Source organism: Trachemys scripta, chromosome 14, assembly GCF_013100865.1.
Source record: "Trachemys scripta elegans isolate TJP31775 chromosome 14, CAS_Tse_1.0, whole genome shotgun sequence".
Classification (NCBI taxonomy): Eukaryota; Metazoa; Chordata; order Testudines; family Emydidae; genus Trachemys; species Trachemys scripta.
Window position 1 is genome coordinate 37,849,159 of NC_048311.1, and position 119,998 is coordinate 37,969,156.

At 50.5% G+C, this 119,998-nt stretch overlaps 2 protein-coding genes across 9 annotated transcripts; both read right to left on the reverse strand.

Moving 5' to 3' along the window:
* Positions 1-765: 765 nt before the first annotated feature.
* On the reverse strand, positions 766-75,852 carry LOC117886918 (butyrophilin subfamily 1 member A1-like). Of its 8 annotated transcripts, none has more exons than XM_034789060.1 (12): positions 75,557-75,846; positions 69,247-69,363; positions 67,580-67,927; positions 62,563-62,844; positions 57,235-57,351; positions 52,725-52,757; positions 51,950-51,982; positions 50,578-50,610; positions 48,150-48,170; positions 46,235-46,261; positions 46,088-46,114; positions 766-1,868 (listed from the first exon to the last, which is right to left on the reverse strand). In XM_034789060.1, exons 1-12 carry the CDS (start codon positions 75,612-75,614, stop codon positions 1,309-1,311), a joined length of 1,656 nt encoding a protein of 551 aa, XP_034644951.1. In that variant the 5' UTR covers positions 75,615-75,846; the 3' UTR covers positions 766-1,308. The 8 variants fall into 8 exon arrangements, with proteins under 8 accessions (XP_034644951.1, XP_034644952.1, XP_034644950.1 ...); XM_034789061.1 differs by lacking the exon at positions 766-1,868 and adding an exon at positions 40,658-41,760 and having other exon boundaries at positions 75,566-75,852; XM_034789059.1 differs by lacking the exon at positions 766-1,868 and adding an exon at positions 40,658-41,760 and having other exon boundaries at positions 75,557-75,852.
* A 20,780-nt stretch (positions 75,853-96,632) lies between these two features.
* On the reverse strand, positions 96,633-109,344 carry LOC117886959 (zinc finger protein RFP-like). The gene is made up of 7 exons (XM_034789148.1): positions 108,720-109,344; positions 108,285-108,380; positions 105,271-105,501; positions 104,936-104,958; positions 103,192-103,307; positions 99,898-99,957; positions 96,633-99,014 (listed from the first exon to the last, which is right to left on the reverse strand). Exons 1-7 carry the CDS (start codon positions 109,125-109,127, stop codon positions 98,500-98,502), a joined length of 1,449 nt encoding a protein of 482 aa, XP_034645039.1. The 5' UTR covers positions 109,128-109,344; the 3' UTR covers positions 96,633-98,499.
* Between the last annotated feature and the right edge of the window lie 10,654 nt (positions 109,345-119,998).

Sequence of the window (119,998 nt, forward strand, 5' to 3'; positions counted from 1 at the left end):
AGGGAGGTGTTAGGAGAGGGGATTGGGGAGAGGCAGGTGCCAGGGGGTCAGAGTGGGGCTAGAGGANTTGTGTGCACTCAAACAATAGACGGATGGAACTTTATTCGCAGCATGGGAATCCACTTTGCAAGAGGACTCCAGAGTTCACCGTGAATGCAGAATTAGTGTGCTGGGAAGGATTGTGGTATGTGTGCACATATGTTTTTAAATCAAATTAACTCAACTTAATCCAGTTTAAACCCCCTGTGTAGACAAGTAGGGTGGCCACTGACACATCCCCAGACTACTGGACATTACAGAACTTCTGGAACAGGATGGGCCCGCCCTCGTTGGCTTGACCCTGCCCCTGCCATCATGACTTCACAGGCACCAGGCGTGCAAAGTCACACTGTACAGAGGACACCGTAGGTACGCTGTTTTGTTAATTGATGTGAGAAAAAGAAAGGAAGGGTCATATCTTGATTACCAATTATATGTAGATAGAAAGTTAAAAATCAAATGACTTAATGCTGACAGAACTTCAAAGACAAATATATAATCTTGTGTGAGTTCACTTAAATATATTGCTTAATTAATTCTATCATTTTTTCACCTATTAATTTGCACAGATGTAGTGCATGAGGTGGGTTTATGTGCCCTGCCTTCCAGAGAGAACCAGTCAAGACAATAAACTGAGGGGGGGAGAGAGAGAGAGAGAGCAGCTGCACATGTGTGTAGTTGTGATGTTTACGACACATGTACATTATAACCGAATAACCTCCTCTGACAATGTCATGGTTTATTTTGTTAAGATAAATATTTTGGATTTCTTGAAATTCCACAGTTGAAATACAAATGACATTATTTAGAGAAGTTAAACTTCAATATAGACTTGAGGGAAAAATCAAAAAATAAATGTAAATAATTCCAGTTCTAAAAATACGTTTAGATGCTTGTTTTTGAAATACTGTTGAAATGTAAATTAAAATGTTTTTTGTATTTACACCTTGTTATAATAATATTTTCTAAACTAGAATAATCTTTTTTCTTTCATATTTTACGTTGAACTTTCACAGGGGTAGAAAATTCTGACAGGGGTAAATGACCCCCATCCACCCCCATCTGCTACCCCTGGGGCAGGGGACAGGGAAGGTGAGGGCTGGGGGTTCCCAGGTGTCTGGTTTTCGACTGGAAGCTCCAGTTGAACAGGGAAACTGGCAGCGTCCGGTCAGCACAAAAAGTCCAGTTGCTGCAGTAACTGGCCCCCACCACTGGGGGCGGGAAGATCAGCAGGGCTGGGAGGGGACAGTCTGTGCCGCGGGGTCACTGTCAGGGACAGAGATTCCCTCCGGCCTGAGCTGGGACTGGGCAGATTATCAGGGGAGCCGCTTTTGTACCCGCAGCGTTGACACCAGGATAGAAATAAGGGCGGAGCGTCCCGGAGAAGGTGTCAGTGAAAGTGAAGAGATGGGACCTGTCAGTCACATTGTAAAACGAGACCTCGCCCGCCTCATAGTCCAGGAAAATCCCCACCTGGCTGGGCCTGACGCTCACGGGGAGGGGGGTCGAGGGGGAGGTGAGGGCCTCGTATTCCCCATCGCACAGCCACACGGCCCAGTATCCATCCTCAGGTGTGAGTGTGACCTGCCCCTTCCTGCTCACAGATTCCCTACAAACCCCCAGAGCCCACTCAGGCTTGTCTCCCACCTCCACCTCCCAGTAACGCCTCCCGCCCGTGAACCCCTCAGCGCCCAGGACACAGGGACAAGGATCAAATCTCTCAGGGTTGTTGGGCAGATCCTGGCGTTTGTCTCCGAGTCTCACACGTTTCCGATCCTCAGACAGGACGAGTTTGGGATGAGCCGTGTCTGGATCCAGAGTCACGTCCACTGGGGAGAGAGTCACAGAGTCAGGGCCGTAGGCAGGGGCTGGTCACTGAGATCAAAGGGAAATTAACCTGCACCCGCGTTAATCGCTGCGGGGGGGTGGGGCAGGATGTTGTTGCCTGAGGGGAGTCAGGGCTCATCTGCCTGTGAGGAGACAATGAGGGGAAAGGGCAGGAGGAGAGGGGGAGGGTGAGAAGCTGTCACTGGAGGCAGGGGAGGGGACAAGTAGATGCAGGGAGAGGAAAGGGGTGGGGAGGTGACAGGAGCAGAGGGGGTGGAGGGAGGGACATAGGGGAGGGGCGGGCACAACGGCAATGGGGGGACAAGGGAAGGGACGGGCACCAGCAGAACAGAGGGGGGTGAAGGGAGGGGCAGGTTCCAGGGGGCTGCAGGGGGAGAGGGGAGGGGTGGGCTCCATGGGAGAAGGGAACAGACCCCAGGAGTCTGCGGGGGGCAAGGGATGGGGCAGGCACCAGGGGGCAGAGGGGTGTGAGGGAATGGGGAGCTCCAATGGGGCAGGGGAATCAAGGGGAGGGTGAGCTGCCAGGGGGTGAGATGATGAGGAGTGGGGCACGTGGAACCATGAGGGGGAGCAAATGGGCAGCACTGGTGCCAAAGGGGCAGAATGGGGGTTGAAGGAGCAGGTGAGCAGAAGGGGGGCAGAGAGAGGGGTGTGGAGAAGGGCGGGACCTAGGGGGGCAGAGGGGTGTGAAGGGAAATGTGGGCACCAGGGTGGCAGAGGGAAGATGAAGGGAGGGGTGGGACCCACAGGTTAGGAGAAGAGGTGAGGGGTGGGGCTGTGCTGAGGTGAGGGGAAGGGCTGAGACCAGGGGTCCCAAAGGGGGGTGAGGGAAGGAACTTGCACCAGGCAGGCAGAGGGGGCAAAGGAAACAGCAGGCACCAGGGAGGCAGATGGGGCAAGGGTAGAGCTGGGACTTGGGGCAGAAGAGGAGCTGGCACCAGGGGAGTGGAGGGGTGGTGAGGGGCGCAGTTGTCAGGGAGCCAGAGCGGGAGGGGAGGGGCAGGGGTGAGAAATAAAGAGAAGGTGGCATGATTGATGGTGGCAGAGGGGCGAGAGCAGAGCGGGGTCAGTGGGGCAGAGGGTGGTGAGGGGGTGGGCAACAGGAAGGAAGGGGACAAGAGGAGTGTCAGGTGTTGGAGGCAGGGGGAGGGAAGAAAGGGGTAGGCAGCAGAAGGGTGCGTGGGTAAGGGGCAGGGCAGGTGCCAGGGGGTCAGAGTGGGGCTAGAGGAAGGGTGGGCACAGGGGGGTGAGGGAAGGGGTGGGTGTCAGGGGTCAGAGAGGGTGGGGCGAGGGGCAGGTGCCAGGAGGGCTGAGGGGTGTAAGAAGGGCAAAAGCCAGGACAGCAGAGGAGGGGGAGGGGTGGGTGGCCATCCCGGAGGAGAGGGGGGATGGCAGTGGAAGGCACCAGGGAAGCAGATGGGGGTGAGGGGAGGGGTGGGAGACATGGCACAGAGGAGGGAAAGGGGAGAGGTGGATGCCAGGACATAGCAGGGGTGTGAAGTGATGGGTGGGCTCCAGGATGCAGAGGATGTTTGGGGGAGAGGGGAATGTGCCAGTAGGGCAGAGGGAGAAGGGACGGGTGAGTTCCAGCGGGGCAGAGATGGGTGGAGGGCAGGGGCACGTGCCAAGGAGGCAAAGTGGGAGTAGAGGGGCAGGGGCCCAGGGGAGCAGAAAGGGAGTGAGAAGAGAGGGAGGGATGTTGGTGAGGGGTCAGAATAGATGCAGGGTCCCTCACAGGGGTGAGGGAAGGATAAGGGAGGGGCAAGAGCCAGAGGGGGGTGCGGGAGAGGCAGGCCCCAGGGAATCTCTGTTGCTTTCGGGCCATGTGTGGTTGGTTTCTGGCTCAGAGCAGGTCGGTGCTGTTCCCACACACACTGGGGATGCAGCCCTGCCCCAGGGGGAACAGCTGGGACTCTCCATGCTGGCGGGCCCAATGTGCACCACCTTCCAGCCAGGAAAACCCCACAGCCAGCCCCTCCCCTCGCTGGGCCCAGCTCCACCCCCACGGGAGCAGTGGTCTGGGTTGGGCTCACTTGGGGGGCAGTACAGTGGAAGATTCGGGGGGGGTATAAATGCGCACTAATAGGCTGTTGCTAATGAGGCCAGGGCAGTGGGGAGGGAAGGGGGCATTTCCCCACTTACTGACCCCTCCATCTGGGATAAGCTGCACCAGGGGCCAGTCCCACTTCACACCTGCACAGCGCGTCTGCACTAGGGGTTTGCACCGGTGCAGCTACATCGGGGCAAGGAAACCCCGGCAGACATGGCCTGAGACACTGCTGTGCCAGGGGCTGTAACCCCTCCCATCACTGGAGTCATAGATCAATAATTACAGGGGCACTGGAGCAGGGGAGCTGGACTCTGGGCTCCCAGGTGGGGGCCCGACCAACTGGGCTACAGAGTCATTCTCACTCCCACGCTCTGGCCCAGTGCCCATGGCAGTGTTTAGACACAGGGGGATGTCACTTGGATCCCAGCGCTTTGAGCCCTCATAGCATCACATGGGGGGATTGAACCTGGGGCTCCCAGCTGAGGGCCCAGCCGCTGGGCTAAAGGCTAGAGGGGAAGCAGCAGCACCTTTTTCTCTTAATTGAAACTCGACAGCAAACTCAACATAGATTCGCGAATAGTTTCTGTTGACCCAAAATATAATTTTGCAGCAAATAAACTATTTGTCCAAAACATTTCACCCAGCTCCACTGCAAACCTGTCTGAGCAACTTAGGAGCCCCAATCCCAATGACTTGCAGTGAGTGACTGTCAACATCCCCAGAAACGCACAGTTACAGGCAGGCCAGGTTCAGGACACTCCAGAGCTGCTGTTTAATTTGCCCTTTGCAGACAAATGCCCCTTGGGCCCGTGGTCTCACCCCCACAAATCAGGCTGAAAATTGAGACTCGGCTCCAGCCCGAACTCTCTGCCTAGAGCCATTTGTGCCATGGATGCTGTGAGTGGCCTCCTGCAGCGGTACATGGGTGTCTCCCAGAGCGGATTTTGGTCACAGAGACCATCTCAGAGCCCGGGGCTCAGGTGTCTCCATCTAACGACTGCGCCAGCCACCCCCCCACTCTAATTAACCAGCCCTGGGTCAGACACGCTGGCAACTTTCACACCCAGACTCTGGAGACACTTTGGGTCCTTCTACAACACAGCCTGCAGAAGCGAGTCTTCGAACGGGCTGGACAGATTCAGGCTTGTGGGGCTCCCTCTTTGGAATTAAAAATAGCCGTGTAGACATTCAGGCTCAGGCTGGAGCTCAGGCTCTGAAGCCCAGGGTGGAGCCAGGTCTGCCCCTCCCAGCGCAAGCTGGGACATTGTCTGTGTCCACGTCCCCTTCACCCCCTTCCTGGGACGGGGAACAGCAGCCCCAGGGCCCCTCCCTTCACCCCCAGGGCAGGGGAGTGAGAGCCCTCGGCCTCCTGGGCATTGGGTCCTCCCAGCATAGGTTCCTGGGTGAGCGTGAAAGTGTCTCCACCCAGAAAGCTCTGTGCACCCGGCAAATACACAGATGTGCCCGTGGATCAGGATCCGGGATGGTCCTCTCCCCAGGAGTGAGGGAACCTCTCTAAAAGTAGAGGGGTCACCGGTGCCCAAACCATGGCCCCACCCTCTCATGCCAGCCCTTTTTCCCAAGCTCCTGCCCCCGTACCACCCCTTCTCCCTGACCCAAGCCCCCGCCCTCATACCGCCCCTTCTCCCCGAGCCCCCACCCTCACACCACCTCTTCCCCCCAACACCCTGACTCCCTGGTTGCTCCTCTCGGCCACCTCCACCTTCGTCACTCACCCTTACAGCTGGTAAAAAGTGGGAGGGAATAGCCCTCCCATTGGTAAAAGTGATTAGCCATGGCCTCTGGCCCCACTCTTCCAGTGCCCCTTACTCACCCCCAACCCCAGGAGGAGAGGGGGCTTGGGGCAGCGTCAGTGAGTTCAGTGCTGGGGGTACGAGTGGGGTTTACACCCCGGCTGTTGGAACTCTGTGTATCGAGGGTACGAGGACGTCACAGCGGCCGTGTGAGCCCCCCACTGTCCTGCCAACATGGCTCAGCCCTGACACCTGCTGGAACCTCTCCCTGGGGAGGAAGCGTCCCTGGGGCCCATTCAGGCCTTGGCCTCCCTGCGAAGGTGGCCGGTGAAGCTGCCGTTAATGTGAGTTACGATGTGAGCTCCTGTCCGCTGGGAACCGGACTCTCAGACTGGGCTGAGATCGGTGACTGGGGAGTGAAAGGCCCCAGCTGCAGGGCCAGCTCCAGGGTTTTTGCCGCCCCAAGCAGCCAAAAAAAAAGCCGCGATCGTGATCTGCGGCACTTCCGCCGCGACTCTACCGTAACCGCTTCTTTGGCGGCAATTCAGTGGCAGGTCCTTCCCCCCCGAGAGGGAGTGAGGGACCCGCCACCGAATTACCGCGGAAGAGCCGGACGTGCCGCCCCCTTCCATGTGCCGCCCCAAGCACCAGCTTGCTACGCTGATGCCTGGAGCCGGCACTGCCCAGCTGCACTCACTGCCCCCCTGAGCCAGCCCAGCAACACCAGCCATTCAGTGCAATAACAGCGATGCTCACACTTGGCAGGTGCCAGTGGGATGAAGGGGTTGAGCAGAAGGGCTCACAGGGAGGGCAGAGGAGGGGAGGAACAAGTATCAGGGGGCAGAGAGGGGTGAGAGGCAGGGCAGGTGGGTAGAGGGAGGTGTTAGGAGAAGGGATTGGGGAGAGGCAGGTGCTAGGGGGTCAGAGTGGGGCTAGAGGAGGGATGGGCACGGGGGGGTGAGGGAAGGGGTGGGTGCCAGGGGTCAGAGAGGGTGGGGAGAGGGACAGGTGCTAGGAGGGCTGAGGAGAGTAAGAAGGGCGGAAGCCAGGACAGCAAAGGATGGTGAGGGGGGTGGGGTGGCCATCAGGGGACAGAGGGGGGCGAGGGGAGGGGTGGGAGACATGGCAGCAAATAAGGGAAAGGGGAAAAGTGGATACCAGGACATAGCAGGAGTGTGAAGTGATGGGTGGGCTTCAGGGTGAAGAGGATGTTTGGGGGAAGGGGCAGGTGCCAGGAGGGCAGGGGGAGAAGGAAGGGGTGAGTTCCAGCGGGGCAAAGGTGGATGGAGGGCAGGGGCATGTGCCAGGGAGGCAAAGTGGGGGCAGGGGCCCAGGAGAGCAGAAATCGGGGGAGAAGAAAGGGAGGGATGTGGGTGAGGGGTCAGAATAGACCCAGGGTCCAGGTAAGGGAGGGGCAGGAGCCAGAGAGGGGTGAGGGAGGGGTAGGCCCCAGGGAATCTCCCTTGCTTTGGTGTCACGTGTGGTTGGTTTCTCGCTCAGATCAGGTCGGTGCTGTCCCCACACACACTGGGGGTGCAGCCCTGCCCCAGGGGGAGCTGCTGGGACTCTCCATGCTGGCGGGCCCCACCTTCCAGCCAGGCAAACACCACAGCCAGCCCCTCCCCTCGCCCGGCCCAGCCCCACCCCCACAGGGGCAGTTGTCTGGATTGCGCTCACTTGGGGGGCAGTACAGTGGAAGATTCTGAGGGGGTATAAATGCGCACTAATGGGCTGTTTCTAATGAGGCCAGGGCAGTGGGGAGAGAAGGGGGCATTTCCCCACTTCCTGCCCCCTCCATCTGGGAGAAGCTGCACCGGGGACCAGTCCCAGTTCACACCCGCACAGCACGTCTGTACTAGGGGTTTGCACCAGTGCAGCTACATCGGTGCAAGGAAACCCTGGCAGACATGGCGTGAGACACTGGTGTGCCAGGGGCCGTAACCCCTCCCCTCACTGGGGTTATGGATCAATAATTACAGGGTCACTGGAGCAGGGGAGCTGGACTCTGGGCTCCCAGGTGGGGGCTGACCCACTGGGCTGCAGAGTCATTCTCACTCTCACGCTCTGGCCCAGTGCCCATGCAGGGATCCCTCTGCAAATGGAAAATATTAACCCTGTGAAGCCAGCAGAAAGGAGCATGCAGTACATCGGGTGAAGTGCATGATGGGAATTAGGAGGCTAAATGGAATTAGAAGAGTGAACAGCCAGAGATATAAAACAAATACCAGGGAATTATTTCAGTCCATCAGAATCAGGAAGCCTGTGAGAGAATCAATGGGTCCCCTGGATCAGCAGCAGGGAAAGGGAGCAATTGGGGAGGGTAAGGACAATGCTGAGAGACTGACTCGTTTCTTTGCATCAGTTTCCACCAGAAAGGTTGCTGGGGAGAGACCTGCCCTGGAGCTGCTCTGTTCAGGAAATAAAGACTAGGGATCGAGGAGTGAAGAGGAGATATTGGAACAAACTGACAAACTAAAGAGCCAGCAGCCACCAAGAGAGCTTAGATCCCTGCAAGATGGCAAATCCCAGGAGCTCTCAAATGACATCACATGATATGGCTGAACTGCTAACAATAATATGCATCTCTCATTAAAATCAGCTACACTTCTGGAGAATCGGAGGGTTGGGAATGTTGTAGCCAACTTTAAAATTTTGGTAGGAGTAATCCTGAGAATTACAGCCCAGTGAGCCTTACGTCAGTACCTGCTACACTGGTTGAAATAAGAACTAAAAGAGAATTCTAAAACAGCTCTATGAGAATGATAGGATAAGGTCTGACTAGCAGAGCTGGAAAGGAAACCTGTGTCCCACTAATCTATTAAATTGCTTTAAGTAGGTCAGTAAAATCGTGCACAAAGGAGAACCCATTGGCATAACTGATGTGGACTTTCAAAGAGCCTTTAACAAAGTTCCTCACAAAAGGTTATTAAGGACACTAAGTCATCATGGGGTGAGGTGTAAATTATTGTCCTGGAAAACTGAAAAGCAGCAAATTTCAAACTGTAAGAGGAAATGACCTCTCAAGCTCCCTTCCAGTCCTATGATTGGATGATTCTATGAAATACTGTTTTATAGCATGCATAATTAGTCTGTGGAACAACTTGCCACAAGATAGCATTGAGAGCATGAGTTTAGCAGGAGTAAAACAAAAGATATTTAGATTGACAATGAGAACATACAAATTTATACTGGGTAGGGTTAAAACAAAAACAGACAAGCAAAGAAAAAACCCAAATGGACAAAGGATTCAAAAAGCCCCAGGCAGTGATATGGAAATGTGAATCTCCAGACTTATCACAGTTCTCAAAAAATGCAAGCATTCTAGAGGGCAGAGAAACCCCCTCCTGCTTCAGGGCACAAGCCAATTGCTAACTGATGGGGGTCAGGAGGAAACTTTCCCTGGGGGCAGGTTAGTCTGTCATCAGCCACTAGGGGGTTTCTTGCTCCTTGTGAAGCAGCTACTGCTTCTGTTTTAGAGCCCGATTCAGTGAAACACTTAAGCACACGCTGAATAGGGATGTACTGACTCGTGGGCTTAAAGTGCAACATGTGCTTAACTACCCTGCTGAATTGGGGCCCTAGTGAACACACACTAAAGGCCTGTTTAGATAATTATCCCCAAATAAAACAACTACTTTGAGGTTAAAACTTTTATGAAAATCAACTATTATTTTTGGCTGAGGGAAGTGAGGCCCCACACCTAACTCAATGGCGTTTCTATCTGTCTGTCTGTCCGTCTGTCTGTCTGTCCGCAATGTGATAAGTTTTGACAACCACATTCCATCAACTCCATTTCAGAGTATGTTTTAGGCATCAGTGGGCAGAAACTTCTGGATTTTGGTGAAAAATGGAAAACTATAAAAGCCTGATATGCACTAAAATCTCAGGATACAGGGTGAGGCAGTGACCTAAGGGTTAGGATTAGGGTTTAGGGTCAGGGTGCCCCTCATCCCCATCCAGCCATCACCCTAGCCAGGTCACTTGTCCCCAGTCCTTCCAAACTCCTCCCCGCACCGCTGATCTAGGGTGACCAGATAATAAGTGTGAAAAATCAGGACAGGTGGTGGGGGGGTAATAGGTGCCTATATAAGAAAAAAACCCCAAAATCGGGACTGTCCCTATAAAATTGGGACATCTGGTCACCCTATGCTGATCCTGCTCCAGTGCAGAACCCTGTTGATTTTGGTGAAAACCAGAAACATGGAAAAATGGATTATAGTAGATTTTGGTTTTCCAATTGTTACCTAGCAGCTCTGTGTTCTTGGGGAACCAGGGTGCAGTACCCAGCCTGTCTGACTCACAAAAGACCTCCCCGCACCCTCCCAGTCTCTGCTTGAAACAAAACTGATCAGAAGAAAGACTTACAAAAAGCAATGAAAAGTCATTGGGGATATACCTAAATCCCTGGGATAAGGGTGACAGGATTAAGGAAACTCCCCTTGCCTCATTTGCATCAAAGATGGGACAAGGAGGCATCTCCATTAGCATAAGACTGGAAAACAGAGATTCCAAGGCAAGAACCACAGGGAACTCTGGGACCAGAAAAGCAGTGAAGCAATGCATCATGGGGGATCTCTGCTCCAGATGTTAGTGAACCTATGCGTGCACACACCCAGCTCAGTGGTTATCAGACCAATTCTAGTAATAATTCCTTTATTGGTATCCAAAATAGTGAAGCTCCCTAATTGCATTGTGAGCTCCCTTGAAGGAACACTGCACATAGCCAACTCCCATTGTCTAGCCTGAACAAAACACCTTAGTATACTCCCCTGAGCGATCAGTTTACCCATAAACAAATCTAGTGTTCTCTTCCCCAAACCATTATTGTTTCCCTACAAAAACCCCCTATCCATACTCAAGTGAGTGTTCTGATGCCTGATCCAAAATCTGCATCAGTTCCACTGGGACTTCATCTTCTCCTGACTGATCGTGCTGGGGGCTCTGCCTGTCTCCAGCACTCCCGACCCTCAGCTACCACCATCACCTGGGACCCCCCGATCGATTCAACTGTCACGAAGTGGTGAGAACACACTCTCTCTCTCTCTCTCTCTAGGTATAGCCTTCTGCAGGGGCAGCTCTATGTTTTCTGCCGCTCCAAGCCACCTTCGGCACGCCTGAGGGTGGTCCGCTGGTCCCGCGGATTCGGTGGCGTTTCTGCGGGTGATCTGCCGGCCCCGCGCCTTCGGAGTGCCCGCTGCCAAATTGCCACCGAAGCCGCGGGACTGCCGGACCTCCCGCAGGCATGCCACCAAAGGCTGCCTGACTGCCACCCTCACGGTGACCGGCAGGCCTCGCCCCGCAGCTTGCCGCCCCAGGCATGAGCTTGCTGCACTGGTGCCTGGAGCCGCGCCTGGCCTTCTGACCCTGACTTGTGTGATCAGTTATAGTTTTGTAAACCTGACTTTTATCATCAAGTTTAAGTTAGATTTAATATTATAACTGTTTGTTTGGCTCCCCTATGGTTATTACCTGGAAATAAATAACTTTCATGATTAAGCTGGTTGCTTCTCTCTCTCTCCCCCTTCCCCTTCCCCCTCCCACTCCCCCCATGGATGTTTTTTGGTTTCCTGATTTTCTCTGTAGTACGTTCCTCGTACCTAAGCTAAAAGATCCCTGCAGAGCCCGAAAACCCTGTGGGGTTTGCTCATCAAGTGGGTTACTACCAGAACGACTGTAACGTGAAAGTGGGGGTAGGGACGTGCTGAACCTGGGACATATGAGTGTGGCAGATTGAAAGTGCTGTTCAACCCAGCCTGCTCAGGGTTACTCTATTCCATGCAGTGCCCACGGCATATGAGGGTGACAGCTTGGAAATGCTGCTCGACCCAGCCTGCTGAGTCCAGGGACATATAAGGGGTCAGATTGGGAGTGCTGATTAACCCGGTCCTCTCAGACATGCTCTGGTAATGCGTATGTCTGTGTGTTCATCTGATTCTGGGGCTGGAAGAACTGAGCCCTGGGGAACCTAGGTCCTGCACGATAGCTCCATTGGGAGGGGACTTGTAGAAGGGAGAAGTAGAGCTCTGTATGAGAACACAAGTGACACAAGCAGCACATTGATAGAAGTACAGAACCCCCTGCCCCCAGAAGAGTAACCCTAATAAATGAGTGTACCCCAAAGTAACGGGCAAAGCTGGTAACAATGCTCAAACACTGAGACAGAGTCTAAGTCTCACTCACTGAGCAGCAAACCATTGACCCAACCTCACACTGGGCTGCACTCAGAGCAGACGAGGGGCCCGTAGGATTCAGCTTGTTACCCAGTAACTCACAGCCCAGGTCACACTGAAGCAGCCAGACCAGCCCCTCCTCCAGCTCAGAAAGTTCGGCAGCCTTGGCTAATGGGGGCTGGGGCAGTGCTGAGCGGTGGCCACACCATGCACCCTCACATGTCCCAGGAGAGAGGCACAGACATGTCATCTGTTACCAGTCTGTGCTGCTCCCAGCACAATGGGCCCAGTCCAGGCCTCACAGCACCTGGCTCAGGGACACCCATTAACTCAGCCATGGAGGGGTCAGGATGTCAGAGTGATGGGGCCTGGTCAGACACCTGGGCAAGTACCAGCAGGTGGCTGTAAGTAGCAGGCAAACTGCCCAGCACTCCGCGCATCAGCCTCCAGCTATCACACAGCTCCAAGCCTGTCAGCTGGGTCCATGCGTGTCCTCGGGTCCCAGGCTCTGTCCAGATCCCCTGGCACAATACAGCTGAATGTCCCAGTAGACTCCACTCACCTCCGAATCTTTTCAACACTTCATTCATGTCAAGGGAAATTTTATACACGTTCTTCAGGTCAGTAGAAACAGCTTCTGGTTCCTGGAGTTTCACATTCTCACTCCTATGAAGAAAACGTCCCATCATCACTCAGCTGTTCTGTACACACATCATCCCAGAACCACCACCAGGAATACAAGAGCAATGAAAATGGGAAACACACCTGCTCAATGTGCTTTTCACATCCTGAAAGGAAAAAGAGAATCAATGTTCTGTACTAACACAATGTGCATGAAACTGAGTGAATCTCGCTCTGGGCATCAGACTTTCATCTAGAAAATAGATCAACCCTCCCAGGCTCCACTGTTTTGTGGTAAAATCTCATCCACTGTTTTGCAGTAACATTTGTTTCATTTATGTAGGTGAGACAGGAATTTAGCTGAAGGTTTCTCCCTTCTAGGGACCCAACCCATCAGTATCTGTGTTTATCGACTGTGTTGGGTCCAATGTTCTGGGGTCAGAGCGGGGATGGATTTAGCTCAGTATCATTTTTGTATCATCCATTTACTCTCCCATGGCCTCACTGGGTCTCCAGGAGGAGAATTCCCCTCTAACATGAACTGCCATATTTTGGAATTGATGGAGCCCTTAGCCAGATGTTCTGTTTGTCTGTAACCACAGAACACATTTACTCTCATTGTTGGGATCCAGACCCAGGGATCTGAGTTATAATTCTGGATGGTCGAGAATTTTGATGCCGTCTCACCTTTAGCAGCTCGACAACTGGTTGCTGACACTTCTCCTCGATCTCTGTGATCAGCTGCTACAGAGAGGAGCTTTGCTGGGAGAGTTTGGTGACATTTTCCTGTAGTCTCTGCAGAGTCTCCCTCTCCTCCTCCTCCAGTCTCTGCAGAAGCAGCTGCTCCTCCTCTCTCAGTAGGGTGTGCAGTTTGTTAAATTCACCTGCAATCGTCTCTCTCCTGTTCTTCACATTCCTCTGGAGATAGAAGGATAGGAAAGGCACATAGAAAACGTGAGTCAGATGTTGAGTTACACGGACTGGGCCTCTGTCCATGAAGCAGAGGATATTAGATCAGTATCAGGTTTGTAAGGATATTTACTTCTTTGGCAAACGTACCATAAAGGGTTTGTTTTAGTTCAGAGTTAATAAGGCCAGTTCCATAGTGGGGTTGTCCAGGGTGCTTTGTAAAGCCGCAGTATGTTATTGCAGGTGGCATGGGATGGACACAGTGGAGTGGGGAGAAATCGAGGGAACAGGAGAGATTTACAGGGGGCTGCACAGGGCGTACGTGGGGGGATTTGGGTGCCCAGTGCTTTGCCCTCAGACACCACGGGGAGCCATCACAGTGAGATGTGGGCGATGCTCCTTCTTTGACAACCTGCTCCCAGGGCTGCAAAGTTCAGGACCTTGGGCTGGTGCTAATAGTCCTTTGGGTGACATCCTGGGGCTCACATGGGCGTTGGGCGCCCAGGGCATTGTCAGGGCTGGCTTTGGCCTCACCCAGCCTGGTCGAGTGCCCCATGCCCATGTGTCTAGTGCCCCTGGGATCACAGCCTTTAGGGAGCCCTCTAGGCTCACAGAGCAGCGGGTTGGCTGATGCCAGCTGTGTCCCCACCTGCTCCCTGAAAGGAGCCGTGGGAGCGATGCTGAGCCGGTGCTGATCCTGGCTGGGGGAGGGGCTGGCTGCTCTGCACTGGCCTCTCTAGCTCCCCTACAGCTCAGCTCAGTCTGTGCCCTGCGCTGACCACCCCCCTTCCCTGTGCAGGGCTCTAACCCGTCTGTCTGTCCAGCCCCCTGTGTGGTGGGGGAGGGGCTGTGCTCCGTTTCTGAAGAGGCAGCTGCTTGAGTGCTGGAACTTCCACCTCCTACCTCTGCCCCGGTTAACCCGAGTGGCGCAGCGTTATCATATCTCCGAACATCTCCCCCCGTCAGACGGGCAGCGCATCCTTCATGGGGCCTGTCACCTCCCGGCCCTGCTCCCACCCATGGGGATACCCCCACCTGGCTCAGGCCCATGACAGCCCCTCTCAGTGGGTGACTGGCAGCCCCTGCTGGGCCTCGTCTCACAGTCGCTGGAGCTGCAGTTACTCTGCCGAGTGACTCTGATCATTGGGCCGTGACCTCTGGTGATGTAGGACGTAACTCGCTCTCACGGGGCAATAATCAATGGTTTCAGAACCACACCAGTGACTGTCCCAAGGTGCAGCCGTCTCCATGGCGCCGGCTGGTCACTTTGCGGGACACATTCAAATCTGGCTGTTAATTGTTATCCACTTAAATCCCTATTGTCTGGGGAACTGAGCACCAACTGCTTCCAGTGCGGGCAGTGGGAGCTGCTGCGATTCTGTCCTCTGGAAATCAGCCACTTCCGCCGGGCTCTAAATACGGCTTCAGATGCAGAACCAGAGGCACCCAGCTCTGAGCATTTCAGCTCTTGTAAATGGCCATTTTTATCTGAATAGTGGGACACCTACTTCTCCTCTCATCCCTGCTGCTGGCACCTTCCTCACACCCCCTATGCTCTCGGCAGGGATTTCACTGTAAAAGGCAGGTGAACCGGAACAGACATTTTGTCCCCTGGGTTCATCACCTGGCTACAGACAAGCACAGGTAAAGTCACAGTAACAGTAGCAGGTGACTGGGATGAAGCGGCCACGTGATGGCAACAGAGGCTGTGAAGTGGCCGAGCGCTGCCTGGCTTTACTCTGACCTGCCCCTGGCTCTGCTCACTCAGGGGGTGTCCACACTGCAATGAAGGTGTGACAGCACCGTGTGTAGACACACCCAGACTAGCTTTGATCTGGCTAGCTCGGGTACTGGTAGGTATGAAGCCGCAGCAGCACGGGCTGTACAAGCCCACCCAGACCCCTGGGTGTTACTCAGTGACTAGCCTGCAGCTGGCTGTTGGAGCCATGTAGATGCAGCCTACGGGCAGATTTTCCACAGAGCTTCACACCCACAACTGGGTTTGATGCTCAGAAGAGCCCAGCCAGCTGAGTGACTCTGAACCTCACCCATGGGGGCAAATCATCCTCCGAGCTCCAGTGTCTGGCCCAGGCACTGGGCAGATTCACTGCAGGGATTGTGGGTGCAGAGCGAGAAGGAACAATCTGTTTCCTCCAGGCTGCAGAGAAGCTGCAGAGCTTTGTCATGGAGGCCACTGAAATCCAATGGTTGGAGCAGCCGACACACCATCCCCATCTGCAGGAGGGTAACAGGAGCCATGGAATAGTGAAAACACTGCACCCAATATGGAGAATTTGCCCATCAGAGATCTCAGAGGTGGGTCTGCACCACTGTACAAGGGCCAGGAACTGCCCCTCCTCCTCTGCCTACGGGAGCTGCTGCTCTGAGATCCGCCCCAGAGAAACAGCCTGATGCTGCCAGCACCGTGGATGGCAGGTACCATAGGCCAGGGGAGGCTGAGCCTCCCCAGACAGGCTGCAGCGCCCCTCCCTTTGGGGGCAGGCTGCAGACCTGCCGCCTTTGGAGTGCTGCCTGTGCTCCCCCCGGAGACCTCGCTCCTGCTCTTTCCCCGAAACCCACAGCACCCGCTGCTTGCTGCCTGTCAGCTGAGTGGGGGCCCCGCCACTTGCTCCTCTCCGCCCCTCCCCCGTCACTCACCCTTAAGGCAGGAGGGGGCACAAAGGAGCAAGCGGCAGGCGAGGCGGTCTGGTGGGGGAGAGGAGCGAGCTGCAACAGTGAACGGTGAGTGGGGAGACTCTGGGGAGGGGGCTGAGCTGGAGTAGGGCATGGGGCAGAGAAGGAGGGGAGCGTGGGTGGGGCCTCGGGGAGAGGAGGACAAATGGGGGTGGAGCAGTGGGCAAGGCGATGATCCGGGCTCAGGGGAGGTTCCGGCACTCATATCCGGCCTCCCCAATGCCGGAGGCATGCAATGTCCATGGCCGGCACCAAGCCTGTGCAATGGAGCAAACAACCAGAGCAGGTTCATAACCTCATCCTGGAGCTTTACGGCCCCGTCACTCCTGGGAATGCTGCAGGGGGAAGGGCTCAGGGAAGAATAAACCTAGACACCCACCTGCCACTCTGTGGTTTTCTCCTCCTCTTTAGACGTCAGAGCCAGGACCTCTTCCAGCTCCTTCCTCAGAGGGCCCAGGGCTCCCTGGAGTTTTACCTGCAGGGGCATCATGTGCGATAAACAGCCATTAGTCTGCCTGTCCGATGGGTGGACAGTACTGTCCATATTGGCATTTCATACACCAGCAGTAAATACCCTGGAAGCGAGCAGCAGACTCGGCTCTGCCGGCCCCAAAGGCCTCATGGGAGCAGAGACGCCAGTCTCAGAGCAGGGGCTCTGCTTCCTGCAGACACTCAGGGCTTCTCAGAGCCTGTGTCTGAGCTAAAGTTTCCCATCACCGAGCACAGGCCAGAGGAGAAACAGCTGGGAAGGTTCTGAACGATCCCTCCTGCCAGTGAGAGTGGAGAGGTTGGGACAGCACCTCGCTGCCCTGTGCCCAGACCCAGGCCAGGAACAAGACCCCACTGTGCTCTCGTCTGTCCAGGCTCCCATGTGGCCTCCCTCAGGCAGCAGCTGAGCACCTGAGCCAGCGCAGTCCCATGAACTGTACAGGGTGAAGCTGTGATGTGGCTGGAGGTCAGTGAGGAACAGGGAACACACTCGGTCTGGGGGAATGTGCCACCCATAATTATAACTGCTCCAGAGCTGTAATAACCCAGGGCTCTCTTCCCCTTTGACAGCGTGTGATTCCTTCACACAGCACAGCGACGTGCTGCTGCCCCATCAGACCCACTCTGTGCAACACCCCTGGCAGCCCCTGAGAGCCCCCACCTGAGATCTGCCCATTTCACTCTCTCTCTTCTCTGAGCCCTCGAGTTCTCTCCTCCTCTCTGCCCAAGGGCCCAGGCTGCTGCTGCAGCTGCTGCTGAGAGCTCCTGGGGAGCTGCTCGGTGACACCCCTGCGGTGCTGCTGCAGGGAAGCAGTGAGGGAGGGAGGGACCCAGCAGGGGCTAGTGAGAGACAGGAGGTGGAAAAGCAGCCTTTGCATCCAGCAAAACAGCTTCATAAATGAGCAGGGATCAGAATGGGTGGGGGGGAGAAGGTGGCTGGATTCTTTGAAGCTCCACCGACAAAATAAGCTCCACCCATGTGAGTCACCAAAAGGAGACACCAGGATCTGTTCACTGTAGATGGTGCAATGTTCAAAACAGGATGGAGTTGCTGATTGGCTCCAAGGGGCTACTGGGGCCAGACTCCCCTCATGGGGCTAGTTATACCACTGGACTCTGCTGGGCTCTCTGGGCCTGGTCCTCCTTTACTGGGGAAAAAATAAGAGGTGGCATCTCCCAAACATCACCCGCTTGTGGCACTGGAAGGAGGCATCACTGGCAATAAATGGTGCCGAGCTGTAATTCTCCCTCTCTCCTCTCACAGGGGAACAAAATAATTAATAGTGTTGATATTTAAATGATCAGTTCTCCAGTCTCAAAGTAACACACTCACATAGACTGGCCTGCAGCTCTTGTGATTTAAACCTCACTGATTGTTAACACCGGCCATTGTGTAAAAAGTCCCCTTATTTCAGCAGGGGAAGCTGGGTTTGAAAAACATTCAGAATCTCAGAGAAAAGTTTCCCACAGCAGATATCTTTTAAGACTTGATATTCTGATTCTGTCACCACACAGCCAGATCATTAATTTTGTTATAGCATCTCCCGTACAATGAAGGCTTTACAGAGCTGAATGATGCATCACACCTGTGACAGGCAACATTCCATGAAATCAGCCTGTAATTAAAATCCAAAGTTATTACACATTAAACTTGACAGCAATTCCCTACCTTGTACTCCTGGGCAGCCTCCTTTATGGGAACCACCCTGTGATCTCTGTGATCCCGGGACAGATGGCAAACCAAACAGACAGAAGTTTGATCCTCTTCACAGAACAGTTTCAGAGTCTCCTGGTGTTCCCCACACACCCTCTCCTCTTCTGCTCCCTTTGCTGCCTGTAAACTCAACCGTTTGACTAGTTCTACAACATTTGCCAGCTGCCTGTTCGGCCTGAGGTTTCCCTGTTGCACAGTTTCTCTGCACTGAGGGCAGGAGACGGCTGTATTCGATCCCTCCCAGCACTGGGCGATGCAGGCTCGGCAGAAATTGTGCCCACACTCCAGAGTGACAGGTTCTGTGAAATACTCCAGACAGATGGGGCATGTAGCTTCCTCCCGGAGACTTTCCACGGGGCTGTCTGTGGCCATGGCTCCCTGTGGACAGGGTAACAGGGTTAGTTTCACTTTCCTGAGCTCAGAAATATGTCCCGCCTGCAGCAGCAGCAATTGGGTGTTTCCCTTCCTGGAACTGACCCAGGCTGTTCGCTGAGCTGGAGACAGATCACCCCGAATGTTCCAGCCCTGGGGGCTGTGGTGAGAAATGTCCCAATAAGGCTCCGATCCTGCAATCAGCCCCCTCTGCTGGTGTGGGGGGTCACTGGGGATTCACATGGACATCAGCTTCCCCTTGTCCTGATGAGCTGACAGAACTGCGTGTCTAAGGAGTGATATTTAGTCTTGGCAGAATTCATTCGATTTAATATGTAATTTTGACTGATAAGATTAATATTTATTTGTAAGAATGTTTATATATTTATCTATTTAAACTTTCAAAGTTTCAGTTTTTATCAATATTATTGTTCACAGTTGTGGGAAATTGGGGGGGGCATTCAGACAATATTTTAGTCAGACAATAATTAGTTTATGACAGTAGACACGGAGATTCAAAAAGTTTAAAAGCGTAACTGTTAAAACACAAATTGTCAGCATCACATGTCCAAATATACTAAGTAAATCTCCTGAAATCAAACTCTAGTAAGTTCTCACGCAACGTTTTTCTTACTGTGCCTATTTGAAATTTTCACTTATCAATGGAAATATTGTCCCATGGTTTGTGTGTGTTCAGTGAAATCAACAGTTACTGACATCTACCAATAAAATCTCATCCTTCCGAGTCTAGGGATATTCAATTCACAGGCCAAAAACTTGGCTAAGCTGGAATCAATGTTTCAAAGGCCTGATTCTGACATACGCTAAGGTATCTCTGCCTCAGTGTAAAGGAGACGCAGTGTCAAACGTGTTGCCAACATTCATGATTTTATAATGAGTCTCATGAACATAAGAATGGCCAGACTGGGTCAGACCAATAGTCCATCTAGCCCAGTATCCTGTCTTCTGACAGTGGCCAATGCCAGGTGTTTCAGAGGGAATGAACAGAACAGGCAATCATCAAGTGATCCATCCCCTGTCACCCATTCCCAGCTTCTGGCAAACAGAGGCTAGGGACACTTCAGAGCATGGTTTTGCCTGATATTTGGTGTGTTTGTTAAAGCCCCAGCTCCTGGAAGCATGTGACGAGGTGAGACTCTTGGCTTTTGTTTCCTAAACAAAGGAAGTTTCTTGGTTACAGAGAAAAACTATAAAAAGGTGATCTAAGTGCAGCCTAAAGGGCTGAGAAGCCAGAAAGCAACTCGAAAGAACTCAACATTTATCATCATTTTTATTTTTATGTCTCATAAAAGGTGGTTGCATCGTTTTGGGGGTCCTGACTCATGATTTTCAAAAGTTTGGGGTTGGTAATCCCGTGCCACTGAGAACTCAGGCCTTAAAACTCTATCTGCTATCCCTGAAGAGCCCCCTAATTTAGTGCCATCGTTTATCTAAAACAGCAGAGTTAATAGAAAGGGAAATAGACAGAGAGGGCAAGGTGTGGGAATGCGCATGGAGCCGGGCTGTGGGCACTTTTATCTTTCTGGTTGCAGTTTCTGTGTCCTTCCAATCCCATTGGTGGCTGCACAGTGGAGTGGAGAAGAACAGAGGCAGAGAGAGACTTGTCCTCCAGCTGGGGTCAGTCTGAGAGAAATTGTCTGGGGTCCCATTATGCACCCATGGTCACTCTCAGTCCCCTATTGGGTTCCGTGTCCCAGCGGGTTCCTTACCCCTCTGTTGGAGCAGCAGCTGGTAGAGCCAGTAAGTCCCCTCCCTGGCCTGCCGGCTGATGTCCTTGTCTGGGTCACTGAAAACAGAGCCAGCTGTGCCACGTGGTGACCCATCCTAGGGAACTCTGCTGAGATCTAATGGAAGGGAGAGAAGAGGGGACTCCATCAGCATTTTCCTGTCAGCTCCCTGTACCCCTGGGCCAGAAGGCGCCTTCCCCTTAGCCCCTCTGCAGGAGATGCTGGGGGAGAGAAGCCTGAGATAGACCCTTCATTTGCTCTGCTGCCAAGGGAGCCAGGAGCTGCTTTGGGATGCCAAGCAGGATCTGGAGCATGGTCCCCTTAAAGGCCCAGGGACAACACTTAACCGGGACAAGAAGAATTTGACTCAAGCCAGGCTCACTCCCTGCTCTGACTCTGCCTCCCCATGAGGAACACTCCTAACCCACTGCCCCTGCAGCAGCAGATCCTACAGCCCGTTGGAGCCAGCCCGTCTACGCCTGGAGTCAGGAAGCTGGGGTCAGAGGTCACTTACGTCAAACTCAGGGAGGGTGACTGTGTATCTGAGCAGGGTTGTGCTGCTCCTAATGGCCCTGGCTCTCTCTCGCGACACCCTGGACACGATCCAGAGGTTGACATACTGTGGGGAAAGGAGGCAGGTCAGGATCAATGGGCAGGTGCAAGTGCTTTGCAAATGAACCCCCCCTCCCCCAGCCCCAGGGGCCCGAGACATTATGAGCAGGGGGGAATAGCTGAGTCATTGATCACAGAGCTTTAGAAGGGGATTCTTTCCCCCAGGTCGCAGCTTGTATCCTGCAGGTCACAACTTGTCAGGGTCTCTCTAGATTGGGACAAGGTTCGGTGTCGGGGCTGGTCCCATCTTCTCAGAACTCCTGATTCCTGAACAGTTCACCAGAAAGGAGACTGAACCCTCGCCCTTCCCTGCTACTAAAATCATTGGTGGGATGTAGGGAGTCACTGAGAGCACAATCCCCGCAGGAATTTCAGAGCATGTCAGAGAAGGGCTGATTCCCTGGGGTCCTCCTGTTTCTCTAGGAAGGAGCATGTGCCTCTTCTCTGAGAACCATCTCTGGAATCTCATGGCGTGTGTGTGTTGGGGGGGGCGGGGGAAGGGTGGGTTTTCAGACTCTCACACCTCAAGGCAGCCAGGGGCCCTGTGGTTATTGTTCGAAAGAACCAGGCAGAGCTCTGGCTTGAAGTCCCAGCTCCTTCCTCTGTCCCTCAAGAAAGAAAGACCTGACACTGCATTGTACTGACCTCCCCAACCAGGGACGGTCCACTGGGGACCCAGCTAGGAGGACAGAGTAGAAAATGGATCTTCCAGTCTCTCCTTACCAGTCCCCCAAAGAGTTAAGGTAAAATTGGTTCCCACCCCTCCTTTTGGGGCTCACCTCCAAGATGTAGTGGAGCCTGTCTGCATCTGGGGACTCTGCCAGCAGGTTCCCCAGCATGGCATCCAGGAGCTCTGGCATGACTTTGTGCAGAGCCTGCAAAGCATGGGTCAGACTTAGGGAAACTGGGCCTACACCTGCCACAGGATGGGAAGAGGGGTCTCTGGGAAGCACTGGTGAGACTCCCAAACACATATCTTGGCCTCTCTCATTCACATCCCACTGCAGGCAATTAGCAAGGATTGATGACACCTGGATCTTTGATCCATGAGCTTAGCAGGTCTCTGCAGAGGGCCTTGTAGGCAGAAGAATATGAAACAGCCAAGTTGCTATGGATGGAAGCTGGGCTGCTGGGCAAAACACGGCATAAGAAAGAAAGACAGTAAGAAAGAAAGAAAGAAAGAAAGGAATCCCCCAGGGAGGGGTAATTCTCTGGAGGGAAGGATCCAACCCTGCTGCTTGTTCCATCTCTGCCTACCCCATCCCTAAATCTGGAGCTCCAGCGAATCAAGGGAGCAGGGACCAAGGACCACTCTGGAAGAGTAGGAGGATAGAGGGGGAGGATGTACCTGGAGGTGGGTGGTGTCCTTCTCCGTGCCCAGGGTGAAGACATAGTGAAGGGCAGCTCGCAAGAGGTGGGTCTCTAGGTCTGGCTCAAGGGCAGAGTTCATGGTGCTGGCAAGAGAGAGGAGCTGGTATTAGACTGTGCAGTACGGGGGTGGGACTGTCGCCAACACGGACACGAAACCACAGGGATATAGGCACAGGCTGGCGAGAATGGAAACTGAGGCACTGAGCTAGGGAATGACAAGGCCAAGGCATCACAGACAGACAGTGGCAGGACAGGAATAGCGCCTGTTCCCTGGAGTCTGCTGCCCCTCCTGTATCTGAGCCTGGGAGTGAGCCCCTCCCGCAAGGCCCCTGTAATGTTATTGGAGTGAAAAGAACAGCCCAACCAGGAGAGAGTGAACCTTCCCACCCCACCAGCTCTGCCAGAGGAGCCACTCTTAGGAGGTGACCTGGGAGCGGGAGGGACAGTGACTCCCAGCCTTGGGCCTGAGCAGCACTGGGGGTAGGGGAGCCAGCGGGGGGAGGGGCTGTCTCTGTACCTGAGATTGCCCACTGCAACCAGGGAGTTGGCGAGGATGGCACTGGGTGGAGAGACTTTAGGTAGCTCCTCAGTGAGCTTCTGTGAGACACGAAGGAGACAAAGGAGCGTGTGAGATTCGGGCCCTACTGACACCTCCCAGTGAGGAGATTACACAGCCAGTGCCCCACATGCCCAGCAGGATCCCCCACTACCTCCTGCTCCTCCGATTTCTTCCTGCCCATCAAACTTGTCCCCTTCCAGGATTCCTGCCCAGCTCAGTCCCAATCCCCTTCTTTCCTCCTCCCTGTCAAAACTGCCCCCATTCAGCACCATCCCGACTACCGAGCTGGGACCATGTGATTTCTTCTCTCCCAGCCCCACAATTCCCCCACTGCCCAATCTCAGAATTTCTCCCTTCTCTTCTCCCCAGCCTTCAGCCCCAGCAATCCCTGCCCTCTGCTGCCCCCTCCAACACCACCCAGCTCCCACCCATTAGCCCCGTGATAACTCTGCCAATCCCATGTCTCTCTTCTCCCTCCAGCTGCCATATGACGTGTCTCACTCACCACAATCCTCTTCACCACAGCCGCCTTGCAGCAGCGCGGCTCCAGCGTATCCTGCCCTCTCTCCTGTGCAGCGAGACACGCGGGGTAGATGGCCTGCAGGAACATGAGCTGCTGCCCCTCATCCTGTACCCACCAGGAGTGGGGTATAGCGAGAGAGAACCTGTTAGCTAGGGACCTTCCTGCCCCACCCACACCAGCTCCGGGGCTTAGCCCTCAATGGGGGATTGTGGGGACCTGCCTATTGTCCAAATCCCCCACGACTCCTAACCTAGCAGGATCAGGAACTGGGACAGTGCCTGTGGGGGGAGGAGACCTCGGCTGTTGTGGGACAAACACCCCCAACTTGCGGGTCCCACATCATGGATGTAAAAGGCCCCCGTAGGGGTGGTGGATCATCAGGGACAAGACCCTCGGTAGGGTGTGGGGATGCTGGGAAGTGACAGGACAATCTTGGTTCCAGCCCAGGTGGGGAACATTTGTACTTTTTTTTGTACTGGAGCTGCTCTCTGATGACCTTGAGAGCAGCTTCATCTGTGGCCATGTCCACCCATTCCTCCTCCTCTGAATCCCTGGGGGTCCCTGCACCAGGGAGAGAAGGGAACAGGGTGATGCCTGCTGCCACTTGGGGGAAGGACAGGGGCGTGGTGGGGAGAGCAGGATTAAAGACCCCCTTTCCCACCTCAGGCACCCAGGGAAGATTGAGCCCCACACCTCCCTCTCAGGGATGCCTCCAGCCCCCAACAGTTTCAGAAGCCCATAGCAGAGAGCCCCCCCTCCACTGTCCAGGACTCCATGGGAGGTGCCGACTCCCCCAGCCCTAGAGCATCTAGGACCAAAGTGGCAGCAGCTCTTGATACCCCCACCCCCAGTTCCTCTTGCTGAAGGGGCAGCTGTGTGACTGCTGCTGATGTCAGTGGGGTTCACGTGTCTCAGGCCAGACACCTGGGCTGGGGACCCCTCCCCCCACCATATCACTGGGAGAGTGTCTGGGCCCAGGGTGTTCATATCCCCGTCCTCAATCCTCCCTGAGCCCAGCCTGGCTCCCTACCTGGAACAAAGCAGCAGCGTCCACCGGCGTCACTGCTGCCAGAGTCCCAGGTGCTGCTGCTGTCCCATGCTGAGCTGCTGGTGCTGGGACAGGGATCTTCCACCTCCTGGCCTGAGGGGGCTGGAAGGCCCTCAGTGACTGGGCAGGGTGATGCCTCCTGCTGGGAATGAGGGCTGGGATCCTGGGGCCGCTGCTGCCCACACAACAAGCCCCAGAGCCACCCTGCCCGGTGCCCCTTCTGGGCTGGGTCCTGTCTGCAAAACCACATCCTGAGCCAGCTCCATTTGGGCCTGGTCGGGGCCTCTCCCAGCTCGGCGCCTGCGCCGGGAGCGGGTTTTGTTTGCCAGAAGGCTGGGCACTTCCGCCTTCTGGCCTGGACGGGAGCTGCTTCCCCGCCAGCGGGGACGGAGGGGTTGCTCTGCCCCATGGGAAGATGGCAGCTGCTTCCCTCAGGCTCTGGGGCCACCTGCAGAGCCTTCTTCCTGAACATCCTCAGGAGCCTGGCCATCCTGGAACCGAGCGGGAGCAGGTGTGAGTCTGGTGTCAAGGCAGCCTTTCACTCATGGGCCTTTTCGGTCCCTCCTCATCTCTGCTCCAACCAGAGCAGCCCCTTCTCCCCCCACAGGAGTGCAGGGAGTGCAAGCTACACACACTGGCAGGAGTTCATTGCATGATCTGCTCCCAACGTTCCCCCTCGTAAGCCCTGCTGCTGCTGCAATAACCAAGAAATCTCCTCCTTTTAGAGCAATGGGGTTAGTCCCAAAGACCATCGGTTACTCTGGACGAGCAGCCGCCTCCTGTCATCCCAGGCCACACTCCCCGACCCAGGCTAGAGAAGGAACAGAACCCAGGAGTCCGAACTTCTCCTGGGAGACCATTCCAGATGTCAAAGTCACAAAGACCCTAGGCACAGGAAGACCGGGGCCCTCCTCGTTCCCCATTGATTTCCATGCTCAGCAGCTCACAGGGTCTGGCCCAGCTCAGAGACTCTCAGTCTGGGGAACAATGTCCCACAAGGGAAGGGCTGGGAGCCCCATTGCTGGGACCATTCCAAACACACTGGAGATGGCTCTGAAGAAGCCCCTGCCCAGTCGGAGAGTGAGGGGCTATCGGGGGCTGTTTGCAAATGAAATCCCCCTTTGGAAATATTCTCTCCCCCTGTTTCTGCCTCTCCCCAGACATACAGGGGAAGCCACTAAGGAACCCTAATGCCACTCACTTGCTCTAGGTGATGGTATGATGGATGGCGGATGTTCAGGGTCAGCAGATGTCCCTCACCCTCCTCCTCACTCCCCAAGCCCAAGGCAGGCTGGAGAGGGTGGTACCCGAGGAGTTACCCTGCCCAGCCAGCAGGCAGGGTGATGAAACTAGGGAGATCGACTGGCTGTGAAAACAAGAGTCTGTCTTATTGCCAAGGGATGGAGAAACTCAGCCAGCAGCAGCGGGGTGCAGAACACCCCCCTAGTGCGGAGGTGACAGCGGCTCCAGGATCCTGACATCCCAGCACTTTACATACCTTCCTGGAGCCTCCCAACCCTCCTGGGCTGTAGCAATGGGACCCCAAACCTACTGATGGCAAACGGGCCTCAGCTACCAGCTCAGGGTCACACCGAGTGTCAGAGCCATGGATGGACCCCTTCACTAATCTGCACACTCCCTCCCACAGCTGGCAATTGCAACCAGGCCCTCATGTCCGCTCCCCCTGCCTTTGAGAGGGAGTGTCACTCCTGGTTCCATTGCTGCCTATTGATCTGTGGGACTTTGGGCAAGTTTCTCCCCCTCTCTATGGCTCTCTGAGACTCACATCCCCGAATGGGCTTTAAAAAAGACAATAGTTGAAGTTTGGCCCCAACTATTTCTTGTTTCTCTACACTAGCTATTTTAGCAAAGTTTAGAATTCTTGACATTCAACACCTGTAAACATCCCTTTCTCCTTCACAGACTGCTTGAACATCCCTTATCTCCCCCAGGCTCACTGCTGCCTGGAGTTAGAGAATTAACCCTATTCCCATTGGACCTACCCAAGGTGTCACACTGCAAAGCGGTGACAGAGCCAGAAAGAGAAGCCAACAGTCCTGACTCCTGTTCTAACTAACAGACAACAACCCCCCCCCCCCCCGAGGCAGGGATAGAGCCCAGGAAATAAGGGGTTAAAAATTTCAATGGGAAAACGAAAAGGAGAAACCCCAGATGTCCCCAGTGATTCTAAGGGACAAGTCCTACATTGGGAATACAATGCTGCCACCTCAATCTTGTGTTTTCCATTCCTAGAATTAACCCGGCACCTGATGGATCAGACTGAACAGGTTCCAAACCTCTTGGAGGCTCTTACCTTCTATACAGGGACGTCTGTTTTCGAGCAAAATCAATAAAAGAAAAGGAGAAAACTCTGAAGAGGGTCCTCCTTGCACTCACATACGTGAAAGTGAATTCTCTGTCAGTCCTCAAGGAGAGACCTCAAGAAGGAGACGTGCTGAAGCAAAGACACAGGGATCTCCAAGGTTGCCCCTGTCCTGCCTGGCTGATGTCAAGATCTCTCTGTGAGATCATTGCCTCCCACCACCTTTGTCCAATAGGCTGAGGTCCTGCTAAAGGCCCTTGTGATGTCACTGCCACACCCACCCCTCCCCTGCAGTGCTGATGTCCTGCCCCTGTCCAGCCTCATTGGATGTTTGAGCTGCTTCCCCTGGATCACCCCACTCAATGACTCTTCATTGTGGGGATGACACCGACTACACAGTTGAACACGAGAGGCCCCCCTCGAACTTGGCTGTCGTCTAGGGCGCCAAGTGGTTGGAGGTAAAAAGCAGTGCCCTGGCTCGGCAGCGAGGAGCCACCTTCTGGAGGACCAGAGATCCAAAGCATCGGCTTACGGGGGCGGCGAGCTCAAGCCATGTAGGAGCCGGTGCGGTGCAGGGGGGGCAGCATCCCTGCAAAGGCAGCGGCGCCACTATCGGGGAGCAGCCGCGCCCCCCGCCCCTCCTGCCCAGGCTGCGCCCCGGCTTCCCCCCGGGGGCTTCTGCAGGCTGTAGCAGATGCATGCAGGCGGCGGCCCCCATGTGCCCCCCAGCTCCTTCCTTGCCATGCTCGGTTTCTGCGGCTCCCAGGTGTGTGAGCTGCCACTGCCCCTCCCGTAGGAGGCTGAGGGCCCTGAGCCTGCTCCAGGACAATTACTTACTAGCTCCATAGTACAGTGTGTACAAAGAGATGTGAGTGGGGGAAGTCTGTGTGTAGTGCCTGGGGGATGGCCTGAATGGAGACTGGAAAAGGGCAAGTTAGTCATTTTCATCCTCCCTTTGCCTCCACTACTTGCTGCCGTCTGTATGATGCTGATGCTCGATTTAGAGGAAAAGAAATGGGATATTGGATCTTCTCATTTTGCCCACTCTCCCATCCACTCTATTTAGAGTCCCCAAGACTAGATTTTAAAAAATAATTTCTATAATAATTCCTCATTTTTTATACTGAGTCATGTTATTAAGTCCTGCCTAACTATAAAGACAATGAAATTCCACATTTTTGGACAATACCAGTTACTTCTGTGAGTTGCTGAAAATAAGAGCCCCTTTCAAACTGAATTTTATTTTATTTTCCATATTCCGTTGTGGTATTTTCATTTCTGGAGGGTCTTCCAATAAAAGTGTTTTCCATCTGTGACTGTTTGTTTGTTTGTTTGTTTGTTTGTTTCAAAATGTTCTTCTGATTGTGTAGGATTTGCAGTATGCAGCAAAATCTGACCAGTCAGATTTCCTGATCTATCATCTTTTTCCTGCTTTGTCCCTAACTTTGTTGTCATTTTCCAAATTGGACACGTGAAAGACACATTTATTTCATTCAAAGATAGAACCGGGGTCATCTTAGAGTGCTGGTCGCTACGTATCTTATGTATATTTGTTTAATAAAGTATTAAATTTATTTCGTGATACAAAATATGTGATAGACCCAGACCAGTTGGGAACAGCAGAGTAGCAGAAGGGAGATATACTGGCCACTGGATAAGTAGTTTTCTGTTCCCTGAGTGACCAGAGCAGGGGCTGCTCCAGGCTAATAGACCACCTGACTCCAATTAACCTGCTAAGAGTCAGGTGAGGCAGTTAAGCACCTGACTCTAATTAAGGTCCCTCTGATGCTATAAAAGTGTACCACTCCAGTCAAGCCAAGGGGCGTGGAAGTGTGTGAGAGGAACTGGGAGCAAGAGGCTGAGAGTGAGTAGGCATACTGCTGGAGGACAGAGAAGTAGAAGCGTTATCAGACATCAGGAGGAAGGTCCGGTGGTGAGGACAGAGAAGGTGTTGGGAGGAGGCCATGGGGAAGTAGCCCAGGGAGTTGTAGGTGTCGTGCAACTGTACCAGGAGGCACTCTAAACAGCTGCAGTCCACAGGGCCCGGGGCTGGAACCCGGAGTAGAGGGTGGGCCCGGGTTCCCCCCATACCTCCCAACTCCTGATCAAACACAGGAGGAATTGACCTGGACTATAGGTTCTACCAGAGAGGAAGGTCTCTGGACTGTTTTCTGACCCACAGGGTGAATCTGTGAAGCGAGCAAATCCGCCAATAAGCGCAGGACCCACCAAGGTAGAGGATGAACTTTGTCACAACTAATATTCCTTTTGCAGTACATGCAATAGTGTGAGTGTTGATTTGAATAAGTGCAGAAATTATCACTCAGAAAACTAGACTCCTTTCCTATTCCAAAATAAGGAACTCATTCCTCTAACTGATAGCCAGAAATAACTGTTTTATGCTGAGAAATGCTGAACTTCTGAATTGTTTATATAAACATTGGGAACAATACTTAGAAATTGATGCTGTATACACTCACATCACACACAAAATCAGTACAATGGAATTTTACTTTAAGTCTGCAGATCTATAGAAATTATGAGTAAAAATGATCAGAAGGGGTTTTCAGAAATTGTGAAGAAATCCATCACCCTTTCCCATTTCTTATCCTCTTCTGCCTTTTGATGGATATTGTTTGTCAAGATGAAGAATTTTTAAATGATATCACATTTCAATATTTACTACTAATTACACACAAACAACATAACAAATAAAATAATTATAAATGTTGATCATTGCTGTCAGTTTCACTTCAGGATTACTTATAGCTTGAAGAACAGATTATTTTTTCCAGCACAGGGAAAGCTGTAGAACTTGCCAGTAGACACTCAGCTTTCTCCATTCAGTACCATAGACTCATAGACTATCAGCGTTGGAAGGGACCTCAGGATGTCATCTAGTCCACCCCCCTGCTCAAAGCAGGACCAATTCCCAACTAAATCATCCCAGTCAGGGCTTTGTTAAGCCTGATCTTAAAAACCTCTAAGGAAGGAGATTCCACCACCTTCCTAGGCAACCCATTCCAGTGCTTCACCACCCTCCTAGTCAAATAGTTTTTCTTAATATCCAACCTAAACCTCCCCCACTGCAACTTGAAACCATTACTCCTTGTTCTGTCATCAGGTATCACTGAGAACAGTCTAGATCCATCCTCTTTGGAACTCCCTTTCAGGTAGTTGAAAGCAGCTATCAAATCCCCCCTCATTCTTCTCTTCTGCAGACTAAACAATCCCACTTATCTTAGCCTCTCCTCATAAGTGATGTGCTCCAGCCCCCTAATAATTTCTCTTGCCCTCCACTGGACTCTTTCCAATTTTTCCACATCGTTCTTGTAGTGTGGGGCCCAAAATTGGACACAGTACTCCAGGTGAGGCCTCACCAATGTCGAATAGAGGGGAATGATCACATCCCTTGATCTGCTGGCAATGCCCCTACTTATATAGCCCAAAATGCCGTTAGCCTTCTTGGCAACAAGGGCACACTGTTGACTCATATCCAGCTTCTCGTTCACTGTAACCCCTAGGTCCTTTCCTGCAGCACTGCTTCCTAGCCATTCGGTCCCTAGTCTGTAACAGTGCATGGGATTCTTCCGTCCTAAGTGCAGGACTCTGCACTTGTCCTTTTGAACCTCATCAGATTTCTTTTGGCCCAATCCTCTAATTTGTCTAGGTCCCTCTGTATCCTATCCCTCCCCTCCAGCGTATCTACCACTCCTCCCAGTTTAGTGTCATCTGCAAACTTGCTGAGAGTGCAGTCCACGCCATCCTCCAGATCATTAATGAAGATAGTGAACAAAACCGGTCCCAGAACCGACCCTTGGGGCACTCCACTTGAAACCGGCTGCCAACTAGACATGGAGCCTTTGATCACTACCCGTTGAGCCCGACGATCTAGCCAGCTTTCTATCCACCTTATAGTTCACTCATCCAGCCCATACTTCTTTAACTTGCTGGCAAGAATACTGTGGGAGACTGTATCAAAAGCTTTGCTAAAGTCAAGGAATAAGACATCCACTGCTTTCCCCTCATCCACAGACCCAGTTATCTCCTCATAGAAGGCAATTAGGTTAGTCAGGCATGACTTGCCCTTGGTGAATCCATGCTGACTGTTTCTGATCACTTTCCTCTCCTCTAAGTGCTTCAGAATTGATTCCTTGAGGACCTGCTCCATGATTTTTCCAGGGACTGAGGTGCGGCTGACTGGCCTGTAGTTCCCCGGATCCTCCTTCTTCTCTTTTTTAAAGATGGGCACTACATTAGCCTTTTTCCAGTCATCCAGGACATCCCCGATCGCCATGAGTTTTCAAAGATAATGGGCAATGGCTCTGCAATCACATCCGCCAACTCCTTTAGCACCCTCGGATGCAGCGCATCCAGCCCCATGGATTTGTGCTTGTCCAGTTTTTCTAAATAGTCCCGAACCACTTCTTTCTCCACAGAGGGCTGGTCACCTCCTGCCCATGCTGTGCTGCCCAGTGCAGCAGTCTGGGAGCTGATCTTGTCTGTGAAGTCAAAGAGATTTCAAGTAACAAGCCCACCTGTAAACATGTCTAAAATATTACCTCTGTATTAACACAATAAATGGGAACTGAATGTGAAACATTGTCAGAGTTCAGTCAGATACCCCTGCTGTATTAATATAGCTGTTTCTGTCTGTAGCTAGAGCAGACACCGTGCTAGTACTAATTACCAATCAACGCAGGATAATCCATCCATTGGTGCAGCCTCAGCTTCTCCTCCTCCTCCTGCAACCTCTTGAAATTCAGTTTTGTGTGCTCGACCTATCACGTTTTACCAATATCAACTGGCTCTCTGACAGCATCTCCAGTTTCCGCTGCAAATTTAAAATCACCTCCTTTAATAGCATTTGCATCTTCTTCAAGTTGACGTTTTTTTCTCTGCTTCTCTACTTTTCCCTTCTGATATGTTTCTGTAGCTGCAGGCAGCTATTCTGGCTGGGCCTTATTGAGGCATGTGCTAGCTGATCATATTTAGCTCGGCTGCAAAGACTTTTTATTTCCTTATTTTGATGTCATCAGGAAGAGAGAAGAATGTGTTATAAAAAGTAACCGTGTGATTTATAAAGTGTGGAATAATAATGATACTGTGACTATACTAGGATGAATAGTACTACACAGAGTCCATTCCCAGTGTTGTGACTGGATAATTGAATTTAAAATTCAAGTAGTATTTGGCCAAGCTTGTGAGGACTTACGTTCAGCTCAATTGCCTTTCGCTATTTTGTTTCCCCATCCGTCATGGGACCTTTCCCATGATAACGTCAGAATGTCGTCATATCCAATTCATTCCAGAATTTCAGGGAATGTTGAAGTCACCAATGGACAGAATCCAATTAACTTTGGAGGGAATGAAATACTGAAAGAGGGAAAATGATGACAGCATCTACATGTGTCCCCCTATTAATGGCACTTATTAACACCTTGCAGAATAACAATATTTCTGCTCATCCTTCCAATGAATTTTAACATATTGATATCCTGAATCATAGAAGAGAAATAATTGTTCACCTTACTAGGAGCTGTGGGGCAGATACTCAGCCAGAGGGAGAGAGGAGGCTTCATTATTTCCTTCCTCTTTAAAGCCTGTTCCAAGTAGGGAATAGAAAGTACTAGGGGGTAGGATCCACAAAAGGATCTAGCTAGTGCAAGGCTGAGTGTCACATCACCTGACTTTTAGGCACCTAGACAATCACAGGAACGATACTATGATCCAGAAAGACAAGTAAGGTTCCTAGATGCCCTATAAACTGAATGGGGAGAGAGAGGCCCCTAAAAATAAAATTCATAAAAGCCAGCACACTTGGTGGTAAACCACCTAAAATACCAAAGGGAACTACCAACAAGATGGAGGAGTTAAGCCCAGGGCCGGTGTAACCACTAGGCGAACTAGGTGGCTGCCCAGGACGCCAAGATTTGGGGGCACCAAAAAGCAGTGCCCCCCAATATTTTTTTACACTATTGCTCCCAGCGGGGAAATGGGCCGCTCGCAGCAGCATTAGCACCTACCTCTGCGGGCGTCCTCTGCAACCGCGGGCCCCACCACCTCCCTCCGCCACGCCCCACATCACTGCCCACCCACACTCCCCTTGCCAGCCCAGAGCCGCCTCCTCCCCAAGCCGCATCGCTCCCTAGCCTGCTCCCTCCAGCTCTGGCAGTCCTGAACGCCCTGCCGCAGCAGTGGCTGCTGCCCAAGGGCTGCCGGCTGCTGATCGGAGCGGGTGACATCAGCCTGCCTGCAGCTGGCCCTATTGACAGCAATGCAGTGGTGGGGGTGAGGGAAAGGAAGAGGAGACCGTGGCCACCGGACCACCTGCGGGGATGGATCATGGCCCTGCCAGAGGATACAGGGTTAAAGAGCTGCAAAAGTGTAACCATCCTCAGCACGTGCCACCTTCCAAGGCTTCATCCCCCTCCATCCCTGCAGCCCCGTGGAGCAGGGAAATAGAGCCCTATTTTGGGGTAAACTAAGGCAGAGAACAGGGACATGAGTTGCCCAAGATCACCCGGGGAGTCATTGTCAGAGTCCTGCTTTGAACACAGGAGATTGAGGCTCCTAGTTCTGCACTGGCTCGGACCATTAGACCAGAGGCCTTCAAGCCCTGAGCTCTGCACCTGCCCACACAAGGTATTAATCTGGGATTCAGGAGCAGCACACTGCAAGTTTTCAGTGAAGAAACACGGCTGTCTCGAGCCCTTATGGCTACAAGGAAAATCTTCCAAAGGTGGTGGGCATCTAACCGACACAGTTCTGTCGGCCTGAGTCTGCAGCCAGCCTGGGACAACAGTTCTAGGAAATGCAGCAGTAACTGTTAAGTCTAATTACAACACCATCAGAGCCAGATTTTCATGTAACAGGGGTGACCAGTTGTGTGGTGCACAACCACTGCACGTGTGCGAGCAACTCAGGTTAAGTGCAGCGGAGTTAAGTGTGTGAGCAACTCAGGTTAAGTGCGGCTGGGCAGGCTGCAGCACCCAATAGATTTTTGTTCTCCCACTGAATGACAGCAGATGCACCAGTAACTTTACTAGGTAGAAGTTCAGTGACCACATTAGGGCCATATCCTCCCCACTCCCAGCATTGGGCCAACTGGCCCTCATCATTCTCCTGATTGCTTGTAGTGTGATTGATGGGAGATCTGCTGTGGATTGAGGGGTGTATATGGACCTGCCTTTGCAGGCTCAGTCCTGGCCCAGCATTTGAAATAAATTGCCTTGAGTTTCAGAAGTACTGAGAACCCTGGAGTTCCCACAGACATCGGGGGAACCGCAGGTGCTCAGCATCTCTGAAAATCAGGCCCAGAATGACACTGACACCTCTGCTCTGGGCCAGAGCTCTCTGAGCAAGGGGCTTCATCAGTGATTGGTGTGGGGCAGAGTAAAGCAACCAGGACGGTCATGACGGAGGCTGGAACTCTGTCCTCACCTCAAACCTGTGGGGAAGACAGGCCTTCAGACACCCCCTCCCACCTGCATTGCACTTTCCAGCCCAGGAGCAAGGAACCATTTCACACCTTAGCGCTGGGGGGAGCTGAAGCCCAGAACGGGGAAGTAACTTGCCTTAAGTCATCCGGTGAGTTGGTGGCAGGGTGGAGAATAGAAGCCAGATCCCGACTCCCAGCTCTGTGCTCTGATCTCCAGAACAGCCCTTTCCACATCCATGGAGGGTGGACAGGAGGGACTCTAGCCACGTGCAGGAGACCCACGGTCATTTATTTTCATTAAATATGTAGACAAAATAATGAAATAAATAAAATTTCAAGCCGAACGTGTATTAATTCTAATGAACAATGCCACATTATGCAGTATTCATTTTTGAAAGTTTATAATAAGCAATGCTCTGGGGGGAGGTGCGGAGGGGGGGGCACAAGGTGGAAGTTTCGCCTAGGGCACAAAATATCCTTGCACCGGCCCTGGGTGCATGTCCACATTCCTGTGAAGAAGTGGTGAAGTAAGTAATGAATTTACACTGGCCAGGCTCCTGACCAGTGCAAGGCAGCATAATTCTAGGGTGTAAGGCAGGGGAGCTGGGGGGAATTGGCTGGAGCCTCCCTATTGACCGTCCATGAGTGGCTGGGAGATCATTCATGTAACACTGCTGGGTGTGTCCCTGCCTGTGAATGGCTGTGTATGTGCAGTGTCTGTCAAGGCTAGTAGCTTGACACCAGCATCACAGGGTGAACGGCAGCCCCGGTTGGTGGGTTTGGAGGGCTCAGTGGTCCCATAGTCCAGATTGTGCAGTGGGGACCCGTCACACCCACCTCCTCCTCTCAGGTGAGCCCTCAACCTCTCTTCCCTCCCCTGTCAACTATTCCCATGTATTCCCATCTGTATAATCCCCCATCCCTCAATGCAGAACAAAACCCCTCTTCCCCATGCCGCCTACTCCTCTGCCCCCAACACCCCTCTTCATCCTAGCCAGCCGGCAGACGTGTATTTTTTTTCTTACATTCAACTCAATTCATTTCACCTCTATGTTTTCATAATTATCCGACAGTGATGAATATGGGGGTTCCAGGGTGCTGCTTTGATGTACAGAGGCCTTACCTTCAACTCAATGCATTTTACCTCTCTGTCTGTAACACAATAATGTTTCAATGCTGCATCTGATCAATTCCAACACTTCAGCGAATGTTCTAGGCATCAGCGGGCAGAACTGCCCTGATTGTGTCAGAAATCTGGAAGCAGGAAATGGGAGACACTTGGGGCCCCTGGCACGGGGTAGGGTGGGCAAATGGGGGCCCTTGATGACAGAGTTGGGGGTAACTGAACCTTTAATCACCTCTGTGGTCTATTGAGAAGCCACCTACAGCAATGGGAGCGACAATCATTCCTGGTGGGGAAGCCCCTGCCCCAGCCAGTTTTGTGCTGGTGAACAGGGCAGGGATTTTGCAGGAGGACTCCACACGCGCTGTTTACACCTGTAGGTGAAAGTCTCCCTCTAACTCCTCCCAGCTGCGAGTGATGCAGACTCAGCAGAAATTCTGCCACAGTTCAAAATCAAGGCAGATTGGGCAGGTGAGAGACTCCTAGAGATGGGGTGGGGCGGGGGGCTGCAACAGCCAGGGCCCTGGGAGAGGAACAGGGAGGGGAAATTCAGTCTCATTCATTCATTTCACAACAATGGGCCTCACCTCATGGAACTAGCTACAGGCAGAACAGCCAAAAGATCTGAGCCCTGGCACTTTAGGGCCTGTTCACAATTGATTCTGCTTCCCCCAGGATCTCTCCTTAGACTCTCTCCTGTTGCACTGGGTATTCCAGTGCGACTCACCAGGGGCTCTTGCTTAGGGGCCCTGGCCCTGCAGAGACCTGTCACCAGCTGGGGCAGCTCCTCCTTGGGGGAGGGTGGAGTGAAGTCCCAGCAGGAATGTAACTGCTGTGCAGTACAGCTGACACACTGTGGGGGGCAGCACCGCCTGCTGCCACTGGGGAATCCTGGAGGCTGCAATACACCAGGCTGCTACCGATGCCTGTGCCTCACTCACGCTGCAGGCAGCACAGGGAGAGGCCCAGAGCAGGGCACAGAGGTGGCTGTGGGGCTGTTTCAGCTGATAGGCACTGAGAGGTCTCGGGGGGCTTGGTGATGCAGGGCTCCCAGAGGTAACATGGAATAATGGGGTGCCCAGCGCTGGCCCTGGGGGAATGGTTCCCCAGCCCCACAGATCTCACTGCCAGGATGTTTCCCCTGAGACTCAGCCTCACTTTCCCCTTTGTTAATTTCTCCCCATCCCCCCGCTGCTTTTGCCCCTCATTTTTTTATGTTCAAAAACAGAACCAGAAACAATAGAATCCCCCAGATGGTGGCCACAGAAAATACTGACCCTAGGACCAGTTCTCAATATACATCTCACACTCCCCATGAGACTTCCTGTTCTCAGACATATCTCTGACCACAGTCCTGCATGTCTGGATGGGTCCCTCCACAGCTAGGATGAGGGACTGTGGAAAGTCTGGAGGATGCAGCCACATTAACATTGGCCTCCCCCCTCCTCAGACGCAGTTGGTGGGGACAGAAATGAGGACACCCCAGGAGGGGGGTGTCTAGAGGGAGCTGGGATTGTTCTGGGGGTGGCCAAAATAAAGGCCCACCAGGGCTGATGGGAACTTGGCCCCAGGGAGGGTGTTGTGGGGCCCTGAATGGCAGCAGGGGCCACGTTTCTCTGGGTCTCTGTCTCTGGTTTGTTTGTTTCCCCAGCTGCCCCCACCAGAGGGCTCTGGCTATTGCTCAGGGAGGGGAGGCTGCTCGCTCCTGTCCCTGGACAGATGCTGCTGCAGCCGCCATTGTGAACCAGGAGCCCAGGCCGAGCCGCTGCTGCTCCAGCAGAATTGAGTTTTCCCCTTTAATTATTGAATATTCACATTAAATCTCCTGAATTCTGATGCTTTTTTCCATAATCCAATACTGATACTAGAATTCCCTCCGATTTCCCTCCTGTCCCTGTGATTCTCAATAAGGCTGTGACTGGGCCATGAGAATTTTCAGTGAATTTCACTACAGAAGTGTGGGAAAAACACAAGGAGTCATGGAAAGGTCACTTGGCGAGACCTGATCTGGTTTTAGCCCCAGACGGAGCAGCATGAGGGGTCACTCTCCACCCAATGGGGGCTGCTCTGTGTGTGACTGGGACCCTCCTCCCCTCAGGCAGCACCCAGAGCGGTCACAAATCTAAATTTAATTTCCCACCATCACCACCACCCAGCCCTGCCACTGACATGGCATCAGGGAGCCCTGAGTGATGCTGCATTAACAGGGGCAGGGTGGGGGATGGAGCCAGAAGATCCTATGGCACTTGGGGGTGGGGGTCAGCAGCAGAGGGGCAGGTGATTGACTCTTGGTGGTTGGGGTCGGGGCTGGGTTTCGTTAATTATAAATAATTTGGGGGAAGGGGACACAGTCTGCAGAAAATTTTACATCAATATTTAATGCGTAGTTGGGAGTTTAAGGGGTCCAGCCCACTGGCCCGTTAGCAGCCAGGCAGCACTGTCCCCCACGTTCTGTTCTGTTCTATTCAGTCCTTACAGCCCCTCATCCCCGCAGGGTCCCAGTGCGTCTAGCCGGGCACCAGCCACACGACTCGCATTCGTCCCCTGGGATTCTCTCCTGCTCCCTTCTCTCCCCAGGGTCAGGGATTTTCACTCTGTGTATCTGTTGGTGGATGTGGTGCCTGCCGTGCTCTGTGCGCTGGTGACTGGGGGCAGGTCTGACACGTCCCCTGGCACTGGGAACCCAGCGTGGGGATGTTCAGGGGCGTTCTCAGCTCCTGCGGGAGTTTGTCCCATATCCTGGGAGCAGCTCCTCGCCAGCCTGGCTGATCCCGATCAGCAGCTCTGTGAGTGTAGTGACCCCACTCCCGCTCCATGGCTTTGACTCCATCCTGGGCTTCCCCTCAACAGCACCTTCCCAGCACATGTCCCTGGTCTGCACTGACCTTTCTGCTGCTGGCCTCCCACTGGGGCCATGGGAAATGGCAGGGGAGGGGCCAGCACAACCCGCTCTGTCCCTGCATGCAGGGCCGGCTCCAGAATTTCTGCCGCCCCAAGCAAAAACAAACAAACAAACAAAAACAACCCCGCGATCGGCGGCAGCAGTTCAGCGGCAGGTCCTTCGCTCCTAGAGGGAGTGAGGGACCTGCCGGCCCCGAATTGCTGCACGTGCCGCCCCCCTCCCTTGGCCGCCCCAAGCACCTGCATGTTAAACTGGTGCCTGGAGCTGGCCCTGCCTGCATGGTCCCGATTCCCAATTCTGTTCATTGTCAGGCAGCCAGGCCAGGAATTAAAGCCAGGAAAACAAGAATAACGTAACATGGATCCCAATGACATCTCTAATGGGTCTGTGAAATGACGGGGTTAATGTCACACCCAGCAGCAGCATCTCAGCACACAAGGGGGATACAGAGAGAAACACAAAGGAAAGTGAATGTCTGTGAGGATCTCATGACGCACATAGTGTGTGTGGGCTGCTAAATCAGCCGTGTTACTAGGTGTGTGCGATGAAGCCCTTTTAACACTGCAAAACCAACCTGCTTCCAGCCTCCCCTGTCTGACCCGAGCACAACACTCACCCAGCACAGGCTCACCAGCTCCCTCCCCACAGACGGCACCGAGGGCGGGAGCTGCTGGGTACAGAGCAGATCAAGGAGGGGTTAGGGGTGCGGTTGTACAGGAAGATGCCCAGGTGAAGGACGTGGAGTTGGGGAGGAGCTGTGTGGTCAGGTGAACACGTGGCGAGAATGGGAGACAAGCTGCCTGGGCTCCTTCCTGTGAGTGGGTCCCATTTACCCAGCCTGGGCCCATCACTCACACAGCCTTGAGGCAGGGGTCTCACTCCCCTTCCGCTGGCCCAGCCACCGAATCCCCTTCCCCAGCTCACTCCACCCCTCATTGCACTGGGACCAGCGCCCCCACACGGCTGAGTCTGTAGCATCCCGTACAGCAGGGCCCCGGCGCTCTCACTCCTACCTCCGCACTGGCCCCTGGGGCTGTTTCACTCCACTCCATGGGCAGAGACTCCCCCAGGGCAGGAAATGCCGGGAGGTTCCCATCTCGGAGTCAGATAACACAGTGAATGGCCCTGAGAGGACCTGGGAATCCCCCAAACCCACTCCCCCTATTGCGCAGACACAGCCCTGCCAGGTAACACTGAGTGGGGCCCTATCAGTGCAGATAAATGTCTCTCTTGTGCTGGTCACTGGGTGTAACAGGGATGTAAATTCCTTTATCAGGCCCTGGTCAGCATCCCAGTCACGGCCCCTCAGTGACACCACAGACAGATCTCAATCACAGTGACTGGCTACAAGAGCTTCCTGAATCAACACTTCTTCCCCAATGTCGCTGAGATAGAGGTCTCAGCGCGGCTCCCAGAGGCTGCTCAAGGAGTGTTGTAGGGTTCCTGGGGTAATACTGCAGCAACCACGAGACACTCAAACCCAGGAGGAAATGGGCAAAATTTGGCCCCATCCCAACTTTTAAATGGGGGATGGGTCATCCTGGGAAGCAGACACCAGAGGACACGCAGGTAAACAGGTCAATAACAGTTCCCTGCAAAGCAGTGTGGGATAGCTATTGGAGGACTGCCAAAGTGGTGTGCAGCAGGATTGTGTGCACTCAAACAATAGACGGATGGAACTTTATTCGCAGCATGGGGATCCACTTTGTAAGAGGACTCCAGAGTTCACCATGAATGCAGAATTAGTGTGCTGGGAAGGATCGTGATATGTGTGCACATACGTTTTTAAATCAAATTAACTCAACTTAATCCAGTTTAACCCCTCTGTGTAGACAAGTAGGGTGGCCACTGACTTCTGGACATTGCAGACTACTGGACATTGCAGAACTTCTGGAACAGGATGGGCCCGCCCTCGTTGGCTTGACCCTGCCCCTGCCATCATGACTTCACAGGCACCACGTGTGCGAAGTCACACTGTACAGAGGACACCGTGGGGACTCTGTTTTGTTAATTGATGTGAGAAAAAGAAAGGAAGGGTCATATCTTGATTACCAATTATATGTAGATAGAAAGTTAAAAATCAAATGACTTAATGCTGACAGAAATTCAAAGACTATTATATAATCTTGGGTGAGTTCACTTAAATATATTGCTTAATTAATTCTATCATTTTTTCACCTATTAATTTTCAAAGATGTAGTGCAGGAGGTGGGTGTATGTGCCCTGCCTTCCAGAGAGAACCAGTCAAGACAATAAACTGAGGGGGGGAGAGCGAGAGAGAGCAGCTGCACATGTGTGTAGTTGTGATGTTTATGACACATATACATTATAACCGAATAACCTCCTCTGACAATGTAATGGTTTATTTTGTTAAGATAAATATTTTGGATTTCTTGAAATTCCACAGTTGAAATACAAATGACGTTATTTAGAGAAGTTAAACTTCAATATAGACTTGAGGGAAGAATCAAAAAATAAATGTAAATAATTCCAGTTCTAAAAATACGTTTAGATGCTTGTTTTTGAAATAGTGTTGAAATATAAATTAAAATGTTCTTGTATTTACACCTTGTTACAATAATATTTTCTAAATTAGAATAATCTTTTTTCTTTCATATTTTATGTTGAGCTTTCACAGGGGTAGAAAATTCTGACAGGAGTAAATGACCCCATCCACCCCCATCTGCTACCCCTGGGGCAGGGGACGGGGAAAGGTGAGGGCTGGGGGTTCCCAGGTGTCTGTTTTTCGACTGGAAGCTCCAGTTGAACAGGGAAACTGGCAGTGTCCAGTCAGCACAAAAAATCCAGTTGCTGCAGTAACTGGCCCCCACCACTGGGGCGGGAAGATCAGCAGCGCTGGGAGGGGACAGTCTGTGCCGCGGGGTCACTGTCAGGGACAGAGATTCCCTCCGGCCTGAGCTGGGACCGGGCAGATTATCAGGGGAGCCGCGTTTGCACCCCCAGCGTTGCGAGAGGGATTGAAATAAGGGCGGAGTGTCTCGCAGAAGATGCCAGTGAAAGTGAAGAGATGGGACCTGTCAGTCACATTGTAAAACGAGACCTCGCCCGCCTCATAGTCCAGGAAAATCCCCACCCGGCTGGGCCTGATGCTCACAGGGAGCGGGGTTGGGAGAGAGGTGCAGGCCTTGTATCCCCCACTCATCAGCCACACGACCCAGTATCCATCCTCAGGTGAGAGTGTGATGTCCCCCTTCCTGCTCACAGATTCCCTACAAACCCCCAGTTCCCAGCCTGTCTTGTCTCCCACCTCCACCTCCCAGTAACGCCTCCCGCCCGCGAACCCCTCAGCGCCCAGGACACAGTAACAAGGATCAAATCTCTCAGGGTTGTTGGGCAGATCCTGGCGTGTGTTTCCGAGTCTCACACGTTTCCGATCCTCAGACAGGACAAGTTTGGGATGAGCCGTGTCTGGATCCAGAGTCACATCCACTGGGGAGAGAGTCACAGAGTCAGGGCCGGGGGCAGGGGCTGGTCACTGAGATCAAAGGGAAATTAACCTGAACCCCCGTTAATCGCTGGGGGGGGTTGTTGCCTGAGGGGAGTCAGGGCCCATCTAACTGTGAGGAGACAATGGGGGGAAAGGGCAGGAGGAGCGGGGGAGGGTGAGAAGCTGTCACTGGAGGTGGGGGAGGGGACAAGTAGATGCTGGGAGAGGAAAAGGGAGGGGGAGGTGACAGGAGCAGAGTGGGTGGAGGGAGGGACATAGGGGCGGGGCGAGCACAAAGGCAATGGGGGGACAAGGGAAGGGACGGGCACCAGCAGGACAGAGGGGGGTGAATGGAGGGGCAGGTTCCAGGGGGTTGCAGGGGGAGAGGGGAGGGGTGGGCTCCATGTGAGAAGAAGGGGACAGACCCCAGGAGGCTGCGGGGGCCAAGGGATGGGGCAGGCACCAGGGGGCAGAGGGGTGTGAGGGAATGGGGAGCTCCAATGGGGCAGGGGAAATCAAGGGGAGGGTGAGCTGCCAGGGGGTGAGATGATGAGGAGTGGGGCAGGTGGAACCATGAGGGGGAGCAAATGGGCAGGCACTGGTGCCAAAGGGGCAGAATGGGGGTTGAAGGAGCAGGTGAACAGAAGAGGGGCAGAGAGAGGAGTGTGGAGAAGGGCGGGACCTGGGGGGCAGAGGGGTGTGAAGGGAGTGGGGCAAGAGGAAGGGTGGGCACAGGGGGGTGAGTGAAGGGGCGGGTGTCAGGGGGCAGAGAGGGTGGGGAGAGGGGCAGGTGCCAGGAGGGCTGAGGGGAGTAAGAAGGGCAAAAGCCAGGAGAGCAGAGGAGGGTGAGGGGTGAGGTGGCTATCAGAGGGTGGGGGGGTGATGGCAGTGGTAGGCACCGGGGAAGCAGATGGGGGTGAGGGGAGGGGTGAGAGACATGGCACAGAGGAGGGAAAGGGGAGAGGTGGATGCCAGGACATAGCAGGGGTGTGAAGTGATGGGTGGGCTCCAGGATGCAGAGGATGTTTGGGGGAGAGGGGAAGGTGCCAGTAGGGCAGGAGAGAAGGGACGGGTGAGTTCCAGCAGGGCAGAGATGGGTGGAGGGCAGGGGCATGTGCCAAGGAGGCAAAGTGGGAGTAGAGGGGCAGGGGCCAGGGGAGCAGAAAGGGAGTGAGAAGAGAGGGAGGGATGTGGGTGAGGGGTCAGAATAGATGCAGGGTCCCTCACAGGGGTGAGGGAAGGATAAGGGAGGGGCAAGAGCCAGAGAGGGCTGAGGGAGAGGCAGGCCCCAGGGAATCTCTGTTGCTTTCGGGCCATGTGTGGTTGGTTTCTGGCTCAGAGCAGGTCGGTGCTGTTCCCACACACACTGGAGGTGCAGCTCTGCCCCAGGGGGAGCAGCTGGGACTCTCCATGCTGGCAGGCCCCACGGGCTCCACCTTCCAGCCAGACAAACCCCACAGCCAGCCCCTCCCCTCACCGGGCCCAGCCCCACCCCCACAGGGGCAGTGGTCTGGGTTGGGCTCACTGGGGGGGCAGTACAGTGGAAGATTCTGGGGGGGTGTAAATGTGCACTAATAGGCTGTTGCTAATGAGGCCAGGGCAGTGGGGAAGGGAGGGGGCATTTCCCCACTTCCTGCCCCCTCCCTCTGGGAGAAGCTGCACCAGGGGCCAGTCCCAGTTCACACCCGCACAGCGCATCTGCACTAGGGGTTTGCACCAGTGCAGCTACATCAGTGCAAGGAAAGCCCAGCAGACACGGCCTGAGACATTGATGTGCCAGGGGCCGTAACCCCTCCCGTCACTGGGGTTATGGATCAATAATTACAGGGTCACTGGAGCAGGGGAGCTGGACTCTGGGCTCCCAGGTGGGGGCCTGACCCACTGGGCTGCAGAGTCATTCTCACTCCCACGCTCTGGCCCAGTGCCCGTGGCAGTGTTTAGACACAGGGGGATGTCACTCGGATCCCAGCGCTTTGAGCCCTCATGGCATCACATGGGGGGATTGAACCTGGGGCTCCCAGCTGAGGGCCCAGCCGCTGGGCTAAAGGCTAGAGGGGAAGCAGCGGCAGCTTTTTCTCTTAATTGAAACTTGACAGCAAACTCGACGTGGATTCGCGAATAGTTTCTGTTGACCCGAAATATAATTTTGCAGCAAATAAACTATTTGTCCAAAACATTTCACCCAGTTCCACTGCAAACCTGTCTGAGCAACTTAGGAGCCCCAATCCCAGTGACTTGCAGTGAGTGACTGTCAACATCCCCAGAAATGCACAGTTACAGGCAGGCCAGGTTCAGGACACTCGAGAGCTGCTGTTTAATTTGCCCTTTGCAGACAAATGCCCGCTGGGTCCGTGATCTCACCCCCACAAATCAGGCTGAAAATGGAGACTTGGCTCCAGCCCGAACTCTCTGCCCAGAGCCATTCGTGCCATGGATGCTGTGAGTGGCACGGACCCTCTGCAGCTGCACCTGGGCATCTCCCAGAGCAGGTAATAGTCACAGAGACCGTCTCAGAGCCCCGGGGCTCAGGTGTCTCCATCTAACGACTGCGCCAGCCGCCCTCCACTCTCATTAACCGGCCCTGGGTCAGACACGCTGGGAACTTTCACACCCAGACTCTGGAGACACTTTGGGTCCTTCACATCCTGCAGAAGCGAATCTTGGAACGTGGTTGTGGGATCCCCATCACTGGTAGTTTGTAAGAACTGGACAAACCCCTGCCGGGGAGGGTCTAGGCCCTGCCCCAGCACAGGGCACTGGAGTAGGTGACCTCTCGAGGTCCCTTCCAGCCCTGCATTGCCATGAGTCTAGGTTACAGGTGTTCTGGGGCTGGGCCCCGGGGGCTCCAAGCATGGTGTGTGGCACACAGCAGAGTTAACATGTTAGTGACCCTGGCAGCTCAGCATCCCTGCCAGGGGCCTGGGCTGGCACGTGTCTGGCTGCCTGTACCCGGCTGAGCTGGGTGTTACTGTGCTGTGTGGACAGGACCAAGGGCTGCCACTTGTCCAGGTTTCCCAGGATCATCCCTTTGTTCAGGTCACTATCCTGGGAAATCTGTGAGTCTGTCCAGGACATTATTAGCCCCAAGTGACATGGGGAGCTCGGGACCAGTAGGGCCCATTTACATCACGCGAATACCGGCTGTGGAGGTCACTCCTGGGGGTGTGGAGTAGATCTGGCACCATGTCCTCCTTGGCGAGGTTGGTGCCTGGCACAGCCCCAGGAACAGGAGCCCGGGGGCGGGAGGGGGGAGGAGAGGGAGGACAGGTGGTGTATGTGGAGCAGGCAGATGTCCTTGTTTTTTTGCACCTCAGAGGTGGCGACCCTAACAGGACCCCCAGTGGTGTTTGTGTAACTGCCCTGGGTGCCTCCCTCCCTCCCAGCTCTGTGTGGTAGGATACCCCAGAGTGCATGGACCCCTGGGCCAGTGGTGCTGCAATGTGTGTGCATGGCTCCTGGGATCTCTGATCCCTGCTGGAGCTGCCCAGACTCTCCCAGCATGCACCAGGGCACACACGGTCAGGCTGCGTGCTGGGTACAAACACACACACACAGCTCAGCCACAGAAAAGCTGCCGCGTGGGCACAGTTTGTTGTAACTGGGTCAGGAGAGTGTCACAAGCTGGTTATAAAAACCTGTCTGCCCTTGCAGTGGGGTCAGGGCCTCCCTCCCCCCAAACCCAGGGGACACCGAACAGCTCCTGTCCGGTCCTGTTGTGCTAGAAGAAAATTGTGGCTAAAGCTCGGTCTGAGCATGGTGATGCTGCTGGGAGGAGAGAACTGAGCAGTTCCGTTTAATTATATACAGCTGAGAATGTCCATCTTGCAGAGCCCAGGCACCGCCCTGGAAAGGTGACACCAGGGGGCAGCATTTCATCACCAATCAGCCCTTTCCCAAAGGGGCCATGTCCCTGCTCTGCAGCAAACCTGTGGTGTCGCCTGATCCTTTCCACCCACCCAGGGCCGGCTCCAGGCACCAGCTTGTCAAGCAGGTACTTGGGGCGGCCCCTCTGGAGAGGAGCGGCACGTCCAGGTATTCGGCGGCAATTTGGCGGACGGTCCCTCACTCTGCCTGGGAGCGAAAGACCTCCCGCCGAATTGCCGCCGCAGATCGCGATCGTGGCTTGTTTGTTTGTTTGTTTGTTTTTGTTTTGGCTGCTTGGGGCGCCCAAAACCCTGGAGCCAGCCCTGCACCCATCCCCAGTGACACTGCTGTTTCCAGCCTATTGCTTTTGATATGAAAGTGCTGGTGCACTGGGGAAGTGAGGAGAGAGCTCCTGGGGCAAGTGGGATGTTGACATGAGTAAAGTGTCAGTGTCAGGTACAGTACCTGCATATAGCTGGGCTCTTCTCAGTTCTGAAAGCAAACACAGAGAGAGATGAGAACTCCCCTGAGCACAGACACGCTGAGCAGGACACAGTGTATAACATGGATTATATTAAGGGTGTGTACGTAGGGGCAGGAAATGGAACTTACCAAGCCCCAATTCAGTGAAGAGTTTCCCTAGAAAACAATAAAGGAATAGATCTGAAACCATGTTTATAAAAAAGGATGAGAGTCAAAAACCTAATAGGAGTTTAACTCTTTAGACAAAAGGTGCACCGAGGCATTCACAACAGTTGCAGACACTTGCACAGCCCATAACAAGCAGTCTGAAGGAGTGTTAAGAAGGAAACAGCCGAGCTGCTAGTAAAAATATGCATCTAATTAAAATCAGCTACTGACCCAGAGGAAAAGAGAGTAGGAAATATTGCACTTATATTTTTTAAAAAGCTCAAGAGTCATAAGGAGAATTACAGTCCAGTTAACTTTAATTCAGATCCTAGTAAATTGGTTGAAATTATAATTAAAAATAGAATCCAAAAGCATGAAGATGAACACATAGGAGCCGACTCCCGTGGGAAATAAATGGTGGGTGCTGAGCACCCATCGGCAGCCAACCCCCTCCCCTCCAGTGCCTCCCACGCGCCGTCAGCCCCACTGATCAGCACTTCCCCCTCCCTCCACCTGCCGCAGATCAGCTGTTCTGTGGCGTGCAGGAGGCACTGAGGTGGGAGGGGGGGGAGTGAGGGCCAGGCGCACTCAGGGGAGGGGGTGGAACAGGATGGGAAGAAGCGGGTCATGGACAGGGAGGGGCGGGGCAGGGCCTTGGGGGAAGGGGTGGAGTGGGGGGTGGGGCTTGGGGCAGAACCAGGGGATCGAGCACTCCCCCCTCCCCCCCGGCACATTAGAAAGTTGGTGCCTCTACTGGTCACTATCTCCAACAGGATAGAGCAGAAATTGAGGGTGGAGGATTCAGAAAAGGGAGAAGGTGGTAATTATAGCATGGAAAGACTTCAGTGTGGGGAGAGATGTTATTAGGACTGTTTAGAGAGGAGACAGCAGAGGACATGGCAGAGGTGCACATACTGATGAATAGCACGGAGATGGTAAATCGATTATTGGATGGTCCTATTCACCCTCTCTCAACATTTTTTTCCTATTTTTTTAAGTTGCTGCCTTTCAACTTCACTGAAATACTTTTCCAAGAAATACACAGTGAGTCTTCACCATCAGGTACCACTCAGACCAAGAGCTGAGTATCATTATACATATCTAGGGAGAGTGAGGACAGTCACAGTATGTTAGCTAGAACTGCCACATCATTTGGGATGTGAAACCTCCCGATTCAGGGCATAAGCTGATTCTGAACTTCCTAGAGCTAGGAAGAAACGTGCTCTCTGGGCAGCGTATTCCATGATTGTCTTATTGGGGTTTCTGGATCCTTTCTCTGAAACAACCGGTGCTGTGGGAGACAGGATCCCACAGTAGCTTCTTCCCTGGTCTGATCTGCTATGGCAAATCTGGCAAAGATTCTGTTTACTGAATGGACACGTCAAGAGTTATTACACAAAATCACATCACAGTACCTAGGTAATTATCCCAAATGTCAACTCTAAGTTAATGCATTTGAGAAAATCTGCCATGAAATGTTATAAAAATAAATCACAGCTTAAATGTCTGAAAGTTTAGAAATTCACAATTATACATCTAACCCCAGTCCCAACTTTTGTGCAACCAATTTTTCCCTGGCCATCACCTTCCTGATGGGGAAGTTAGAAATATAATTACAACTTAACATTTCCCCATCACTAAATATATAGTGAAGACAAAATAATACATTCACCTGCTCCCTTCTGTCAATGACTAGGAAGCAAATCCCCAGGTCATTTCAGTGGCTGGGGCACTGGTAGACATAGCTAGTGTGTGTAGAATGGAAGGGGTTACGGTGGAGCTCTACTTTGCATTCAGTATAAAGCAGAGTGTGTTTTGTTTGATAAGAGCTCTCAATAGCTGGGTAGGAAGTATAAGTTATATTCCCTTCTCGCTAACATTAATGAGGAAATATTACCTTTTTCTTCATGATGTTCTTCTGCAAATAAATCACAAAGAAGAGGATTTGATTTAACATATTGCACATTTACAGGAGTATTTTCTACTATTATCTATACATCCACAGGCTTACAGATGTTCCCATTGACCGCATTATTATCAGGCCCTTGTGTAATGTGATTATGCAGTCACTTGCTCAGCTATATTATTTCCATTTTTTTAAATTGCCACATAGTTGTGCTCCATAATTGGGGCTTCTGGTTTTTGGGTTTAACCGATAAACACTAATAAAAAGAAAATCCCTAATAAAAAGAAATACTTCCAAAGAGAACCAGCCGTAACAATACAGCAATGTCTGCCTGAGTCTGCAGAAAGCCTGAAACCATTGATCTAAGAGATACAAACTGCCCCCTTCATCTCAGGTTGTAGACTCTAAAGCTTTATAGTGACAGCATTCATAGCTATTTCATGGTTGATAATTTGATCAGAACCACTCTGGAGTGCGCTTCTCCCTCACTGTTTGATGTAGTGACAGACATTGGGGTAGAGTGCACTGAGGCAGTTACTTGCCATGAAGGCTGCTGGGTTTAGAATAATGAAATCAAGGCCTTTCCCTCCCAAATTTAATGTCACCTCTGCCTGTGGCCAAAGGGGGCAGATGTATCCCCTCAGTCTGAAATACCACCCAGAATAGGTCTTCACTGCAGTTAGCCCAGATGATCAGCACCTGGGTCTGAGCCCCTGGGTTAACCTAACCTGGGTGTGAGCAGCCCCACTACAAAGCCCTACCCCAGTTACTGTGTCCGCACTGGTGCTGCACACCCCATGTGAGTCCCTAGGACTGCTGGAAACATATCCCATGGTTCTTGGTGCTGAGTCGGCTGAGCTAAGCTGATTCTTTCCCAGTGAATTATGGGAGAACTTGTCTGTGCTTCTGGCACACCCGCGGGAATCATGGGATGGCACTGGAGGACTGTCAGCACTGAATGATTTAGCCTGCGTCCTCAATGCAGAATGGGAAGGTTACCAGCCCAAGTGAAAGTGTTACCCAGGCTCTAACCCTCAGCCCCAGATGGGCCAGCTCCCCTGGACTGAAAGCCCCACTAAACTCAGAGGGTTGTGTGTGGATGGGAGTGGGGCAGTTGGAGGTACCACTTCAGTAAGACCCTGGCTAACTGCAATAAAGACACAAAATCACCTCCCACATCTGCCCAGCTGCCCAAACCTCCAGCTCTCCTGCCCCAAACACCGGGGATGCAGTGATATATTTATAATACAAAACCCTCTATTTTTCATGGAAAGCAGCAGTGAAAGAATGCAGCCCGTGGGCACTGAGGGTCCCCTTCCTGACATGGCCACTGACCTGTCAAAAGACACGGGATCCACAGTGATCCCAATGAACAGGCCATATAGGGGCCTCAGCAGCTCTTAAGCACTGCACAGCCCAGCCAGATCCCATAGCCACCTGTTCTGTGAGATCACAGAGAGGGGCTCAGGGGCAGAGCAGAGTCGGAGGCCTGGTCAGTGGGTCTGTGAGCTGGGCAGATTGACTGGACCCAACCTCACATCCAGAGCCGTGTTAGGCTGGGATCTGAATGAAAGCGACACAAGGAACCAGAGCGTGAGCTCTCAGCGCAGCCCCAACTCTGACTGATGAGCATGGCCACCAGCAAAGGCCATTGGGCACGATCACATCACAGTGAGCAATGGCACAGTGTACTGGGCAATCAGTGCAACACGATGTTCTGTGCCCTGAACACACTGCCTCAGGGCCCTGCCTTGCTTACACCAATTGTAACCAAGGTGCTTTTCAACTGATTCAGTTAAACTCATGAAAGTTGGTGTGTAGACACAGCCCAAGGGAGTTGAATGGGGAATGAGATTTCGGAGTCCCCCCTGCTGAGAGAGGGAGACAATTACTAACTGGTCTCAACCATTTCACGTTGTTCCTTCCTCAATCAAAGAAAAAATTTTCACAACCCCCTTTTATTTACTATAAAAGTCAGAATAAAACATATATCAATAACTAAAAGAAGCCTGGATAATCCATCAAAACTACTACAATGACTGTTTGTGACATCCCAAATGTGGAAGGTTTTAGCAGCCCCAAAGTTATTCCGGACATTTTATTTTCTTTGCTTTACAACTGTTATAATTTTTTCAACAACTCACAACCCACTGCCCCCACCCCCACACACAATAGCTTTTTGTGACCCCATTCCAGAGGGTCGTGACCTGCCAGTTGATAAATTCTGGGTTAATTAGTACAGCAGGATGCCTGAGGGAATCACATTTCTTTGATGATCTTGAGATGTCAGTCAGAACCTCCCTTTGCTGTAATTGCAAATGACCCATCTACAGAGAACCTTGGTACTTGCTCATCTTCTTCACTGTTTGCAAATAGCTACATAAAATCTTTAACACGCCCCATTGGCCCAGACACTGACCTTTCTGTCTCGCCAGGTCAGATCGCAGCATCTCTAGGGGGAGAAAATGGCGAGAGATGAAATTTCACCATCGTGTTTATGGGCACATCACTACTCTTAATTTAGCACATGTCCATCTCCTCCAAGCGGTGCTATGGGAGGCCGTGGGTTCCCCTTCTACTCTGGGTTCCAGCCCAGCGACCCTAAATATGCAGAGACTGTTCACTCTGTTCAGGACCTTGAGTCGCTTTTCCCTGGGCTGCTTCCTACACGGCCTGTCCCTTTCTGGGCTTCTCTGCAGCCTCTCCCAGGCTGCTGCTTTCCCGCCCTCCTAGGCCCTTTTCTGGCTAAGCCCCTCTCTGGCTATGTTGCCAAGCCTCCTGCCAGGCTGCCATGGAGAGACCCATCCTAGGTCCTTCCCTACCCCTGGTCACCAGCCTATATTTCACCCTGGTCCCACGACCTGCCAGGGGTATTACCTGGAGGCTCCTCCATGGAGCCATGGCCATGGGCAATATGGCTGTCACAGTTCAGAGTCTCCTGATACTTGTCCAGTCTGCAGTGAGGTCCTGTGGTCTGTCTGCTCAATGGAGGGGCTGAGACTGTAGCTTTGGACGGGCCTTGGCCCACCCTCTTCCTGAGGTCAGTGATCCTAGTCAAACATCCCTCCTCACTCACAGGGATTTAGGTGTCTATGTCTGGAGGTTTGACACTGAAGTAACTTTGTGGATCCGGGTCTTAGTGGCCAAGAGAGAGCAATCGAGGGGTATCTTGGTACCATGGTGCTTGTGTCAAACTGTGAAGGTTTTGGCACCCCCAACTTTATTCTGGACATTTTATTTTCTTTGCTTTACAACTGCAATCAACTTTTCAACACGTCACAAACCACTCCCCCACCCCACACCCCAGCCACCCAACAGTCTTGTGTCACCCCAGTTGAGAAGGTAGTGATCCACCAGTTGATTAACAGTGGGTTAATTAGTACAGCAGGGGTGCCTATAGGACTCACATTTCTGTGAGGATCTTGAGAGGGAGGAATAGCTCAGTTGTGGGGGAGGAATAGCTCAGTGGTTTGAGCTTTGGCTTGCTAAACCCAGAGTTTGTGAATTCAATCCTTAAGGGGGCCACTTAGGGATCTGGGGCAAAAATCTGTCTGGGGATTGGTACTGCTCTGACCAGGGGGTTGGACTAGATGACCTCCTGAGGTCCCTTCCAACCCTGATTTTCTAGGACTCATGTTTCTGTGAGGATCTTGAGATGTCAGTCAACCCCCCGCTTTGGTGTAATAACAAATGACCCATCTACAGAAAATTTTGGTACATGCTCATCTTCCTCACTGTTCACAAATAGCTACATAAAATCTTTAACACACCCCATTGGCCCAGACACTGACCTTTCTGTCTCTCCAGGTCAGATTGAAGCGTCTCTAGAGGGAGAAAAGGGTGAGAGGTGAGAGTTCACCATCATGTTTAGGGGCACATCACTACTGTTAACTTAGCACAGTCACATTAGGGTGCGAGAGTCAGACAGAAAACAAATGTACACTCAGACAGATTTGTCCAGGGGCCTTTGCACTCAACGTCCCCGCTGCCTGGGACCGAGTCATGGTAGCAGACAATAGTGGGGACAGGGTGATATATACACTCCAGTGCCCACTTAAAAGTCTCCCCCCAGAAGCCACCACACTGCCTGCATCCCAGTCACACTCCTCTTAGATCTGGCTGTTGTGAGGGGGGGTTCCTACAGGGCCTGTCCCTTTCTGGGCTTCTCTGCAGCCTCTCCCAGGCCCTCTTCTGGCTGAGTCCCTCTCTGGCTATGTTACCAAGTCTCCTGCCAGGCTGCTGTGGAGAGACCCAACCCAGGCCCTTCTCTACCCCTGGTCACCTCACAACGTCCCCCCACTCACCCACGGGCTCCACCCACCCAACAACCTTTCGTGACCCCAATTCAGAGGGTAGTGATCCACCAATTGATTAACACTGGGTTAATTAGTACAGCAAGGGTGCCTATAGGACTCACATTTCTGTGAGGATCTTGAGATGTCAGTCAACCCCCCCAAATGACCAAATGACCCATCTACAGAGAATTTTGATACATGCTCATCTTCCTCATTGTTTGCAAATAGCTACATAAAATCTTTAACACGCCTCATTGGCCCAGACACTGACCTTTCTGTCTCTCCAAGTCAGATCGCAGCATCTCTAGGGGGAGAAAATGGCGAGAGATGAAATTTCACCATCGTGTTTATGGGCACATCACTACTATTAACTTAGCACAGTCACACTAGGGCGCGAGACTCATAGACTCATAGACTTTAAGGTCAGAAGGGACCATTATGATCATCTGGTCTGACCCCCTGCATGCTGCAGGCCACAAAACCGTCCCTACCCTTTCCTTGACTCTGCTGATGAAGTCCCCAAATCCTGTGTCTTAGTGACTTCAATTGGCAGAGAACCCTCCTGCTAGAGATCCCTGCCCCATGCTGCGGAGGAAGGCGAAAAACCTCCAGGGCCTCTGCCAATCTACCCTGGAGGAAAATTCCTTCCCGACCCCAAATATGGCGATCGGTAAGACCCCGAGCATGTAGGCAAGAGTCTCCAGCCTAACCCTTGTTAGCCATTATACTATTTGCCTACCATTGCTTGGTATTCCTCAGCTAATATGTTTTACCATTAAACCATTCCCTCCATAAACTTGTCTAACTTAATCTTAAAACCAGACAGGTCCCTCGCCCCCACCGTTTCCCTCGGAAGGCCATTCCAATATTTCACCCCTCTGACGGTCAGAAACCTTCGTCTAATTTCAAGCCTAAACTTCCCCACGGCCAGTTTATATCCATTTGTTCTTGTGTCCACATTAGTACTAAGCTGGAATAATTCCTCTCCCTCCCTTGTATTTATCCCTCTGATATATTTAAAGAGAGCAATCATATCCCCCCTCAACCTTCGTTTTGTCAGACTAAACAATCCGAGCTCCTCCAGTCTCCTTTCATACGACAGGTTTTCCATTCCTCTGATCATCCTAGTGGCCCTTCTCTGCACCCATTCCAATTTAAGTTCATCTTTTTTAAACATGGGAGACCAGAACTGCACACAGTACTCCAAATGAGGTCTCACCAGCGCCTTATACAACGGAAGCAGCACTTCCTTATCCCTACTAGATACACCTCGCCTAATGCATCCCAAGACCGCATTGGCTTTTTTCACCGCCACATCACATTGTCGACTCATAGTCATCCTGCGGTCTACAAGAACCCCTAGGTCCTTCTCCTCTTCGGTTACTTCTAACCAATGTGTCCCCAGCTTGTAGCTAAAATTGTTTTTTAGTCATCCCTAAATTCATCACCTTACACTTTTCACTATTAAATTTCATCCTATTTCTGATACTCCAATTCACAAGCTCATTCAAGTCTCCCTGCAGAATATCCCTATCCTCCTACGAATTGGCAATGCCTCCCACCTTCGTATCATCCGCAAACTTATCAGTCCACTCCTGCAATTGGTTCCGAGGTCAGTTATAAATAGATTAAATAAAATGGGTCCCAAAACCGAACCCTGAGGAAATCCACTGGTAACCTCCCTCCAACTTGACAGTTCACCCTTCAATACCACCCGCTGCATTCTCCCCATTAACCAATTCCTTATCCACCTCTGAATTTTCATATGGATCATATGCGAGAGGCAGACAGAAAACAAATGGACAGTCAGACGGATCTGTCCAGGGGCCTTTGCACTCAGCATCCCCGCTGTCTGGGACCGAGTCATGGTAGCAGACAATAGTGGGGTCAGGGTGACATATACCCTCCAGTGCCTACTTAAAAGACTCCCCCCAGAAGCCACCACACTGCCTGCATCCCAGTCACACTCCTCTCAGATCTAGATGTTGTGATGGGGGGCTCAGAGAAGTTCTCTTTGTCTTAGGCCAGGTGTACACACACAGTTTCACTGGTTTAATTTAGAAGTGTGTACAATAGCACGATACCTCTCCCCAGCATGGAGGGGCTGCCAGGCTTCAGTTTCCCCTCTCAGACAGTAGTTCCCCAGGGGTCTAAAGTCTGCAGTTGCCAAAGGGGAAACTTGTGGTCAAGTAATTTTGGGTTCAGTTCTCTGCACAAAGCTTGTCAGGGCCCTTCCCCTTTCCTGGATCAACAAAAAGTCCAATGAGTAAAATCGCTAAACAATCTGTTTCCCCACCCCACACCCACTGGGTCACAGCCCTTCTCTTGGCTCAATAATCCTTCCAGACTTCAGACAGCTCATCCCTGGCCCTCTCCCATTCTCCAACTCTGCAGTCCCTTACCCAGGGCTCAGTCAGTCCTCCTCCCCTCACTGTTGGGGTTTATGTCCATCTTGTCCAGGTGGTGCTATGGGAGGCCCTGGGTTCCCCTTCTACTCTGGGTTCCAGCCCAGTGACCCTAAATATGCAGAGACTGTTCACTCTGCTCAGGACCTTGAGTCGCTTTTCCCTGGGCTGCTTCCTACAGGGCCTGTCCCTTTCTGGGCTTCTCTGCAGCCTCTCCCAGGCTGCTGCTTTCCCGCCCTCCTAGGCCCTTTTCTGGCTAAGCCCCTCTCTGGCTATGCTGCCACACCTCCTGCCAGGCTGCTGTGGAGAGACCCAGCCCAGGTCCTTCTCTACTCCTGGTCACCTCACAAACCTCCCCACCCACGCGCTCCACCCACCCAACAGCATTTCGTGACCCCAGTTCAGAGGGTAGTGATCCACCAGTTGATTAACACTGGGTTAATTAGTACAGCAGGGGTGCCTGTAGGACTCACATTTCTGTGAGGATCTTGAGATGTCAGTCAACACCTCCCACCCCAGCTTTGGTGTAATACCAAATTACTCATTTACAGCGAATCTTGGTACATATTCATCTTCCTCATTGTTCACAAATAGCTACATAAAATCTTTAACATGCCCCATTGGCCAGACCCTGACGTTTCTGTCTCTCCAGGTCAGATCACAGCATCTCTGGGAGAGAAAACTGCTTCTTGTGAGAACCAGTTTCGGTGCCCGCCTAACTCCATGCAGAACAGCCAGAGGAGGAGCTGCCACCTCCCTTATGACTTCTAGCTCAGTGGTTAGGGCCCTCACTTGGGATATGGGAGACCCAGGTTCAATTTCCCCTCTGCCTGCAGGAGACAAAGGATTTGACAGGGGGTCTCCCCCTCTCAGGAGTGTGCTCTAACCACTGAGCCCTCGGATAGTCCGATGTGGGGCTCCCTCAGTCCTATCCTATCTCCTAGAACTGGAAGGGACCTTGAAAGGTCATCGAGTCCAGCCCCCTGCCTTCACTAGCAGGACCAAGTACTGATTTTGCCCCAGATCCCTAAGTGGCCCCCTCAAGGATTGAACTCACAACCCTGGGTTTAAGCAGGCCAATGCTCAAACCACTGAGCTATCCCTCCCCCCCCCAGTCTCTCCTGAAGAAGCTGTTCCATTGTGTATAAACAATTAAAATGTCCTTGGAGCTGGGGACTGGCTCCTGGGTCTCCCACATCTCAGGTGGGGGCCCTCACCACCAGGCTCTGGAGTGTCCCAGTGATTATAGTTGTACCTAGTGGAACAATCTCATCAGGAGAGATGGAGGTGGGAGCTCACAGCTCAGTGGTTAGGGCACTCGTCTGAGAAGTGGGAGACCCTCTATCCAAAATCTGTCACCATCAGGCAGAGGGGGGAATTCAGTTAGAGTGAGCTCTCTAACCACTGGGCTGAAAGATATAAGGGAGATGGCACCACCAGGTCCTCCTCTGGCCAGATTTTGTATGCGTCCTGATTTGGTAGGAGAGGCTGGATCAGGCCTCGCAGCCAAGACAGGTGTCCAAACACCTATCTCCAGATGCTTTGTTGATCACTCTGGGGCTTAGGTGGGAGATAGGTGTCCGGGTGCCTAGAGGGAGGCAGAAGTGCACATGCCCAGAGGCAGAAACACAGGTCCCTAGGGAACTCTTACTGCAGAAGACTTAAGCATCAAGTGAGTTTAAGCACCTACAAGGTCAGGGGGCAGCCGAGCAAGGGTTCTGTGGATTGCAGCAGTGCCTAATACCGGGACTTGGGTGCCTACATGAGGAGTTTAGGTAGCTACATCCATCTGTGGATCTGGGCCTTAGTGACTAGGTGGGAGCACTCAAGGGAGCTGCTCCTTGGTAGCAGGGCAGTTCTGCCTGAGCTGAGGTCTCTGTGCAACTGCCTGCGGGCAGTTTTGGCCACATCTGTTCCAGGTAAAGAGGACCTGTGTACATTCTGACAATAAATTATACTAGGAGACACCCTCAGTCCATGTCACTGAATTCTCTACCAATAGGGAAATGATCTGCTGCAAGGCCTCCAAACCCGCTGCCATTCAGCAAAAGTTCCATGTGCCGTTCATTTAACGTCACATTTGTGTTTCCAACTGAAACAATATGGATCCCCGCTGACTAGTGAACAACAATGCCAGGACTGGATTGTCTAGTGAGAGCTATAGGGGTGAATGCACTTGATACTTTCTTCCATTTGAATTATTTGTTCTCCCTCAGCCTCTCTCCATCTCTCAGTGTCCAAATCTCTCTTCAGAACATTGACTCCCAGTCCCTGAGTCAACCCCTCTCTTTAAAACAAAAAAAGAAGGAAAAACAAACAAACAAAATCAGAAAATCTCCCTCATTCTCTTCACATTCTGTCCATTTCTAACTTTACCTTTTGCTCTGTGCTGCCTCCAGAAGCAGTAACTGGCCAGGGCAATGAGAAGAGCCAGGAGAGCCAGGATCACCCCCAGCGTCACCAGCCAGGGACTCACCCTTGGGAAGAACAGCTCTGCAAGAGAAAGCGCCATTGTGACAATATGATTCTCTACTTATCACCTGGGTATTGCTACCCAGTGGGTGCAGAAGGGTTAAAATGCTGCCACTGAAGCAAAGCAGGAGACGTTTGTCTGGGGTGATCTGAATGGGTTGCTCAGGACTGGCTGGGACCAGCCCATATCAGTGGAAGCCCTGACAGAGACAGGAGACACCTGAAGGACTAAACAACTGACACTTATCAATGGGAGGGTCCCAGCAGGGTGAACATGTGAACTCAGCATGGCTCTGCAGCAGGCCAAGGATGGGCAGAGGTGACAGGAGGCAGTGATAAGAACTGGGTTCACAGAGACACAGGATCTCACCTGGGATTAAGACAAAGGATCAGAGACAAAGAAAGGACACCAAGATGGTTCCTACAGCTGCCTGTCTCAAAGAATGTCAGCAACCAGGGCGTGGGTGGTCTGGCCTAATGGTTGGAGCAAGAGTTCAGCAGACCAGTCAGAGCTGGATCCAGATGGGGTGGGCCTGGGATCAAAGCCAAGAGCCAGGAGTCAGAGCCAGGAGTCAGAAGCCGAAGCCAAAGTCCCAGGGTTAATCAGAGTCACAGTCAGAAGGTGCAGTGGAGGGTCAGAGCCAGGAAGTAACTGGGGGCTGGAGCACGAGTGGTTACAGATGGCACAAAATGCATTGCATAGCCACTGGGCTGCTGACTGCTGCTAAAAATCTTAAGCATCAGCAACCAATTGGTTGACTCCTGTGACCCATCAGGAAGCACAGTCAATCAGACAGCTTGTATGAGGGCCATCCGCGCTCATTAGATCGCCAGGAGACTGGCTGTGCTGGAGACTGGCCCCTGACCAGGGAGCCCTGGGGCCGGAATGGGCTGTGTTTTAACCTTGGCCTCTCTATGCTAACCTGAGGGCTTCCTGAGGCTGTATTCCAGCTGACTATTAAAACACACTCTGTTTGGAAAAGGCTGCCTGGGGGTGTCACTGCAGAGTCTCACTTGCTGAAGTACCTTGGACCTTGAAGGGAGTAAAAGTCTCTGAAAGGGCGTCTACCTCACAGGGGCTTGCTGGGCAGAGCTCACAGTAAGAAGTGGGAGTGCTAGAGCCCAGAGGCTCAGTGGAGGCTGTGTGGCTTATTCTTGTGGCAAAATCTGACCCCTTGGGGGTCTGGCACTTTCAAGGGCCCCTCTCTGTTTAAAGGCCGGGGCACAGCACAAATCCTGTAAATCTATGACAGTGGGTGGCGGCTGGTGGGATACTGAATGCACCTGCAGTATTTTGCAATGGGTTACTTAATACAGATCCTGTAAATCTGTGACAGTCAGTCTGCAAACCCTGACAGACTAAATGCAGTCGTATTGTGAGCAAAGATGACTCTGCATGTCTGACTGGAATAGTCATCAGGGACTACCTATGGATTTCATGGTGAGCTTTGGCCCTCCATGTTTTGCTTCTAAACCAGTGGAAGTCCAAGCCTTAACCTGCTTATGGAACATGGCGAAGGTCCCATCCACACTGCAGATCTGACCTGTGTCGTAGTGCAGCCGGAGACACCCTACCTGGCTGTAGTTGCAGTGTAATTGGGCCTTACACGGGCAGAAAATACATGGTCACGTTTTTGAAAGGGTAACATGGAGGAAAACATAGGAGCTAGTGAAACCAGCATGGTCTCTGAATCCTTGGGCTTGGTCTGAGGAGGAGAGAGGCAGATCCCCCTTCCTGCAACAGACCAGTGACATACCTATGGGGAACAAACAGGGAGCCCATCTTATTAAATATTAATCCCTCTGTGATGCTGGCAGACGAGATGCCAGCTCACGCCCAGGCCTCACTGAACACTTACAAATGCATAGCTGAAAACCAGTCTTGCTTATCTATGTGTTAGCATCATCAAAAAATATAATAGAGGTTAAGTTGATAGGGATGTGTATAGTGTTTTACAAAATGCTTGTAGGATGCTGCATGCATTGTTCTCACTCAACTATACCCCATGGTAGAAAGTGATAGCAAGCATTTGCATTGTAAAACTCTGTGACTATGTAACTCATCAAAAAGGAAAAAAGCTTTGTTGTGTAATGCAAATAATGGTCTCTAACAAGATGTTAAATCCTGTTTGTTAAATGCAAATGAGCCATTGTGTGAGATCAGGGATCAAAGACTTTGTTAAGTGCATTCCTCCCCCACCCCATGAAGAAGGGACCTGCACTGGAAGTGTGGCTGTGAGCTTGGCTCCTGTGAGAAGAAGTTATAAGTATGGACACAAGGAAAAATTCTTTTTTTCTGGACAGTTTGGATTCTAACAGGGCAGAATAACTGAACAAGGAGGTGATGATCCCCTGAGTTATTCTGGGTAGTCCTGAAAGACTTTTGGGAACTTGGCAGGTTACTACATCTCTGCTACCTTTTGAAATTATAGACTGTGATTCATCTGTACTTATATTTTTACCTGCTTTAACTTCTCAATAACTCTCATTCCTTTTTCCTAGCTGATGAAATTTAATAGGTTTACTATAGAACTGGCTGCCAGCGTAGTCTTTAGAGTGAGATCTGGGATTCAAATTGACCTGGGTGAGAGACTGGTCTCTTGGGACTGGGTGTAACTTGAATATTTTGTGATTTTTGGTGTAAGTGACCATTTATCTCATAGTCCAGTTGCCTTGGTAGCTAGATTGTCAGAGGGATTTGGGAGCTCAACCCTCTTTTGAAAATCCCAGTCTTTGTTAACTGTAAATTAGGTAGGAATGTAACACTAAGGTGAAAATGCCTTTGCACACAGGAACGTCACAGTTAACATTTTCCGGTCTAAGCAGGTGCTCGGACATCCATGTAACTCCATGAATACAAATATTGTCACCTGCAAAGCCATAGGCACAAACTAGAAGCACAGGCCTGCTCTACACTAGAAAGTTAGCTCAACCCAGCTACGTCGATCTGGACTGTGAAAAATCCACCATACTGGCAGCACTAGGTCGATGGAGGAATTCTTCTCTCAGCTCAGCTACTGCCTCTTCAGGAGGTGTGTTAACTGCAACAACAAGAGAACCCTTCCCATTGCTGTAATGGGTGTCCACACTGACGTGCTGCAGCAGGGCAGATGCACTTGTGTTGCTGCAGTGTTTCAAGTGTAGACAAGCCCTGAGTTGTGGCTAAACATTTGGCCTTTGACATCTTTCCTGGTAACCTATTCTCAGTGCTCTTCAATGTTAAATGAGACCTCACTTGGATTCCTGTTCCCCTTATCTCACTCCCTGAAGTATCACTAAATTTATCAGCAAATAAATATCTGCCCTGTAGCCTCAGTGCCATGAGACCTTGATAAATCTCAGCAGCTAAGCAATGCTGGACATGAAATCTGCCCTGTGAGGCCCAAACTGTAGGCCCTATTTAATTAATCTCCAGGGAAACTTGCTTCTCAAGCTTTGCTTTTATCTCTCCTCCTCCTCCCACCTTCCATGCTCTCTCATTCATCTGTTTAGATCCATTTTCCCTTTGTCAATTCAAAATCTAACTAAGCTCCCAAGAAAATATATATGTACAATATCTTGTTGAAAGATTTTAACTGCAACAGAGTGAGAAAAATCAAAGTAACAACCCCCTAGTGTCCTTATTTCTGCATTGTAAGCCTGGGCACCAGGAGGGTTCTTCATTGTGTGATTATTAAACAATGGACAGCACCAGAGCCTATTCAGCAAATACCAGAATGCAGCAATCTGAGATTCTCAGATGAACACTGCCATAAACATGCAAAGTACTGTTGTTATTTTATTACAGTAATGGCTAATTATTAATTTAATAAACAAAAACTTTCTTTAGTGACCATTAAGGTGGTGCCAAGGAACAACCCACCCACCACAACCCTAAAAGCCTAGAAATCAGTAGCAAAGGAAAAACATTCCTAGCAACCTTTTCATCCTCAACATGGCTGTCAATAACACACTCCAACTCCAGCTCTCCATAAGGCTGTCACTTCCACCTCCCACTGAGACCAAACAGCATTTTTTAAAGGATGTTTTTTCACTGTGTGAATTAAATCAACTAGTTTTTAAAAAAAAAAATTCTGTTATATGCTATACTTCTTGCAGCAGGGACAGAAAGGTTTGAACCCAGACTCTATAGATAGAGCTTCAGCACCAACTTCTACTACTGGAGCTATGGCTGGCTTCCTGCTAAGCTAGTTACTAGAGACAGGCCTGACACAAACTTTCCCCTGAGTTACACAACTATTCACTAGACTGCAGTAGAAAAGAGGAGTACAGGAACGCTGGAGTGTGTTTCTGGATCTGGGAGGGCACTGTGGTGAACTGGTCATCAATAGAATAACCAAATCACACACATAGGAACAGATCTTCTGCAAAGCAGGAGGAATGAAACCATTGCTTTGCTCACAGCTCCAAGGCCCTTTCAGCCAGCACTCAGCCCAAAACTCTCTCGATAGGCTTTTCTCAGCCCCATGCTCCAGTGGTTGTTATGCTCCTTCTCTGTGTCCGTCTCTGAACTGTGTTTTCGCTGCTTCTCTCTCACACACACCCCTCTACCAAAATGATACCCAGCAAAACCCCTCCACCCACATGTGCCTGAGACATGCCTTTGTTTTGGGCAGTGGCATGTGGGACAAAGTGGGGTTTTATTCATCTTGTTACATTGCATGTGAGTCTTACTGTCCTATACTAATACTGTGTGTACCTCAGTTTTGCAGTGTACTGAACCAATACGTCGGTGGTGGGAATTGGGTGTGTGATTTTTGCTGAGGCCCTCGGGGCAGGTGAGGCTGCCCAGCTGTCTGCACCTATGTAACCTGAGACCCAGGAGGGGGGGTGCGATCAAGTGACACCTTTTTCCCGGGAATCGAGACAAAGAGAAGGAGGAGGAGCAAAAGGTGGGTGTCAGAGGTTGGGTTGCTGGAAGCTGGCAGTCTGCCACAACTTTAAAAATGCTGCCACTCCACCAAAATATGACACTAGGGCCTGATCCTTCACTCCGTACTCAGGTAAAGATTTAATTTAAGCCAGTGGGAGTTTGTCCTGACTCCTGCGTGCATCCTGATGGGGCCCTTGCCGCTGCTGTTAGATTAATGTAGTCTTCTGGATGTAATACAAGAAAGAAACCCAGGTAAGAGTTTAAATAGGGGGTCAGTAATAATCACACAATACTATACACTCCCCACTAACATCTGTAATATCTCATCAGACCCCGGTGCAGTGTGGGTGGGCACTGACCTGCTATGAAAACTGTTGATATTTTCTCTTGGTTGACGAGTGGGTTCCTGACAGAACAGGACAAATTCTGGTTGGAATCTTCTGTTATAACAATAGAAATCTGGGTTTGAAATAGGCCATTGGTGTCCTTGGATATTTTTTCAGAGGCAGATGGTAGCAACTGCCCATGGTGATCTCTCCATTGAGCCTCAGGTTCTGGATGCCAGCCTGCCGACCGACACACAACCCGGATCCCTCCATCCTGGTGACCATCAACAGAGATGTGGGTGTCCGAGCCCATAGCTAGAGGAGAATGGAATGAACCTGTGTTAATTCTACACCTTCAGCAAAGCAGACAGGAGCCTAAACCTTCAGGAGAAGTAGCAAATTAACTCTCTGTGTCCCCAGCACCCACCGTCAGAGTGAGCTATGTGGAAAACGCACTGCAGGTGTGTGTCACTGAGTGCTGGGTGGCCTGTTCCCTTCACTGTGGCCTGCGATACTTTGGTATCAGCTAGATACCAGAATCTCACTAGTGCACACACCCTTGAAAGCTTTAGCTTAGTAGGAACAGTGCATGTTAGAGGACAGGGCCTGGCCCAAAGCCCACTGAAGTCACTGGAAAAGGCCCTTGGCGATCTCTGGTCTGAAGCACCTAGCAGAGCAGTAACTAGGCATTTTAGTGCCCGGGGTAAGCAGGCATATTTGAGCTCCCTACCATTTTTTTCATCTTTTTTCTGCCCAGATGCAACATGTATGGGGGGCACATGGGGTCACGTGCACCCACAGATTTTTTTAGTTGCATCTCCCCCAACCCAGACAGGATGGGTAGCCCTCTGAGAAAGTCCCTCCTGAACCCAAGCTGTTTGGGACTGGTCCAATCAACCCCCACATAGTGACCCAACTGAGCCCTGCCACGCAGGGCTTTACTAGTCGCCTCTGTTTCCACCCCATTTTTCCATCCCTGCAGCTTTGCACCCTGGGTGACTGCCCCACTTCCTCTTCTCTGCTTACGGCCCTGGCACCTGGACTCCTAAAATTGCATCACAGTGGACTCAGCCCTTCACTACAAGACAGATTAAGTCCCGGCCAGTTTACTTTGTTGGTATCTCAGCAGTGAAATAGTCAACAATGATGACATTTAAAATGTCATCATTATGTTTCAGAGTCAATACCCCAATGAGATGACTGGGACAGTGCATATCTCTTCACCAATTATTTCAGGATGTTCCTGGATTCAGGAAGACAAAAGGGCTTCAACTACACTTGTTGCATGTTTGAAAAGTTTCAAAACTATAAAAGTTTACCATATAATTATGTGGAAATTCCATGGAGTTGAAACTATTCTAACTGTCTTTGATTATTGTTTCAATCAATTTACTCATTTCTGAAGTAAATCCATGGGTCACCGCTAGCACCATATGTCAAGGCTGTATCCCCACTTTGAACTTTAGGGTACAAATGTAGGGGCCTGCATGAAAACTTCTAAGCTTAACTACCAGTTTAGCTCTGGTTCCGCTGCCACCATTTCAATGGATTCCCTCCCTGGGAAGCCTTGAAAAACCTTCACCAATTCCCTGGTGAATACAGATCCAACCCCCCTTGGATCTAAAACAAGGAGAAATTAACCATTCCCCTCCTTCCTCCCACCAACTCCTGGTGAATACAGATCCAACCCCCTTGGATCTAAAACAAGGAGAAATTAACCATCCCCCTCCTTCCTCCCACCAACTCCTGGTGAATACAGATCCAAACCCCTTGGATCTTAAAACAAGGAAAAATCAATCAGGTTCTTAAAAAGAAGGCTTTTAATTAAAGAAAAAGGTAAAAATCATCTCTGTAAAATCAGTATGGAAATTAACCTTACAGGGTAATCAAACTTAAAGAGCTCAGAAGACTCCCCTCTAGTCTCAGGTTCAAAGTACAGCAAACAAAGACAAACACTCTAGTAAAAGGTACATTTACAAGTTGAGAAAACAAAGGAAAACTAAGACGCCTTGCCTGGCTATTTACTTACAAGTTTGAAATAGGAGAGACTTGTTTAGAAAGATGTGGAGAACCTGGATTGATGTCTGGTCCCTCTCAGTCCCGAGAGCGAAGACCCTCACAAACAAAGAACACAAACAAAAGCCTTCTCCCCCCCCCAAGATTTGAAAGTATCTTGTCCCCTTATTGGGCCTTTAGGTCAGATGCCAGCCAGGTTACCTGAGCTTCTTAACCCTTTACAGGGAAAAGGATTTTGGAGTCTCTGGCCAGGAGGGATTTTATAGTACTGTACACAGGACAGCTGTTACCCTTCTCTTTATAGTTATGACACCATATTTACTGATAGTTAAAGCACTGGCTGCCTTCCACTCCTCCAGTAGAGCTGCGATTTTAACATTTGCATGATTTTGTTTGCAGCTCAGCCACTGCACTCTTAAATTCATACAACTGTTCTGAAGGAACTCTTGGTGACGCCTTGCTATTTAATTCATCAGTTTGTTCCACCTTTTCCTCTTTTGATACATCACTCTCTGACAATGCCTCATCTTTATTAGCTGAGAAGAGCAGATATCTCCTCTGTGCTGACTACTGGTGCAAAGAAAACATTTAGCTTCTCTGTAATGTCCTTATCCTCTTTGATTGCTCCCTTTCCTCTGTATTGATACACCTTACCCGCCAACTCTCTGGCAGACAACCAACCCCTGATAAACACTGAAACAATTTCTTGATATTTGTTTTTGGCTTTGGCTTTTTATTCTCCCCCTCCTAATTTATATCTTATGCCTTACATTGCGGTTTCCTTCTATTGGTTTCATCTGGACTGGGTTTCCACTTTTATGGGGAAATTAATATTATAAAGACTAAGACCGAGAGTAAATTCATTCTGACTATTTTCATATATTTCTTCAGGTGACATGTCACTTTATTGCTTTATCTAAAAATGATTACTTCACAATTCAATTTGCCATTTATATTGAGTTTTGAGCTATCTGTAGAGAAAGATACCGAGATACTCTGACAATGTTCTTCCTGACCTTAGTTCCTGAGCAGAGCTGGGCAGGAAGCAGTTTTCCTGCCCTGTGAAAATTTTCAAGATATATATAAAAAAATTCCCTTAGCAAATTGAGACAAAAAATCAAAATCTCCAAAAATTTTCATGAACCAAAAATTCCCCAAAAATGTTGAGTCAAGTTAGTTGAAACATTTCATTTCAATGTTGACTATTTTTACTTATTTACTATAATCAGCTTACATTTTAAAACAAACAGTTGGTTTTAACTGGAAAATGGATTTTCTCATGTTATAAATATCAAAACAATTTTTTTTGACAATTTTGAAACTTTTTTTCAAAGTTTTTGCATCAAAAAATCAGTTGAAATGAACGCTTTCCCACAGAAAGTTTCAGTTTCAAAAAATCAGCAATTTCTGATGAAAAAAAAAGCTTGGTCAAAAAATTCCTGACCAGCTCTATTCTAGAGGGGTATGGGACTAGGAAAACAACAAGGCAATTCCAAAAGAAGTCGATCCTATTGTATGACACACAAAAAATCTATTAATAGACCTACATCCAGATCCAAAGAGGTGCTGCAGTTTCAGTGGGAATCATCAGTCATCAGCTCTTCTTGAGGTTTGGCCCATAATATGGAAGGGAAAGAAAAAACCCTACTGGAAAGATTTCAGATGAAGTGTTCTATGTTTAAATAGGCAAATCACAGACACCTGATATAAATAGAATCCAAGGAAAGAGAGTGAGGGGGTGTCCCAGCTTTATCAAGCACCCCCTCTTGGCCACTCACCAGACTGCTGTGAGGGGATCCAACCATTGAATGCCATGTGTTTTAAACCTCTAGAGGCTGAGCAGAGTCCAGGCACAGACAAGGCCTGATGTCTCAGCCCACTGTTGGGGTGCAGATCCTCCATCTTACCCCCCTCAAGCAGTGAGACCTCATGGCCCAACTGCCCAGCCCCTGCTGGGACCAGTGCTGTTCCCATAGGCAGCCCCCACAGCTTAAACACACCCTTGTTGTCCCAGAACTCCAGCTGTGTGGGCATTCTGGGTCCACAGGTTACGTGGTAGGGTAACACACAGAGAGACTTTGCATAGGATTCTAACACCATTGCTCTTTTCTTGAAAACACAGATCTATAGAAAAATAATAGATCTACATGCATTTCCCTCTCACAATTTCCTTACCACTCCAGAGTATTCTCTGGGCTGGGTCAGAGTCCTCTGGAGGTGTCTAAGACTCTATGGCCCTTTTGCTGCAGCACATGGCTTGTCTTCTCATCCAGGGAGCCTCCCTCTCCCAGATAGTCTTCCCTGGCCTTGACTGGTCTACATCCTTCCTCTCTCTTTCCCAAAGTTTCTTGTTCCTGTCCCACTGAGTGTCTCTAGTTTCTATGTCCCATCACTAACACCTGGTTCCTTTGTTCTTCTTCTGGTAATTTTCAACTCACCAAACTCCAGTCCCCCTACAGACTAGCAGGAGGAAGTGGCTTCTTCCCAGTTCCAGCTAACATCCTTAGCATAAAGAAGAACAGGAGTACTTGTGGCACCTTAGAGACTAACAAATACTTAGCATACTTATTGACAGCTCAGACTTAAAGAGTCATTAAAGCTAACTACTCCCCATTGTAATAAGTCTGGTGTGTCTGTGCTACAGCTTGGTCAGTAATGGTGGATACACGTAGACAGAGACGTTCTATGATACAGCAATTTTCATAAAAACAACTTCATAATATCAAACAGAATTCATAAGCTATACAGAGTCCCCAAATCATCACAGTGGGTTTGTTTATTGTCAGAGAAATATTTGAACTCTATACTACTCTGTTTAAAATCAAATTTAGAAACTGCCCTGAGTACAGAGCACACAAGCAAAATTCTTCCATTTTTCCTCAGGGATTGACCCTGCTATGCAATAATTGGAAGCTAAAAGAGAATTCTGGATATTCACGTGTGAATGAGAGCGATCAAGGGGTATATCACAATGAGTGATTACTCCATTTATTACACTGCTGGCAAATCAAAACAGTAAAACACAATAACTGACCTGATACCATCAGTTCCAATATGGCTTCTTCATAAGAGATACTGGTTTGAAAAAAGCACGTATACTGCCCATGATCAGAGAGCTGGACATGGTGTATTCTCAGGGAAACACTCCCATTAGTGATGCCATCTTTCAGCAGCTCTGTCCTCCCATAATATTCCAGCATCTGCTCTTCATACTGGTCCTGTCCTTCCTGATACAGGTGGACAACTGAATGATACTGAAATCGGAACCATCGCACCTCCATGTTCTCAGCGCTCATCCTGGGGGAGAGGTGGCAAGGCAGGACGGCCTCCCCACCTAGCGAGGCGGTGATTGGATGGCCTGGTCCAGTCACTGTGAACTGTGCTGTGAAATGTACCAATAGAAAAAGGTGATAAAGTCAGAGAGAAACTGAATAGATGTTAATTTAGCTACAACAGAGTGGCAGGGCACACGAGTGGGCAGAGTGGAAACAGAAAGAGTGTGGCTACAATGCAGCACTGGTGCTTACACTAGAGCAGCCCTGTAAAATGCACTGAGGAAATGCCACAGGGCTGTGCCCCTCCAGATGACTCAGTGCAGGGCTGAGGCTCAATGTCACAGTTTAGCATCATTAGTAAAGCATTTTAGTCACAATTTGTATGTTATTGTATTGTAAACTGTTTCACTGTAATAAGTGCAACCTTCGAGTCAGTTACCAATCTGATTTCACCATAGAATGCCACAGAGAGATAGAAACTGTATAGATTAATTACAGACAACAACTATGTTAAGGTGGCCAAGCCAAGCACTCCAAGACTAGGAAATGCCAGAATTAAGGTTTTCCATGAAACCTTAATTGTGCCCCCTTGTGTGTGTTCATTATGCTACAGTCTTTAATTACTTGAACACGTGGTATTTTTTCCATGGGAGCCCTGCCTCATTCAGTGCACAGGATGGATCGTTCTCACTGAATGAGCAGCTATTCAATGCTTCTTTTTATCCTAATAATTCAGTGTGGAGATCCAGGTCATATTTACTGCCACCCTCCAAATCCTGCACTAGATATAGAATTATATTGTCTCCGCAAGGGCTTTTCTATGGTGCTCATCCCTATCTGAGTGTGCCAATTAACACTAAGGAATTTATCTTCACAACATTCTTTTGAGGTAGGGAGGTATCATTACCTCCATATTACAGATGGGAAACTGAGGCACAGAGAGATTAAGGCCAGAACTGTCCACTAATTTTGGGTGCTCAAACTGAGACACCTAGGGCCTCATTTTTCAAAGTATTTTTCATTTTATGGCATGTTACACGTCCCCACCACACTCCCACGGAATTTGCTGGCAGCAGTGAGTGCTTTGCAGTTTTGCAAATCAGGCCCCAAGCACTTCCAGGATACTCCTGTGCCGGGGCTGCAGGGAGCAGGGCTGGGCTGTTAAACCAGCCACATGTCCCTCAGGGAAACGCCAACCCCAAGAGGGGAAAATTCTTAGCTGGGAGGACCAGGCAGCTTTCTGGAGTGATGGTACCAGAATGCAGCCAAAAATCTGGAACAAAAGGGACAGTTTGTGACTTGCCTAGTCTTCCAGGGTGAACAGACATGGCAAATGACGAGGCTGTAAAGTGAGAGAACTGGTACGTTTAGAAGGAGGAGGTATACGCGCAGGCAGAAATCTCATGGAGTAAATAGAAATTCCCACCTGATGCCAAATCGTGAATGTGCAGAGCAATGAAGAAAACGACGTAGCCAGGCAGAGAGGAGCTCACAGTGAAGCTATGAAAGAATGAGAAAATCCTCCTCTTCATTATAACTTGTTCTGAACAAGGGGAGAAACAAATGAAACCAAACCTGTGTTAGCAAACTGCTGGGATTTCTCTACAAGGGCAGCGAATAAGCTGCAGGACACACAGAGTCTTGCAGTACAAAGGGCAGAAGCATACAAACATGCCATGCCCTATGAAAACAAGACTAAATGTATCATTAAGCCTCCTACACTCTTGTATATATTGTTGCATGAAGCTGGCCAGATCTTTGATGTTACCCTGGTCCCTTTGTGCCTCTCCAGCAGTGCAGAGGGGCCGGAAAGCCAGTGCAGGCATCCAGCTGGGAATTCTGTCAGCGTAGGGGAATCCTCAGGTGGTGTAAAGCCACCAGCTGTAGGTCACCCCCTTGCAGCCAGCCCCTCAGTCTCCCCTGGGTTGAAGGGTTGTTGGGAGTGTGGTGGAATGGAAAGAGTGTGGCTGGGGTGCTGCTGAACTCCCTTTCACTAAAATGAAGTTTTAGCCCACAAAAGCTTATGCCCAAATAGATTTGTTAGTCTCTAAGGTGCCACAAGTACTCCTGTTCTTTTTAAATAGTCTGTGATGCCTGTAATGATTCTCATGGTGTGCAATGCTTTAGAATCCATCAGTGAGAGCAGCAGCATGTGTGTAGTAGGCCTGACAACATTGCATATAGATAGTAACTATGGTTCCTGGGGACCCAGCTGTGCCCTGTGGTTTCTCCATGTTGCTGATTGTTGTGTAAAGACAAAAAGACACACCAGGTGGGTTGAGCAGACGCTATTTATAACACAAGGCAGTGATGTGAGATGGATGGTGATGACCAACAATAATAGCAATAGGCAGCAAACCCAGTGAGTAGGCCAGTGCTCCTACCTGACGCCAGCCTGTGAACCTGTAGAGTGAGGCAGAGAGTGACGTAGCCGGGCAGGAGCTCACTGTGGAACCAGGGGAGAATTCAGTGAGGCCCGTCTGTGCCCCTGGGATCTGCAACATCCAAATAGCTCTGACAGACAAAGAGCTTTAGATAAAGTGTTAGAGACACTCAGGCTCACACTGCACCCAATCGTGCAGCCCCTGCCAGCAGGGCCGGCTCCAGGCACCAGCTTAACAAGCAGGTGCATGGGGCGGCCAAGGGAGAGGGGTGGCACGTGCGGCAATTCAGGGGCGGCAGGTCCCTCACTCCCTCTAGGAGCAAAGGACCTGCCGCCGAACTGCCGCCGCCAATCACGGCTGTTTTTTGGGTTTTTTTTTTTTGCTTGGGGCGGCAGAAATGCTGGAGCCAGCCCTGCCTGCCAGGCTGTGCAGTGGTGTCAAGTCCTCCCAGGAACCAGACTGTGCCTGGAACTTCCCCTAGACTGGGGCAGCCGCCAGGGCCTGTGTTGCCCACAGAGCAGCCAGCTCTGGCCAGAAAGGGAGTCTGACCAGGGCTCCAGGGTGCAGACTCATGTACTCCCCCCATGACTCCCCCTGACAGAGCTCTAGGGTAGGTGAAGCATCCCCTGCCCTGGCAGGCACCTGTAGTAACAGCACCTGCCCTCCCTCGGGGCAATGACCCTACAGACTGGGGTGGGGCTGGGAGGGATTCACTGAATCTGGACCAAGGTTTTTCTCTTCTCCTCTTTCACCCCCTCATTTTGGAACGTCACTTTAGTGACGCAGGCTGAAGTTCGGCATCACAGCGACAGCACCTAACTTTTAGGTGCCTAGGAGATCACAGGGATTCACAAAGCCTGAGTTACGTGCCCGTGGTCCCATACAATGAATGGGAAGAGGTACGTGCCCTAGACTGCCATTCACAAAAGCCAGCACACTAGGCAGGGAGCTGCCTAAGCTAGCCCAAGGGAGATGCCAGCCAGAGGGGAGTGTGCTAAGCCCCGCCCCTCTATCAGAGATAGGCACCTCAGTCTGGGCTGCAGGGGCGCACCTAGCTCTGATAGCGACCAACAGCGGGGGACTGGCTTTGGAGCTGGGCACTTATGCCATTTTAGCCAGAAGCTGTAGGGTGGGGAAAGGAGGTGGTTCCCTCCCCTCATAGCTTTTAGCCCAGTAGTTGGAGCACTTCCCTGGGGTGTGGCAGGCCCCTGGTTCAAGTCCTCCCTCAGGCAGAGCGGGAGAAGGGATTTGAACAGGGATCTGCCATCTTACAAATCACTGGGCTCCAGGGTATCTGCTGTGGGGTCCCTCTGTCTGTCCTGGTGAAGCCGTTCCACTGTGTATAAATAATGAGAGAATCATTGGCGTAGGGGACTGGATCCTGGGTCTCCCACATCCCGGATGAGGGCTTTAACTGCCAGGTTACAGAATCATACTGGAGTTTGTGCTCTCCTATTTGGGCCAGAGAGAGTGAGCACCCACATGAGAATAACACTATAGCCTGGTGGGTCATGCGCTCACCCAGAAGTGAGGAAGACCCATATCAACATACCCCATAGCTCAGCGGTTAAGGCCCTTACCTAAGAGGTGACAGATCCCAGGTCACATCCCTTCTACCCCTCAGATACAGGGGGTGATACCAGACACCTCTGTGTTCTTTGGGAACGAGGGTGCAGTATCCAGCCTGACTCATGAAAGACACCACTCCCTCCCAGCCTATGCTTAAACCAAAACCCATCAGAGGAAGAAAACTTGCAGAGAGCAGTGAAGGGCGTTGGGAGACACACCTAGACCCCTCCTGACAAGGGTGACAAGATTAAGACATCTCCATTAGCATACAGAATGGAGAGCAGAGACAACTCCCCTAGTCTCATCTGCATGAAAGATGGGACAGGAAGACATCACAATTTACATAAAGAATGGAGATCAGAGAACCACACTGAATTCTGGGACCAGAAAAAGCAGGGAAGCACTGCATCATGGGAATCTTTGCTCCAGATGCTAATGAACGTATGTCTGCACACACCCAGCTCAGCAATTATCAGACCAATTCTAGTAATGAATCCTTAATTGATATCCAAATACTGAAGCAGCCTAGTTGCATTGTGAGCTCCCCGGAAGAAAACACCACCCATAGCCAAGAGTGATCAGCTCCTATTGTCTAGTCTAAAGAAAACCCTTGAGTCATCAGTTTACCTATAAACAAATCTAGTGTTCTCCCTTGAACCATTGTATTTTCTCTACAAAAATCCCTACTCACCCTCTAGTCAGGGTTCTGATGCTTAGATCCAAACTAGGCATCAGTTCCACTGGAACTCCATCATCTCCTCACTGATCGTGCTGGGGACTCTGCCTGCCTCTTGCCCTCAGGACCCTCAGCTACCACCATCATCTGGGAACCCCGACCAGTTCAAGCTTCAGGGAGCGGTGAGACCCCCTTCTTTCTTTCTCTCTCTCTCTCTCTCTCTCTCTGTGTTTTCCTGTCTACCTTAGGTATTAGCCTTTAATCATCAAAAAGAACAGGAGTACTTGTGGCACCTTAGAGACTAACAAATTTATTAGAGCATAAGCTTTCGTGGGCTACAACCCACTTCTTTGGATGCATATAGAGTGGAACATATATTGAGGAGATATATATACACACATACAGAGAGCATGAACAGGTGGGAGTTGTCTTACCAACTCTGAGAGGCCAATTAAGTAAGAGAAAAAAAACTTTTGAAGTGATAATCAAGATAGGTCAGTACAGACAGTTTGATAAGAAGCAAGTGTGAGAATACTTACAAGGGGAAATAGATTCAATGTTTGTAATGGCTCAGCCATTCCCAGTTCTTATTCAATCCTGAGTTNAATAAGAACTGGGAATGGCTGAGCCATTACAAACATTGAATCTATTTCCCCTTGTAAGTATTCTCACACTTGCTTCTTATCAAACTGTCTGTACTGAGCTATCTTGATTATCACTTCAAAAGTTTTTTTTCTCTTACTTAATTGGCCTCTCAGAGTTGGTAAGACAACTCCCACCTGTTCATGCTCTCTGTATGTGTGTATATATATCTCCTCAATATATGTTCCACTCTATATGCATCCAAAGAAGTGGGCTGTAGCCCACGAAAGCTTATACTCTAATAAATTTGTTAGTCTCTAAGGTGCCACAAGTACACCTGTTCTTTTTGAGGATACAGACTAACACGACTGCTACCCTGAAACCTGCCTTTAATCATGTATATTATGTTGGTTTAGCTCTCCTTGTGTAGTTATCACTATTATTCAATAAATAACTTCTACGGTTCTTTAACCTAAGCTAAAGATCCCTGCAGCGCCCAAAATACTGTGGGGTTTGCTCATCAAGTAGGTTACTGCCAGTACAATTGTGTTGTGAGAGTGGGGATAGGGACGTGCTGAGTCTGGGACACATAAGGGTAACAGCTTGAAAGTGCTGCTTGACCCAGTCCATGGAGCCCAGGGGCATATAAGGAGAGACAGCTTGAAAGTGCTGCTTCCTCCAGCCCAGTGAGTCCAGAGACATATAAGAGGTCAGCTTGACAGTGCTGATTGACCCGGTCCGTTCAGACTTGCTCTGTTAATGTATGTGTGGGTTTGGGTGTTTATCTGGTTCTGGGGCTGGAGTAACCCAGCCCTAGGGACCTTAGGTCCTGCAGAATAGCTCCATTAGGAGGGGACTTGCAGAAGGGAGAAGTAGAGCTCCATACGTAAACACAAGTGACACAAGCAGTACATTGACAGGATTATAGAACCCCCTTCCCCAGAGGAGTAACACAAATAAATGAGCATACCCCAAAGTAATGGGCACATCTGGTAACAGGAGATTTGAACTGGGGGTCTCCCACTGCCCATGTGAGTACCCAAACCACTGGGCTAAAGGTTAGGAGTGAAGGCCTACTCTTTTTGTGAACACTTGCCTGAGGGGCCTGATCCGGCAGGCGGCCGATCACCTATCTTACCCTGGTTTGTGAATCGCTCTGGGCTCAGGTTGGAGATCGGTGTACGGACATGGAGAGGGAGGCAGCTGGGCACATGCCAAGAGGCAGAAACACAGGCACTGAGGGAATTTTTACTGCAAAAGCCTATGTGCTGAGTTAGTGTATAGTCCCCTAGAGGGTTCAGCTGTGGCTTTGTGCATCATAGTGGACCCTAAATCTGGGACTCAGGCATGAGCGGCAGGTATCAAAGGCCCTGTGTGGTCCTGCCCCCACTCTGCCTCCGCTGGCGCTCTGTGGCTGTTCCCCGATGGCCAGAGCCATGGGATGCGGCTGGGGCTAGGGACTCTGGGCACCTAGAGCCGGTGCTCATGCCGCCCGTCCACCCGGTGTTTGGGGGGGCTGTGCCACCTGCCTGCCCGGCAATCTGGTGCCGGGGGTGCTTGGGTGGCTGGGGACCTGGTGGCCGCAGGGCGGGGTGGGGGATGACTCTGGGCTCCGGCGGGGGAAGGGGGCAGGAGGGGTGGGGTCTTGGGAAGAAGTGACAGGCTGGGCTGAAGGCTAGCCTCCCTGACACCATGTTTCACCTCTGCCCATGGACTTAGGTGCCTAAAACCTCAGACTAAAGCACCTAACTCCCTTTGTGCATCAGGCCCTTATAACTAAGGGATGGGAAAAGAAATACACATGCATGCACAACACACATAATCATAACATCACCTAAGGAAAATTACAAATGGACATTACTTGCCAATTACCTATAATATTACTAACTGTAGCAGATGAGTGAAAGGGAGAACCAGCCCTGTGTCAGCATCCCTGTCTGTGTTCCAATGAGCAGAGATCTCTGATTTTGCATGGACATTTCTACAGCCATGCTTAAATTCAGAGTGAGGATGCGCTGGCTTATCACTGCGATCACCAGAAACAAGACCCTTGGACAGTAACAGCTCACCTAGCGCAGTGGTCCCCAAACTGTGGGGCGAACATGTGTGCGGGGTGTGTGTGTGGTGGGCCCTGTGCCATCCCCCACGGAGGGCAGGAAGGGAGCATCACCCAGCCCCGCTCTGCTCCCAGCAGTACTCTGGCCACGCCCCTAGCCATAGCTCCACTCCCAGCCCTACCCCAGCCCTGGCAGCAGCTCTGCTCCCGGCACCACTCCCAGCCCCTGACCTGCCCCCAGTTGTGATCTCAGCCCAGCTCCCGGCCTGGCCGCAGCTCCAACCCCAGCCTGGCCCCCTTACCTGTCTGCACCCCTCCCGGGAGCTGTGGCCTTGCTGCTGTCCCGGCTTCCAACTGCAGCTCTGGGGGCAGAGTGGGGCATGGAGAGGGTTAAGGGGGGTGTCTAGAGCTGAAGTGCTGTGAGTAAGGAAATCTCAGACAGACTCGCCAGATCCCAGAGCTCCCCTACCTGCTGCACCTTGGAAAGAAGCTGCCCAGCTGTTTCTGTCTCTGCAGGGGGCTCCCATCCACAGCCATTCTAGGAAGAGCTTGTATCATAAGTGTCTGTTTCCCCTGCTGAGGCTGCCTCCTCCATTCTGCACAGGGAGTCCCGGAGCCCAGGGGCTGCAGACTGAACTCTTCCTACTTTATTGATTCATTTAATGTATTTTTAGTTGAACTGAGCGTCCTGCCTCCTGCTGCTTCCACCTGCTGCTAAAATGAAAGTAACAAAGTGGTTGGAAAGTTACGATCACAGACTCCCTGGGACAGGCTGGTTGCAGCACAGCGATCAAAGTCCCCTAAGCTGGGCACACACCCTCAGCAAGCACCGAGATGGCGGGTCTGATGCCAGCAGTCTCAGTGATCCATCTGTGCCCACCTGGGGCGTGTCAGTTCTGAAACCTGCTTTTCCTGCTCTCCACTGGTCACTATAACAGCAATAAATTCTGTTTGTACGGCACCTTCTGCCAGAGCTTTCTGCTCCTGAGGCAAAATAAAACAGTGCTGCCTCTTTTGGCCTGAGCAGCTACTCAAAGTTTGGGCCCTGTTGGTTTTCCAGCTGAAAGGAGAAATTGAAGGTGGAATCTGGGACCTTTGGTGCAATCTTGTATATTTACAAGGAATGGACAAAACTGTGTTTCCCTCAACACAGAAGGAGCCAACAACAGGGGACTGTGTCCTTGCTCACAGCACCCAAATCACTCTTCAGCCACCCCCCAAAACTGTCTCTGGGTGTTTTCCAGGCTTGTGCTGCCAGCTGCTTGTACAAGCTGTGTCTGTCTGTCTTTGTCTTGCTTCTCCACTCACCTGCCTCTACCCAAAGACAATACCCTGTGGAACCTCTGCCAACATATTCAAAATTGCTGTTTGGGTTGACACATACCCTTTGTCAAAGGTGATACTGCTTAGTGGTGTCTTACAGTTATCTGAAACAAAGGGAGGGGTCACAGCAGTTCAAATAAAATTTAATCCTAGGCCCTGTGGAAAAACAGCATGTGATCTTGTCATGAAAGTCTGTATCATATACATATGCAGAAGAGGGCTAAATTAAGGTTTCACAGGAAACTGTAGTATTGGGATTTCCTCACTTATGACTGAGAGCTTGACTTTGCAATCTGAACATTCTTTTAACGTTATTGTTTTGCATGAAATTTCCTAGTTTTTTTTTTTTAAACAATCAACTGAAAAAACCTTCCAGAAATTCTATCATTGGTGCCAGCAGCCGGAGCACTGAGAGCTCAGGAGAGAGCGTCTCCCTGATCTCAGTTCAAGTGCCTGGCACCACAGGGCCCCTGGCGGTCAGGAGGTGCAATTGTAGGTAACCTCCTGCTTAGCACCTGCAGTCTTGGCTAGAGCATGCTGAGTTGCTCTGTGTGGGTGGCGCATGGGCAGTCCAGTCCCAGGTAGGAGCTGTGAGAGGCTGGAGAATGCTCAGAACAGAGAATTTAGCTGCATGTGTGAACAGTGATTTTTCAGAGGATTATGAATTGGCCAGATTTGGGTGGATTTTCACTGGACTGGCACAAGACACATCCCTGACATCAGGGGGATTCCCCTGCCAAATTTTAAGTCCCTGCTCCAAAGCAGGGAGGCATGAGACCTTCTCAGTGAAACAGTTGTGAGATATTTTTTTTTTTTTAGACAATGGCAAGTTAACGTAGAATCCCAGAATGCAGGGTTGGAAGGGACCTCGGGAAGTCATCAAGTCCAGTCCCCTGCTCTGAGATAGGACAAAGTGAACCTAGACCCTCCCTGTCTACAGTGTTGTTGTAGCTGTATCGGTCCCAGGATATTAGAGAGACCAGATGGGTGAGGCAATATCTCTTATTGGAAGAAGTTGGTTCAATAAAAGATATTACAGCACCCACCTTGTCTCTCTAGAGCATCCCTGAGAGGTGTTTGTCCAACCTGCTCTTAAAAACCTCCAATATCAGGGATTCCACAACCTCCACTGGAAGCCTATTCCAGAGTGTAACTGCCCTTAGAGTTAGAATTTTTCTCCTAATATCTAACCTAAATCCTCTTTGCTGCAGATTAAGCCCATTACTTCTTGTCCTACCTTCAGTGCACATGGAGAACAACTCATCACTGTCCTTTATACCAGCCTTTAACATATCTGAAGACTACCAGGTTCCCACCTCAGTCTTCTTTTCTCAAGACTAAACATGTCCAGGTTTTTTAAACCTTTCCTCATAGCTCAGGTTTTCTAAATCTTTTATAATTTTTCCCTGTTCTCATTCTCAGAAATGGCTGAACCATTTTTGCTGAAATTTTCCAGAAATGCTCAGCTGGAGGCAAACACCCAGCATGGAAAATTTTAGTCTTAACTGTTAAAGTTTGTCAAAGTTATCAGAAATTGAAAACAGGCTCTTATAATGGGAACTGCCAGCATCCTTAACTGCAGGCATCACTACCTATAATAATAGCTAGCCCTGATATTCAGGCTTCTCAGCTGCAAATCCTAAAGTGCTTTAACAGGTGGATGAACATTATAATCCCCATATTTCAGAGGGGGAAACTGAGGCACAGAGAGGTTAATGACCTCTCCAAGGTCTTCAGAGCTCCCCGTCCTGGGCAGTGTTCAGAAGAAAGCCCAGTCTGCATCCATGGAAGAATCTCCAGCCATCTTCGAGGCTCCAAGCCTGAGAGGGCTTCAGGGCAGGTGTTGCATATTTTAGAGTAAATGTGAGACCTGCCCACCTAAGTAAGTGCCCTGATTTCCAGGGTACTGAGCAACAACTCATCTCACTAACTTAAATGGTAGGTGCAAGTTCTCAGTACCTTCGAAAGCCAGACCACTTATTCAGATGTTGGCTTCAAATTTTTGTGAATTATTGTCCTTCAAACCCTAGAACCACAGTTTATGTGAGGTTTCAGAGTAGCAGCCGTGTTAGTCTGTATCCACAAAAAGAACAGGAGTACTTGTGGCACCTTAGAAACTAACAGATTTATTAGAGCATAAGCTTTCGTGGGCTACAGCCCACTTCTTCGGATGCATATAGAATGGAACATATATTGAGGAGATATATATACACACATACAGAGAGCATGAACAGTTGTCTTACCAACTCTGAGAGGCCAATTAAGTAAGAGAAAAAAAACTTTTGAAGTGATAATCAAGATAGCCCAGTACAGAGAGTTTGATAAGAAGTGTGAGAATACTTACAAGGGGAGATAGGCCTTGGCTACACTTGAGGATTCACAGCGCTGCCGCGGCACGAGTGTAGTCGCGTTGCCAGCGCTGCGAGAGCTCTCTCGCAGCGCTGTAAGTACTCTACCTCTCTGATTACAGGTACTGTAATCTGCAGGCGCTGATTACACTGGCATTTTACAGCGCTGCACTCGCTGCGCTCAGGGGGGTGTTTTTTCACACCCCTGAGCGCAGCAAGTTGCAGCGCTGTACAGCACCAGTGTAGCCAAGGCCAGAGATTCAATGTTTGTAATGGCTCAGTATATGTGAAAGTCTTTGTCCCTCCCATCTCTGGAAGCAGGAACTGATTTAATTTTCAGACTTGGCAGCAATAAAAGAAAACTCTCCTTATCAGCTCCGATACTGTTTGTTCCCAACGGTCACATTAACTCTCTGTTTCTTGGGAAGTTTTATTGTTAAGTAAAGAAGGAAACAAAGGTACAAATAATAATCATCTGAATGGCTTTTTCTCCTCCCCCTTTCCAGCGTGGATATTATCTAATCTATTTTTGCGTGACAAAAACTGTGTTAAAGTGGAGTTACAGAGGAGAGGACATATCAGTGACTTAAAATGCATTGCAGGGACGTTGTCGTTAACCACACAACAAGCATTATAAATGCACAGTTAAAGTTCCACATGAAATAAATCCAAAGATGATCAGATATGAAAATGTACAACTAGGGCACCCACCCCACCTTAGCTCAGCCCTCTAGTACCACCATGTAATAACCATCAGATTATGATTAAGATGTTTTACTGTTTGTGGTCCTAAATTACATTAAACTGACTTTTCAAGATAGGTTAGATTCCACCCCAAAATACACACACACACACACACACACACACACCACCCCCAATGTGTCACTACACGGCAGAGTTGATGTTGAGATTCACTAGAGGTTAATTTCAGCCTCTGTTTAAGTTGGAAATAAAGAGAAACTTCCCTGATTTATCATGTGTAAAACACTAGCACATACGGCTCTGATCCCTAGATCTGTCATTAATGGTGCAATCCCTGCAGTCAAAAAACACCCCCATTAACCTCAGTGGAAATATATAGGTGAATCACAGACATGACCCATATGATCAATCTAATATACCCTCTTGACACACATATCATACATCATTTGAAAACTTGAAAAATGATCCTGGAGTAATGATGCAGAGTTGTCTATGGACCATTACCATAGACATGGGGATAACCAATGACACCATCAATATGTTAAAATGACCACTTTGAAATATTTGCATTTGTTTCTGTTAGTTTAATGATTATTATTTCAAGACAAAAAATTAGATTTTTGTGACCTTAAAGCCCCACCACAACAACCTAAAGGGTAAAACAGAAGTTTGTACAGGTATCGTTGAAATGTAATAGCGCTGGTGACATTTCTTTTCAACATCAATATCCTCATCTTGTTCATCATTATGGTCTCTGTGGAGAGTGTGTGGGTTACGCCAGTCTTCCTTGCCTTGGCATGTACACAGTTCTGTGCAGGGGAGAGTGTTCTGACAACAATCCCACTGCTACCCTTCAAATCTCTGATGACAGTTTTCTCTGTTCCCATGTTGCTCCAAGTTCCATTGAGAGAACAAGGAGTCTGACCCGAAGCATATTCCCCAAATTCAAAGCTACTCTGTGCTTCGTCAGGGAGATTTAACACACTAAGAGTGAAGATTGGTGCCATCTGGCATAGTTGGGACTGTTTGCTGTAAAGAGATATGGAAGCGTGGTATGCTCTGCATGTAGGTGGAGTTTCCAATCACCCTCTCACTCTGCACACACATTTAGAAGTAGTATCTTCAAAACCTGGAGAAAATAATCCCAGAACTTGAGTCTAGGAGACTGGGCACACCCCTATGTCTGAAAGTCCTTCCGTAGTTGTAGCCTGTGCTGAGTTACCGCATCATCAAAGGCTTTCAAGCTGTAAGGACTCAATCTCTTCAGACACAAACACCTTTTGAGTGTCAGCCAACATTTGCCAGACAAATGCTGGACCACAAGTGTACCTCGTTCCTGCTCACACCATTTAACAAATTAATGTTTCAGAACACTCAAATGCGAGAGTTGAATTGATTACCAGTACAAACTGCAAAAACATCAGAACCAAAAAGATGGTCTAGCAATTCTGCATCTCCCCAAAATTTTCTAAGACATGCAATAAATTAGCACAGGGTGTGAAAACCACCCAGGTGAAGCACATTGGTACCAAATTCTTTTGGGAGAGTTCATATCACTTTCTAAGCAACAGCACACAGCTACTGATCCATGGGCTGAGCGGCTTGCTGCCATCCTAGAGCTGCTGCCCTGTCCTTACATTTCAGCATTGTAGTATAGACTGTGGCCATGTCAGCTGGTTTGGCATCCACAATAGGCACATATGCAGCTGCTGTGTAGGGGTTCTTCTTCGTTACATTCTTGTGGTTGAAACCTGTCCAAAATGGGATCACTTAAGCTTTCACAGAGCTATACATACCGGACCCGCTGATGTTAACCCTTCAAATTCTCTGAAGGTATGGAAAATGGTTTACGGAGACGGTTTTAAAATAAAACCAGTTGTTGCCCCTTTTAGAAAAGGCAACCGCGTGAGACTATCTAAAACCAAAGGAGCTTTCAAAAAGTGTTATGAATACACGTTTACCAATGAGATATTCATAGTGGATGAAGCCTTAACCAGGGACCAGAGACCTGTATATCGATTAAAAGATTACAAGGGTGAAACAGTTACTGGATCTTTTTACTTGAAGAATTACAAAAAGTAAACCCCAAACAAGACAGGACTTACAGGATTGAAAAAGTTCTAGCAGAGAAAGGAAAAGGGAGAAAAAAACAGCTACTGGAGAAATGGTTGAGGTGGCCTGGTAAGTTTAACAGCTGGGTGGAAGCTTCTCAAATCTGTAACATTTGGACGTGAATAAAAACGATTCTTCCTGCAAAGAGAGAGAGATAGAGAGAGAAATGAGAGACAGCAGGTTTTACGTTACTTTGCCAGGCAACGCCAGCTCTGGGGTTTTTCCCCAAAACACCAGCTCAAACTTTACAATGCAGCTAATTAAGCCCGTGGATCTCCCGGATGCCTGGGAGGTGGGGTTAGTGGAAATACAATACCTGCACAGCTGGAACACTACCAACAAAGACACCCCTTTCAAAATCACCTTTGGAGATATGATGTGGAGTTTCATCCTACAATGAGGTTATTACTTGGCCATACCCGAATTACTGGATCATATTGGCTCGTCATCCTAGACCGCCTGAGGTGGTCATAAACTACGACTCTGTGGGTAGAAAAGTTAGACTTAAATCTGCCGATTTTACTTATATGTTTTCTACCGGCGGGGAGCTGGCTAACATTCTGGGTTTGGGCCCCATGCGCAGTGTCCAAAAAAATCCCCTTCTCGGCAGGAAACAGAGAGAGTGGGTGAGCTATGGGACTGCACACGGAGCCGAGCTGTGGGCCCCAAACAGGAAATGAGCACGATCCCCCTGAACTAGGGGTGAACTAAAAAGATATAGACGAATGTTCATTTTTATATTTAGGTCCTTAGACCCAGATCCTTCGAGGTGTGTAGGCTCCTAACTCCCATTGACAGCAGTGGGAATTAGATTCCTAAAGCTTAGAGTCTCACCTGGAGAAAACAGGCCTGGAAACATAAACTGATCAATGGCCATGCAGTACTGTCAGCACCAACTGTTCAAAATTCATGAGATTGACTGAAGGAATCATGAGATCTTTTTTAAAAACAGATCATATTTTTGTTTCTGAGTGATGAGGTTTCACATTCTCAAGATTTCTACTCATCCACAAGATAAAGTAACTCTTCAAACTTTCAAGCTTTTCTAGTTTTTATATACAAAAAGAGATTCTCCTATATTCACAGGATTCCCGGAGCTGGGGCTTTAAGAAAAAATAACAGATATTGAAAGAATCCAGATGAAATTAGGAGAGTTTGTAATAACACCCTTGTGATTTGTGTGTGATTTGCTATGGAAGGAGAACAGCATCACTTCTGATTATTGCAGATACCTATCTGCCCCCCATCACTGCTCTATCTGGGCATCTCACAATCTTTAATGTGTTTAGCCTCACAACACTTCTGTGAGGTGAAGAAGTGCTGTCACCCCCATTTTAGAAAGGGGGAAGTGTGACACTGAGAGGTCCTGACACACACAGCCCTGCCCTGACAGGTATATTACATCTGCATCTGACCATCTTCTCAGTATGACACCGAAGGGGGTCATGTGTGGGCTCTGCCAAAAGCTAAGAACTAGCTGATTATTCAGTCATTGTGAGATGTTTGTACGGAAAACTATTTTAGAGCTACTGAACATGTAGGGTATTGTGTTCCAAATCCCTTGGCAGTTAAACCTGTCCCCTGAGGTATGGGAGTCTGGGATCCAACCAACTCGGCATGAGAACAATGAACATCCCTGGATAGAGCCAGTTTGTGTTGCTGTCTGGGGAAGATGCAGCATTGAGCACGCTCAAAGACAAAGATGAGTTCTCAGAAGAGAGGGGCTCTGGGCTAAGAGGCAATAGCCTGTGACGGTATCAGAGAAGAACTGGCCCAAGCAGGGATCCATCACAGAGTGACTCTGCCAGTGGGGCTGACTCATGAAAAGTGGCTCCCAGCTCTGTGAACTGGACGAGCGCTGCAAGGACTAACCTTGGGGTGAGAAACACCTTATTGGCCAGGAAAGTGACTTGTTTGTAAATACAGGCTATAAACTGTGTTCTGTGTTTCTCCTTTACCTGTAACTTGGGTTTCAAACCCCTTAGACTGGCTTTGATTTGAATCTCCGTGTCCAGCTCTGTTAAATAGACTTCAGTTGGGTTTTACTATAGACACGTCTCAGTGCCTTGGGTTAAGGAGAGTGTTGGACTGAGGTGAAACCAGTGATCCGGGGTGCACTGCTTGCACAGAGGCAGTGGCTGCTGGACACTGTGGGTGTGCAGGTGATGGGGGGGTCTGGGCACTCGAGTGTAACAAAGTGGGGTGTGTAAATTGCTAGCCTGCACTGGGAAAGAGGGGGGCTCATGGAACCCAGAGCAGAGCACCTCTGTTGCCAGCAGCTGGGGGCTGGAGAGTGTTTCCCCTGATGGGCACAGACAGGGCTCCCTCCCGCTGGGAGCAGGTGGTGGTGATTCACCCCAGACACCTCAGGTAACCCTGAGAAGTGTCACAGAAAGTCAGGCACAGAGGCTCGGGTGCACAAAGGAGTTAGGTGACTAAATCCCAATTTCAGGACCACTGTGATGCACAAAGTCCTGCTACATCCTGGAGGCTCCTAAATTCACTCAGCACCTACGTTTTCAGGGTAAAAAGTTCCCTGGGTGTCTGTGTTTCAGCCTGTGAGCCTCCGCACGGCTGCCTCCCTGTGGGCACCTGGACACTTACCTCCTCCTGAGCCTCACAGCAACTCACTTGGCACCTAACTCAAGTGAACACCATAGACGTGCTCAGAGGCTGTTCACTGGATCAGGACACATTCAAAGTCCAGCTGGGGGAGGAGGTGGTGCCCACCCTTAACTTTTAGCCCCATGGGCAGAGCATCACTTGGGATGTGGGAGAACCAGGTTCGACTCTACCTCCTCCTCCTGGATTGTAAATAGGTCCAACCACAGGCCGTGTTCAGAGCACACCCACCAGATCGGGCCCTGCAGGGGAGTTAGATGGGGGAGCATCCATCTTCTCCTGATTTGTGGATCACTCAGCAGTTTAGGTGGGTGATGGTTATCTGGACGCGTAGAGGGAGGTAGCAGTATGCAGGCCCAGAGGCAGAACATTAGCACCTAGAGAACTTTTACCCTGAAAACTTAGGCACTGAGTGACTTTTAATGTGCAGAGACAACCCAGTCACAAAGCGATCATAGGCCCAGAGTGCACTGCGTCGAAGTGATGTCTGGGCTATTATCATAGTGATGGTTGTCTGTCTGTGTGTGCCCTGTGGTGCTTAGGTCTGAGATGTTAGCAAGGGAACAAATCCCTGATCCTGCCCCCCAGATAACTGCAGTTTGTGGGGGGGAAACCCCAAATCAAACACTCAATCCTTATATGTGAGCAGAGAGGGAGGGTCACAGATCTGCACCATTCTCTGAGCGATGCCTTATTTTCATGCCACAAGAGGGCTGCATTTGGGAGTTGCAAATACTTATTTTTCCTCCTAGTCAAGAAGGAACTGATCCCATAGAGCCGAGCAGAGCCCTCGAATGTATCCAAGCCCCACTGAGGGGTTGCCCCACTCAAGGAGCCCAGGGGACCTCAGAGGTGGAGGATATTTCGAACATCTGCCCCAATTACTGTGAGCAGCATCTCATTCTGGTGACTCACATGAGTGAAGCTTATCTCGTGGGAGGAGCTTGGAAGAATATCTCCAACATCCTTCCCCCTCCCCCGCATCGCTCCCCTAACCTGTGCCCTGATCTGTATATTCCTGTCACTCAGCCTACACTGCCACAGCCCTGCTGGATTTAACATCCTCCTCAGACCAAACAGATCCCTGTTGTTGCTTGGAAACAAGCCGGAGGTTAAAGGGAATTCTGGGTTCTCCCATTCAAGTGAGAAACATCAAACCCCAGCTCAGCAGCAAACACCAACACATGTCACTGGCCTGGTGCCCTCGGTTCCAATGAGAGGTCTTAAAAAAAAAGTTATTGATTGTGAAAGGCACCGGTGTTATCGTTCACCAGAAGCTCTGAGATCACGTCCCCTCAAGGCAACACCACCACTGGTGAGCCCGGCTTTCGGAAACTCTGTCCCTGCACAACACCCTGGTATCTGAGCCCCAGCCGGACCCTTTCCATGGAGATCAGGGTGCAGGACTGAGGAGAAGGCTGAGAGGTGCCATCTCCCCTCCATGTGCTCAGCGGTCATTCTTGGGGATAGGGCCCAGGTAACACAATGTCCTCACCCGCCATGGCCGCGACTGGGTGACCAGGGCCAGTTGTTGTGAGCTGGGCAGGGAATGTCCCGGGGCAGAAGGAAAATAGAGACAGACTCCCCTGGTGCTGCCATCGTGTTTCAGACCCTTTCCCCTGATGGACGCTGCTGCTCCTAACTCGTAACAACTCCCATCATCCCAGCACCATGGAAACATCAGCCAACTGTAGGGGGAGGGTGACAGGCACCTGCCTGCCAGATTGGTGGCTCGGTAAGGCTGCCCCTGCAGTCTCAGAGGCTCATCCCAATTGCCCCTCTAGTTCCCTTCTCAGTACCTTTGCATTTTCTCAGAGTCCCCTGGAGAGCAATATTTTTCAGGGAGAAATCACCGAGTCCTTTTTCCACTTCAGGAGAAATTCATTTCCTCAGGTTGCTGGAACTTCCCCTTCTCACACCTGGAGAGAAAAACAATCATGTGATTATATTTTATTTAGTGGCTCGTTATAAGTTCAGCACAGGGCATGGCAGTGCAACCTACCCTGTGAAGGTCCCATTAATATTCTTCAACTCTGGCCTGGAGAGACCAGCTCTGGGGATAAAAGGCGAATTGAGTCTCCATGGTGAAAGCACTTCATGGCCTCCATGCTCTGATGGACACAAAGTTCCCATATTAAGTGCTGTAGAAATCTGTCCAATAGGAACTAGACTGAGACACCAACTCCCCCCTCCCCAGCTCATTCCAACAGGTCTCCAAACAGTCTTCAGGTGGGAAAGACTGTTGATCACTGCTGGCCTGGGCTGAAGGGTAACCAGGGCCCCAGCAGTGAAAGGTCCATATTCCATCCCCATAATCTTGAGGCAGCCAGTCCCCCAGGAATGTGACATCTCTAGAATATAATGCAGGTCAGTCTTTCTCACTGAATGGAGAATTCCAGAGTTTTCTGTACAAGGGTGAGAACCTCAGAATGAAGTTGATCAGAGAGATTTGTATCCAAAATGTGACCTTCCCCACATGTTTGGCTGTAGAGCCCTGGGGAGATGCGGTGCTAACATCTCCAAGCTCTTTCCCAGCATTGTGAAGTGGGACAGGGAGTGAGAGAGAGCCACGTACCTGCTCAAGGTGCTTCTGACATCCTAGAGGAGAGAGAGAAAGGGAATCTGAGTCCCACCTGACACACACAGGGGATCCCAGGGAAGGGATTTTGCAAATATGGGGAAAAGAGGCCCTGCCCTGACCCCAGGGCCATGGATTCCCTGAGCTAATGGGGATTTTCCTTCTCTAATATCAATGTGTCTGTGGCAGGGATGACACGTTGGGCAGGGGGGCACGGAAGGGCAATATCAATGATTTGTGAGGTTTCATTTTGAGGGTTGAGAGGGGGTGTGTATCTGGGTGTTGGTCCTAATCCATTGATGACATGAGGGCCATCAAGGAAATGAAACCGAACAATCGAGACTGGGAGTGTGTCATTTTCACACTTGTTACCATTTCAGGTTCAGTCTTTTTAGTAATTAGAGAGACTTCAATTATCCAAGCATGATTGGAATTTAATTAATTTGTGGTACAGCACATAACAGGAAAGTGGAGTCACATGGTGGTGAATCAATAAATTTACTTTGAGAAGATTAGAGTAATAAAGTGACACAAATCCCAGAAAGCACCCGGCTCGAAATATGGGCTGGGATTCTTAAGGGAGTCCAACTCCCAATTCAATTTCAGCCCTGAAGCCCTGGGGATTGTTCTGGTTGGACAGAACTGGTCTGAGCATTAGGGCAAACCCCATTAGACAGTCAGATTTGTGGTAAGAACAGTTGGGGTTTGCCTTAGTGCTGTCCTGAACACTCTCAGTAGAAATGCCTTTCTGGGAAGGTACCCTACAGTCCCACTCTCAGTAAAGATCCCGGAAGCAGTGGATTCTGGGAGATTTCAAAAGGCTGCCTGGTGGGACTAATGGAACCACTTTGGCTGGTTCTTGTCCACGTACATTGTAAAACGGTTCAGACTGACACAGGTCAGCACCGCCCAGAGGTAGCTTTGCTGTAAACAAGGGTAATCCCAGTGGTATTTGGCCTAGACCTGTGCTGTCTGGAGCCCTTTTGTGGGTGGACTCACAGCGATCTCCTCTAGTGCAGGCCGGTATCTGAGTTTAACCCCTGATAGGGCCACACAGGAATTCAGAATCCAAGTGGGAAACCTCATCTCCCTGCTGGGCCTGGGACCTTTATCAAGGCGTCTTGTCCTCCTAACTACTGCACTTCATCACTGCTCAGTGCTGCAGGGGAGGTAGCATGGTCTAGTGGTTTGGGCACTAGACGAGGCCTTGAGAGACCTGGGTTCTATTCCCCACTCTATTGCTGACCTGTGACACTGGGCAAATCACTACCCCTCTCAGTGCCTCCGTTTCCCCTCCCACCTTTTGTCTGCCTTGTTTTTTTAGGCTGTCACCTGCTCAGGGCAGGGATTGTCCCTCACTGGGTTTTGTGCAGGGTCCAGCACAATCACAGTCAGATCTCATCTGGGGAATGTTGCAACTACCGAGATGAAAATACTACTAATAAAACCGTGTTACAAATCTGTAACAACTGACTGTAACTTACTATTCTCCACTCTGAAGGCAACACGCTCACATAGATCACCTGCAACTCACATGATTTAAACGTCACTGTCATTTAACGCCTTCTATTCTGTAGAAAGTTCCCTTCTGTCACCAGTGGCAGCTGGGTGTGAAGAGGAACCTGCTTCTCAGAAAAAAATTCTCTCACATCAGACATCTTTAAATTCTTCAGGGTTTTTTGCCTTTTTCCCCGTACTGCCATATCATTTACTTGTTATAGCATCTATCATACAATGAAGGCTTTACACAGCTGAGTAATGCAGTTACACTGGGTTCTCTGCAGTCATGGGACCCTCTTGCTCAAATGGCCTGAAGTGGGAAATGGTTTGGAAAAGAATTCAACTTCTCAGAGACATGTTTCTTGCACTGGGTGTCTTAAAGTCTTCATGCTGCATAATTTACTTTTTATAGCATGTTTCATACAATGGAGGCTTTACATAGTCCAGTGATGCAGTCAGACTAATAGCCGTGATAGGCAACTTGCTATGAAATTGATCTGTAATTAAAATCCCATGTTATTACTCTAGTAATAAACTTCATATGTTGTCCAAAATCTAAAGTTATTCAACTTAACAGCAATTCCTTACCTTGTACTCGTGGGCATTCTCCGCTAGGGGAACCACCGTGTGAGATCTGTGAGCCCGGGACAGATGGCAAAACCAGCTAGATAGAAGTTTGATCCTCTTCACAGAACAGTTTCAGGGTCTTTTAGTGGTTCACTGTTAGAATATAGATATTCAGGCCTGCCTGTAAAGGTCTATACTTTAAGAACTTAAGTGTATTTTTATCACTTAGCTGATAGTGCTCATCACCACCAGATAAAGAAAACTTAGTTTGATAGCATCCTGTCTGCCAAGAAATTACTTATTAATTCTTGTGGTTGTGAAACCCTCATTTCTCTATTGTTTTATCTTTATGGCCCCCACTTTTTGATTGTTAATCTGTCTGGTTCTCTAATTGTTTCTGTCTGCTGTATAATTAATTTTGCTAGGTGTCAGTGAATTAGGGTAGTGGGATATAATTGGTTAGAGAATTATGTTACAGTATGTTAGGATTGGTTAGATTTCAGTACAATGATTGGTTAAGGTAAAGCTGAGAATATTACTATATAAATTGGGGTCAAACAGGAAGTGGGTGAGAAAATTAGAATCATGCTTGCTGGAAATTAACCCCAATAAATATTGTATTGTCTGCACTTCAGATTTCTGCTGCCTGTATGACAAGAACCAGGGAAGTGAGAGGGTGGAGGGCAAGCCCTCTAACATTCCCCACACACTCTCTCCCCTCCTGATCCCTTTGCTACCTCTAAACTTGGCTATTTCTATGTCTTTTACCAGCTGCCTGTTTGGCCTGAGTTTTCTCTGTTGCACAGTTTCTCTTTACTGGGGGCAGGAGACATCTGTAGCCGATCCCTCCCAGCACTGGGTGATTCAGGGTTGGCTGAAATTTTGCCCATGCTCCAGAGTGACAGGTTCTCTGAATTACTCCACACAGATGGGACAAGTAGCTTCATCCTGGAATCTTTCCATGGGGTTTTCTGCAACCATGGCTTTCACTTTCACTATCCTGAGCTCAGAAGTATGCCCCACCTGTAGCACAACTGGGTATGTCCCTTACTGGAACTTACTCTACTGTTTGCTAACAGTCAAGCACCAAAGAACTACACTGAGCATATGGAGAGAGAGAGAGAAGCTTCGGGGGTGGAAAGCCAGCTAGCAATGACTCAGAGAGTTGAGAGCTTTAAAGGTGAATTTTGCAGCCATTGAACCCGAGTAATACACAGACACTGAGTTCAACCATGGTCCTGGGTAGAAATCAGATTTTTTTAAAAAGGTCTGCCTGTCAAAGGGCTATTATTTATTTTCGGTAAATGCAATCTTAGTACAACAGAAAATTCAGAAGGTTCTCAAACTATGTTTGAAAATAAAGTACATGCCCAAATGCTTATTTGGAGAGGAGGGGGAATTTGTTTCTACTCATCTTCATAGACTGCAACCTCTTTGGGGCAGGGACCTGAGTACCTGTAAGCTGCCGATTTGTGTATCATGTTTGTTTTCTTGTACCAGGGAGCTGGGCGCACTGCCTCCTTCCCTGCCTGCTGCACACACATGGCTCCCAGCTGGAGAGTGGTGGATGAGGACCCCAGAGCAGTCATTCACATCGGCGCAGGGCTGACAGCTGCCCCCACACCCCAGCTGACAGCTGGGCTAACTGCTGGAGCCCTCCCACCCCAGTGCTGATATCCTGAGACGTCAACCCCCACCTCAGGGGACAGCCCAAGGTGTGAGCCTCCAGCAGGACTCAGTTTCACAGCAGGGAGCCTACAAGCCATGAAATTGATGTTCTTGTCAGTTTCACTGCTGCTAGTTTTTCACATTTCCTCTATGGCTCCAGCTGCTAGCCCATGGATGGGGTGGGGGAGGGCTCCGGCTGTCAATGCCCCACCCTCTGGCTGTCAGTGCCTCACAATGCCAAACTTCAGTCAGTGAAAGCGTCCCTGCACCAGTGGCAGGGGGGCAGTGTGGACATCAACAGTCGATTTAATTACTGCGGTGCCTGTGGGTCGACCTAACTTAAGTCAACCTAATTTTGTAGACAAGCCCATTGAGATGGATGGGGCAGTTCCCTCCTCTCACAGCTATTGGCTCAGGATCTCTATATCAGTTATGCTCAGGCCACATTTTCAAATGTATCTTTTCAATCAGAGGGGCTAGAAGGTTCCTTTTTGGTTGCTGATTTTTTTATTATGAAACCCAAGGATCTGTTTTAATCGTGTGACTCCAGAGATGGGTCCCTAGGGAATATCCCATAGCACCTGTGTTTAAACCCACTCTGGTATGTTCCGTGCAGCAGAGCGAGGGCGGCTGTGTCCATGATTAATGTGGATGCCCTGCTGGCAGTGCCTGGGCTGTCAGGGGTGTGGTGGGAGCAGCTCATTCCTTCCATTCCTGCCTAGCGGCAGCACGGACACATCCAGCTTCAATCCTCTGTGCAAGGAAAGTGCCTCACCCAGAGCTCTGGTGCCCACCTCTCTCTAAAGAACAGTGCGGGGTTGACAGGCTGGGGCAGCATCAGTGGCCAGGGCTCCCTGCACCTGCCTAGAGGAAGGAGCCTGCAGGGCAGAGATTTAGGTGGAAGCAGAAATCAGGGAGAAAATCTGGCAAACTGGGAGACTCTGTGGTTCTGAGAGACTTAGTTTGAAAAGGGAAGGATTGAATAAACTCGGCTCCACAGTGTGTCCTACCTGGTATTTCTGGGCAGCCTCCTCCATGAGAAGCACTGTGTGAGATCTGTGCTCGGGGGATGTCTCACAAACCACACACACAGCTTCCCCAGTCTCTTCACAGAACAGATCTAGGGCTCTGTCGTGCATCTCACACAGATTCTCTTCCTGGTTTGAAATCCAGTTGTTTGATTTTTTCCACTATATCTGGATTCGGGCTCTGCAGGTGGGGCAGCACAAAGGGTCAGAGCCCAGCTCTGCCCATTTCTCCCAGTACTAAGTGATGCAGACTCAGCAGAAATTGTGCCCACAGTGTGTGGTCACTGGGTCTGTCAGATATTGCAGGCAGATGGGACATTTGGTTTCCTCTTCGACTTACTGTACAGGTGCCACTGAGGCCATGGCTGCTGGATCTCTGATCTTCTGTTCTCTCTGCATCAAAAATGGTTTTTCTGATAACGGGAGGTCCCTGTCCCACCTCATATGAGCTGCACAGGTGCAGAATGAGCTGACGAGAAAGGAGAGCCCAGGAGGAGGAGCTGGAGAAAGATAAGGAAAGAAGAAAGCAGGAATTACATAGGCAAGGAACAGGAGGAGTGGGGTGTAAAGAAACAGGAAGGGGATGAAAGGAAAAGGGGGGAAGGAAACAAACTAATGAACACAAAAGCTTAGAGTCAGGGTCTGTCTACACCAGAGGTTCCCAAACTTATTTGGCCTACCACCCCCTTTTCAGAAAAAAAATTACTCAGCGCCCCCCTGGAAATCTACCTTCTTTAAGCGAACAAACAAAGATGCAGTGACAAATTTGCATTCTTTTATGTATCTATATTTCTACCTACGTCCTACAATATACCCTGTTTCCCCGAAAATAAGACAGTGTCTTATATTAATTTTTGCTCCCAAAGATGCGCTAGGTCTTATTTTCAGGGGATGTCTTATTTTTTCAGAAATGAAAAATGCCTTATTATCGGTGGATGCCTTATTATCGGGGAGGTCTTATTATCGGGGGGATGCCTTATATTACAACGAGAGGCAAAACTGTAAGTAGGCCTTATTTTCGGAGGATGTCTTATTTTCGGGGAAACAGGGTAGTAAAGAAAGATGGTGTTGTAAATAAGACACCTTGAAGCTTGAAATTATAAAATTATTTATTAAAATCAACTATAGTAACATTCACATTACACACAGAAAATTAAGATAATGAAGGATAATATTAAAATAAAAATTACGAATAACATTAAAAATAATCCTAATGAGAAGGATGAACCTGGTGCACTGCTATCAATTTATTAATGTTCGGCTCTATTTTTGTCAGCAGCATTCTTAAATCACCGCGATGAGCTATTTGCAGTCGGTTTCTTTTTTTAGTTAACAGATTTGTGACCGCACTGAACCCACGTTCCACTAAATATGATGAAGGAAATGCAATTAAAAACTTTTGTACTATAGCCCATAATCCAGGATAAAGTGTAGGTATCTGCTTTTGCAGCCAGAACTGTTGGTAGCCATCTTTGAATTTAAATTTGAATTCCTCATTTGTTGTTACTTCTATCAGTTCTTCTTGTAATTTTGGAGATTCTTCTGTATTTGTACTTGAAAAAGGGACCAAAACCCTATCGGGTATGTTCATTTTAAGAATATCTTCAAATCGTTGATTGAAGTCAGAATGGAGAGCCTCCAAGTGCTGACAATAGGTAAGCAAGTCTTCATCATGTTTTTCTACTGTTAATAAATTTGGAAACTGGCTGAATTCTCCTCATCCTAAATTTCATTTGTACAGAAGAAGTTTTGCCACAAACGCGGAAATAACAGTTTTTGTTTTGATTAAATTCAGCTCATCGCCTTGGAGCTGTAAATTTGTTTCATTACATTTATTAAACAAGTCTGTCAAATAAGCGATGTCATTTTTGGAATCAATCAAGTTGGCTCGTAAAGCATCATCTTTGTTTTCTAGGAACTCTAGCACTGAGTCAAAGAGTTTATAAAACCGATCCAAACAGGCACCTTTTGATAGCCAACGAAATTCTGTATGAAGCAGCAAGCGATTGAATTCTTCATCGTTTTCAATACAAAGTTGTCCAAACAATCTGTCATTCAATGAATTGCTTCTGATTTTGTTGATTGCTTTAATGACATAATGTAATGACCTATGTAGGCGTTCACTCAAATTTTTGGCAACTAAATGTTGACGATGAATGACACAGTGTACAGCGAATACATTTGGAACCGCTTTTTTTAAATATGCAAGAAAACCCCTGTAGCGCCCTATCATTGCTGAAGCACCATCAGTAGCAACTGACAAGATATTACTCAGGGGGATTTCTTTTTCTTTAAAAAACTCTTCTAATACATGAAATATTGATTCTCCTTTAGTATCAGTTCGCAAATTTTTAGCAAATAATAATTCTTGGCAAATTTTTTCTTCTGTTATGAATCGCATGTATGCTAAAAGTAAGGCTTCATTTCCTGGCAAAGTTGACTCATCAAGCTGTGTAGAGAACTGGGATGTTTTTAAATACTCACATAATGAGTCTTCAACATCTTGAGCCATTTCATCAATTCTTCTTTGCACTATATTATTGCTCAAAGAAATTTTCTTGGTAATATCAGACGCTGGTTTGTGTAGCATAGTGCGTATTACCTCACTTATAGCCGGTAGAATTAGTTCTTCACCAATAGTATGCGGTTTTCCCGATTTAGCAATCAGTAACGAAATGTTGTAAGAATCACGCAACCCATCGTCATCTTCTTTGGATGCCAATGAAAAGAGTTTTGCCAATGTCGGCTGTCTCAAAAATTTTCTTTAAGTGCTTGAAAATAAGATAAATCCTTATCTTTCTCATCAGCATGAACTTTTGTCAAATGTTCTTGTAGTCTTGAAGGCTTCATAGCTTCATTTGATAAAACTTCTTGGCAAATCAGGTACATCGGTAATGTATTGTTTGTAGGCGACTGAATAAAGCCATAGTTCAAATATTCAATACTATATTGTCTACATTTTTTCTTGGGTTCAGCCATGATATTATCTGTAAAAGAAATAAAAATTGTGTGTTTATTTATCATAATAGGGGTATAAAATTATCAAGATATATAACAATTTATATAATTGAAAAAGTGCAATTTCTCTCGCCGGAACCAAAATTTTTTGCAATAGTTGTGTTGTTAGAATATCGCCCATGACATCAGGTATACAGTGGTTTTTGCGTAAGATGGCAAAAGACAACTAAACTAAAATACTAATGAAACTAATAAACTGGATTTTGTTCTTTGCTCAGCATTAGATATATGTATTTGATATTAAATTGTCAAATATCAAACTAAATTTATCAAGAAATAATTAATTTAAAAAATAATCAATATGCAATTAAAAATCAGTTAATAGTTTTAATTTAGTTTGCCCTTATTTAAATAATTGTTCCTTATTAACATGCGCCTTATTTACCAATTAACACAGATGATTCGATAGATATAAATAAATGATAATTTAACAGGTTTTTTTACTATTTCATTCCTGTTTTCGTTAATATTGTAATAAAAAATCTGACAAATATATTGACTGTACACTTCAAATAGTACTGTACCGACACAAGCCTGCTACGATTTTATTATTAGTAAGCACTAGAGACACAGAAACGTACGGTAGATATGTAAGAAAATGTATAAAAATACTCACGTGTAAATTGCTGTTTTATTGAAACAACAATAATACAATTTGCTTTGTATGTGATCCGTAATCCGTAAAGATCGAAGGTATCGAATATGAATAAAAATTTTTAAATACTTATTGCACTATTGTTAACTGCTTTTTACACAATTCAGAAACAATCTAAATTAGATTTCATACATGTCGCCTATTTATAGTATCGTATTGTAAACAAGTCATTACACTCACATATTCCTGCCGATGCATGCTGGACTTCCCGACAATGCGCGACATGCTCGCCTGCCAACACTTGCTTGTTAAGAGCTGTTGGCGGACTTCACACCTGATCGGTTATAATTTGTGAATTTATTTGGAAAATAAAGTAATCACTACAACTTTAACTCTATGTTACACAACAGATGAAACATGTACGAACAGTTTTTCAAAATTTTCTTATATTCTCTTCTTTCTTTATGCTTCCACCGCCCCCTTATTTTTATTCAACGCCCCCCAATTGCACCCGAGGCTACTACTGCCCCCCTGGATCGTTCCAGCGCCCCCCAGGGGGCAGTATCGCCCACTTTGGGAATCTCTGGTCTACACAGTACGTGTCCAGGCGGGGGTCGGGCTGGATTGTACTCCAGTGGCTAGCCCAAGCCACTCCCTTGGTGCCACGGCCACACTGCTATTGGTAGTGTGCCAGCTCCAGCAGTCAGCATGTGTACATCTACCTGAGCTGGGAATCACACCTCCCAGGTGCTGTGTAGACGTATCCTCAATCAAACCAGGCCATTCTTAATTCACAATGAGGGTGTCCACAGTCACACAGACCTGCACTGAAACACTAGGTGGGAACTAAACCCCATTGAGTTATTTCAGTTACAATGCGTGTGTAGAAGATCTGTGGCTTGGCTGTGCCTTACTGAACATCTAACTACCCGCCTGGGACCAGCCGGGCTACGGGGGCTCCCTGGGTAAAGGTCAGAGGCAGCTGGTGTGTGCTAGTGACAAGGCATGAAAACGTAAACAGCTCATTAATCAGGAGAAGCAACCCTGGAGCTGAAGGGTGATATTATGGCAAATCCTCTAAGCTTTATGATGTTACAGTTTAAAGGTTACAGCCCAGCCCCTTCAAAATGCCAGCTAAGAGCTGGAAAGAAGATTTTAGGTTTAATCTTTGTAAAACTCCATGCACAGAAGGGAAAGTAACAATCCTAATCACTCCCCACCCCCACTCCATTCCAGCTGCCCCAGTCTCTTCCTGTCATTTTTTCTCCTTGGCCCAATACTGAGCCCATAATCACTGTGTGGACCGGTTCTGCTGGGGGAAATACGAGCCAGTTTGGGCTTTGTCTGACTCTGGGCAGAGGAGCGTCAGGCCGGAGAGAAGGGGCAATGGGGACTGATCAGCCCACAAAGCTGGACATGCTCAAGTCCACAATGAGCAGCAATCTGCTCCTCTGCACAGGCTCTTTGCTGCTGGAGGTCCCGGCAAATGTTTCCCACCAACACATTTGCCTCCACAGGTCTAGATTCTGACTCGGGTTGTACCATTGCTCCTTTGACCTGAGCAGTTAGCCAGTGTTTGGGGCCTTGCTAGGTTCTTCCATTGGCAGGAGAAATTGATGATAGGAGTCAGGTATTTCTTTGGTGCAATCTTTATTATTTACAAACAATGTCCACACATTCCTGTGCCCTGAACACGGTACAAACAAACAGCAACCGGCAGTTTCCTTACTCAGAACTCCATGTCTGCCTTTCCAGGGAACCCTGTGCCTGAAGCCAGCTCTGTCTCAGTTTCCTCCTCGATTACACTCACGACTGGTTCTCTTGGCTTTCTGCCTCACGCACAACAAGCTCCAGCCAGTCCCTCGGACTCTGTGTTTCCAGCCAGCTCCAGGGGAACCCCTCTTAGGCCTGCTCTACACTTAACACTTAGATCAACCAAGTGACGTCACTCAGGGCTGTGAAACATTGTGTGCCCCGAGTGCCACAGCCAGATCGACCTAACCCCTGATGTAGATAATGGAATTCTGCCGGTGACCTGGCTATGGCCTCTCAGAAAGGGGGATTACTACAGCGATGGAAAAAACACTTCTGTCAATGTAGGAAGCATCTACACTACGGCACTTCAGGGACATAGCTGTACCGTTGTAGCTGTGCCACTCTAGCCACTATAGTGTAGACATACCCTTATTCATCCTGAGGCCTAGTCCACCCCTAAACCTTAGGTTAACCTAGCTACACTGCTCAGAGCTGTGAAAAATGTCACACCCTGTGCGATGTAGTTAGGTTGATCTAACCCCGATGTATACGCAGATAGGTCAAGGGAAGAATTCTTTGTTTCCCTAACTACTGCCTCTCCCAGAGGTGGATTAACTGCATTGATGGAAAAACCTCTTCTATCAATGTTGGACGTGTCTACACTAGTGACTCATTTCTACTAGCTATGGGGATGAATGCACACTCCCCAGTCCCTGACTCTCCCTCTGCTAGTATCTCTGCTGCTGTGGAGTCTCCAGCTTTTCCCCCAAACCCCAAATAATTCTGTGTCCCTGCCACTCCCACATCTGCCTGTCCCCAGCCCGGCTGTTCATTCTGCCCCCAAACCCACATCACTTCTGCCCGAAGCCCATCCTTCAGTTATGACCCTGCAGCCCCCACATCAGCCCCTCAGGGCCCCTCTGCTCCTCCTGCAGCTCCAGGGGTTCTTCACCCCGTCCCCTCCCATCCCTGGTGTTGCAGGGAGGGAGGGGGAGGAGCTTCCAGGGGCCATAGAGCTAAGAGGCCAGATGGTTGGGAAGACAGGAGTCCTCCAGGCCATAGGGGCTAGGATGACTGTGGCTAGAGAAGCCCATTGTTTCATTCCCAGTGGGCTGTTCCCCCCCCCTCCCTCCACATGACTCAGTGGCAATGTCTGACCCAGGATCCCCAGAGTCCTCCTGGACCATAGAGGACAGTGGCAAACAGGCTGCACAATCCCTGGAGCAGTGATGAGATTGGCCTCACGCACTGAATGATCTCTATGGTTTGACAGTCCAGAGGCTGCAACCTCCAGGGTCATAGAGACAATATGATAAAAAGTCCATAGGCAGTGGTCACAGAGACTGGGGCGTGTGCAGGAGCGGCTCTACCAATTTTGCTGCCCCAAGCAGTTGCCGCCGAATTGCCGCCGCACCCAGAAGAGCGGCGGAGCTGCCGCCGAATTGCTGCCGCGGGACACGGACTGCCGCCCCATTCTGAATGCTGCCCCAAGCACCTGCTTGGAAAGCTGGTGCCTGGAGCCGGCCCTGGGTGTGTGAGCCTAGAGAGGCTGATCTCAGGGTCCCCAGTGGAATATTTCCCCCCACCCTCGGGGTCTCAGGGACACAGGCTGAGCTGGGATCCTGGCCACACCCCGAGCCACGGTTGGATTCTCTCCCCAGGGACAGAGCCTGGCGGGAAAGTGAAGATCGGGGCCTCGTCACCAGCATCGATAAATGTCACCTGCCCCCGGTCACAGTCCAGACAAACCCGGATCCTGCTGGGGAACCGGCTGAGGGGCAGCGGGGTAGCAGTGGAGGTGAGAGCCCGGAACTGACCCCCCCACTGCTCCACAGCCCAGATCCCCCACTCAGGGCGACGGCTGATCCCTCCCTTTCTCCCCACAGACTCTCTGGCCACCCCCACAGCCCAGCCTCCCCCACCCGCCACCTCCACCTCCCAGCAATGTCTCCCTGAGGTGAATCCCTCACAGCCCAGCACACAGAGCACAGTGTCAAATCTCTCAGGGTTGTTGGGCAGTCGCTGCCGTGTGTCTCCCCGTCTCACAGTTTTCCGATCCTCAGACAGGACGAGTTCGGGGTGAGCCGTGTCTGGATCCAGCGTCACATTCGCTGCGGGGAGAGAGAATCAGAGCGTGAGGGGCAGAGCTCTGCCCTGGGGGATCCTGGAACCATTTCTCACACTCCCCAGCAACCTGTTCTGGCTGGGACAGGCCTGGATCCTAGGGAGCTGCCTCTATCCTGTGCACCTGAGACTGAGCAGAGATGTCACTGCAGCTCCTCACTCTGTTTCTCATTTGCTTCTAGAAGCTTCAGCTCCGTTCCCCCTGCTGGGGCTGCTCCATTCCCAGCAGCACAGATACAGCCAGGAAGGTGTCAGAAGCTTTTATTGAGGAGGTAGCAGAGGAGGCAGGTACCAGCTTTAAACCCTGAGGCAACCTCTGTCTCCTAATGCAGCCTCCACTCCCAGGCCAGGGAACAGAGAGGAAGGTGCAGCATTGGGGAAGGGCTGTTGAAGACCAGAGAGTAGGAGGTGACATTGGCTGGGGTAGCCCCATCCCCAGCCCAGAGAGAAGGGAGGAGCCGGCAGCATCACAGGGAGAGCATCTCCCCAGTCCAGGGAGCAGCTCCAATGGGAGAGCCCAGCGCTGCCCAAAGGAAAGGCAGGAGGTTGGAGAAGAGCGATGGGGAGACCCCCTGCACCAGGGTAAAGCAGAGGGATGTGTCAGCCCTCAGGGCAGAGAGCTCTGTTCTGGTGCTGCTCAGTGAGTGTTTCTGTTCATCAGCGTGGGCATGAACTCAGCACGAAGGATGGTCTCAGGAGTGTTTGTGTGACTTCAGCCTGGGATCTCCCCACAGTTTAATGTGTTATTTTTAGGGCTGTGGGTACCATGGTCGGCGTCGGTTTGGTTGGTAACTTTGGCTACAATCCCATGAAGACGTTTTCACTGGAATTTTCTCATACTCTAAAGACAAGCTCCACCTGCAAACTCACCCTGTCTGTGTGCTCTTAGGGATTCCCCTCTTCTTGTCTCCAGTGCAGACGGCAGAGTGTCTGGCGATGGAAAGGAGAAAAGAGACGAGATTTCAGGCTTTCATATTTATAACAGCATCTCCACTCTGAACTCTCATAACTGTGACAGAGAAACAGACAGAGGCCCAGAGACACACTCAGGGATTTAGTATAAAATGATCTGAAACCTTCTATTTTCTCTCTCATCTGGGCATCTCTCAGCAATGGAACCAACATCCTTGCAGACTCACAACCATCACAGGACAGACAATCTGTAAGTGAGATTTACTTTTCCCCTCCTCATCCCCTCCCTCCCTTCAGACTCTAGTTGGTTTGCCTCATTCACTTATTGCCTTTTGTCATAACCTAGACCCAGGAGCAGCGCCAGGGTATTTGCCGCCCTAGGCAGCAGCACTCCTCCTCTGAGCATTCAGGGGGCCTGGGGTCTTTGGCGGCGGGGGTCCTTCTGCTCCACGTCTTCGGGGCACTTCAGCGGCGGGTCCCGGAGCAAGTGAAGGACACCACCGCCGAATTTCCGCCGAGGGTGGCAAAATGCCGCCCCCCAAATCCTGCTGCCCTAGGCAATTGCCTAGGGTCACCTAGTGGAAGCACCAGCCCTGCCTAGACCAGTGTTTCTCAAATTCGGCCACCAGGAGCCACATAAGGCCACAAGGGCTTTTCTTGCAGCTACAGCCTCCTGTGCGGTGATTGGGGGCGGCAGGGGGGAAAGTAGTGGGGCCACCAGTAGGTGTTGGACTCTGCCCCCCTCTGCAGACACAAACTCTGGAGGAGCAGGCAGCCGGTGTGAGTTTCCCACCTTCCCTGGGACAGTGGGGCTCGGGCTCTGGGCTTCAGTCCTGGGGTGGCAAGCAGCAGGCTCTGGTCATGGGGCTCCATTCCCCCTGGCGGCGGGCCTGCGATCTGGCTGTGGGACCCTGGGCTCCATCTGTGGGACTTCGGGCTCACCACCCCCCCGCATCACCCTTGGCCCCCGCTGCCTCTTCCAACCATGGGCTTCGGCCGTGTGGCAGCGGGCTCTGGCCCCAGGCTGCATCTCCCAGCCATGGGGCCCCAGCCTCCAGCTGCGGGACCTCAGGATCTGGCCGTGGGGCCTTGGGTTCCAGTCCTGGCCCCCGCTGCCCCTGAGCTCAGCGTCCCCCGCCCACATCACCCCTGATCCCGCTGCTTCTGTTTGCACAGAGTCTCTACAGAGAGCAGCACAATGGGGCCCTCGTCTTCCATAGGCAGAAATGGGAATAATAATAAAATCATTTTATCCATGTGGGAATTGAGGCAGGGGAAGGTTGGCTCCATGGGCCAGATTCCCCCCTGTACCGGCGAAAGGAGAGAGGGGAGGGGCCGTTTGTGACTGCTGTTCAGTGGCTGCAGGGGCCGGTGCAGACCTTGGCACAGGCTGAGGAAGTTCTGAAGCAGCCAGAGTTACAGCCCTATGACAATGGCCCCGTGTGTCTTGCCCAGTGTGCAGAGTGTCAGAGGCCCAGCTTTACACTGCCCACGTCCCTCTGTCCCTCGTCCACCCCCCCTCCCTCTTCCTCCCGCCCTCACCCCTCCCCCACCCCATTCCCAGCCCTCTCAGGAACACGCCTTGTGCCTGCAGCTGCAGGGAAGGAGGCACAAGAGGCTCCTGTGCTGGAGGGATCCCTCGCTGTGGGGGAGGGGCTTTCTCCTTCCCCACAGCCCATGTGCCCAGACTAGCTGCCATACGGGACCAGAGCCCAGTGATGGGCTGGGTCCAGCTTTAACAAATGGCCTTTAATTTAGGGTCTAGATTTTGGGTGCCGAGCTTTAAGCACCTGGGGCCTGGTTCTCAGAGGGGTTGGGCACCTGCAGCTCCCACCGACTCCACCTGCAGCTGTGGAGGCTGCACGGCTCTGGAGCACCTGCCCTGCAGCTCTCTCGTTGGGAGAGAAACTCAGGTGCTCCAAATTAGGCCATTTTGCTACAATTGGGCCTTAATTTTTTTAATTTGGTAAGTCATGAATTAATGGGAGACATCCTGACACCTGGGACCCTGCTTCACCTGCTCCATTTGTCACCTTTCCACTAGTTATTAGGTTAAATATTGAGAATTGGTACAAGGGTCATTTCATGTGCAGCAGTTTGGACAGACGGAGATTATGCGTTTGCATTGACTGACTTGGCTTTGGCCTGGTGAGCAGTTTGCTTGGCATACAGGAAATGTTGCCTTAAGTGACCTTATTGTAAAGTGATGTGTTCATAATTCTCTATGTGGGACAAAGAGATGATTTGACCACACAATGTGCTTAAAGACAACAGACACCCAAAATGTACTGCCCAGGAGCAGTTAGCAAAGTCCAAAAACCACAGTGCGGAGAAAAGTGATAAAGTGACCTATGCATAATCAGTGATAATAAACCAATCAGAAAAGAGAATAATATAAAAATATCTTTGACAAAAAAAGCCCTGCCACTGAAAAAGTTCATTCATGTGTATTGTTAATATTCATAACACTCAAAGGTGATTGGAAAAGAACTAATAAATATATAATTCAGATGTGTATATTATGTTTGACATTGTAAGGGGTAGTCGGAACTTCATAGTAAAAATCCACCGTGACCTGACTATACTCCAGGAGAAGGCAACTGACCATCACTTCTTTCTATATGCGATGGCTAGTGGGAAATATCCCAATGGCTGGTGATGGCGCACTAGACAGGGAGGGTTCTGAGTTATGGAGAACTCTTTCACAGGTGTCTGGCTGTTGGGTCTTGCTGAAATGCTCAGCATCCAACGGACCACCATATTTGGGATCGGGAAGGAATTTTCCAGCCGATCAAATTCGCAGAGACCCTGGTTTTGTTTGCTTTCCTCTGAGGAATGGGGCACAGATATTTGCAGATGTTAAACTAGAGTAAATGGTGGAGTCTCTAACTTGAAGTCTTTAAATCATGATTTGAGCAATTCAGTATGGGTCAATTACAGGAGTGGGTGGGTGAGGTTCTGTGGCCTGCAATGTGCAGGAGATCAGATTAGATGACCATGATGGTCCCTTCTGACCTGAAAGTCTATGAGTCTTTTCTTATTTTAATAGTAATTGTAACGTCAAGGCATATTTTTGGTACAAGTAAAAGTTAGAATTAATTAATTAATTAATAGGACCCCAAGTGTCTGACATTGTCACCCAACAATTAAATAGAAGCATAATCTAATTATGAACCAATTGGCCAGAGCCATTCTCCTCCCACAATCTCAGAGGCTCATCCCAATTTCCCCTCCTAGGTCCCTTCTCAGTACCTTTGAACTTCCTCAGAGTCTCCATTAGAGCAACAGTTTTCTTGGATAAATCACCGAGTCTCTTTTCCAGTTCAGGAAAAATCTCCTCTGGCTGCTGGAACTTCCCCTTCTCACACCTGGAGAGAAATAATTTCTCATGATTATATTTCATGTAGTGACTCATTAAGAGTTCTCGCTAGTGAGTTGCTGCTCTAATGGGCCTGGAGTTAGAATTCCTCTGCTTCTCCCAGCCTCAGAGCAGGAGCAGCACAGACCATGGCAATGTAACCTTATCTCCCAAAGGATCCATTATTATTCTTCAACTCTGGCCTGGAGAGATCATCTTTGGAGATAAGAGGGGAATTGAGTCTCTATGTCCAGTTCACTCCATTGCCTCCAGGCTCTGATGGACAGGAGGTTCCCACATTGAGTGTTATAGAAATCTGTCCACTGGGAACTAGACTGTGACACCAACTCCCCACTCCCCAGCTCATTCCACACATGTCTCCAAACAGTCCACAGGTGGGAAAGACTCTTGACCACTGCTGCCCAGGGCTAAATGGTAACCAGGGCCCCAGCAGTAACAGGCCCGTATTCCATCCCCACAATCCTGAGACAGCCAGTCCCCCAGGGACGTGACAGCTGTAGGAAATAATTGAGGTCAGTCTTTCCCACTGAATGGATAATTCCAGAGTCTTCTATAAAATGGTGAGAACCAGTGTTCCATCCAATTTCTACCATCAATGTGTGGAATGAATTTTGTTATGTGTACCAATATTGACATAATGTGCAGATGTGTGCCACCAGTAGAAACAAAAAACCTAGATACAATATATATTTTTTAAAAGTTACCATATGGAAAATTACTGCAGCCAGGACAGGTTAGGCATATTAGAACTCACTATTCAAAGAATAAAATTTAAGCATAAGAGAGAAATAAAATTATGAAATTCAGAGACCAGTCAAAAATCTCAAATAACAGAACTTTGAAAGAATCAAAGTAAAGAGAATTGATGTGTATTGCAGTAAGTACCAAGGAGTAACAACAACAATGACACAAGTATGTGTTGGGAGGTGAGTGTGAAAGACACTGTGTGTGTGTATGTGTGTGAGAGAGAGAGACACACACACACACACACACACACACACACAGAGACAGTGTGGGTGTATGTGTGTCATAGACAGAGGCAGAGTGAGTGTGTGCTGGCTGCTGGGGAAGTGTATGAGAGACCATGCGCTGTCTCTTTAAGCGGAGAGGCAGTCACCAGAAGGCTCGCTCAGACCGCAGCAGCTCCCAGCAGCTCCATCCTGCTCCTGAGACCTGTCCCCCCCACACTGCAGAGATGGGGTACATAGGCATGGGGGGAGGGGGACACCCTGACATCAGCACCCCCCTTCCCTCCTCCACTCTGCACAGCAAGCAGGAGGGTCCCAGGAGCAGCTGGCCAGGAGCTGCAAGGTAGAGGGCAGGAGCAATGCGGCTGCAGAGCAGTGGGGACTGGGGGCACCTGAACACACGTTGCCGGAGGTGTGCGGCTCTGCTAATCAGTGCGTGGCACTTGATTGACTCTTGGGTGGCCACAGAGCTTAGAGGGAACATTGGTGAGAACCTCAGGATGAAGTTGATCAGAGAGATTTGTGTCCAGTATGTGACCTTCCTCACACATTTTGCTGTAGCGCCCTGTGGAGATGTGGTGCTAACATCATCTCCAAACTCTTTCCCAGCGTTGTGAAGTGTGAGGCGGAGTGAGAGAGAGCCACATACCTGCTCAAGGTGCTTCTGACATCCTATAGGGGAGAGAAAGAGAAAATCTCAGTCCCAATGGACACACACAGGGGATCCCAGAGAAGGGATTTGGCAAGTAAGGGGAAGAGAGGCCCTGCCATGGCCCCAGGGCCATGGATTCCCTGAGGTAATGGGGCTTTTCCTTCACTAATATCTCTGTGTCTGTAACTCTGCAAAGAACAATAGTCATTCACATGTCAGGAACGCACACGCTGAGTTACACTGAGATCTCTGCTTGCTGGCCCCAGTGCTTATGATTCAGGAGCCCTCCCTTCCCCGTGTGGGGATCTGGGATGTTTCTCACTCAATCTCACCTGCAGGAATTCACTCACTGGCTTCTGACACTTCCCCTCCATCTCACTGATCAGCTCACTGAGACGGGAAATCTGCTCGGAGAGTTTAGTGACATTTTCATTTTGTTTCTTCAGAATCTCCTTGTCCAGCTTGTCCAACCCAGCCAGCAGGAGTCGCTCTTGTTCCTCCAGGAACTGCCGCAGTTCCTGAAATTCAGACACAATCTTCTGTCTCACGGTTTCTGTCTGTTTCTATAAGAAATAAGGAAAGAGCTGGTCAGGAGCATGGATGGAGCCTGATGGCCTTTAATACAGTTTTACAAGACAGAATTTCTTTACAATTTCTAAGATATCTGCGTAGGGACCAGAGAATGAGCAGTCATACCTACTGGTCAGAGTTGTGGTTGGAAGCCAGGAACTAAAGCCAGAGTTAGGCCTGGAGTCAGAGTCAGGATCTCACCAAGGTTGGGGCCACAGTTGAGATCAGGAGTCATACCAAAGGATGAGCCAGAATCAGTGTCTGGAGTCACACGGGAGGGGAGGGGCGGGACTGGAGTCGGAGTCAGGCAGCCACACAAAGGGCCCAGCCAGAGTCAGAGAGCAGTACAGCAGGTCAAACCTGAGCCAGGAACAATGCCAGGGCCAAGCCAGAGTCAGGGTCCAGTCCAGCAGCAGATCGGGAGTTCACTCAGTTGTTTGGACAACTTCCCGTGACTCCTGCTGGAATAATTCATGCATCCAAATGCCTGCTCCAATGAGGAGCTTCGTAGGCAGATCCTCTGGTGGGCCGGAGTTCCACTAGCCCCTCCCCTGCTGGTTCCGGAGAGCTGTCGGGTTGCGCCGGTGACAGTCTGGGACCCGGGGACTGGGGTTTGAAGCCTGTGATCATTCACATCCTAACACTCGACTATACGTTGTGATCACATGTGTAAGCGGGGGAATGGTCCCGCTATTGTGGGGAACTTTCCTGGCTTCTGCACTACCCCGGTGAAGTGGGCTAGCGAAAGGATCCGAGTCCTCGCTCCCACTTCCTTTACCCAGAGGCCTCCCTGCCCTTGAGGACTCCCCTTCCACTATCCTGTCTGGCAGAGTCCTCGTAAACCCCGACAAGGCTGGGCTCAGGATTCCTGGGGGGCTCGACCCCCAACCCTGCTGTGGTCACCCAGGACAGGGGCTAGGGTGTCCCCACTCCGGGGTACTCTCTCTGTACTGGGCACCTCCCTGGCCCACTGATCATTTCATACAATTTAAAGCAAATACAAGTTGTTTAATTAACAATTAATTTTAAAAAAGAATAAGGAAAAATGGGAAAGGTTAAAGGAAAACACATCACCCTGCTCTGTGGCAGGGAACATTACAAACAGTGTCTCTGGGACGTCAGGGCAGTTCAGTCTGTTCCTTGTAGGTCCCAGGCCTGCTTCTCAGGCCCTGGCTGTGCTGCAGGGATGCTGCGGGTTGGACACTTGCTCTGGTGGTGGCCACACGCTCTCAGGCTCTAGGTGGCAGGACCCTTCTTCCCAGCGTCGCCCCCACCCGGTCGGGGTTATGATCCCCCTGCAAGTCTGGCCTGCGGAGCCTCTTGGCTGAGGCGTCTCCCTGTGCTGGGCCCACTGCCCAGGGTCCCCCTCACTCTCCCCAGCTGCTCACCGCACTCGGACTGCACACGGCTCCAGTCTGCCCCAGCCCCAGCCCCAGCTCCACTCGGCCTCAGCACGGCTGCTGCTGCTGCTCTGCCTTCAGCTCCCTGGGCTGCTTCTCTGGCCTCTCTGGCTCTGGTTGCTGCAGCTCTGCTCCCAGGACAGCTCTGCTCTGCAGGCTGCTTCTGTGACTCTGCTCCCAGCTCTGACCTGCTTCCTTGCTGCTTGTCTGGCCCCTCTGCCTCTGGTTGCTGCAGCTCTGCTCCCAGGGCAGCTCTGGGCTGTGCTCTGGCTTTGGGGCTGTAGCTCTGCTCCCAGCAGCTTAGCTCAGGCCCCTGCTCTCTCCTTAGCTCGGCCCCCCTCTGTCTGACTCAGGCCATTCCAGCTCACACGGAGGACGGGACCCCCCCGGCCTCCTGACTCCCTGATTAGCTGCCCACCCTGTCAATCAGGCTGATCTGGAGCATTGGCCTCTCCCCATTGCCCCTGGGGACTGTCAGTCTCAGGCTCCTGATTTGCCATCGACCCCTCCCCTTTTAGTGCTGGGAGCTAGCCAACCAAACCCCCCCACTAAGTGTTAGTAAGGGGGCAACAGTCCCCTTACACATGGGAGAGGATTTTCTTACTGCTTCCCATTTGGCCCCAATATCCCTTAAAGGGATGTCTCCATGTCTGACGTGGTTCGGACCCTGTGTTACCAATGGCCCCTGAGGGTACATCTACACAGCTCACAGCAGGGAGCCTCCAAGCTCAGTGCAACAGATTCAGGCTCTTGGGGCTCATGCTACCAGTGTGTAGACATTCGACCTGGAGCTCAGACTCTGAAGCCTAGTGAGGGAGGGAGGGAGGGAGGGGGGGAAGGGGGTTGGACTTCAGAGCCCGAGCTCCTGCCCGAGCTGCAGCTGAAAAGCGCCATCTATGCAGTTATTTTTAGTGCTTCCCTGTGAGCCCCATGAGCCCAACTCTGCTGAGCAGGGCCCAGAGGCCCTGAGAATCCAGATCCAGGGCAGCAGGATTCAGCACATCGCTAGAATTATCAGGGGAGAAAAAATAATCAAATGATTAACAAATAAAAGAGACGATGGCAGACGCCGGAACACAGGACTGCTGGGATATAATCAGGGCAGTTCGGGAGTTTTGTGAAAACCACAAGGGATCATGATTAACTCATTAATTAAAATACATCTGAGATGCTGCAGAAGATGATTTGTCCTTCTCCAGGGAGAGAACATTTGTGATACACATACACATGTGTACACACACCCACAGACACCCAGAATACTCCATGATCACAGAGAAACACACACAAGCCCACATTCCCCACACCACAGAGAAATCTACCAACAAGCAAACCTCCCACCTCCATGTCCCAGCAGGTGCAGAACAACAGGCACTTACCAGATACTCCTGGCTTCTCTGCTCTCCAGTCACTTTAAATCCCAGCAGCTTTTCTCTCTCTTCCCGCAGAGTCTGCAAATGGGCTTGGATTTTTTCCTGACCAACAGAAATGATTTGGTGGGTTTATTTTGAGGGATGACTGTCTGTGTACGGGGTGTTTTATAGTCAAAATGCAAGATATTAAATAGAGTAGGTGGGTTTGAAAAGGATTCAGCTTCTCAGATAAAACTTTCCCACATCAGACAAATTTAAAATCTTCATCTATTGCCTTTCTTGCCAGGCTGGAGTATCATTTATGTGTATATCAATTTTCATGCAATGAAGGCTACACACAGCAAAATGATGCAGTTACATCTGCCAGGGAAGTTGTGATGCCGCTAACCTGTAATTGAAATCCAAAGTTATTACACATTAGACTGGACAGCAACTCAGTACCTTGTACTCCTGGGCAGCTTCCTGTATGGGAACTACCTTGTGAGTGCGGTGAGCCCGGGATCTGTCGCAAACCACACAGATTGAAGTTTGATCCTCCTCACAGAACAGTTTCAGAGCCTCCTGATGTTCCCCACAAACCCTGTCCCCTCTTGCTGCCTGTAAACTCAGCCGTTTGGTGATTTCTACAACATTTGCCAGCTGCCTGTTCGGCCTGAGGTTTCTCTGTTGCACAGTTTCTCTGCACTGAGGGCAGGAGGCGGCTGTATCGAATCCCTCCCAGCACTGGCTGATGCAGGCTCGGCAGAAATTGTGCCCACACTCCAGAGTGACAGGTTCTGTGAAATACTCCAGACAGACGGGACATGTCGCTTCCTCCTGGAGACTTTCCACGGGGTTCTCTGCAGCCATGGCTCTCTCTGGGCAGTGGAACGGGGTTAGTTTCACTTTCCTGAGCTCAGAGATATGTCCCGGCGGGTGTTTCCCTTCCTGGAACTGACTCCTGCTGTTTGCTGAGCAGGAAGGAGCCCACTGTGAATTTCAACCTTGGAGGCTTTAGTGAAAAATGTGCCACTAGGACAGGGGCAGTGGTGAGCTGGAGCCGGTTCCCATCGGTTCGCAGGAACCAGTTGTTAAATTTAGAAGCCCTCTGAGAACCGGTTGTTCCGGGACAAGGGGTTCCCAAAGGGCTTTTACATTTAACAAAAGCTCAGGCAGCTGTCCACCCCAACCCGGGCCCAGCTCACTTCCCCCTCCCCCCTGAACGCTCCGCCCCCTTCTCCTCCCCCTCCCCTGCTGCCTGTGAATCAGATGTTCCCAGGAAGCCTGAAACAAGCAGCAGGCAGGTAAGGGGGGGGGGGGGGCGCGAGGAGGGCTCCAGGGAGGCGACTCCAGCCAAGCAGCTCCCTCTGGCCCGGACCTGGCCTGGCCCCCGCTGAGCGCCGCAGCCCAGTCCCGGCCCTGGCCCCGCTCGGGCCCCGCAGTACCGGTCCCGGTCCCGGTCCCGGCCGAACAGCTCCGACTCGGGCCCCGTGGCACCGGTTCCGGTCCCGGCTGAGCGGCTCTGGCTCGGGCCCCATGACACCGGTTCCGGTCCCGTCTGAGCGGCTCTGGCTCGGGCCCCGCAGCACCGATCCCGGTCCAGTGGCTCCAGCCAGGCCTGGCTCGGGCCCCGTGGTGCCAGTCCAGGTCCGTCCGAGAGGCTCCGGCCTGGCTCCTGCAGCACTGGCCCCGGTCCCAGCCCGGCTCGTGCCCCGCAGCACCGGCCCCCTGTGATGCTGAGTCTGCAGGAGCAGGGGCTGTGGTCTAAGGAGGGATGTTAAATTCACAGGCTAAAAACTTGGTTAAGGCAGAATCAATGTTTCAAAAGCCTGATTCTCATTTACCTGAAGGCTGCTCTCGCTGAGTGGAAAGGGGGATTCCAGCAGTCAGCGAGAATTCAGGCCTTAACTCTCTATCAGTTCCCCAAGGCGAGCCCCCCTAAAGGAGCATTGTCATTGTCTAAAACAGCCCAGTCTACAGAAAGGGAAATAGAGAGACGAAGGTAAGGGCGTGCGCACAGAGCTGGGCTGTGGGCCCCAAGCAGGAAATGAGCACAGACCCGCTGAACTGGGGATGAACTAAAAAGATCACGGGCAGCGGGTATCAAAGGTACAGAGAGGCTGTGTCTTCCCAAACAGCCGCCCTCCCCCCCCCCCCCCCCGCGCGGCAGGGGGGGGTGCCGAGCAATCCCCCACCGGCCAGAGCGCCGGGGGGAGGGCAGCGAGCCCACCGCGGCTCTGCTCTCCCCGGCGGCCACAGCGCTGGGAGGAGGGCGGGGAGCCCGGCCGAGGCTCTCCGCTCTCCCCGGCGGCCAGAGTGCCAGGAGCAGGGCGGAGAGCCCCCGGCGGCAGGAGCGCCGTGGGGAGGGCGGCGAGCCCAGTCGCGGCCCCGCTTTCGGGCCGGAGCGCCCCACCACGCCGCCCCCCTCCAGGCGCCGCCCCAAGCACATGCTTGGTGGGCTGGTGCCTAGAGCCGGCCCTGCTTGCATGGCCTCACCCCTGCTCCTCCCCCAGGCCCCTTCCTGTTTCTCAGGCTGTGCTGTTGAGGGTTCTTCCCCGCCCCCGTGGTCAGAGCTCCAGCCTGGCAGGTTTGTGCCACCTGTCCTCCCACCTGGGGATGGGGGGGGACACACCAGGGCTAGAGGAGGTGCACTGCCCACCCACCCAGCACTCTGGGGGGGGACGTGCCACCCACTCACCTGCCTGGTGCTCCGGGGCTAGGGGTGCTGGGGTGGCTGCAGGGGAGGAGGGGGAAGGCTGGCTGCCACATGTGGGGGGGCTCTGGGCTCCAGCAGGAGCAGCGGGGCCTCAGGAAGAAGGGGCTGGCCACCGGCCACCCATGAAAAAGATAACGCAGAATATTTGTTTTTCTATTTAGGGCCTTAGCTGGAGAACTCAAGCCAAAACATCAACTGATCAATGCCAAGGCAGTAACTGCCAGCCCAGCACCCAGTGCTCAAAACTCACGAGATTGGACTTTTTGTTTGTTTGTCTCTGAGTGACGAGGTTTCACTCTGGTCACATTCTCAGGCTTTTCTACTGAGCCAGGAGAGCAAGAAGCTTCTCATGGTACGGAAATGAGAGCTGAGATTCACACGGCATCACAGGATTCCCAGAGTTGGGGCTTTAAGAAAAGCACCAGGCACTCATAGACTCAAGGTGAAATCGGGAGAGTTTGTGACAACCTCAGTGTGATTTACCGTGGAAGTGAAACGGCTGCATTTCTGACTATTGAAGGTTCTTATCTGCCCCTACTCCCAGTGCCATGGGTTTAGACTCACAACACGCCTGGGAGGTGGGGGAAGTGCTGTTACCCCATTTCAGAGAGAGGAACATCTGGCACAAAGCGGATAAATGACTTGCCTGACGTCACACAGGAATACGGTCACAGAGCAGGGAACTGAACCTGAGCCTTCCAAGTGAACAGCTAAACCACCGGACCAGACTTTTTCTCGGCATTATGAGCCTGGGAGAGGAGGACAGGGACAAAGCTACGCACAGGGCAAACACAACAGTAAAGTTTGTCTAATGATCTTCTCACTGACCCTCCCCACAATCACTGGCCAGCCCTGTGCAGTCAGGTGATCACAGTGGACAGGAACTGAGTACATGGTGGGAATGAAAATAATGATTTTTTCAGGCCTGCTCTAAAATGCTCCGGCTGCCTCTGACTGCACAGTCACATTCTGTGCTCAGCTTCTGACACAGCCCTTCCCTCTCCTGGTCTGTCTGTGTTACCAGAGAAACTTCTCCACCGGGGCTGGGACCTGCCATTTTTCACCAGATCTCTTGGGAGGACGAGATGAGAAACAGAGACACAAACATCTCTCCCTCACCCACAATATCTTCATCCTTCATCCTATTTATATCAATAACGTCATATCCATCAAACACATTTACCCTGCTGCTGTCTCATGTACCTGGCTCTTTTCTCAGAATTTCAAAGCAGAACAGAGTTATCATAATAATTTAAAAAATCACAAATGGTGGGATACAATATATAACTCCTCGACTGTAAGCAGACCAGGAGCGGTAGTTCTCACAGCAAAGCAGTGTAAGAGGCACCGTCGGCTGGAGAATTGAGGAAACACAGCAGTTCATCAGTCCAGATTGTACCCTGGGTATGTCACAGTCTGTATCTGTCTCTGATACTTACATTGTAGTCACTCTGTGGCAGGGATTGTCTGTGTTGGTACAGCACCTAGCGCAGTAGGGCCATAATCTATGATTGGGGCCTCTAGGTGCGAATTTCCAAATTACAACCCACTTCCTGCAACAACTCATGATGCAATGGGCCCCAGGCCTGGTACATTCTGTGCATGACAGTGGGCTTTCTCTTCAAATCCTGGTACTGGTGTTAATGGCTCCTTGGCTTGGCTGTGCAGTTGGGGTTGGATACTGAAGAACAGCTAGTGCCTGTTGAATCACTAGTGTCACAGTTTCAGGTTTACGGCACCTCTGACCCCTACCATGGTCTGCTCCAGCAATGCCTGCACTGTCTCAGGCCTGTAGGCATCCCCTCTGGGCAGACACCCACATCCCACTCCCGCCTGACTGGGGCAGTGAAGCTGCAGTCCCCTTGCACTCACTGGGATTCTCCCCTAGGAGAACATCGAGACCCTGCTCTGTGCTTTCTCTCTGAGGACAGTGGCTGCAATTGGCCAGGAATCAGGCAGCTATTCCAAAGCCGAGCCAATTTATTGAAGGACAAACAGAACACAGAGAAAATGTATATATATAAAAAAAAAAGCTCTAAACACCCACGACATGGGCCAGAGTCACCAGGTCTTGTGAATGTAAGGCCAAGGTGGGTCTCTAATTTGGCACTCACGATGCCAGGCACGGCAGCCTTCTCAGGGCTGTGCGTATGGATGGTGTTTTCCTTCCATCCCAGCACCTCCTTGGGGGACACCATCCTGGGGAGCAGTAGGGCTGAACCAGGGGTCATCCTGCCTTTCAGGAGCAAAACAATGAGTTCTGGGAAATATAAGGAGAGGCAAAAAGACATTTTGTCCCCCATTTCCTGAGGAAACCCCTGGCAGGACCTGGGGTGTTCAGGAAAACTTGGATCCTGGTTACAAATGAAAAGCAGCAGCTCTGTCAAAGACAGAGACCTTGGGAGAAACTCCAGGGAACTGGAAGCAAAGAGCAGTGGGGAGTGGCCAGGCGCATGGTGGCCTCAGTCTATAGTATTTGCATCTATTGAATCCAGTGAGACAATTCCCAGAATGCCTAGATCAGGGCTGCTGGAGGGAATTTGTATAAACAAAGGATAACCGTTAGCCATTGATGTATGTAACGGGAAAGTATAAATACTTGTCTTATACTGCTTGTAGGGGGAAGATCTGCCTAAGGTCAGGGGACCCCCTTTCCGACCACAGTCTTGGCTTGCAATTGCTCGTAATAAACTGTCTCTGCCTTGTTGCTAACAAACGCAGAGGGAGGTCTTGTTTTCTTCCACACTACCTCTGAGCCCATTTTCCCTGCCAACTTGGGGCTTCAGTGCTCTGCCTGGTTGTGCCAGACACGCTAGCCTGCTACAAGCACAGACCCAGGTCTGAACCACATCCCCCCAAAACTGCAGGCTTAACTGAAAACAGCTTAAGAAGTGCTCCTGTCTCCAACACCTAGATGCCCAGTTGCCAGTGGGGTCCAAACCCCAAATAAATCCATTTTGCCCTCTATAAAGCTTATATAGGGTAAACTCATAAATTGTTCGCCCTCTATAACACTGATAGAGAGATATGCACAGGTGTTTGCCCCCCCCCCCACAGAGGTATTAATACATACTCTGGGTTAATGAGTATGTAAAAAGTGATTTTATTAAATACAAAAAGTAGGATTTTAGTGGTTCCAAGTAATAACAGACAGAACAAAGTGAATTACCAAGCAAAATAAAATAAAACACACAAGTCTAAGCCTAATACAGTAAGAAAGTGATTACAGATGAAATCTCACTGTCACAGAGGTTTCAATAAGCGTATTTTACAGACTAGCCTCCTTCTAGTCTGGGTCCAGCAATCACTCACACCCCTGTGGTTACTGTCCTTTGTTCCAGTTTCTTTCAGGTATCCTTTGGGGGTGGAGAGGCCACCTCTTGAGCTAGCTGAAGACCAAAGGGAGGGGCTTCCAGGGGCTTAAATAGACTCTCTCTTGAGGGTGAAAACCCCTTCCCCTCTCCTATGCAGAATCCAGGTGCAAGATGGAGTTTTGGAGTCACATGGGCAAGTCACATGTCCATGCATGACTCAGAACTGAATAACTGAGCTACATTCCCAGGAAAGCTCAGATGTGGATTGGTGTCTCTCAAAGATCATTGTTAGCTTAAGTTTTTCTTGATTGGGCACTTACTGAGAATAGTCTTTTCTCAAGAAGCTGACCAAATGCTGCACCGGGGCTACTTAAAATCAAACAAGTACACAGCCAATACTCATAACTTCAAATGAAAAAATGATACATGCATGTAAATAGGATGAAGATATCCAGTAGATCATAACCTTTGCAGAGATATGTTACATGGCATATCTAGCATAAAACATATTCCAGTTATGTCATATTTACACTCATAAGCATATTTCTATAAAGCATTATGGGGTGCAAAGTCACACAGGGCACTAAAGGGTTGTTATTCCTGTTGTGTGAATCAAGGGCAGCAGAAATGTGCTTGACATACCCTGATTGAAGGACTCACCCTCAACTAAATTGCACTCACAAGGCAGGGGACATGGGTGCCAAAGACTAGTGGAGTTGTGAGATCAGTTGGGGACAAACTACAGCCTGTGGGCTCTGTCAGGTGTGTCAGGTCTTTTAATCTGGCCTTTAGGATTAGCAGTCTGGTGGCACAGCGGTGCTAATAGAGGCTCCCTGCCTACCCTGGTCCCATGCTGCTCCCAGAAGCGGCTGGAAAGTCCCTGCAGCCCCTGGGTGGGGTGTCTCTGTGTGCTGCCCTTACCTGCAGGTGCTGCCCCTGCAGCTCCTATTGGCCAGGAACAGGGAACTGCAGCCAATGGGTGCTGTGGGGGCATTGGCTGCAGACGGGCAGCGCGTGGAGCCACCTGTTGCCACCCCAGGAGCCGCTGCCAAACCTGCTGGCTGCTTTTGCCTTAGCTCCACTGTGCTGCCGCCCGGGATCAACCCCAGGTAAGCAACGCCCGGCCGGAGCCCACACCCTGACTAAGGGCTTGTCTTCACTACCCGCCTGGATCGGCGGGTAGAAATCGATCTCTTGGGGATCGATTTATCGCGTCTCGTCGGGACGCGACAATCAATCCCCGAATCGACGCGCGTACTCCAGCAGCCCAGGTAGGAGTAAGCGCCGTCGACGGGGGAGCCGCAGCGGTCGATTTGCCACCGTCCTCACAGCAGGGTAAGTTGGATCAGATATGTCGAATTCAGCTACGCTATTCCCGTAGCTGAATTTGCATATCTGAAATCGACCCCCCCTCCCGTAGTGTAGACGTAGCCTAAGACTCAACTGGGAGTCTTGTTACATACCAACAGAGCTGAAATCACTGATAACTAGTCCTAAGCATTAGATGTGCTTTGGGACAGTGTCTCTGATAGAACAGACTGTCCTATCTGTGCTAGCAATGAAACTTCCCCACTAACAGCTGAAATCACTGAGAGCTGTCCTAAGTGATAGGATCTGAAAATATCCCAGACAGTGTGGGGCGGTGAGTGGACAGCTGGCCAAGCAGCTGGCAAAGTGGCAAGTAGAGCGGTGAGCGGTTGGCATGGCAGCGGGTGCCAGAGCAAATGCCTGGACAACTGAGTGAGCAAGGTGCACCCCTCACACACACACACACCTCTGAACTCTGGGTCTTCACTGTGAGTGTGGCAGGAGGAGAAGGGAGGGGCACATTAAAGGAACTTTAGCTTGCTGGACTTAAGACCTGAGGCAAAGGACACTGCCCAGTGATCCCTGAGATGGATGTTTGCTTGTGGTTTTATGTTTATGAATCCTGCTTGTGGTGTTTTCCCAAATTAATGCCGGGTTACTTCCCTCCTTTCATTAAAAGTTTCTTTTTTACACTTGGACTCTGTGCTTGGGAGGGGGGAAGTTTTACCTCTAGAGGTGCCTGGGGATGGTGTGTAATTTTCCCAGGTTACTGGGTTGGGGCTCGAGACGGTTCTGTGTTGTATTGTTGAAGAGGAACCCCTAGATATTGAACCCGGCCCTGGTTGCTGCTGACTCCAACTGGCAGAAGGGAAATGTTAATTCACAGCGAGGGTGTCCACAGTCACACACAGACTTGCACTGAAACAATGGGTGGGAACTAAACCCCCTTGAGTGATTTCAGTGACAATGTGTGTGCAGAGGAGCCTTGGCTTGGCTGTGTCTTGCTGAACCTCTAACCACCCGCCTGGGACCAGCCGGGCTACAGGGGCTCCCTGGGTTAAGGTCAGAGGCAGCTGGTGTGTGTTAGTGACAAGGCAGGAAAACAGCAGCGACTCATTAATCAGGAGGAACTCCTGAGCTGAAGGGTGACATTATGGTAGATCCTGTAAGCCAGTGGTTTTCAAACTGTGGGTGTAGAATGTAAGGCTCTGGGTTGTGGCGACTCTGGTCAGCACCGCCGACTGGGCCCTTAAAAGTCTCATCAGCAGTCCTGCCTGGCTAAGGCAGGCAAGTCCCTACCTGTTCCAACACCTCACTGCGCCCTGGAAGCAGCCAGCCACAGGTCCGGCTCCTAGGCAGGGGGGTCACAGGGTTCCATGCGCTGCACCCACCCCTAGCACTGGCTCCCCACTTCCTGGCCAATGGGAGCTGGGGGAGATGGTGCCTGTTGGAGCTGGCCACTTCTGGGGTGCAGCGTGGTCTGTGGAGCCAGGACAGGCAGGAAGCCTGCCTTAGCACCGCCACTGCGCTACTAACCAAGAGCCACCCAAGGTAAGCCTACACTCCACCCTCGTGCCCCAGTCCCCTGCCCCAGCCCTGAGACCCCCAAACCCAGAGCCCCTTCCTGCACCCCAAAACCCTCATCCCTGGCCCCACCCCAGAGCCTGCACCCCCAGTCCAGAGCTCTGACCCCCTCCTGCACCCCAAAGCCTGCCCCATCCCTGAGCCCCTCCAACCCGGATCCCTCTCCTGCACCTGAAACCCCTCATCCCCAGCCCTACCCCAGAGCCTGCACCCTGAACCCAGAGCCCTGAGACCCTCCTGCACCCCAACCCCCTGCTCCAGCCCAGAGCCTCCTCCAAAACCCTGAACCCCGCATTTCTGGCCCCACCCCACAGCCCTCATCCCTGCACCCCAACCCTCTGCCCCATCCCTCAGCGCCTTCCACACCCCAAACCCCTCATCCCCTGCTCCGCTGGGTTGCGGGCATCCACAATTTTCTTCAACTGGGTTGCCAGAAAAAAAAGTTTGAAAACCACCGCTCTAAGCTTTGTGACATTGCAGTCTAAAGGTCACAGCCCAGCCCCTTCAAATCACCCCCTCAGAGCTGGAAAGATTTTAGGTTTAAACTTTGTAAAACTCCATACTCAGAAGGGAAAGTAACAATCTTACCCACTCCCCACCCACATCCTGCCCCATTCCAGCTGTCCCGGTCTCCTCCAGTCATTCTGGGTCAATTCTGAGCTCATAATCACTGTGTGGACTGGTTCTGCTGAGGGGAAATACGAGTCAGGGATCCATGTTTTGGCTTTGTCTGACTCTGGGCAGAGGAGTGTCAGCTCAGAGAGAAGGGACAATGGGGACAATGATGGCTTATGGGAGTAGGGGGGGTTGGCATGGCTGGGCTGGGGATTGTGGGGGTGGGGCAGCTCCACTGTCCTGTGCTGCTTATTGGTCAGTCTTGGGCATCTGTGGTGCCCCAGATGGGGCGGGGGGGGGGTGTTTTGGGGGTTTGCTCCGGTTGTATAATGGCTGTACCTAGGGTCCGTTGGTGTAGTGTAGGAATGCTACAGAGAGCAGTTTCCTACACTACACCTGGCTGGGGATGCTGCGGCCAGGCGGTATCCTGGGGCCTGGGGGAGCAGCCACAAGACCAGCGGGTGTGTTCGGTGCAGGAGGTTTGGGGCTCTGGGGTCTGCTGCACAAACCAGCTGCTCAGGGGGCAGTGGGGGCCTGGGCTGCGTCTGCTGTAGAAGCCAGGCTGGGCTGCTGCTGCCCCCAGCGGTGTCTGTACTGAGGAGAGACCAGCACTAACCCCCCTCTGTGCCCAGCCTGGGGGGGACTTTCTCCACTGGCTGGAACCAGCCCCTGGGGCAGCCCCGGGCTCTGCTGATACCAACCCCTGAGCCGGAGCCTGCAGGTGAGGAGAGACCCGGGGGAAAGGGCTGGGCCTAGGCAGGAAAGTGACTCTGGAGCTTCAGCTCTCACAGGCCGTGGGAGGCACCTGCCCTCACTCTGTGCTCAGCTCCGGTCTGGATCTGCCGCAGGGGCCAAAGCAGAGGGAAGGGCACAGGGGGTGCAGAAGGACCAGGATGGGGCCCCAGCAGGGTTTCCCCTTTGTCTCTGGGCAGTAAAGTTGTCAGGAAGGTGAAGGCTGAGAAATAAGGCGGCTATAGACAGAAGGAGGGAGCGGAGGCAGGATACATGGTGGAAAGTGGCAGTTAAACATCTCTGCCCAGTCAGGGCTAGTCTGCACTAGACGCGCTAAGTCGGCGCGGCTGCACCGTGTCTGGTGAAGACTCTCTGTGCCAAGGGAGAGAGCTCTCCTGTCGGCATAGCTTCCCCCTCTCGCGGAGGTGGAGTAGTTGTGTTGGCGGGAGAGCTCCTCCCACTGACATAGTGGCTGCTGTGGACAGCACTTAGACCACTGTAAGTTGTGTTGCTCAGGGGGGTGGCGTCATTACACTCCTGAGTGACTTAAATTATATTGATGTAAGCGGTCGTGTAGACCTGCCCTTAGGAAGTAACAGGAGAGAGGAGCACAGTGGCCAGCACAGAGGAGAGGTGAGATCAGGGGGTTATTCTCTGCTTTAAAAATCTCCTCACATTACCACCCCCCTCAGAGATAAGTGGTGGAGTCCCTTCATCAGGTAAATCTCCCCTGTATTCAAGTGCTGACAGGTGCATTCTAGCTTCATCAGCTACAGCAGGCCTGAAAGGACATGGACTGGGTGTATTTGTATGAATATTTCCAGACAAACCCTCTTCCTTATAACTAATGTGATACCTCCTAAAAAGAACCCATGGAGCCCTTGGAAGGATTGGGACATGTAATGTTTTTGCTCATTGTGATGTTGCACCCCATAATGCTTTATAGAAATATGCTTATGAGTGTAAATATGACATAACTGGAATATGTTTTATGCTAGATATGCCATGTAACATATCTCTTCAAAGCTTATGATCTACTGAATATATCCATCCTATTTGTATGCATTCATCATTTTTATATCTGAAGTTATGAGTGTTGGCTCTATGCTTCTATTTAAAGTGTTTGCTGTAGGAAGCACATAAGGCAGATTTGGTCAACATAGTGTGAAGGGGTTATTCAAGTAAATGGGAGTACTTAACTAACAATGGACTTTGGGAGATGCCAAGCCACATCTGAGCTTTCCTGGGAATGTTCAAATTAACATGTAAACAATGGCATTAGCCTGCAGAAAGCTGAATCATTCATAGACATGGGACTTGCCCAGGTGGCTACAAACTCCATCTTGTTGCTGTCATTTTGCACAGGAGAACAAAGGTGTTTCTGCCCACAAGAGAAAGAATATAAAAGGCCCTGGAAACCCCTCCATTTGGGCTTCAGCTGACTCAAAAGATAGCCTCTCCACCCCAAAGAG

Bases quoted from the DNA above. Each gene is read 5' to 3' on its own strand.
- LOC117886918 (XM_034789060.1), bottom strand. From the start codon at position 75,614: ATGGGAGCCCCCTGCAGAGACAGAAACAGCTGGGCAGCTTCTTTCCAA. The intron at 52,758-57,234 runs GTAAAGTTAGAA...TTCTCCCCCTAG, and splicing joins GAGGCAGCACAGAGCAAAAG to AGATGCTGCGATCTGACTTG. The intron at 50,611-51,949 runs GTCAGTGTCTGG...TTCTCCCCCTAG, and splicing joins TGACCTGGAGAGACAGAAAG to AGATGCTGCGATCTGACCTG.
- LOC117886959 (XM_034789148.1), bottom strand. From the start codon at position 109,127: ATGGCTGCAGAGAACCCCGTGGAAAGTCTCCAGGAGGAAGCGACATGT. The intron at 105,502-108,284 runs GTAAGTGCCTGT...TATTTCTTATAG, and splicing joins AGAGAAGCCAGGAGTATCTG to AAACAGACAGAAACCGTGAG. The intron at 103,308-104,935 runs GTATGTGGCTCT...ATTTCTCTCCAG, and splicing joins GTCAGAAGCACCTTGAGCAG to GTGTGAGAAGGGGAAGTTCC.